Here is a 144,179-nt window from a genome sequence, read left to right on the forward strand (position 1 = left end):
CAAAACATTTCTTTAAATACATACAGCTCAGAAGCATTGATTTTTACATAATGTGAAAAATCGCATCAGTTATGCATTTGTTACAGCAGAGCATGTGTAACAGAATCATCACATATAACGTACGACATAAACACTATTCATCAACTTTATAAACTGTAAAGATTGTCATGAAGCACCATAGTGTCCAGAAACACATAACAGTGTGCTTGTCACTAGTGTTTTGTTAAAGTAGTGCTGCCTCTCATACTGTACATTCTCTGGCTAATTCTCTCCCTGATGCTCTCTCACTCCCTCTCTCTCTCACTCACTTTCTCTCTCTCTCTCTCTCTCTCTCTCACACACACACACACACACACACACACACACACACACACACACACACTGTTATCAGTCCGTGCAGCTGTAGCTGGTGAATTAAGTGTGTGGGTTTGGGCTCGGGCTGGAGGCAATGTAGTCAGCTCCATTAGAACTGGAGCTTCACCAACCACATAGGCACAGAGAGAGAGAGAGAGAGCGAGAGCAAGAGAGAGAGAGAGAGCGAGAGAGAGAGAGAGAGAGAGAGAGAGAGAGAGAGAGAGAGAGAGAGAGAGAGAGAGACTAAAAGCTCTTTGTCCCAGAAAGGAGACCGTGAGATCTCATCAATTTGTTTGAATCCATTTTGGTGCATAGAGAAAGGGAAGGACAAACATTATCCTGTTGCCCATTCAGTTCAATAAGCTACAGAGTGGATGAGACTGTTTGAGAGAGCAGGAAATATGACATGACAGAAAACATGATTTCTGCCATTTAGTGATTATTTTAGATCATCCTTTGTCCAATAGCTCAGTTCAGCAACATATCCACCTCCTCCTGAGTCACTGCTCCTCTTGACAGAGTGTTATTCATGGTCAACCTGTGTCCATCCTGGTCACAGTTCATTAGTGCCCCTAGTTTAAATAGCATTCTCTCCTTAATAGCAAAATCATGCAGGTATGTGTTTTTCTAACAGGTTAATGGTTCTCTGCTATTCACCACTCACCTTCCTTGTGTCACCTTAAGTGCTTCAGCTAATTAAAAGCACACATGGCACTTGAAGCGTTGCTTACTTTGGTAAGAGACTGCATGTGTGTGTGTGTGTGTGTGTGTGTGTGTGTGTGTGTGCGTGTGTGTGTGTGTGTGTGTGTGTGTGTGTGTGTGTGACCACTCCAGTGTGCATGTGTACGTGATTTTCCACTGACAGAGCAAATCATTTATGCTTTGCTACCTCATGCTTCCATCTCCTGGCAACCACCCCCTTTTTCTTCACTCTTGTCCTCTGGCTCTGTAACAGTCACAGTGCTTGGGAGGGCGTGACTCCATAATAATTTTCCACACATCTTACTGCCACCCCACCATCAAAGCGGTCAACTGCTGGCCCCAAAATGGCTGCCTGTCCTTGAGTTTCTGTCCTTCACAAGCTTATCAGTGCTAACCACCCATGAGAGACCTACATGGACAGTGGGTCTGGCTTGTGACTGGGTGCGAGTGGAGAAGGACATGATTGTATTGGATTATTATAACTGAAGGACTGAAGATACCGTCACATTAGTTTACTCAGGGAAAAACATGATAACTAAGAGCATTCTACTCTCAGCTACCAAGAGAAACATACAACTAATTAGATGTTTTGCTTTAGTTCTGTTTTAGTCTAAGGTCTTATCTTGATGATAAACAAACCTTGGAACCTTGATGCAATTCTACATAATCAGCATCTCTCAGGTTATGTTTTGGCACTTGGCCTTCCTTCATGTCATGAAGGGTTTGGGCACACTTAGTTATGTTTTAATGATCAGAAAAACAAGAGATGCATTCTCTAGTATGGCATATTGTCCTTGAAGGCTGTTAGATCCCTGTAGGCTGACATGACAATAGAATATTACAGTCAGATACACAGTGGCCTACTTATGAGGCTGATAAAACCCCCAGCTGACCCTCCTAGTACTGTATCCCAGTTATTGTAGATCAAAGGGCACATACACACACACACACACACACACACACACACGCACACACACATACACACACAGAGACACACACAAAGACACCATTCCACTACTGCTGATAACAGTGAGTATATTTCGTCCTGCAAGCGAAACTATCTACTGTACCTCCAGGGTTCTAAATAGAAATCTCCCGCTATTTGTTAAAACTTTTTCTTAACTCCATTTTTTTATTTTCAAGTTCATGTGTCATTGATTGATATGCAAACTGTAACTGAAGAGTGTGACAATGACAAGAGAAATCATCTGAAGGTAACACTGCTGCTGCTTTAAGACCTCATGCCTTTGTTTTTTGTTTTTTGATCTATTTATCTGCAATAAACGCTTGCATGTTCCTTTGTGTGCTGATTTCACGACTTTACAGCCCAGTGAAGGCCATGTTAAGACAGAGCTGTACTGTAACTCCTAAAAGAACTCACTCCCCTGACAGCAACGTTATGCAATATGAGATGGTATTGTCAATCTAGTGCATCATAGGGAAACAAAATGGAACTGGTCTTCATCCTAAACAAATAGAGCAGCAATGATTTGCGTCCCACTCTCCTGACTGAGCGGGGTAATCGATGAACAGCGGCAAAACGCCCTTTCACTCCATCAGGTTTACGGAGAGGGGGATGTCATGTGACTGGAGCTGACTTTAGAGGGATGAGGCTGCTGATGACTTTAATGAGGCTTGAGATCCAGGGGGATAACTGACACGATGCATCACAGCCACTCAGCAGAGCAGGCTCAGTCTCAGAGGTGAGAAGCAGGAAACGATATCTGTGCCCACAGACTAGAAGTCACTGGAGCAAATTTATCAAGAGAGGATTTCGCTCTGTATGAACATGACCATTAAATCACCGGTAAAGAGAACAGTATTGAGAGTAAAAAGATTTGTGAGAAACCAAATGGTACTTTTGCAAAAGAGCATCACACGATTCACCAGCAAGGCTTGTAGCTTCTTTTCAAGTGAGTCTTTCGAGAAGTCTGTGACTGCTGACATGATGGACACCTGCGCTGTCAGTCGAGAAAGCCTCTGAAACTCTCCCATGGCATTAGTCATTGTCACAGTTACAATGACCTCGACCTCTTCACCTCTCACAAAACATTTCTTCAACCTTTCTCTTCCTTCTCTTTCCCAGCAGTCTCCTAGTTTTCTCTGCTCGCCCTTCCTCACCCACCACCTCTCCTCCTCTTTCTAAGCTGCTGCCCGCTCTCCTCCACTCCCAGCAGCACCCTGAACTGACAGCGGGGCAACAGATCCTGACTCTGACAACTGGGCCTGTCACTTCCAGACTGGGCTTTGTGTCTGAGAGCTGCAGGCTACTGCTGCCCCTACATAGCATCGCACCATCGCTAATCTGCTCTGATGTAGAGACACAGGCTAAGAACTTTTGCTACAGCGCTTCACAGAGAGGAGGGGACCGCATGAATGGATAAAAGAGGGAGAACGGTGGTAATGTGAGAAGGGAGAGGAGAGAGTTGGTAAGACGTGGAGGAGAGGGGACAAAAGGGGAAGCTGCTTTGACAGCCCATGAGTCATTCACACCCTGTTCAGTGCCACAAATTTATTTCTGTCTCTCCATATCTCTTATTTTCTAAGTGCTCTCTGTCTACAAAGACCACTGTGGCCTTGGTTGGGTTTGTGGCTGAAAGACGACTTAACAACATGCAGTATACTGAGCACTGAGGCGGTGCAACATAACATTTCAGCATAAATACGGTCCCACTAAACCCAGTGTCTCTCCTTCACTTTCTTGCAATATATAATACCGAATTAATCCAATGAGATGTTAAAAAATATTCTGAAACCAAAAAGCAAGGACTGAAGGGAGTCAAAACTCAGATCTATAAAATTGCACACACTTATCCTTCAGAGGTTTCTTCAAAAAGTATGGTGTTGCCATTTAAAATACACATGCATTCCCAAGATAGGGGACTATGGGTCCCTCTCTCTCTCTCTCTCTCTCTCTCTCTCTCTCTCTCTCTCTCTCACTCTCTCTCTCTCAACATTTTGTGTCCAAATTGATTAAAATGAATGCTTACTAGGAGGGACACAGGATAGCTGCTGTAAAAATGACTGGAAAACGGAGCTGTGACATGAAGTGAAAGCGAATAGATTGTGTTGAAGGGCCTTACGGGGGCAATCTTATGATGTGGAGTGCTGTGAGTTATGACCTGGCTGGGAATTGAAATCACAGTCTCTCAATCTCAGGTCTGATCCTCTACACATCATTTGACGCTGCCTCCCTCAGCATTTGGTTTGGTTTTCAGACAGTCCATGGACATTAAAGACAGCAGATAGATGCAAAGCATGAGGCAAATCGGAATCCATGCAAGCACAGAATATCTCATACTCATTTCTACCTAAATCAAAACTATATCCTGATATGAATTAATGCCACTTTCATCCAGTATTTCCAAAACTATGGTATGGTGTGAAGTGGTAAGGTATGGTATGGTACAGTACTGTATGGCAGCCTATGGTACAGTGTGGTATGGTTTTGTTTTCTTTGGTTTGCTTTGGTTGGGTCTCTTGGTTTCCAAACCACTCTGTGTTATGCAATCAGCCCATGGTTTGAGCGCCCATCTACTTGTTGAATCACACAGTATGGGGAGAATACAGCATTAGTGGAATAATATGATTTTTGAGGGAGAGATGGCCCAGAGTTGATTACATCAGCAACTAAACAGCCAATTGGACTAAGCAGTCAACAGCAGTACAGATGCTTAACCCACAAACAACATTTATCCTGTTGCTACTCTCTTACAGCACTTAAGTATAACCACAATATTCTACAGGGGCAGGTGGAGGTAAAGTGCTTTTCTCTGGGAAACATCTGCTCTGCTTTGCAAACAACATACACATCAGCAGGCAATAGATGGGGAGAACAGCAAAGATCATGGACCACCTGCTTAGTGGTAACAAGTAAATTGATATGTTGGGGAGAAAAATACTTAGAGGCCTTTTGTAGTTACAGTATCTGCTTTCACTTTTCTTCATGGACAGAACAAAAAGGATACCAGACCATTCCCCCTCCCCCTTAAACCTGTCTGAACACATTAGAGACTTTCCTGGACACTGATGGTCATCTCTGGTCCTGCTCCCTCTGTCTCCCTTCATACGAGATATTAAAATCAATCACAATGATAACATGAAACTATTTGGGTACATTTCAGTCCTTTGAGCTCAGCTACACCTGTGATACTACATTTAATTAGGCTAGACCGTTCAAGCACATTCATACATGCCTGCTAGTATCATTCCTGTTGTTGAATGAACAGTGCTGGTATGCCTTCTCTATACTGAGCCTACTGGTTCCCTGTTTACCTCCCTATGTCTCTCAGCTGACCGAGGCTCTGATAATCGACCATGCATCAGCAGGAAACGATCATGTCATTTTCCCCTTCAAATCTCACTTTACAACGTGCCGTCCTCCCCCTGCTGCTACGATCGGCTGCCGCAAATTTAATGAAGTAGACAAGCCCACTCAAAGCTGTACGGTGCACGGCATAAGGATGGCGTCAAGGTCATTTGAGGGTAATTGAGAAAATAACACGCCGCCTATGCGAGACCCAGCTGAAAACCCACTGACCTCTCCCAGTCTTGTTATTGCCTACACAACTGTGACATTGGGGCGAACAGCTGACATTTTATAGGCACCCAAATGGGATTGATCAGTGTTGCAATGCATCTGTATTTATTTAATGATCGGCTACATAGTCACAGTACTGCATTGACTTTCCACTGTGGATCACATCCATGCGTGCTTGAAAAATCAGCCAATGAACTCTGAAAACATTTCTCTGCGATGATGAGCAGTGCATTGCAATGTGATATGCTGTCCGGGAATTACCGCACGTGTCAGTACTTGAGAATAACAACATCAACAATACCCTCTGCATCAAGCATCACCCTGGTAAGTAACCCGTATGTGTCACACCACCACAAGCTCACCTTTACTAATTCGACATAATCAGAAAGTTTATCTCTATAAAATAGTCGGGAGTAAAAAAGACATTGCATTGATTTTGTAGCAAGCTCATCCTGGCGTGGGCAAAATGCAACACAGTGCCAGAGAAAGCAGGCCTGCCGGGCGTGTTCCTTTATATCAATAAAACAACCACTAACACGAAACAGCACATCATTTGAATAGCAAATTATGACTTTACTTGAGCAGTGGATTTAAAGCTGTAGGCTATAGCCGTTGGACCTTGTGTACAGGCTATAGGCTGTTCCCACCACCCTGAGTACAAACCGGCCAGAGATGCATGAGACATTTAAAGCGCACTGTACCTGGTAGCTCAGTATGCTCTCGGGGTCGTTGACTCCGGTGGGCATGATCCTGGCCTTCTGGTTAACCTGCTCAGTGTTCACGGAGTGTAAAGGTGAGACTTCCAGGGGGCTGCTAGGTGCTCAGCCTCACTACGTTGTCTGAGGACGTTTTGAAGAAGCAGTCACGAGTTGGCAACAGCAGATATTTTCACCTCTACGGTCATGGTGAGAGCAAACATCTCCCTCCAGGTGAGGAAATCAGCGAAAATGACAACCGTCCCCTGTTCTGTTATGATGATTTGACGTCCGCGCTTGCAGCTCCCCTCCCTCCGGTCCTGGCTGGGAGAGCAGGATGCAGAGAGCATCACACCGACTGCAGCCAATCAGGGCGCAGAGAGACACAACAGGCTGCGACGCACTGCTGCTGGCCGACTGACAACAAGATAAAGCCAAGACAATTGTAAGCTTATAGGTCTACTCCACTCTACAGCATCTCCAATTTGGCTGTCACACGTTTCACGTTTAAGCTGCTAAGATGTACCGGGATGCATGTTTCAATTGTTCTTTTTTTTCTTTTTCTTTTTCTTTCTTTTTTTTTGTTGCTCGTAAGCTACAACACACTCCGCATTCCGGTTGTCCAAAGCTTAAGGCTGTAGGAATATTATGCTGACTTTATAATATGTTTACTTTTTTATTTTATTTTGTAAAAGGTGTGTGTGATTGTATGACTTAATATGCAATATGGTCAAGCAAGAAATGCATAGGCTACACAGTGTTCAATAGCAAGACATGAATATGCAGCAGTGTAGGATACTGAACAGGTGAGGTGAGACAACAAAGAGGTAGAAATTATGGATCTGACTAATCCCTTTAATCAATTAAGTATGATCTATCACTATCAATATAACAACAAAGCAAGAGCTGTCAGCTGTCAGAGATTGAGAATGGGTAAAAAATGGGTGTAATTGTTAATAGGCTACTGCTACACAGAATCCAAAATATCAACTCAATACAATGTATTGCAATATCACCTGAAGGCCTATACAATTCATTAAGGTAAGAGCGTCATACCTTAGGTGCATCTTTGGTCGTGTTGCATTTCTTTACGCTTCACCCCTGCATTTCGTGGCTGATAAACAATCACAGCATAGAGGAGGAAGGTCTTGGGGAGGATTTGAATGACGGAGAGAGCGCACATTGGGCTCTGGAAGCCACTTTTGACAGGTATGTGTAAATGTAAGTGTTAATGGAGCTGTCCAGTTTAGAAATGCTTAGTTGTTTATGGTTGATTAGGCTTGCTGTAGGGGAGACCGGGGATGGTTGTAACATGGGGTTAGTTGTAACAGCACCAGTAACACCAATCAGGGATAAACTAGAGTCATATGCTCACTACTGTACACACACTTCCTTCCTGATCTCACATGTGCAGTTTCATGGCTGTGTAAGCAAAGCTGCAGATTTTAAAGCCAAAAAACAGATTTTGAGGTAATAAAGTAATTTTTTGGACCAATCAAAATTTTGATTAGCATTTGATTATTTTGATTATTTGATGGTGTTGAAGTTAAAATGATTGAACTTGTATTGGATTAAACAGCAGTCTTTCAAGCAACGTGATGTGTTCCATCCATGCTACAGATAGAAATGGGGATGGTTGTAACACTTTTGAAAAAACTGTTACTGTGACTCTTTGGAACAGCACATTTCAAGTCAATTAAGTTTTGATTTAAGTTTGACTGAGATTTAAGTTGATTTTGTTCAAAAGACAACCCATACATGTCTGCACAGTTAAGAGAAGTTAAAATGGTTCAGTTCAAAAGGATCAGCATAGTCAAAGACACACACACACACACACACACACACACACTGACACATTGACACATTGACTGTTATTTCATTTCTTTAATAAAGCTGCTGTAATGCAAATTGTATAGTGTGGGCTTAATTTTTGCCGCTTTCCTCTTAATGTTACAATTTACCCCAGCTAGTGTAACAACTTACCCCAGTATTGAGATTGTAATGGAACTCCTTGTATTTGACATCAATTCATGAAGTCTGTAATGTAATAGAGGTTGAAATGACTGCTATTTGTAGTAGACAAATTTTGGTACTTTTGTCAAAATTTTTGTGTCAAAATACACACACACACACACACACACACACACACACTTTTTCTTCCTCAGTTCAACAATCCCTGAAGTTTAGATATCTGCCACAACAGCCACAAGTCACCCATTTTGTGTAAAAAAAAAAAAAAAGTCCTGAATTATGCCTGAAAACTAGGCATATAGCCTGCAATTCACGTCTTTTGAATTTTTTTTTTGCAGTTGGTGTTTTCACTCTACTAAACATTTTATCGTGGTTATAATCATTGCGTGCATATTTTATCAGCATTGGCAGTCAAATTTAAGCTGCCTCATGATCTTTTCTACCTTAAGACGTTCTATGGTCAGAAACACTCTTAATCTGCGTTTTTAAGAGCATCACAGCACAAAAAATGTGAAAGAAAAATAGCCTACTCATGGGAACTTCCAGCTTGATATTGGAGTAGCCAAGAGATAGTATTTCTTTTTTTTTTAACAGACTTTACTGAGAAAGCTTTGGATGCCACCTTGTGGAAAATGTGTCAGCACTGTGCGCCTAGAAACTGAAATTATTTTTCAGAAAGGACTGACATCCTACACCATTGCATTGCAAAGCATAAACTGGTGAAATGAGGTGGTAGGCGGCAAAGTAGGATATCATGCCCATGATAATGCAGTTTCGTGGCCATGGGCTGCAGCACTGATGGACAAGTGCCAAAGAGAAAAACAGTCTCAGCAATTAAATGGATATGCCCTGCATGTCTTACAGTAACTGTAATGCGTTAGAATAGGCCTATGGGAACTGCCTTATTGTTTTTCTGGCACTGCTGATATTAGTTGCCTAAGACAGGTAGAGTTTGTTAGAAATCAATAAAAATGTTTAATGGAACAGCTGATAAATCACACATAGCATACTCTCTCTCATACACGTGCTTCTGCGTGATATCTCTTGGTCAAAAGGAATATGAGACTGTCCACACCCTCCATTGTCAAAGACTGGATTGAATTTAGCTCAGTGGGTTTTCTATCACCAACTAGTTGGACTAGATCCTAGCTCACTGTCTGCTAAGAAGCCATGTCCGCATTCAGTTAAATTTGCATGGAAAATACTGGAGCACTTCTACTAATTGATGGGGGGGAATAACCTCTTGCTAGATATATATCCACACAAATGATGGTTTATGGTCTCCTTTGTTTTAATTTTCAAATGGATTGCATGTTCTTATGCACGCACTCACCATATACTGTAAACTAGACTGCAATTGATAGCATCAGATAAGTGATCCACTTTCCTCCACGCTTGGCTAGAGGTGGTAGATTTTTCATCGGCCTGCGCGGCGTCCTGTGTCTCCTGGGTACGGTTGTTATGGGGACTATAAACAGTCTGCGGGAATATGTCGGGGGCGGGACTGCGCAAGTGGAGAGAGTAGTCGGGTCGGGTCACTGGGAAAGTGAGAAGCAGGCGGCTGGGCGCACTGCTGGGGACCAAGTGAGAATTCATTGTGCGCGCACCTATACACGCATAGACGAGGAAAAATAGGTTTGTATGTTAATTTTCATAGTAAAACCTCACCAGTAATTCTTTGAGATGAATTAGGCTACAATGTGAGTTTCCATGCGTGCCTAACAGGGTTAGAGAGAGGGCAGTTGCTTCATAGAGCCACGGTCATTCGTTGCAAGAAGTATGCAGCCTAGACGTGGCTGTGTTTCTATGGAGAACATGCAGTATGTCGACATTGCATTGACATTTGTCTCCATTGTGATTTTTGTGTTTTGTGTGCATGCACGTGTGTGCGTGCGTGTGTGCGTACTATGTAGGCTATATGTGGGCGCTTGGGTAGGTGTCTGGGTAGCAGGCTCTCTCCAGATTTAGCTGCCTGCTTGACCCAATTTACATCCTTCAGGACAGAGACAAAGTACAGTAGGTGCCACGTGCCATGCTATTTATAGAGTTGGCTTTGTCTGTCTATTCCTTAACTACAGAGTGGGCTATTATGTATTGCATGTTTTAGTCTCTGATGGTTGGCTTCATTTAGGAAGACTAAACATCTAGATTCTTATTAATGTAGATTAATACAGTATCTATCTATCTATCTATCTATCTATCTATCTATCTATCTATCTATCTATCTATCTAATTGAATAACTATGATGATGGTGTGGAAAATAATGATGATAATAATTATCTGCTCCTATGATCAGAGAGCAGAAAACGTCACTTCATCAACTTAGGAGAAGGCAGCATGCAACATATGCCATGTAAGAGTGAATGCACATACACACACACACACACACACACACACACACACACACACACATACACACACACACATACTCTTCTGAGCAATTAGATAAATTTGACTCAGTGTTACACTCCATAGTGGCTCCAATGGAGGGGAGGTTACGTCGCAGTGTGCCCAGCCTGCCAGCGATCAACCCAGACAGACTGAGAACAGCCAAGGCCCTGGTGGAGAAAGCCGTGAAGGTGATCATTACATTACATTACATTACATTACGTCATTTAGCAGACGCTTTTGTCCAAAGCGACTTACAATAAGTGATCACACATACAGACCTTAGAGTTAGATATACTGTACCTCCTCTCGGGCATTCACCCACAATCCTCCTGGGATTGTATCTGTGTGTGTTCCTTCTGACTCTTTTGATCCCTGCTCCCCTGTTTCTCAGTTGCGGAAGGTGTTTTCAGTGCAGGGACCCTATCCTGTGATCCGTGCTGCCTTGTGGGCAAGAGGGTGGGTGGAACGTCGCTCGCCCCTTCCTGTCCAGCGAGTACCTCATTGCCATGGCGATGAGGAAGAGGATGGCGATGATGGTGATGTCAGCGCTGATGTTGCTGGTGAGACAAGTCATCCTATCCTAAATTACTTTGCTATCCCTATATGTGCACAATTGGTGGTAAATATGTTTGTGCATGCTGATGTAGAGCTCTTGGTTCTTCAGCAGGTGCTTGTTGGAGGTTGGATGTTAATGTTGACTCCCAGAATCCTCTTTTCATGTCATAGTTGTGGCACTTAGAATAATACAGTAGGATCTAACTAATCTGAAACAATGCAGAAAGAACATACTGGTTGTACATGCATAATTGAAATACTGAACAAGAATGGGTATGGTATAGTCTGAAACCCTCTACACAGTAGAACTGGCAAGCTGAAAGGCGTCTTATTTTATGCATCAAAAAGACATTTCTACAATTTCACAATTAACAGAAAGTTTTTCCCATTGCTCCATATCTCCATATCTGAACAAGTTACTTAATCCAAAGTAAAAGAATTGGAGGCTAATTCATTGGAATGTGACTCTTTCTAATTAACAACTTTCTCAACTGTGTAGCGGACTATTCTTTTTAGATTTTGTTAGTATATGCTGTATTTTGCATCCTATGCTTTTAATGTAGTCTGTTCTGTTCCTATATTTGTTTTTATTGTAGTCTGTCTGAAACCATTTGTTTTTATCTGTGCTGCTGCCAGTCCTGGCCAGGTTTTCCCTTGAAAAAGAGATTTTTAATCTCAATGGGACTTCTTGGTTAAATAAATTTAAAAAAAATCTGCATATTTTGTTTGTTAGTCCATTCAATGACTTTGGACTTCAGAGTGTTAGTTAGATATCCCTAGACCTATTAGATGATACATTGTATCCAACCAACATATGTCCAAAGATCTCTACCCATTTACACCCACATCTGCACAAGTCCACACACACACACACACACACACACACACACACACACAGCTCTTTACTCATCTCTTTTCAGAGAAAGTGGACGAAGGGGAGAAGGAGGAGAACCTCGATGACATGTATGACTTCATGGTAAGATAACGTTCAAGAGAACAGACCAACTTGACACTGACATCTTACAAGGTCTGGAAGCAAATGAACACGACTCTGCTATTCCCATTATGTTTTTACACGTGTCCTTATTCATAATGCCCTGCATTCTGACTCATTTGGCTCATTGATTTCATTCTAGTCTCGCCTGGTTCGAAATGAAACAACCTATTTTTACTGGACAACACGCCGGGATTCCATAGACTGTCGCTCCTTACGGAAGGACCAAATGACTAATCACTATGCAAACGCTGGCACTTTCACCACCAAGGTCTCATTTCACAACACTTCTTCTTCTTCTTCTAGCAAAAATGCCAGTTGCTCAATTTTTGCCATATGTCCATCAATATTCTCTGTCTCTCCCTATATATTTCTGTTTCTCTCAGGTGGGGCTATGTGTGAACCTGCGGAACCTCCAGTGGTTTGATACAGCAGACCCTGACACCTTCTTCCCAAGATGCTACAGGCTTGGGGCAGAGGATGAGAAGCACGCCTTCATAGGTCTGCTCTATGAGTCGACCTGGCAGCCATTGTCTTTGTTTTATTGGTGATGTGTTATAATTTTAACCACACCTCCTCTCACCTGTGTCCTTGTTGTCTCTTTCTCCTCCTCTCTGTCTAATTGAAGAGGACTTCAGGAGGACAGCATGCACCAGCCTACTACAGTATGTGGTTGAGACAAGTAGACAGAGGAGGGATGGAGGAGAGGAACAAAAAGCTGAGGACAATGTCTGTGTGGAATCTGAAGGTAACACCCGGATCCAAAATAAACAAGAAATGCACATCCAAAAGTGCACATCCAAAAGTCTTTTACCAGGTCAAGGATATGAAGTGCGGGACAATGTGAATGAAACAAATACTACTACTACTATTATTCTGTGCAACATTTCAACTGAATATCACTGTTTTGAAAACACTAACCAATATTGAGACATAGAATACTGGCGTTGAAGACACAGTGGCATACCCTATCAAGCAGAAAAAATAATAATTGACCCTCTTTATAACCAGGTCATTGTAGATCAAAGGGAGCACACACATACACACACACACACACACACACACACACACACACACATACAATCTTGTTTCTCTCTACAGGACAACAGGTAGAGTGGGAACACATGGAACGTCCATTTGTTGGTCCAGGAATGATTGACAGGGCTTTACATGTATGTCAGGAGTTTCTCAACATTCTAGAACACAGTGACATTGATGTCACCGTGGAAACACCCCCCTCCCTGACAGAGCAGCAGTGGGAACAGTTTCTGCAGGACTACTACCTGGTTGTGCAGTAAGTGTGCTTTTTGGGAGTTTCCTGGTTTGCTGGAATGATTTTTCTTGGGTCACACACTATTTGGGTAGTCCAATGCTGATACTCAACTTATCAAGTGACTATAATGTGTCACTAAAAAGTCTACTGAGTTTCAGGTGATTCTTACAATAGTGTGAAACGTAGTCTGTAGATATTCATATTGTCTGGGTTAGAGTTAATGTCAGGGTTGGGATTAGGGTTACAAATGGGGTCAGGGTTAGGGTTGGCGTTATGATTAGGCTAAACTCAGGGTTACATAGCCTGTAGAGTTGCAGCAAATAGGCAAGTGAGTGACTTTGTTGAACATCTACCTTTCTCATCTCACCTGATAGTTGAGTATCGAAATTGTACTGTCCAAATAAAGTGTTACCTTATAGCCTGGACACTTTAAGCTGATGCCAACACAACTGTCTGGAGTAGCTACCCTAAGATTTAATTACATCAAGTTAAGCCTTAATCAACTGGCAATCTAATGAAATGTTTGTCCGTAGTGAAGGTGCATTGATCAAGGGTAGCAGTGCCTTTGTGGAGCGCTGCCAGGAAATGTTAACCAGAGTACAGGAGGTTTGCCCACAGCTGGACACAGATGGACTACATAACATCTGGATCATCAAACCAGGGGCCAAGTCACGAGGAAGGGGTGAGGCTCCCTTTCTCAGTAATAGTTACATAGTATTGTTAGGCTCTGTGTTAAACTTTTACTTCCACCCCATGAAGGCTGCACAATGCTATTTTTTCTTATATTTTTCTACACTTGAAAAATCTCATTTTGGTGGGGAAAATCGGATGCTAATTCTTAGGATTTCCTCAGCTTGAATATAATGAAGGAATTTCTCTGGTACACCACCTTGTTTGTTGGCCTGCAAGTCTGCACAACAGCAGAATACCTTGTTTAGGAGGCCATCTAAAACACCTGTCAATGGATATAATTCAAGACTCATGCAATTTAGAAATTGTTGTAGTCAATAACATAATTTTGATCTGTTTCGATCACTGTTGTTGCCTTCTTTCTCTCCTTTGTTACATTAAGTTTATGACCATCTCCATGCAGGTATAATGTGTATGAATCGTCTGGATGAGATTTTGACACTGGTGAACAGTGATCCAGCCCTGATTAAAGACAGTAAGTGGGTGGTTCAGAAGTACCTGGAACGTCCTCTGCTGGTCCTTGGCACCAAGTTTGACCTCCGTCAGTGGTTCCTTGTCACCGACTGGAACCCTCTGACCATCTGGTTCTACAGAGAGTGCTACCTGCGCTTCTCCACTCAGCCCTACTCAACAAAAACCCTGGACAGGTCAGGCGGGAGGCAGGAGAAAGGGGGTCAGACAAAAGAAAAAAAAAAGATTTCAAGAGTTGTGTATCTCCTTTGTTTGTGGAGCCGGGTTTAGGACAAATAGGACTCAATGTACCGATTTCATAGAAAACTGACACATTTCCTACTCATCCTTTTTCTCAGCTCAGTCCACCTGTGTAACAACTCCATCCAGAAGCACTTCCAGCCGTCCCATGACCGGCATCCAGGGGTGCCGGAGGACAATATGTGGTCTTGCTCTGAATTTCGGGCTTTCCTGCGAGGGCAGGGCCGTGGGGCGGAGTGGGGGGCGGTGGTGGTCCCCGGGATGCAGCAGGCAGTGATCCATGCCCTGCAGACAGCCCAGGACCTGGTAGAGGGCCGTAAGGCTAGCTTTGGGCTCTACGGTGCAGACTTTATGCTGGGCAGAGATCTTAGGCCCTGGCTTCTGGAGATCAATGCCAGCCCCACCATGGCCTGTTCTACAGCTGTAACTGCCCGCCTCTGCCCTGCTGTGCAGCTGGACACACTGAGGGTTGTGCTGGACCGGCGGTCTGACCCTAGTGCTTACACAGGGGGCTTCCAGCTCATCTACAAACAGGTTGGAACATCCCTACATATAATGCATATACACATCAACCTATCCATAGAAGTTCCATAGGACAATAGATGCCATACCAAACCCAGTTTCAATCAGCTGTGTGTGTGTGTTATTTTATCCCTCACCCAGGCTGCAGTTGAAGTGCCTCAGTATGTGGGAGTGAACCTGTTGGTGGAAGGAGCTCTCATAAGGCACTCCAGACCGGCACCTCATAGACACCCTGTCATTCCCGACCCACCTCTCAGCACTCAGCTCCTTTCAGTCCAATCATCTTCAGAGGGAGTTGAAAGGACAGACAAATCATCCAGTCACAAGCCTTATGCAGCCTCAGCTTGTCGCCACTCAGGCAAGGAGAACCAATCTGTTGGAGAGAAAAAGAGGCAGCTGCTATCAGCCTCTCCTAAGAGGGAGCGTGAGGGCAGAAGAACGGGCCAGAAAACGTCCTCTGGTCACAGGTCCTGCCGCAGTTTGGCACCTGAGCAGCCCTTGGTGGTGCACACTGAACCACAGAGGAAAGCCCGGCGTCTGGGTTTGAGTCTTAGTGGCAGCGGGGCTCCTCTGGTCTCCAGAACTCTTTCCTTTTCCCTTAGCCCCCCTTACAGCATGTCAGACTCCAAATCCCAGCCCAACCCAGTCCTCGGGTCACAGAGCTCCAGGCCCTACCTTCCTCGGACAGCTTTTGAACCCCAGCACAGGGCTCTTAACCGGGGCCTTCCTTCACTCCATGGTCCCCTCCCTGCCCTGGAGATCTTTAGTCTGCGCCCAAACATTGTGGCTGGAGCAGTTGCCAGTCGCTGCCCAGCCCTTTCCTCTCATCCCAGCCTCCATAGGCACCAGTTCATTCTCAACTCTCATAGGCAAACCATGGCCAGATATAAAGGTGGTGGCACAGGGGAGCATAAACATTAGTGGTTTTGGATGTTAAGAAGGAAGAGAGGAGGAACCTGCACACCTTGAATACAGGCAAAATATACCAGTAATCGACAAAAAGACAGCGTGGCTGGTAGCAAAAGATGATCTTATTTAATCATATTAAAGATGGACAAAAGCAAAGGTGCTCAAAATGCACCAAGTGAAATCATCATTGCTACCAGCTTCGCCGTGTTTTTGTCCATTATTGGCATTTCTTGCCTGTATTCAAGGTGTGCAGGTTCCTCCTACCTTGCCTGAACTCTACAATTTTTGAGCCAAGGTAATGTTTGGTGCAGTATCAGATCTCTATTTTGTATAAGAAGGAAGAGCAAACAAAATGCATTTGAGCAAGAGTGGAGATGGTGGAGTGGTTTTGTCAGCAACAATTATGTTACAATGTTACTTTTTTATATTTTCGTGTTGGAGGCCTAATGAACAGCATTACCTTCTCATATTAGAAGTAAAATATTAAATTTGAGTAATCTTTTATTTTGGCTCGTGGCTGAGTGATAAGTTGAGTGAGTATTACAGCAACCACCATGGTGTTGATGTTCAGTTATATTCAAATAATTGTCTTTTGTATTACTGGAAGGTTTTATTCATACATTTCTCTAAATGTGGCAAAACATTCCAAGATTGGGCCTAGGGGGAGATTTTCATACAATGAAACAATCACTGGCTCCGTCTTTGGAGGAAAAAAAATACATCTCCTCCAGTGACAAATAATCAGGTTGTAAGTGTTCTACCTCCCCAGCAGGTGGCAATATAAGCCCAGTGATCTAACAGCTCATTTATTCAAAGCCTAGCTGGGACCAAAAAATTGCCAGTCACCAATCACATGCTGGTAAATCTTGGGCTGTAGCTCATGAACTGACCCTACCAGCCTCTTTGACAGGTAACCAGTCATCATTTGGCAAGTTTACTTATGTTCTAAACAATAAAGTAAAAATCTGAAAGTAACTTACTTAGACTTAGTAGACTATTTAGTAGACCTTTCCTGGATGATTTCGATGCCAATAGACATATTAATTGCCACATATTGCATCATATGTTTTTACTTTATTGTTACAACTTTCTTAAGGAACTCAAGTTTGTATTGTTTGTAATGTCTGCCTAAACTACATAGCTAAAAATAATCAACTACTGATAGTATTAATAAACTATTGCAAAATGTTAAACTAGATCAAATAAAAGCTAGGATACGCCCATAAATTAAAAAATCACATCAAATATTCAAATCAAGATAGATTGATGCTAATTGTGTCTCAAGGCACAGCAATAAGACATGCAACACCTACTTAACTTACTTGACATTTAGGGGCAAGGTCATGGCGTTGGTCTTCATACAAGCAACAAACAACAACTGTACAAACAACTGGTCTGGAATGACGCAATGCCCTTAGAATACTGGAACCTGGTAGTGGATCACATACCTTGCCAGGAGGAAGCAAGATGTGCTTAAACAGTTTCTCAAGCAGAGCGAGGACAATGGGTGAACTGGGTCAGTGTAGAAATGAAAACGATAACCTGCTGATATCTTCAGCATCAGAGAAATTTATACTGTATGTGCTACCAAATAGCTGAATAGCCAACTGACGTATGTTGAGCTGCCAAGCTTTGTTCAAACCCACAGAACTATATTTTACAAATTCTAGTCAAGATCCCAAGGTTTCCAAAAATATGTCATACTGAATTACAAGGAAATGTGTATAAAATGATGCACAAGACATCTAGATTTTTTTTAAATGTGATGTTATGATGGAGCCATTAAAAATGGCATCTTGGGTTTGAGTATTTCACTCAATATAAGTATACTACAGCTTCAATGAAGTGTTGAAATGAGCAGATACAGAATACGTATAAGACGTCATACAGTATGGAAAATGTTTTTTCTAACTTTTAAGCTTCTTAGGGGGAATTTAAAAGGAAAATCAGGGTGCAAGGGGTTTATGGGGAAACACATGATGTGCATTTTTAGAAGTATTATTTGTGTTCTATGTGTTGGTAAATATAAGTCTGATTAGTGCCAAGAGTGCGTAGTGTGTAGAGGGAGGGGTGGTTCTGGGACTTTAGCATTTAGTATTGATTCTTGGGAAATGAAACATTTGTGACGGCAAGTGCTTTCCTGGTAACCGCAATAGTACATCTTGAGTTGACCCTTTCCCTAACATCTAGGCAACGTTTTTAAGTATGCACTCAGTCTAGTTTATGAAGTACATAATAAGAGTATGATGTAATCAGCTCTAATATTACAACATCTGTTCAGATATTAAAATTATATGTATCTTCAGATCTAAAACAAATTTCATATCTCTTAACTTTACTTCCTTTTTAAAATTTGAATACAACTGTACTAAACATAAAACTGCTAACCCACACAGCCAGCAAGAAATATGGAAAATGTCTTTTTATCAAGGCTGTTGACAAGATGCAGTTGGATCCTGATTATTGCCTCAGGAGATTAATTGAAACTGTTTGTGTATGCGCATGTGTGTTTACTTGTAGTAGTAGTGGGCACAGACGGTTAACCAGCAGGAGAGGGCCCGGCTGCAGCTCTACCATTACATAACTGTTCCCTCGACATGGATGTTGTGGCACAGTAAAAGAACTTGATCCTGATAGATTACATTTCACTGCTCTCTCTCTCTCTCTCACGCATACACACACATGATCAAACCAGATTTCCACGGGAAAAAATACTTTATTAATACGCTTATATAATGTATATCAACATTTATAGACAAAATATGTACATCAAACATCTTTCTTGTAGGTCCCAAAATATAAAATCTCAAGTACCTCTTTCTATAGAAAACTAGTCTTCTGTTAAAACTTTTACATTCACTTCTCTTCTCTCCACTCCTTTGACTCCAGTATTCATACGAAGTACAGAGAATAAACATCTGAGTTTTATCAGCTTTTCACAAGTAAAAGGCAACAGCAAGAACAAACACCAGGTTTGACTTGAGCAGAAACAGATGTTGAATATGCAGACCAGGTCCAGCACAGTGCTACAGTATGTACACAGTATCTGAGCATACAACAAACATTGTCCACACTCTGCCCTCCTTCTATCCCTCTGGACAGAGTGCTAGAACAGGTATCAAAAATAGAGATGTACAAGAAGTCTATTAACAATAATTACAGAAAATCCATCTCAACTGTTTGTAATTGTCAATGAATGACAGACTTCTCATTCAGTGTGGTCATGTGTCGACCCCTACCTCCATCCATGAATGGGTGTACCCTTGCTCTTGTCTGTACACTCTTGAGGAAACCCTTGTATCTTAGGGTGTCATTATAGGGGCTGGGTCAGAGGGCATTTTCAGTGATGGTAATGGCGACCTAGAGTACATAGGTAGCACACTTTGGGTGAAATCTTACTGCTAACATTTGGTGCGACAATTTCTACGAGTACAAAGACGGTGTGTCTCTATGGCAACAGCTACAACTGAGACACATCGGTGTCATCAGTATGTATACTTCAACAGCAGCATCTAAAACATTTCTTCCTTTACATTCAACCAAGGGTGTGTGTGTGTGTGTGTGTTTGTGTGTGTGTGTGTGTGTGCGTGTGTGTAGGGCAGATCCAGTTGAGTGTGATACATTTGCACTGAGCAATACCATTGAGTATTAAGGGAAGGGCTGAGTTGCTTTGCGTTGCTGTCCTCCTCAGCAGAGTGTGAATGGATGTTGCTTCCCTCCTCCCTCTCTCCTTGATCATCTCTAGATGTCTCTTTTGCGGTTTGACCTCTGGGCTAAAGAACCGGGGAGAGGAATGAGGATGGGTTATGGGACGTCCCGGTCGCGTTCTCCTTTCTACTAATGTCTCTCCTGCTGGGTAGAACAGGGTAATCTTCTACACCTACACATCTCTCAGTCTTTGGTTTCCAGGTTGAGGGGTGGTACCTGCTTTAGTGCCTGTAGGAGGGCAGGGGAGTCCATGGGGGTCTGAGACATAGCAGGGGCCGGGGAGCCGCCCCTGGGAGACAACATGAGCTGGGAAGGAGTCAGTCTTTCACTGGGCATGGCGGACGCGGAGCCTCCCATGCCAGGGTAGAGCATGGGCATGGCCCCTGGGTACCAGCATTTCTCCAGCATCGGCAGGTAGGCCGCAGCAGAAGGTGGGATGAGGTAGAAAGGCATGCAGAGGGGATGCGGAGGAGGTGGCTGGTGGGGGGACACGCTCATGTAGCTACTGTAGCCGCTGGACGAGGACGAGGTAGACGACTCTCCACCCGAGAGCAGCTCATCCTCGGACGACTCCACCCTGGGTCGCTTATGGCGCGGCTCATCGCCCTCCTGCTTGATGCCGGAGCCCTGCCTCTCGCCTAGCGCTCTCTTCAGCTGGCTCTCCTGACCGTAGTAGTCTTGCCGTGCCTGCAGCGCTCTGGACTCGCTCTTCTCGAGTTCTCCTCCGTAGCCGCTGTCTGTATCTGTGTCACTGCCGCTCTGCTCGCTGTTTGGTGGGGGATACGCCCGCTGGATGACAGGCACACAGTTCCTCCCGTAGCCCTCGCTGGGTTTGGGTGGTAAGCTGGTGGGGATCTCCTTGTGAGCCTGGTGCTGGTGGTGGGCAGGGATTTCCTCGGGCTGGGGGCTGAGGGGGGTGCAGGGTCGGAGGGGACTTTGCAGAACCTCTGCAGCCAACTTGTGAAGGTGGTTGATCATGTGGGATGGCGTGAGCTCTCCATCAGCCTCTTGATTGGCTAGGTACTGCAGAATCTCCTTGGCACACATGTGGAAGCCAGAGCGGAACATTTCCTCTGACTTCTCCTGACTGACAGGGGGCTGGTCTGTAACGAGAACACACACACACACACACAGTCAGAAACACTGCAACTCCCATGACCACAAATACTGTGAAAACCTCTATGAAGGTGATATTTGATGTAGATATCATGATGTTGAATCTTCTTAGTGCCATTTCCCCCTCATGTCTTCAACCACAGACCCTTTATTATACTTGATACAATAAAGGGTCCTATTTCCAATACCACTTCAAGACTGTTTGAAAGGCATTTCCCCTCCAACAGCAAAGGGCTATATTTGAAGTCACTGATTTGCATGCAGTTCTGCATAATCCTGTCATTGTGTATTCAGCTCAGTGATTTGCATTCTGTCCAACAGAATCATCCTGTTCAGCGTGTGTGTGTGTGTGTGTGTGTGTATGCGTGCATGTGATCTCCAGCTCACCAATTTGCATGCCATTCTGCAGAGCGAGGATCTTCTGCTGCTGTTGCTCCAGAAGAGAGGTGAGGGCTTTCACATGCTTGAGCGTAAGCTCTAAAACCACAGCCTTCTCCAGATGGCCCAGAGTCTAAAGGAGAGACACTCTGTCAGCACATCCTCATCTCTTATATAACACACAGCAACTAAGCTCTTCTACACATACACGAGGTCACACTTGGCTGTCCAAACATCATCATGATCAACAACACCACAGCAGTAGCAACATCAGCTAAAAACCATCATTAATAAAAGTGTCTAAAATAAGGAATAAGATGTATTTCAGAGATCATATCCACTGTCTTGTGTAGTAATTATATATACAATATTACGGACTTTATTTGCTGACAACACTGAATTTTAGGTTATTTTTATAACCTAAATTTATTTGAAGTATGGGCCTAAGTCATTCATACAGAGCTGCTGACGCATTGAGTGGAGAGGATGTAATACCACTAGATAGCCACTCGATGGTGCATGCCACTAAAGGCGGTGAATGAACTACTGTCGACCACATTATCACTCCCACATATGAACTTACCGTGAGTTTCAGGTGCTCCGGCAATAAATCTTTCAACTGAGCGATGCACTCATTTATCCGGTCACGTCTTTTCTTCTCAATAAGTCTGTGAGGCAGCTTGTAGGTTTCCTGCAAGAATAACACCATTGTTAAGTAAATTCAGCTGGTAGTTCTTTATGATCAGCAGCAGTCACACTGATAGGGAGGACTCCAGGAGTTATGTCATAGCAGAAAATAGGTCATCCACTTATGGGACCATCAGAAAATAGCAGCCTAATTTCCTTGATATTTACACCTTTATTCAACACTCTATAGCTATAACATAACTTGCCAATATTCAGAACATATTAACACAATATCAACGAACCTTGCTTTCCTCGCCTCTCTTCATTCCCCGCCTGGGCTTATAAACATACATCGGGAAATCCATCCTAAAGAAACGTAAAGAAAGCACAACTGTGAGCCATGAGGTAATGGTCGGGGGAAGCCGTGTAAGGTAGGCTAATATTAAAATGAATAACATAAAGAAGTGTAGCCTACTTGAGGCAAAGGCATTTTTCCAAACTTCAACTTACCCTTGCATGTCTGACAGATCAGCCGTCTGGTGTTTGGACAGAGGAGGTGGCTGCGCGCTTGGAATTCGCTCCATTCTCTTTACTCCAGTCAAGCAGTCAAAAGTCGAGGTACTTTTCCAATGCAGTCACTAACAAATATGCATTTATTAGCGCGCGGTTAAAAAAAATAGTTGTAAAGCACTTATCTTTGAAATGCGTTGAAATGTTTCAATCGCAAAAAAAAAATATTCAAAACGGTCAATTTATCATTATTTCACGCCTAGTTGTTTTTCTTTCTATAATGTAAAGGTTAATCGTTTAAGTTAGTCCCAGCCGTAGTCCCGCCGCAGAAGGTAACCCTCTTGGTGGCGCGTTGGGAAAGTGGGGGAGGACAGAGCGACGTGTTAAATAAACCCTCTGACTCTCCGCTCAGCCTGACCTACCTCTGTCACATGAGGCTCACGTGTTAAACGGCGCTGTATCCTCGGCGGAGGGACGGCCCATTTTCTACAGATAAGGCGCCTCAGTGGGCGGACAGCGACGCACGTCAGAGCGGAGGGCGGTTCGTCTCGGATCCCGTGTACCACCATGCTGAAGTGTATGGAAACAAGGCTCCGCGCGCCACGGCGGGGGAACGTGCTGGCAGCAAACCAGTGCCGAGGTGCAACAGGCTTGGTGCATGGGCGGCAGTTGGGTATGGTACGGTATGGTGTAAGTGAGTGCACATGTGTAGTGTTTTTAATAATTATAACATAAAGTAGAGATCAGGGTAGAGAGAAAAAAAAAACACATCAGGGAAGCATCCACCAAGACCAGTGGGTGCGCTTCTTTGCTGCATCAGGGGTAGTAGCCTAATTCGTTTAAATTCAGCATAATCTGACTAGTAGGGCTATAGTAGCTATATTCAACAACATGTCTTATTTCTAAATAAAGCAGCCTAATGGAAACACTGATAATAACACTTATGTTTTGGTACCAAACTGTGCAAACTCGAATTGTTTACCTAACCGTCATCACTCTCCGTGAGTAGGCTACTACACATAGGCCACTACACATAGGCCTACCCCTCCCCAATATTGCCAAACTTTCAGATAGGCAAGAGCGGCACGAGCACGGGCCATGTGCCAGCTTTAAATGGTGTGGAAACCACGCCCACCCGGCACAAAATGGCGCACGGCACAGACTTTTGATAGTTTGGTGACCTACCTCTAATAATTACTATTGACCCAATAATAATGTCTGGCTAGTTATCAGTAGGCTAATTTAGTCTATGTAAGGGGTCCAAGTTTTTTTTCAGAATATACACACTATTTGGGCTATACGTCCCCTTACCAAAAAGAACTACTGTAGTCCCAATAAAAATGTCACAGTAAAACTCCTAACCATATAATGTCCTATAGCAATATTATAGGAATAGGCCTATTATAATATAGTACAGTAGGCTATATAGCCTATTACGGTATTCTATCTCATAAGAGCTAGAAAATACCATCAAGTCACAATAAACTCACTTGAGCACCACAAACACACCAGTCCCTATAGCAACATCATTGAATATTATACAGATCATTAGGTTTAGGGCAGTCGGGGGTTGTGGCATAAAGGGAGGCCTTCTGAAAAAAACTATTGCTTTCTGGTAGCCAAGAACTCAGTGGAGAACATTTTGGAAGAGCTGTTATCCAATATGTCTGTAGTTTTGATTTTATTTTATTCCTCCAAAACAGATTTAAAAAGTAGTCTCTACATAAATTACCATCAAGGACAGGCCTAACAGGTTATCTAAATATTCACATTGGCTATTACACTGATAGGATTGTGTTAAGCCAAATGATATGATAAAGCAAGCAGGCTGTGGACTGTGGCTCCTCTGCAGAATCACTTTTTTTATTCGATTTTTTTTTTTTTGCAATTCACATTTCCAAAAGATATAGCATATCACATATAAAAAAATCTAGGCTCCCATGTCCTGCTCTATTGCAGTATGCAGGTGGGCTCCAGTTACAAGTCTGGTCACGGCGTTATTTACCGCCAGGGAGAACCACGTGCACCTGTGTGTGCAACAGAGTGTGTGTGTGTGTGTGTGTGTGTGTGTGTGTGTGTGTGTGTGTGTGTGTGTGAAGTCCGTGTTTGTTGTCATGAGGCGGCACCGGTTGTCACGTTGATCTCCTCATGGCCCGGGAGCCCGCTGAGCGCTGAGGACTCATCCAGATCCTGCACACGGCTGCTGCACCTGCCCGCCGCAGGCTGCACACACAGTACACCTGTTCTTTTCATGCAGATTTCTTGAATACATTTAATAATAATTTGTTGTCCTAGCCAAATGGAAAGGCTGAGAAAAAAAAAGAAAATATTGACACAGGATAGTATATTCATCCTAATAGTTTCCCTTACGAAAAAGAGCTGTAGTCACCCTATAAAATTTTTAGGATACTATACAGATAACACAGCAAATCTATAAACGGTATAGTAGGCTATTCTATAATGATATTGTAGGAATATTGTAATGATAGTTAAAATAATATAAAGATAGCCTACCTCTAAACTCTCTATTGAGTACCACAGACACACTGTTCCCTACAGGATTATTACAGTGATAACATATGAGATAAAAATGCAATCAGGTAGATAAGGTCTCAATAAACTCATTACACACAGACACTATAAGGTCCTATAAGAATACTATAGGAATATTATATAGATTTTTCATAAGGGTTGATACAGGATATTGTAATACCCTATAATAGGTCTACCTTAATAGTGGATGTCAGACGCTCACAGGAATTAGGGCTGACTGGGTCACAGTCAGCGGCTCACAGACTGTAAATTTCTCATCAGTCCCGTTGACATCCATAAAGTGTCCCTCTGCCAGTTAAACTCAAGAGTATTGCCGGTATTGCCTGGTGAAACTAGAAGCAGTTACTGTATATCCATAATAGTAGGATTTATTATGTGATTGTATGATGGAGTGACTCTGGAGCTGAGTAACCGTTCCCCCTTCCCTCTAGCCATTTTCCACCTGGCCATGTGCCTTTCAAGACCTTCCCTGGAAATCACATGTGAGGAAACAGCAAATATCCAGCTGCTTATTCAACAATAACTTGACCACCAGGAACTCATGCTTAAGGTCTTTTTGGAATGATTTATTAATTTCAAAGATTTTCCTTTTCAAGATATTCACACAAAATCTGCTATGAGCGAGCAATTCCCCTGCATTTTGAAGGTTTTTAGAAAACTAGAGATTAGTGTGATTTTTGACAATTAGTGGCAGATGTAAAGACATTGTTGCCTTCATCCAAGCAGTAGCCTATACAACTTGGCAGAACAACTGTTGTTGGCCTACTTTGACTTCAAGTAGTCTAATGTTGAATTGATTTGATCAGATGTGTAGAGGTAAGAATTCTTCTGTCAGATGTGTCACACAGGTATTCTGAGCATGAAACGGCCCTAAGACACATTCTGGCTGTACTAGGGAACAGCCCCTTTGCAAGGTCCCTTGTTGTAAAGTTGTGTTATATTCCCTTCTCACTAGAAAGAAATATTTAGAAGCTGATTTTATAATTTTCTTCCCATAGCTAGGGAAGCATGAGTTTGGGCTACCCTGGCATTAATCTGTACACTCCCAAATTAAATCCTGCAATGAACCCTTGATATGACCACAGAAACATCCCTGGTCAAATACTGTATAATAATACAAAATGGAAAAAAAAACAAATGTTTGTTTGTTGTCATGGCTGTTCTCATATCGTCAGAGCAGACAGATTCTGAGAAGTTGGCTTTGATGTTACAATATAGCATATCCCTGGTTAAACTTCTGTATAATTGGTTTAAGGAATCTGCAAGAAATCTTGCAGTCTCTTTTCACAATTAGTGAGGTTCTTCTTTCAGGCCTCTTAGACCTACTATTTTTCTCATTCTTACTAAAAGAAAGCTGCAAAAGGCTCACCCGTCGCCTATTACACACATAAATTCATTTAACTAAAGGTCTTCAAGAAAATTCCAAGAATGTAGTGCATTACATAGAAAGGGCTAGGACTCAGTAATTAGAAATTATCATCACACACATCACAGTGATCTAATCTTGATGTAATTAGATAACCACTGGGAATGGAGACGACAACGATGGAAAGCCCCTTGAACATGAATTGGGCAAATGTGATACAATTAAACACTCTTAGTGTTTGATTTAGTTTAGAAAAACTGACTGATAACCTTGTTTCACTTCTTCACTTGTTGGTTTTGTTTTTAGCATAAAGGCAAACACATTTTTAGTTTATTCTTGCTAGACAATAGTTCACATATTCACATAAACCATAGCCATCAATACTGAGTGGATTGAATAATTGTTTCTCAGTTTGACATTATGGTTTAGGTGGGTAAGAGTAAGAGTTATAACACAGTTATAATTTGAACACAAAACACTGAATTGTTAAATAATCACAAAGCCCATTTACAATATGATAATGTTAAGTTTCATTCACAATTACAATGTTTCAAAGACTGCCATGTGAGGTAATGAAATCTTCTTTGTTTGCAAAGTGCATGCCATATACTTCAGGAATATCAGCCCTTAGTAAGAGAACACTCACATGACAGGCAGTGTTGACTTGAGAGATGTCTGAAATAATAACAGGCCAGGCAGCTCGGTTAAACTTCAGAAGAGCACACATATCCCTGTGATCAAATCCAAAATGCAAAACCCAAGTACAAATGTCCCCGAGTGCAAAACTTTATGTTCCCAGCATAACTAGCATATTTCCTCATGAAACATTGTTTTATAATTAGAAAAGAAGTGCACTTCCTCATTTTTAGAGGGCCTACAGATGAGATTTCACAGTTCATCTGGTGGCATTCCCCGAAATCACCTACGTGTGAGCCTCTCCATTCAGCTCCGACTGGAGTGGGCAGCACCAGGGATGAATGGCACCACTCTACTTGTAATTGGATAAGCAGTTAAATGCATCATATGATACACATTGAGGGATCAAATGTAGCTCATATATGTTATTTTTCTGGCAAATGCCGGATTTCCGTCATTTTAGACAAATTGAAATAAAAAATAAAAAAAAGAGACCCACGTGATTCATGCAAATCCGTCATAACCCAATCACATCCCTGATAGCTGCGTGGCAATGACTTGGAGGACTGTCAACGGCTTCAATACCTTTATTCTCACATTTGTTATGGTCTTTGTCTTGACTTCCTTGTTGATGCAGATAGTCTGTAACGCTCACCATTAGATTTCTTACACACTTGTTTATTTAAATAGACTCCAAAGAATGGAATGTACATTTCAGACACAAAACCTCATATTAGTATAAAAGTTCAGTTTGGTCAAGCAGCACTCCAAATGACTTCTATTAGTTCCCTCCATTACATGGACTAAAACCATGTGGTCATTCTCATGGAGATCTTTTACAAAGTGACTACTAGACTAAAGGTAACATTCATTCAGGTGCTACAGAAAATTATAGTATCAGTGCTGAAGGACTAAATAGAATTAAGGGAAGATTAAATAATTCAGTGCAGACATATCAAACAAATGGATACCATACTTTCAAATCAGTTTTAACTTTGCTCCTCAAATCCTTCAAATTCGATTCTGTCCTTCCAATGTGACTCCATACCACTCCCATAAACCAATACATGGAATTCCCAATGACCTCAGAGTGAAGCAATCACACAATTTGCCCCCGCTCGGTTCATAAGTGTCACGGCTCAAAATAACGTGGAGAAAGAGTTTAACAGGTCCATATTATCTTCCTTGATAACGAGCTTCAATACTTTTGCATCTTTCTGTACTCAAATTTACCCTCAAAAGGTCCTCTACCTAAAGTGTCCTGGAATGATTAGAATCATTTGAGAATCTTCATTTGAGAATACAAAGAATTCTGAAAGTAGAATGATGAGCGCATGCCCTCAAGTAGAAATTGTTAAAAAAAAACAAAAAAAAAACAATACCACACTATGTGTTATATAATAGCATTTAGAAATATGGAAAAATATGGTGAACCCTTCAGGATAGTTCAAAGAAATGATTTCTCTCCATCATATTTTAAATATAAGATAATATAATTTCAAATATAAAAGCAAATAACAGATTCCAAATAACAGATTCCAAAAATAAGTCATTCTCTTTCAGACATTGCATATCATGAAGTATTCCTATTGCTGTCAGACAGAAGCAAAACATTAAATAATGTTTTCCCAACAGATTTCAAACAAACCTTCAAACCCAATGTGACCTGAGTTTGCTGGTGCAACAGAGAGGCTTTAAGCCTCAGTACAAGGCCGCTTGAGAGGAATACTCCCTCAGGTACAATGGCTGAACTTTGGCATTAAAGGCATTAATGGTAGCAATGCTTAAGTCAGTGTTTTCATCTCCTAAACCTACAGGACAGGCTTCTCATGTCCTGAGGCACTTGGTGCACACTCCACCCACACAGGCACATCCACACTACAGACCATGAGTAACATACTCAGATACAACAATGTTCACTTCGCACAGACACTCCATCAGAAGCACACAAGCTTCAGAAACACTTTTTGGAGGAGTGCCTAGTGAAGTACACAGTCAGGCATCGACCTAAATACATTTTGGAGACGTACATTCTGTATACACGTGCTTTGGCATTCTCCTGTCTAACGCATGTGGTAGACCGTCAGGAGTGCTCAGGCACTATTGGGTGCTCAGGCACTGTGGGTCCTCAGGCAGGCTGTTGGGGGTTGATGTTCATGTGAGGGGGATGGCCAAGTAGACCGATCCGCTGCTTCTGCTTCCTCTGCTCTGTCATCTGCACAGGGACACAGAACAAACTCAACAGTTCAAAGTGGCACATTGGTAAATCTGTTACACAGACATTGCCATGAGCCATGAATTCTGTAAATTCCACGCTTGTATTGATTCCTTGAACCCCGCCCAGTGTTTTCTCTGTCTCTATCCTGAGTAACACATTGACCAGCTGACTTCTCAAGCTTTACTAAATCCCTTAATATTGAACGATTTGATATCACTTTTGTTTACCTTTTCAAAGGTCAGCTGTCAAGGTGCATTGTGGTGTAGTACGTCTTTAACTTGTGCATGAACAAAGTACCAAAGTAGAGCGGGATGGATATTATTACAGCAAGAAATCTCTTTCTAGTCCCTTGGCAGTGTATAAGTTCTGGTGTTATGCTAATACACAGCAATAATAGAAAATATAGTAATTTATGGGGCAGCACTAGCCTTCAGGCAAGCTTGTTAGAGTCACCAGAAGAAAAATTGGTGACTGGATAGTTGTAGCATTCTCTCCCTGTATGAGGTACTAATGTGTCCTTGGGTAAGGCAACAAACCCCTAAAACTGCTCCAGTGGAACTGCTCATCAAAAATGTGGTGGTTCTGAGTGGCTACTGGTGTGTGTTTGCTCTTTGTCAACAACAAAGACAGCCTATCATGATTAATGAGAGGGAAAAGAAAAGAAAATCGATCAGAGAAATCAGGGAGTGCATGATTTAGTGTTATATACTGTACCTGCTCCTTGAGCTCAGTCAGCTGTCCAGACAGATTGGCCACCAGCCTCATGGCGGACTCCAGCTTCTCCTGTAGGTTCCTGATCTCATTCTGCTCACCCTCTGCGTCACTGCTTACCAGCGACATGGCACGCATCCGCGGAAACCAGTCCAGGTTGTGCTCCTGTGGGCAACCAATCACAGCAAGGGAAAGCTCATCAGCCATTGACTTGTTTTCCAAGTGTTGATATGGATTCACTGGGAGATGAAGGTGGACCTCGATCTGTGCTCAGCGCCATCAGCAAAGACTTGGGTGTGTTGTAACAGAGGGTAAGGTAATGCAAATAAATAGGACAGTGCTACTAAAGTTAGCCAATTGAGTGTGTAGTAGCAACGTGTTTAAATGTAACTGGTCTGCGATGTGAGTTTTGGTGGAACAGACTCACATGGCATTGCTCCTGTAAGAATAACAACGGAGACTGAATGACCTCAGACTGAACACCTCCAGTACTGGAATTCCCAGTCAAATGACCCACATTTCCTTTAGCGCTTATCATGTTTTGATCAGTCTGAGGTTTGGGCAGTGGCTCGTGTGCTGTCTGGTTTCACTGACTTCCTGTTTGCCTGCACCAGTCTATTTGTGTCATCAAGTGTGCATGGATGGCATCTCCGTCAGTTGAGATTAGAGGGGAGGAACAGATGACTGTATCGAGGTGTGTGTGTGTGTGTGTGGCAAGCCAGAGCACGTTCACAAGTCTGAGGTCTCAGTGGCCTAGGCTGTTGAACTCTGACTTTGCTGGATCACAGTTACAAGAAACTGGATCAGAAAGGAAACACCCATCTTGTTGGTCCTTGCTTTAAGACGGGGATACTAGAGCACACTCTCAGCAAGCAGCCAAGGCACACAATACAGCAATTTCACACAATGGCTTTTAGATGCAGAACATATGAAGGATGAAATATGCACTCCGCTATCCAAGGCCATCAAGTAGTCTTTGGTAATAGAGTAGACAAACATGTCTCTTGCCCTATATGTTCCCTACATACCAACCAACCTGTGGCTCAGCTGGCTGCTGTACAGCTACAGTGCACTCTCTGCCCTCCAGCTGCAGCCCAGTGATTTCCTGAAAATGGAGGCCTGCGTGTGGCATGTGGATCACATTACCTCCAAGACAGTGTAGTCTGATACTGAGTCAGTGTAACCCATTTACCTTAAACTCTAAACTATCATCTGAGGTGCCGGATGTATGTTTATGGGTGTGTACGTGCTTTTGGCTCACCTTGATCATCTCAGCCACGTAGCTCTCAGGACCTGTGTATTCGGTGGAGTCCTTCACCTTTACCAGGACAATGAAGAACAGGTAGTGCCACATGTTGTGCTCCTCTTTGATGTGCTCCTCAAATGTCACTGTCTTGTTGTCAAACTTGTCCCGCTCCAGCCCTGTGGTGGGGGAAAAACACACACATTTTGTATGGTACAAAGTTATAGTATGCATATGGCATGGTAAAACAAAGAAAGAAGAAAACCTCACTATGGCTATGGACTTGGGGGGGGGGGGGGGGGGGGGGGCATGGTTGAAAAAGCGTCGCTAAAGTGCCCTCTAGATGATTGAGAAAATGATTGAGTGCCCTCTAGGGTGCCCCTTCATGCAATAAATTATGATGATGTGCCCTCTAGAGCAAGAAAATTCGATAACGTGTCTTAATGAGTGCCCTTCTAGTGGAGAAAACGTGATGCAGTGCCCTATAAGGTGCCCTTACAATGGTCTAAACTTGACGTTCCCTATGGGTGCCCTTCCAATGGAAAAGGGTGCCGTTATGAAGTGCCCTCTATGCCGCCCCTACATGACAGTGTCCCAAAAAGTGCCCCTCCAGTCGATAAAATGTGATGCAGTGCTGTAAAGGGTGTCCCTACATGCGTGAGAATGTGGGGAAGTTTCCTAATGGATGCCCCTCCAGTGGATAAAATGTGATGTGGTGCCATATAGGTGCCCTTACAATGGGATAAACTTGAGGTTCCCTACAGGTGCCTTTCTGATGAAAAACTCATGAAGTGCCCTCTTAGGTGCCCTTCCAAGTGAGAAAACACGATGAAGTGCCCTTGCAATGGAGAGAAAAAAATCCCAGTGAAGAAAATGAGATGCAGTGCCCTGCAGTCTCCCTGACAACGTGCCCTCTCTAGGGCAGGCTTTCCCAAAGTGGGTGTCGTGATGACAGTCTAGGGGTGCCGCCAAATACTTTGATAAGATTTTGAATTTACCTCTCAAACCCTGGTTACATTCAAAACGCATTGTATGGCCGCTAACAAATCTTTTCTGCGTTTTTGCAAGGGGCCGATAAATCAGGCTAATATCTAGCTATCATTTTGATGCAATCTCATCTGCACTGTCCCTGTTTTTTATTTTTCAATGTACCCTTTAGGTTAGGTTAGATTATGTTAGGTTAACTGTATTTGATAGTAAAAGACAAAGTAAATTGTTGCCAGCGGTGACACATTAAAGTTTAAAATACTCATTCCCATTGTTAAAAACTTACATCTATTCCATCCATTTAAGTTTTCAGTTTTAGCCACACTCCCTCTAGAATGTTCAGATGTCAGAGGGGGCTTAATACAGTCTGAGCTGTAACCCTGACATCCTACTACAGTGTGTGAGGTAGGTAATACAGCAGGCTTTCTTTGAAGTTGTAAAGATTGAGTTTTACCAATGATGCATTACTAAATACTAATGTATGTACACTGCAAGTGCTTTTATAGATAGCTGTATCACATTTTTTAGCCTAGACGCCTAAGGAGCTAGCTAACTAAACAGGTTAGCTGCTTAGCTGATTCTATGTTAACCTGTGGACTCAATTTGGAAATCAAGCAGAAGTGTAAAAATCCTTCCCTAACCTGTTACAAACAAAGCAAACAAAGCCCCTAAACTACAGTAGGCCTATAAGTCTAACTGTTTACATTTTGGGATTATGGAGTTGATAGCTTTTTTGTTATTTTGAAGGTGATAATGGTTAGTGGTGATAGACTATAGCCTATGTGAGTGCAATTTTCATATATTCTTTTTATTCACCATTTCATTTTGCATCCCTAACGAAAAATCACTATATTATTTTTGGCACTTACAGTGTGTTTGTGATAGCCTACTCAGCGGTGAGTTTATAGTGACCTTGTGGCATAGCCTATAATCTCTTACAGTGGGCTATTACTTAATGCTTTTCTGTGGCATGATATTTTTTTGCGTGATAATAGACTATATTCAAGTTGTAAAGTAACCTTCTAAGATGTAGTTACTGTGTTTTACTTCGGAGGTGTTTGTGAAATAAACATTTTAAAGGTTTATATGTAGTTCCCTGTGTGTTTTTATCATAGAGGTGTGGTTATACTTTTAATCTGGATCGCCTAATAACATAATGTTAATCTTAATCAAGGATGAAGACTATTTCATCATACATGATACATCATAGCTTTTTGCGCGCTGGTGGGGCCCCATGTCGTGCAGTAAGTGCCCTTTTTATTTTTTCGCCCCTGCCCTTCAAACAGCCAGAGTCCGCCACTGGCTACAGCACAGTTCCCTGTTGGTTCCAAGAAAAACGGAAAGACTTGTTTCCTGAAAACAGACCACCTCATACCATCTGATAAAGTATCAAACATCTGTCAGAGCTGCTATTTTGATCTTCATGACAACAAAGGCCTTTCCTTTTGGTACAGGTGGGCTGACAAATGTACAAAGTTCTATTTCTTTATCTTAATGTAACCTTAATTTAAAATCAAGCAAGTCAATTAAGAACACTAATGTATATATGACATAGAAGACATGGCAACTGGACAATAAAAATGTAAAAAATATAGGCGAACAGATAAGGCAACATCGGCAACAAATAGAGGAAAATGCAAGTGGCAATAAAGGCATAAGCCAGGGCCATACAGAGCAAGAACAAGTATATGCACAATAAGAGGTAAAAGCTGGTTAAAGCTGGGGAACATTAGGCATCATCACCATGACAGGCTGCCAGAGCAGAGCTCAAGCTGGTTTGCAGATGTGTGAAAGTGTGTCTGTGTTGTGTCCTTGAAAGAAACAAATGAAACTGCATAATTTTAGGGGTTTTTTTGCAGTTAATTCCAGTTGCAGGCAGCAATGAAAAGAGGAGTAGACCAGGGAAGTGTTTTCCTTGGGGACCTTTAGGTGGATCTAACAGGTAAAGTGTGTGCTGGAGGTAGACTGTCTGCCAAAGCTCAAAAAACTAAAGTGCGGAGTTTGGTCCCCCTAACAAGTGATCTCATACCAATGCACAGTTCCATAGAGAATGAATTGGAAAAGGATAAAATAATATTACAGAGAATGATTTTCTAAGGATCATAGTAAATTTTCTGCTTCAGAAACATTAGTACGACTATTAAATTTAGTCAATTTGATTCAGACACATTCTGTGAGTCCACAAACTCTGTCAGTCTTCCATTGTCAGTGGAACAGCTCCAGGTTGAACATTGCAGATTTGAGTCTTGGTTCTCTGGTTTCTGGCTTTGAGAACACTCTTGCTCTTGTTTGCAATACAGATTGGACTGGACTGTCTTTGGCCATAAGAATAAATATGCAGATCAAATTTATTAGTCTTCTCTTTTATATAGACAGAAAGCCCATTGGACTTTTATGAAGTTTGCTCAAAACACTTGAGCGGAGTGGGTAGTCGAAAACAAGTCCTCTGACTGTGTATAAATGTTAATGGAGCGTCCAGGTGTAAAACCTGTAAAACAGTGCTACTGATGTAAATGGAGAACAGAGCAGGGCTGAGGATGGAACCTTGGGGAACTCCATTGGTAACAGGCAGGGACTGACTCAATATTCAGAAGTATTCAGACCCGACACAACATGTTCTACTATATCAGTAGTGGGAAAAGTAGGCCAATTAGTGCTTGGGCGCACCAATTCTCAGTAAGCTTTCAGTTACGAAGAAGTGACCAGCAATCCAATCCAACCCATTTCAAACAGTTTTTAGTGTCAAAAGCAGTGGTGGTGTCATTGAGGACCTTTGAAGATGCAATGATACAACAGAACATAAACCCAACAGCGTGCTAGAGAGAACACCAAGCATTCCGAGATGGTCAGTCAGTTTTCTGTTCCATCGTTATAGTTCTATAAGTCTTTGGATATAAAAGATGCACTTTAACATCGAGGTTCAGCCTGATTCCTTGAATAAAAAAAATAGACAATTGTAGCTTTCCAGTGACAAAGAATCAGCAGTATCAAAAGGCTGAAGACAGACAATCGAAGACAGACAATCGCAAGCAAGCCTGTGCTGGCCTTAATCATAAGTTCATGACGTAAATCAACTATTGGCTACAGACATAAAGAAGATCTGAAAGCTCTTAGGAGATTGAGGGATAGATTGATGCGTTATAAAACTGAGCTAGAAGATGGAGAGCCACTTAAGCCTGTGGAGACCTCCTCCTAATCTCCCCATCTCCTCTTTCCTTGTGCTCCTTCTGGAAACCATAGTGACGGCAGCTCCCCCTGTGGCCAGGCCTTATTTAACATGAGTGAGTCAGAGCTGATTGCAGGAGTGGTGACATAATACTGTTCTCATTCCATACGCTGACCACTGCTCCTGACTGCCTGACCTCAAACACGCACACTAAACATATAGCATGTACTCATGCAGCCACACACACATATGGACACACACACAAATGTGGATAAGCACAACACATATTCACACATACAGAAACAGCAACATGCACTTACTTAGGCACTCAGTCACACATACATATATGGAAATGATTTCGAGGGCAAGGTATGGATCTCCAGTAAGGTTGCGTAAAGCAGAAAGTATAAAAAAAAGTGTGTGTGTGTACGTGCCTGAGTGTGTGTGTCTGTGTGTGTGAGACATGAATTATGGAGGCGAGCAGAGCAGTGGCAGGAAGCCTTCATGACTCAGCCTTCTTTGGAACGACAGAGGAAAGAGAAAGGGGGAGGACAAGAAGAGGGGGATTGCGGCAGACTACACCTTTGCAGAAGTTCATCATGTTAAAGTACGTACTCATCCATAAGCCATAAAAAAAAACGACGCTTTTGAACCAAGTCTGGCTGGGTGCCCTGATGGTTAGAGAAATGATCCTGCAAAAATTAGGTGTAGAACCCACACACTATGCTAAACTTTTTGTGCCAAAATCACTTTTATTAATTATATTGGAGACCCGATGAACACCAAAACGTTGGAGCATAGTGTGCGGGTTCTACACTTCATTTTTGCAGAATTCTCTTCAACCCAGCACCTAAGATGTGCATATGACTAAGTGAGTTCTAGAGAAATTATCCTAGAACTGTGTTTAAAACTCCTTAATTAAAGTAGCTGAGCACTCTCACCACAGATGAAGCAAGTGGTCTTCAGGACTTCTTCTTTCTTCTGTTTTTCACTCCTCAGGTCAGCAAAAGTGTCAATGATGACACCAAAGATGAGGTTGAGGACAATGATGATGACCATGAAGAAGAACAGCAAGTCATATATCACTCTGGCTGCAAACAGGGGCTCCTGGAAAAGGAGCAGGCAAAGGGGGTTATATGTACAGTAGGTCATCCTGGAGATGTACCAGGCTAAGTGCAGTAGTGCTATCACTACCTGGTTTAGAGGTAGTGACTAGAAAACTAACATATCAAACTAATTATTAATCTTAATGTGATGATAGAGTGAGGTTAGGAGGAAATCTAAGGAGGGGTTGTATCATAGGGCCTGATTTGAGAAGCTTGGCCTGTTTAAATGCATGACCCAGAGAGCAGGCCTTTACATAAACACTAAATGGGGGTCAATATTATGAGTGTAAAACAAGGTTAACCTAGGCCATCATGGATGTTAATGGAAATACAAGAACACAGGTGCAACCTGCCAGATGCTACAGTAACAGAGACGGCATTACACAAACAGGCAGAAAGCAACCTAACAACCTACAGCAGCGTGTCAGAGTGTCCTAGGTAGGCCACAGTTATTATGGCACTATGCTTTTGCAACTCAGAAAAACAATTACATTTATTTTATATGTAATGCTACCATTGAGTTCAAAGCCTAGTACATGTGACTATTTGGTTGACTTTATTATTTTTATTTTATTTTCGTATATCTAGTAAGCCTATTTAACCTATTTTGTATTGTGTTGTGAATAACTGAAGCAGACACTCACATCCTCTTTTGACATCATTAGTGGTTGAGGCTGAATTCAGTGGAAAGCTATTCTCAGACCTAATTCCCACACAAGGCGGAGGCAGTACAGCTGTAAGGAACCATTGTGAAACCTCCACGCTTTTGAAATAAAAACAAGATCAGAGGATGATGGGCTCATAGCCAGCTCACATGAACCACTGTGCAGCTGGTGGTGCTATACTCTCTCGGCAACCACACACACACACACTGCATGGCCTGATCAGGGTGGGAGCGTTGGATGTACCTCTTTGGAGGGCTTGCGGAGTACATCCCCGACACCCCCTCCACTCCTCAAGCCATGACTCAATACAGTGACAATACACATGAGCAGAGAGTCACACGTCCGCTCCATGTCGCTGTCTTCCTCACTGTCATTTCCAAAGTCTGAGGAAGGAGAAAGGAGAGCTTTAATCAGAGCATCATGAATCTAGCATGAGCAGGCCATGAAGCTATTATATTATGTATATATGTTAAGTGTATTATGACATTTTCTGATGCAGTTCTGCGGTAATTATAATGCGCATATAATGACTTATAATGTGTTACAACAAACAGTTCAAGTACAGTGTTACCTTGTTATTAAATATTTCATTTAATTATTAATGACTATCAGTAATGCTTTTGTATGAGTGCGATTTTACAGCCTTGTAGACATAGCATAAATATAATGTATCATCAGCTATTTGTTTTTTGTCCTTGGCTTGGTAGAAGAAACGTATTCAAAACAGAACATGATATCTGTAGGAAGCTTGTTTAAATGTGTTGGTTCAAATGTTATGGCAGTTAGTCAAAGCGATATAGTTTTGGTTTAGTTGCAGTAAGAAAAAGCGACAACAGCTTTGGTTGAGCTTGTCATGAGCCAGGCAGAAAAATAGCGAATGGTTTATCCAATTCTTGTTGCAAAGTTGTCTAGATAGGCAAATTTAATTTCCCCTGTTTTAAAACAGCCAATGGAATGGAGGATGGACAGGATGGGCCCTGGACCATCATTTTGCTTATTGTTGCCCAGATCATCTGATATCTCTGGGCTGATGGCTGAGGGAATGAAACTGGCCGGTTCTGTTTTTAGCTCCGTGACAGCAGGGGCTCTATGGATCGCATTGTCGGTCGGTCAGTCGCTCTGTTCACCACTTTATGGTCACATGGGTGAAAGTGTGCCGCAGGGAGTCAGATTGCAGACTCTCAATCGAGACCTGAGTTGATTCCCGGCAGGGACCCAAATGTAATGTCACGGGGCTGTTAGACTCTTAGTCTTGTTTCTGAACTGTGGGATTGTCTACGTCCTCCCAATGGGAAATAATGAATATGGATTGTATCAATGGCAATGTTTTGAGTTTACCCGTTGTGCTTACCTTTGAAGATGAGCTCTCTACAGAGTTTGAACTCCACACCATATGTTACTAGAATGATGATACCAGAATGATTTAATTGAGACCTACATAATTTTGGCTTTTCCAATTTTTTTTTATAGAAAACTACTTGGTTAATGCCTTGATATTTAATGCAAGCGGTTACAATTTAATGAACCAGGCCAGATTTTGCCCCTTAAGCAAAACCTGGCTGAAACCCAGTGTTGCAGTGTACCTTCCTGCAGGGCCTCTGTGGAGCAGTTCTCTTCATTCCCTGTCCGACACACTCCTGCAGACAGGAGCTCACTGGCCAGACTGGCTCCATTTTCTACACAGCGACAGGGATAGTTGGCAGGTTAGGGTTAGTAACTGAAGAACCTAATGAAGAACCTACATCCTGTAATCACTCTGACCGCTCTGAAACATGATAAATGAATGTGTTCTGTACTCACTCAGCGTTGTGTTAGGAATGCGGTCCACCTCCAGGATGAAGTCGTCTTTGAAGAAGATGTAGCCAACGATGGAGAACAGGTAGACCAAGATGAGAGCCAGCACAGCAGTCAGCACGATGGAGCGTCCGTTACGCGTCACACTCTTGATCACATTCAGCAAGGTCTCCTCTCTGTATACCAGGTCAAAAAGCTAGAGGAAAAAAACATTATTGAAAGGTGCACAATTAAGTCATAACAATGGATAAATGTGTAGAAATGGACTCATGATGTTGGGAATTATGGCCTCTGAGGAAGCAAGACCAGAAAACAATAAACAAAAGTAGCGCACAAAATGACGTTACATATTGTCACAAAAGTCATAAAACAAAGGGAAAAGTGAAGGCTGATGGCCAGAAACAAAAATGGGTGCACTGGATTTCATTTGCTTGGATGATGTGACTTTTTATAGACTTTTTTTCTTCCTGTGCTGAATTCTCAGTTTTTTTCTGTCTGAGATGAATTACATAATGTTTCAGCATCCTGTTGTTCAAGTAGAAAAACATGGAATTACATTGTGCTGTATCTGCATAGGCACTGCTTAGGGCTGCGTGAATGGAAAACATCTCCAAATACTGGCATATTTAGTCTGACACGTTATAAACCAGACCTGAGGCACCAGCGCACAGCACTTAACACCCCAACAACAACAACAGCAACACCGTTACATCACCAAATAAGGCAATTTCTTGCTTGCTGGTAGGCCCTGTCCTTGAATGCACCATGAAGAAAAGCTTAGGCTATGTTCAGAGGGAGGAAAAAATAGTTCTTACACATGGTTTTCCCAAAAGCATTCTCACTGGCAAGTGAACAGCTGCCTTCATGTTTTTTAATGGTTTCACCTGTCTGTCTGGAACTTACTGAGGAGGTGTGTGTGCTTGTTTGCATGTATGTGTGAATGCATGCTTGTGTGTGCATGTGCATGTGCATGTGCATGTGTATGTGTATGTGTGTCTCCCTCACCAACAGACTGTAGAAAAAGACGTGGACAAAGACCCCCAGGCTGCAGATGATGAGGTAGAGGAGGTGGTAGAGGAACTCAAAGTCCATCACCATGGCTTTGTAGCCCCGCGTGAAGGTCCCTCGGTTCCCCACAAAACTCATCAGGAAGATGATTTTATTACACACCTGGAAGGTAAAGTCATCCCGTCTTTTATAATTACAATGCATTACAATCTCCATCAATCATTTCGGTAAGTATTGAAACGTCCGTTATAGTTGTGAGGAATTATCAACAATGGCTGAGGGCTCTGGGGTACTGAAAATTTTGGCAGCAGTGGGGGGGGCGGGGGGGGGGGGGGGGGGGGGGGGGCGGATTGGGCTGAGGACACATTGAGGATAGGGGTGTGTGTGTGTCTTTATTTGGTTTGTGTGTGTGTGTGTGTGTGTGTGTGTGTGTGTGTGTGTGTAAGAGCACATCTAGAAACTCTCTGGCGGGCACAGGGGAGGTGTCAGTCTCTAGGGTCCAGTGACGCACTTCACACCCCATAACGCAGCCAGGCTTTGGGGCCAGGAGTGACACAACAGGCAGACTGGGCACTGGCCTGCGAAGTGGGCATGGGTGTGAGTGTGAACCGAAAGGGGAATGGGGGTGAGAAGTAGCGTGGTGGAAGTTTCCAAAGAAAATAAATAAAGTATGCAAACGGTAAATTAGAACTGCTGTTCCTTTAGTAGGGAATCTTGGACTTTTACCATTTTAGTGCAGACATATACACGCACACACATACACAAACACAGCCACACACACACACGCACATACACCAGCAAACATGTGTAAGGGAGAAGGACGACTCACGTTGAAGGCACCCAGAAGGAAGAGGGTGGGCTCCAGGCCGACAGAGAAGATGAGACGAAAAATGGTGACAATGACCAGGGCACGGATGCCCAGCGGCTGGGGCATAACGATTACGATGACCAGTGCTGCCAGCACACCCATCCACAGCAATGCAGACAGATGGGGATCCAGCATACCTACAAAAGATAACCGCATATGCACGCACACACACACACACACACACACACACACACGTTGATGCAGCCAGATGTATTCTTGCACACCCAAGCTATAAAGGAAACCTCCTGAAAGTGCTGAATTTTCCAACACTGTTACATAGTGGATTTGCCATAAGAAGAAAATGAAAGCACCATGTTGAGAGGATGACAGTGCAGTTTCCATCTTAAATCAGGCCTTGTCTGGATCAACAGGTTTTTAACAAGCCTCTACCAAGTTCTGCCTAGCAGGCAGGCCTAGGGCCTTCATTAGTGAAACTTTGAACTCAAAGACAGCCAGTTACATAACGCCCAAAAGTATGACATACTTTTTTGTGTGCATGTGTGTGTGTGCTAAGCTTTAGTGAGACCTGATGCTTCCCTTGATCCCAGGGTAAATCCAGGATTAGCATCCTAGTCAGGGGTTTCATGTGGCAAAGTGTCACTCAGGCTAAAACCCTCAACCAGGTTTGACCCGCCTAAAAACAAGGCCACACACAGCCTGCTGCCTCCGTAACCAGCCCCTTTCCTTAAACACGGGGCTATCATGTGTGCTCATACTGTGTGTGTGTGTATGTGTGTGTGTGTGTGTGTGTGTGTGTGTGTGTGTGTGTATGTGTGTGCATGAGCACTGGACACAAAACAACAATGGAGAACAGGAAAAAGGAAAAAAGAAAGGGGAGTATGTTAATGTGAGAGAGGTGGAGCACAACAATAAAAAGAGGTAGATAGAGAAAAAGGATGACAAAAGAGAAAGCATTGGGGAATATGGGGCAGCACTGCAAGGATTAAGACATGGAGAGAGTTGAGATGGATGAGATGGCAGCAGCTACTACTGCAGATGAGGGAGCCCTCCCTTCCTCCCTCCCTCCCTCCTTTCCTCCCTCCCTTCCTCCCACCTTGCCTTTCCCTGCCTCTTTCCCTTCCTCTAGTCCTCCCTCCCTCCCAATCCCTGTGGAGATCACATGACAGGTGCCACTTACATAACAGCCATCTCTAAAAATACCTCAGCTGAAAGATTCATGAGGAATGAGCTGGGGGCAACAGTGCTGCAGCCGACAGAAAAGCGGGGTGATTAAGTGCACCCACAAACTCAGTATGCCCCTAACACTTCATTTGAATGTGCATGCGTGTGAGTGTCTGTGTGCAAACATGAGAGGCGTCTATGAAATCAACATGCTAGAGCAAAAGCTCTTGTGCAGCAGCATACATGTACTAATCTGTGTGTACATGTGTCATGCGTGTGTGGCACTGACCATCAGAAGGCAGTCAGTCATGCATGCAGGCAGAACACACTGACCTAGATCTGCTGCTCTTATAACCCTCATTCCACAGCCCTAAGCAAAGGAGGGAGGAGAGTGGGAGGAGAGGGTGTGTGTGTGTGTGCATGTGTGTATGTGTGTATGTGTGTGTGTGTGTGAGAGAGAGACAAGGCAGGGGCCCAAGGCCATAAAAATGCCTGTTTAAGCAGGCCAAAGGTACATTTGCGTCTCACGTGATCTCGCCTTGCACACAGACCAAGCTCCAGTGCAGATGGGGAAATACGGGTAGCCCTTACTCGTGCTGCACAGCGAGTTTTCACTGAGGAGAGCGTTCACTGCACTGTTTAATACAGCGAGATTAGCCTACTCACAAAGTGCTATGAAATGGCTGAAATTCTCCAGATATTGCTGAATAAACATAATGAAATCTATGGGAAATTAAATTGCTCAGAGTTCTCCTCTGTGGTCTCTATAGTATGCCAAGTATGAGCTCAAGATTAGAGCCCAAGTGTTGAGGCATTTAGTGTGTGTGTGGGTGTGTTTAAAAAAACAGGGACAGAGGGCTCCTCAGGTCTTGTTCCTAATCCTGGTCAGGAGTCAGCAGGTCAGACCATCGTGGGAAAGGAGATCAGCGGGGCAATATAACTCTGATGGCTGGGCAAAGGATTGTGTATCACCTTTTCAGTCTAAGTTATCTTTTTGGGTGTTTGCACCATGCGACTTTCCTTTCTTTTGAGTTCTTTTCACTTACAGTAGAGCACGATGTACATGTCAAAAGAAATAATGGAAAACGTAAAGCCTAAAATGGGTGAGATTGTGTGGCAATGAGGTTCATGGCACTTGGCACTACGACTTCTATATTGCATATATTATATATTATCATTTTAAGAGGTCCCCTGACATCTATGCCATTCATGTCCATGCAGTGTCAGTAAATGTTGTACAATGCAATAGGAGCAGATTGCAGCAGAGAAACATGTGACCCGTCCCCTTGTCCTTCCTGTTTTGCATTGTGCCGCGCTTAACCTTCCTTTGACCCATGTTTCTTAAGGCTCTACAAAGGCCTGAATGCATGCAAGGTACAGTACATATAGAAAGAGAGTGGACCTGCATAAATATACCACATGAAAGAATCAGTAGCAAATTTTGAAGTTGGGAATGCGGTTTGAGGTTTCAGAGTAATGTTAGCAGTCACATGGTTTGAGCAGGGTCAAGGGTCAAAGCTAACGGGGCTGCGGTCACACTCGGGTACCTGCCACGTGACTAACCTCCATGTACCCCCTCCAGGGGGTAGAAGAAGCAGACCAGAAGGTTCATGAGCACAGCCAGGTTGAAGGAAACGTTACTCCATACTGACATGTTTCTGGAGCACCAGTACAACACTGGCTGGGCTGGAGGGGAGAGAGGAGAGAGTCACAGAAAGACAAGTCTTGTCATCACATATTTCCAAAAGTAGACCACATATAGTTTGACTATTCCATACTCAATGTGTGAACAGTAAACAATGTGTATATAGTAGACTATGCAGACAAGCTGTAGGGTTAGTTTGAGGAAAACTGTGTCCCATGTTTTCTGTCACATGATTCAAGAACAGGCAAATGGCCCAATTCTCCTCAATCTCATAAAAACATGACTTTTACATACAACAGTAAGAGGACAGTGTGGCAAAAAATAAGGCAAAACAGCCCAGAGTGTTAATAGCATATATGGTAAAACCTTGACATTGTAAGTAAAGTTTAGATGAACGTCAAGAGCACACAGCAAAAACTGTCCATCTTAACATGTCATTTAGGCTCTTGAAATCTTATTTCTCTTAAAACAAGTGAAAAAATTCTGCCAGTAGGGTGAGATAATTCCACTTGTTTCCAATGCACTTTTACTTGTTTCAGGAATTTTCTAACAAACAAGGCAGGATGAGGAAAATCACTCCACTAGTATCAACATAATGACACTTCCTTAAAATAAGATTATACGCAATAGGGGATTAAATAACTTGGTAAGATGGAGTTTTTGCAGTCCACGACTGTCAGACATGCCAGTTTGACCTTTAATTCACAAGTGACACACAATCTGTCTTGTCACTTTTTATAGACTCTATTCTGGTATCTGGCCTCTTTCAGTTGGCTTTTAGTGGAAAAGGAGAAACAGATGCAGGGACTTTTCTCTGTCTGCCCCCTCTTCTGAACAAGAGACAAAATATGGCTTTGTGTGGGTATGCACTCTTGTATGTGGATTAGAAGTGTGATTGTGTGTGTGTCTGTGTGCTTGAGTATGTGTGTGTGTGTGTGTAAGCAAGTTCTCAGTTGTGATTCATAAGGTTACAGATGTTTCACGGCTCAGATGATGTGGAAAGCCCCTGTCTGCTCTCAGACAGTGGAAACACACATACACACACACACACACACACACACACACACACACACACACACACACACACACACACACACACAAGCACAAGCACAAGCACAGGCACAGGCACACAGGGTGACATTGGCTCTGATAATTCTAGCCCTGCTGTCAAGCTTGGGACAATCATCACATCAATATTTGCAATGTGTAATTGAATAGTACACATACGACATATGCTATCTGTTGACTTTACCTCTGAGTTTCTTCTGCCAGTTCATCTCGTTGAAGAGGTCCTCTGCTCGTAAGAAGAAGTCGTTGATCTTGCTGCCCTGCTCGTCTCTCTCTGTGGTGTAGTAGACTCGCAGCTTGGACTCTGAGGTCAGGAACTCACAGATGTTGGGAACAGGGAACACTATCTCCTCCATGGTGCGGTCCTGACGCACAATCTGAATGGAGAGACATACAGTCAAATACCTTGGCCCCCTCATAGGTCAAAGTCAACGGTCCAGTCATGTGTGTGTATGTGTGTGTGTGTCTGGGTGTGTTTTGGGGCAGGGGTATAACAAAACAAAATTGACATCTTTGCAAATACACAATAAACTGTATTTCTCTTGTGAAATTCTCCTAAAGAAGGGATGTACTGTGGTAATATTTTGTGACAAGACTTGTGTGTTTACAACAAAGCGTTGTGACCTCTATCTGAGCAGTGTGTTTGGCATAGAACTCCAAGGCCTCATCTCCCTCTCCACTGGCCCCTCCTGGCTTTAACATCATCGACAGCTCCTTATTATGCCGCGCCAACTGTATGAGAGACACAGAGCAAAGGAGTAAGTAAGCTCATGGGTGATGTGTGTGCCCCATCCCTTTCCTGTATGAATGAATTAGTGAATTAATGTTTTTTTTTTAATTTTATCATGCTATGCAGGTGGCCCATTCCACAGGAGATTATACAGTACAACACATGTTGTAAACATAAAGATGAATACTACCTGGTGAGCTAAAATGTAGATGTTGTGTCCAACGTTTCTGGGGGAGGCAGCATCATGTTCCTCCTCATCTCCGTTATCCTCCTCCTCCTCTGTATCCTCAAACTCTATCTCTCCCTGCAGATAGGCCTTCTTTATCACCTCCACCTGGACAGACACACACGTACATACAACCTTCAACTCATTCGATGTTGACATGTGGTGTAGGAGACATTAAGTATATGCGATAAGATTACTCAGTGTTACTGTTGAGATACTGAACAATCAAGGCAGCTAGGCAGCTGTTGTATTTGAGATGTACTGAGTTCTGTATACGAAAAGATAAGGAGGAGTTGCAAACATCAGTTCCTCACTAGCTCCTTAGGCCTCATGTTGTACAGGATCCTCTCAGCATTCTCACTGTCGTGACGACTCTCCATGATGGCTAGCAACAGCTTGGATGCGTTGTTCTGAGAGTGAAAGAGAGAGAAAGCAGGCGGGGGATGTAGAAAGAGAATAAGAAGATAGGAACTTAAGCCCTTTCAGTTTCTTCTTCCAAAGAAAACAGATAGAATCCCTGGTGCTCAGGGAAAATGCACTCTGCAGATATTTGTTTTGGCACGCATGCAGAACGGCTAGCTTAGCTGAGATGAATCAATGTCCAGCTCTTACACCAGTAGTCTGTTTGTGATATTCTATCCTGCAGTGAAGGGATACTACTGCGCACTGTTGCAAAGCCACACTGTGGACTCAGACCCAAACCCAAAGCTAGCCTATCAGCCAAGGTTTAGATGTTTCCTCCATTCCACATACCAGCCCAGCCAACTCACCTTGAGCTCTAACACCAGGTCCATCCGCTTTTTCCCAAGTGGGTTGATGTCATTAAGGATCAGGGCGATAATGATATCGATGCCATTGGACTCATGAGTGGCAATGCAATTCTGTAAGGGATAGGGATTGGAATAGGCATGAGGACCAATAGCGCCTTAGTAGTGACATTACTCGTGGCTTCGTCTCTTTAGCGTACCTGGTTCTCATGGCAGGGCCCTTGGCAGTACTCTGTCAGACTCTCCACAGTTTGGTTGATGAGGGCCACATTCTTCTCATTGATGTACAGTCCCAGGAGACCTAGACCTCCTGTGGTGCTGCCACAGATACAGTCTAAGAATTGCAGAGTTTCACACACCAGGTTGTAGTTGTTCTTATTGTTCTGGCAACGTAGGAAGTTCTGAGAAGATACAAACGGTTGGGATAGGTAGGGAGGCAGCAGTGGCAGTAAAAGCCAAAGCCAAAAGCAAAGACACAACATTAAAAGAATAGTTCATCCAAAAATGAAAATTCAGTCATTAACTCACTCCTCTGTCAGTCAAAACTCCACTGAAGTTCGTATGAAAACCAGAGTGAGTGAGCCCCCACAGTTCCATCTCCACCTTCTTCAAAACTATTGAAGTTAACGGAGCCATCAGAAGCCTGAGCTTGCTCCTGTGTTAGCACACACCACCACCAAAACTTCCACTGGCCAGTTGTAAACAGTCTTCCGACTTCTGCCAGAGTGCAGTACGGTCCATGTGCGACCAGGCGCACGACTGTTGGCGCGTTCTATAACAAAGCAATGTCATTGACGAAAATGCAGGAGATAATGAATGGACTTTTGGACCCACAGTGCAACCAAAACACTTCAATAGTATGGGAGAAGGTTAATGGGGGTGAGCAGCTAATGGCTGAATTTTCATTTTGGCATGAACTACTCCTTTAAGAGACAAGACCATATCTGAATGGCAGTCATTAAGAAGAAAAGCCATTTCTACAAAGTAATTATCTTTGCCAAACTACAACAATGATGAATGATTCACATTGATGGATATCACTGAGACTAGCAGCGTCTCGGGCTCGGTCTGACCCACCTGTAGGTCACGGTTATGATTCTCACAGAGTAGCTGGAGGAAGCGGAGGATGGGCTGCATAATGACGATTATGAAACTCATCTCCCCCTCATCCTGGTTCTTGTCCCCAGTGCTGGGCTGGCCGTCGGCTGAGGAGAAGTGGTCCTCGGGGTCTGCTTCACGCCGGTAAGAGTTAAAGGCCTTCTTGGTGGCAGAGGATGCCTCTAGCAGCTGCTCTCTCACATCCTCTGTCATGACCACTGCTGAGTCTCTGGCTATTACAAACACAGGCATAAAAGGAGGACTAAGGATACAGTCAAATCTCAAATAACCATTAAATCAGAAATCCTGTATCTACTCTGTATTTGAAAACTAACATGAAATCTCTAGGTTACAAATGAAAAGCTCGCCAAAGCATCTTTTGGTGTTAACAGCCTGACACACCATGCAGTCGATCACAATGTGAGACCTCTTACCTTTCTTGCGGACGGGCATGTCTTTGTCCTGGGTGTCATCATCTCTCTTCCTGTTGCCCAGGTCGCTGGTATTGACCGTCACTGTAGCTTTGATCTCCAGCTGGGCCAGCTTCATACGGTCATAGAAGACCCGGAAGAACTTCTCCGATTTCTTGTCCTCTGTCAGACGGCAATAGAATGAACGCTGGACGCACAGGACAAGAATAGTGGAAAGAGATCATTGATCTTATTGCAGTGTCATACACTCATTATAAAATGGTAAGCTTTAATGAAAAAGGCAATGTATGTTTGAGAAATATCTGCAGGAAATCATTAATTGAACAAGTTTCACTTGTAATGGTATAAATATGAATGACCAAAGTAACCCATGTATTACATAATCAAGAGTTTTTTTTGCCCTGCAAGTATATATTATTCAAATGATAATCTTTTCAGAGAGCAGTGAAGTGGGGGTAGGAGCAGTACAGGTGATGCTTGAACAGTAACCCTCAAGAATGAACATGGGCATGGCCTAAAATGACCAGCCTTACCATCTGATTTACTAATTCCTCCATTTAAATTTGTAATCTGTGGGAGACTGTGACCTAAGATACTGTAGGTATCATTTAGCACATCAAATTCTACAAAAGTAATTGTCTGCCGCCTGACCTTCATGTTATATCATATGATTATTTAACATCTATTTAACATCTATCTCGGCTAACACTAAAAAGGAATGCATCATTCAATACAAACCAAATGGTCTTGACTGGACACTCAAAAAGCATTACATAACCATAGTGAACAGAGTTTGGATTTACTGTCAAATTAAAAGACGATGAGGAAGACGATTTACGGTGGAGCGAGCGTTTCAGTATGAACACTATATTGCTGCAGAATGGGGTCAAGCAGAATTAGAACACTTCCTAGCCCGCGAGTGCAATGCATACACCATGTCCCAGTAACCCACAGGGCTGTTGTTTTGATTATGTAAGAGCTGTTATCTGCTACAGCCTACAGGGAAAGGCTTCGACCAGCAGAACTAGCCTCACCACACTGCTGAGGTGAAAAACGACACGAGAGGGAGAAGCCTGGCCTACTTACACAGACAGAGAAAGAGAGATGGTGGGGGGGGGGGGGGGGGGCATGCGAGGAAAAAGGCTACAGTAGAAAGACAGTCAGCAAAGCGGGAATTGGGGAGTATGAAGGAGAAGAAAAAAATAGATGATAGAGAGCGGGGAGCAAGTGACAGGGAGGGAGAGAATGTTATCAGACAGTATCTAGGCCGGTTTTGAAAGCTTGTTACATAACCAGCAGTCTTTCCAGGTTAGATGTAAAACTGGACTAGTGGAGGGAACAAATAAGCAATAGTCATGAGGAAAAATGTAAAGCATAATGGACAAAAGAAGCTATGTTCTTTTTCTTCTCTGACGAAATTTTCTGAACGGAGTGTTTTGTACTAAGAGGTTTATATGTATTGGAAGTAAATGTTAAACACACTGCTACACCTTTTCATTCAGGTCACAATTTTAAAGTAATAGCAAACCAACGGGGTAAAACGTTAGCACACGTTAACACACAAACACAGTGTGTATGCAGCTTATTAATGCGACGCAGAGCGCAGCTAACGCAGCGTTGGCCTCGGCAGCTCTCAAAGCCAGTGAAACAATGACATAACTGTGTGCTTGTGCCCCCAAGCAGATTCCAAAGCCCTGTGCCCCACCCCGGCCCTCCACCACTGAGCAGCAGCCCTCCTGCACGTACACACTCTGCCAACAGTCAGGGGCGAGGAGATAGCAGCGAGGGGAGGGAGAGCTACCCGGCGAGGCCATCATGCAATAAATAACATGATGACAGAGTGGATAGTGCAGAGGGGGGATTAGCTGCACCACTGGCAACCCACTCACAGCTCACAACTCGCAGCACGCCGGCGGTGGGGGTGGGCGGGGGGGTTGGTAATGGTCATGCCTGTCTGTCTCTCTCTCTCTGCTCACGTAACACTGTCCTCCATCAGACAGCTACAGCGTGGGTGGGGGGCCAGGGGCTGGCAGGGAGGGGGGGGGTGAGGAGGGGTGAGGAAGACGAGGCGGAGAGGGTGAAGCATGAGGCCCAGGGCCAGGATAACACACACACCGATTAGACTGATCCAAACAGAGACAGCAGCGCTCACCATTAGCCACCCCCACCCCCCAAACTCCCCTCCTCCCGCCCCTGGAGAGCTGAACCTCTTACATAACACACACAGGCACAGACACACACATACTCATACAGTACATGCACACACAAGCTCGGGAGCACATACACTAATACGCCCACTGTCTCTCTCACTCTCACACACACACACGCACACACACGCACACACGCACACACACACACACACACACACACACACTTCACAGTCACAAAACTAGGTCAGCTGTCTCAGGCATAGGCACATGCCCATTTTGAGAGGACACACCCACATATCACACATGCCCTGCAATACAGTATCCTCTCCCAAACTCTGTGACAGCCAACTTTATTCTTCTTATGTAATCACATTCATTTTTCCACTCCCTATCGTTTTATAAATGCTGCAGCTCTCATCCCCAGGATATCCCCTGTTAGAGCTACTGCATTCAATCTTACTGTGTAATGGGGTTTGCAGTGCAGGGCTGGCGGGACTAGCACCATGCTGGCAGAGGTATTTCTTCTTATGGATCAGGGTTCGTTGAGCTATTAGATTTCACTGCGGTAAAGATAAGTCTGTTTCTGGTGCGATTGATTGAGGTTCGAGATTAATGTGTAGGTCTATGAAGTATTTTAACCAACGGGGAAAGTTGTCAGACACCAGCAGCAGACTGAAAGAGTCTTAGTTCTTAAACCCTGTTTCTAAGAACTGAGCTGAGCTTAGTGGAGTGGGTGAGTCATTGAAACAACGACAAAGTCTGAACAAGTACAGTACAATAAGCTTTCGTTTTATGGTTTCTTGAGAGATGTTTGTGAGGTTGCAGCTATATGTGGCTAGATGATCCTGACTAAATGAATCAGAATAGAAAACCTAAACTTTCATATCTAACCACTTTGCATGCCTTCATAGTGTTTCAGTGCTGGCCTTTTCACACTCAAGTGCAAAATCTGTTGCCATATCAAGAAGCCATCTGTGTTTTGATAGCACTTGAAAAGCAAGGACAAGAGTGGCATGATGGAGAGATGACGTTACGGATGAAGTAACACATGGTGGCCAAGTGGAGAATGGAGTGATGGCGACAGAGGAGGATGAAGGAGAAAGAGAAGAGAGGGATGGGCATCTCAGGGGCCCCCTGTAGTGTTGAGTAAACACAGAGCCTGTCTGTATCCATGGAGACAAACCCTGAGTGGAATGAGACTGAGAGGAGTGGGGCGAGGTGGGGGCGGACAGCTCTGAAAAACAAGGTCACAGCGCTTTCCCTTCTCTCCTTCCGTTCCGCCACTTGGCATCAACAAAGGGATGTTATATAACAGCTATTTATACTCGCGCTCCCTTTCCTTCTCTCCCTCCCTCTCCCTCTCACGTCAGGCAGCACCACATGCAAACCAAATGGAACTGCAGTTCTTCTCTCCTCCATGTTCCTTTTCTCTTTTCCTCTGACTCCTTTCCTCCAATCAGCCATTGTGATCTCTTCATTTTTTTTTTTTTTTTTTTACTAAATGAGCGTGTGTCTAGCCCATTCTGTAGTTATACAATACTGTCTGGCACAAATCCACCTGTAAAGCTGCAGCGTTTTCTCTGCGTGCAGTGCATGTGTCCTGGAAGGAAGCAGAACAGCATGACATGAGGTTACATGCCAGATGGCTGACGAGTGAAATGTCACAAGTCGCCATGTCACAACACAATTTACAGCTGTCACAGCTCTCCCATAGCTGTCGCAGAAAAGCAGGAATGTGACAAAAATAAAGCAGACTAGTTAGCAGCCGGCAACTCTAGAGAGCACTAACATGAATTGACTTGAATAATATTAGCCTGAAACACACAGTTCCTCAGACACTCCGTCTTACGGACACTCCGTCTTGTCTTTGCATGACAGCAGAAAGAGTGTGTGTGAGGGAGTGACTGTGCATGCAATCATGAGTTATTCAGTGTGGTTTATTTCTGTGTGCTATGTAGGTCATGAGTAAAAAGTTAACTATGTTACGTGAGATCAAGATATCCAACACTGAACAGGTGCTCAGCTTGACATGTCAATAAAATGAAGACGCAGACAAAAGCCAACTCATATTATCCTTTGTGTGCCTTCTGAAAGAGAGCAGTGATCACAGTCTGTCTTATATCTTTTCTAGGTGGTGAAGGTAGAGAGTGACAGTTACTAAGATGTATCTTATGGCAATGATATAAGAAAATCAATGCAGGACAAGTGCGCTCGTAGGTTTGTGGAAAAAGTATGTTGGACGTTGGGTTTTAGCCTACCTGTAAAGCATCATACCTCGCAGTCTGTATACAAAAATACAGTAAGCAGTTGGAAAGACAGGACTCACTCTCAAATTCTTGACATTTGTTAGGCAATTGTCAAGTATTTCACACAAACTTAATGTTTTGACCATTGCATGCAGAGTACGTTTTCCTGTAAAGAAGCCTCCTTTCAGAACAAACTTAGAGAGCTACGGTGAGAGGAGCTCCAGTTTCTCTTCAATCCCCTCTGTGTTCCCCCGTCCCTCCGCCCTCTCTCCCCACTGCCCCAGTTCCGGGGGCCCAGCATGACCCAGTTTGGGCCAGCAAGAAAACGCAAAGGGAGCGGGAGAGAGGCTGGAATGTTTTGAAGCCTGAGACATTCCTCATTGTTCATTCACACAGGCCTTATGTAACACTGGTCACGTGACGTAGCTCTGCAGCAGCCGTGGGAAGCCAAAGCATTATCTCCGCTACAGCGGCTTCCTCACTCTAATCTGATTATACAAGCCCCCTAGTTACGCAACAACGCACAGACGGACAGACAGATGGATAGATAGAAAGATCAACAGACAGGGCAACAGACAGACAGATATAGAGACAAACAGCTAGAGTCAGAGGGGGTGGAGTAGTGCAGGTTAGAGGAAATAGACAGAGAATAAACGTTCATATACTGTATGTTGCCTGATGCACACAAAATATGATCCAAATTGACTAATTGAAAAATATTTTTTCATATTATAATTGCTCTACAAACTGCTGACATCATGCTAGTTGCCAGAGGCACCATTAGCAGTTAGCCTGGCCTTTGAACTGAATCCATAGTGGTGGATATGAGGGGGAGGGGATCTGCAGTCGTTATGTAATGGTGCAGCTATGGTGGCACATTGACCCACATACTGTACGGCCTCTAGGAGTGAACCCTTCCATCCACGACAAAATGTGTGCTCTATTCACCAATCATGGTGGCAGAGCTTCTATAGCGCTGCGATGTGGGATCAGAATAGAATAGACCTCCTATTGGTCGCAGCATCATGGATGGCAGGTCCACAGACTTTTACAGCCACATTGTAGCAGTTGAGTACATCAACAATGCCATTTTTTGAGTGTCAGCAGACGGCAGACAAAAGATTCATTCAATTTCCAGCATCCATATTAGTATGGTGGACAGTTGGGTTTGACTGACCTGGATGGTGGTGTTTCCGCCCTCCAGCAGTGCAATAGCTAAGAGGATGCTTTCTTGGAAGACTCGGTCGCTGGTAGTGTTCATGATGAGGTCGATGACCAGGTCAGAGGCTCCCTCTTTGTCCAGGTGGCACTGTACCTCTGCCAGGCTCATTTCCCCTCGACTCAGGGCCCCGGGGCCCCCTAGTCCTGCAAGACAGAAACAGAGGGACAGGAGCCAGGGCTAAGGGGTTAAAGGTCTGGATCAGGATCAGGTATGTGGCTCTTGTAGTTCTTGAGGCTAATAGAGATTAAAGACACTTAAAAGATCCCTTCCAGTCATGTCAGATATACAGTAAGTTCAAATACATTTTCAATGGCAACAAACCTTGCATTTACAAGCTAGATGGCACTCAGTAGAGTGCATACCTCCGCTAACACTATGCAATAGTCAAGATGTGCCAGTTCCACATGTCGGATTTTCACCGAAAGTTAATAATTTCTCCCATGCCCCTTTACCTGAAATGGGACATGAGATCTGCCTGTTCAAATTCTAGCCACTTTTAAGCATTTTAGCCAATTATCGCAACACCACATGGCCAATCAGCTCTATATTTGTTCAGTGGCAATTAGGGCTGCCCTTCTACTACTGTACCAAAGTTTATGTCTAAACTGGAAATGAGCTCTCCAGTGCCCCCATGTTGTTTGATTGGGCCAATAATGGAGGGTTTCCCCTTTTTATGTCTGCTGATAGGCTATAAAGTTTGATGGTGTTATATGAATCCGTTTGTACATTATATGCCTTTTTGCGAGAAGCCATGCCCACCACCATGCCCCCTTTTCCCAATTGGTATGACAAGTTAATCAGTTCTTCCTTGCCCCATGACCAATCTTTCCACAAAGTTTTGTGAAAATCCCTTGATAACTTTTTGAGATTTCCTTCTAATAGAAAAACAAACACACGGAATGGGGCAAAAACATAACCCCTGCCCAACTCTGTTGGCAGAGGTAAAAAGCTAAAAAAAAGAATAAATATAATATTGTGTGTATTTTAATACACAGTCTTGTTGAAGTACTGGGTAAGAAGTAAAAGGTAAATTAAGTAATTTGCAGGTATTTAACAGGTAATATGTACCTACTGAGGTGATAGAATACATGGGTGACAGGGTGTTTAAGGAGCTGGTGAAGATACAAAGATTGTAGCAAGCCATGCTTTGTATGTGGAAAAAAATCATATTGGTCTTATTTTAGTAATAGCCCTTTGAATTTCCAATATGCATGTATTTGATATTGTTGGGGGAAAATGACCTCTCATTTTACCTTGTTTTAGCCTTCTTAAACTTCACATACTGTAGATGAAAACAGAGGTGACAGAAGATCATCTCCATTTCCTTGCCTAAAAAAAAAAAAAAGTAAGCCCCCTCTCTGGGCTCACTGTGCTGACGTACCAGGTTTCATTACCATGCACACAAAAAGATTCCAAATATTGGATGCTACCATTTTACAGTTAGAAGGCCATAATTGAATCATGTGGCCACAAGTTTAGGGAAATGTTTCTGAGCCTTGAATTCTTAGAAAACAATTTGAGTCATTTTCGTTTTCTCTTTTGGGAAAATAACTGCAATATCTCTACATGATAGCCTTAGTTTCACAAAGAAGAAAAAGTTAGATCTTGCTATTTAATACACTGAATTATGATGCTTGATGTTGAGATTTGATATAACATTCTACAAAGTGATTTTAAATCAGACAAGAGAAAAATAAAGATAGTCTTTAATATATAGTTCTTTACCTGTTAAAGACCCTATCCCTCACTCATCATGTATGGCAAGACATTCATTCAGTCACTTCAACATACAGCACATATTACCTGGCACATACAAAGTGCTGAACGATTTATTTACCACCTGTAAGTTACATATACTACTACGATGTTAACCTGTTATTAACCCAGTGCTATAGTACATTGGTGCTATTCACTGTACTTGGATTTGCCTGCACATTCCCCCCTAAGGCCCCAACCTCAGGCTACATATGGAATTCTCAGCCTGGCTCTTGTTTCTGCAACAGGTGCAAGGCTGTTTTCACAGGAAGTAGCAGCCTGTCACCTAGCAACAGTGAAAAATGGATCACACAGGGGAGGGTTAAACTTCCTGTGGTCTGGAAGTGTGCCAGCATTTTGGTGCACATGGGAGAGATGGTGAACCAGGAACCAGGGTATTTTTCTATCTGTCTTCCAGAAGAGCTAAAGTACTGCTAACTGTTCAAACAGCATGCTGTCATGAATATCAACACTTGGGCCATTTATCATAATTATGTACATCATAGTGCTGCATTATGGATATATACATGTCACCCACATTTCACACTGCATGTGAAAACACTGCTATCTGTGTGATATAACACAACAGTCCATATGCATTCTGATTACTAGGTCAATATGTTAGCACTGAATTTATACATTTAAACAGGCTCTCAACACATACTGTTCGCACCAATATGTCCTCCAATAGCTATATGCTAATAGAGCGTCGACTCTTATGTTCTAGTTAAGAGCCCAGAACAAATAACTCACATAGAAGGAGAAGCTGTGAGTAGAGATGTGATGCTTCAGTATTTTGACTACAGATAGTAACAGAATGACTGTGTTATCAGGTGGTGATAAGAGTGTTGTGCTTTGTGTGCTCAAAGGGCAGCTCACAGCTCAACCCTGGACCTGATAGCCAGCTCAGGGCCAGACAGATAGAGCTCCATCCTTATATAACATATTGGGAGGACCTTGCTATAGAAGGACTTCCCCTAACCAAAAGGAGCAGTTTTAGCTGGACTTTGCACCTTGGCAGTTGTTGTATTCAACACTGATACCAAAGTCATGCTTCTCTTTGGCAGGTGGCTTCAGTCCCATTTCAACATCAGATCAGCTCAATAAGCGATGTTGTCATCAGCAATAGTGGCTTGATTGGCCTAATGTACGCTTATTAATCCTATTAACAATTCTCTTCTACGCTCAGTGTCAGTATTTACACAGAGATGAGTAAGTCTCTATTTGACGACAGTCATGTCTTCTCACCTGATTGGTTTTTGCTGGGTCCTACTGGACTGAGGGGGCCATTGGTAAATGACGTCAGGCTGTCTCTCCGCCCACCACTCCGATGGAAGTTGCCATAGTAACGGTTCACCAGAATCTGCCTCAGTGCCTCACCCTACAAGGGGGAAGGAAATGCAAGGTCTTAACGATATGATGTCAGAGACAAGGAGAGTTGAGACGGAGTACAACACAGGGACAATGTGCCGCATGTTCCATCAATATGTCCTGCAGTTTACATGTGATAGAGCCACTGGAACACACCTGAACTGAGAAATGACAGCTCACCTACCAGTAGGGCTACTACACACTATAATGCATTGTTTCAGAGCAATGGATCCACCCATTCATATAAACTATTTTACTCACTTTCAAGGATTCATTCAACCCAAATTTCTAAGCAAGCTTGTTATGGTTATCGTCAGCAACAGTGACCCTGTGCAGTGACAACGTAGGGTCCTGGTTTTCACACACACCGACCTGGGACCAACCCTCCCACGTCGCGACTCATCCACTGTCAAGCAGTCAGCAGCACGACTTTGCTGTTGTTATGGCAACCACAGCCAATAGGTACCTGACAGACCTCCCATGGGGAATAGCGAAGCGAAAAGAAAAGGGTTTTGTGTATGTGTGTGTGAATATGTGCAGATCATTGTCAACTGTGGGTGGTCCTTGATAAATGAGAGTGGCATTATATAAATTCTGCTGCCATGGTTATGCTCTGGAGGTCGGGATTGGCTTATCTAGGAGATATGAAATATGCCACTCTCACCTTTCATTGGCAGGAAGTGAATCAATTGTATGCATTGTGTGTAACAAAAAAATCAATATCGCTCAAAATCAATCACGCTAAGAAAATTAAATCCTTGACTTGTTCCACCAATGGTCTCCTTGGAGACCACTGTACTGTGACGAGGTTGTAAGTACTATCAAGTAGTGTTGGTAATGGTAGACAAGTGAATAAAGGATTAAATATTTCTCTTTTTAATCTTTCATGGAGAGTCATGAGTCACATTTTCTCACTATTTTCTCACAGAACATCATCTACACCTATGTTACAACCCTGCGGACTGTAAGCTCACGATACATAGTATCGTGAGCTTGAAACTGGAACTTCTGCCTTCAACTTCTGCCTACTTCTGACCTTGCCAAACAGAACCAGAACCATAGGTGGGAAGGGGACTATGTAGAGGCATTGTAGGCAATACAATGGCATTTTATCAGTGTTTAAAATAATTCAATTTGTTAAACTAATTTGCAAATCCAACAGATTGTTAGTGTTTGGGGGAGAGGGACAAATGGACAAATGGGCTTTCAACAAATAAGGTTTAGAGGTAGAGAATTAACTCAAATTTCAAGATAGATTTACACTTTCAGAGGGCTGTGAATGATAGTTGACATTTAACCACATGCAACAGAAAAACAGCTGTTGAGAATACCTGCTTGTGAAATTATGTCCTTTTCTCGCAGACAATAATTATGTATTGATGAACTCTAACCAGTATGAATATTGTGGAAGATCCATATCGGAGCCATCCTCTATTACTGACATACCCGGGATTCTGTAACGTCACCATATTGCCGTATACAACATTAGAGAAGGGAAATAGAAGGAAATCTATGGCATAAAAGCAATTAAAATGGTCATCCTTTCCCCCCAATTACACAACAATTAGTGTGAAACGCTTTATTGGTTTTGAGAACAAAGCGGTGAGCTGCCTAGGGCTTGTAGTAGTGTTAAAGGGAAGTGATCAGAATACAAAGCAGGAAAAAGGTAACAAAAGAGTAATTTTTCATTAGAAATGAAGACAGCTGTGTGTCTAAAACCTAATCTCACCAAAAATAATCCCTGTAGTGTTGGAGTTTTGGGTTGAGCTGCCATGCGGTCAACTTTAGTACCTACCCTCTTCTGGTCCTCCAGCAGCTTCTCAGGCTGGTTCAGATCCAGCTCCTGGGTGCAGTGGGGTGAGTAAGCACAGCAGTCCAACACACACAAACACAGGGTTAGTATTCATGCAGTAAGGAAAGGCCAATATCAACAATCACAGGGTTAATAACCAGATGATGTATCATTCATTATGCTGTAAGTGGCCATGCAAAGGTCTGCTTTGTGTGAGTTGCCTTGCTTTTGATTCTACGTTAGAGACCAGGATCATATTATGGTTATGGAGGGTTTGGAGAGCTGAGAGGGGAGGTGTGTACAGTGTTGACTATTAAATAAAAACTTAAAGTCGGGGATGAGAAGTGAGAAACACTCACTTTGTCCAAAGAGTTTTGTCAGAAAAAGTTTTCTCAGCAAAGCACAATAGTCACATGTTAGACAAATTAATAAAATACATCTGTTCTGTTGTTTTCCCATGCTTGCTTTCTGATTTCCTTGATGGCTCCAGCAAACAATGCGTATGCAGGTTTTACAGTATTTCTACAAAGCATCAATAGTTAAAATTCACCACCTGTATCTACAGTATGTGTGCACCAAAGGGAAAAGGGCCTAGTGAAAGGCAATGCTTCAAATAAATTGTTACATAAAAAGACACACAAGCAGGGGAGGGCGAGGGGAGGAGAGAGGAGAGGGGTGATGGAGGTTAGGGTTACATAATCATTCTCATAAGGAACCAGGCCACTAAACCAGCGACACAGAGCTGCTTACAGTGCCCATCTGTCACCAGAAACACAGAGAGCGAGAGAGAGAGCGAGAGAGAGAGAGAGAGAGGGATTTTATTTTATTTTATTTGGATCTCTTTTAGCCCATTGGCTAATCTTCCAAGAGTCCACGGAGTCCAGGGAGAGAGAGAGGGAATGACAAACACACAAACAGAGAAAAATTACATGCTACCCCAGCATCAATTAAACTAGCCTCTCTCAACCAAGGCCAGTAGTATAATGCAGGTTATGCAGGCATTGTGTGATCTATGTATCTATGTTCAGAAGGTGTGTTTTAGGAATGGCAGACTATGCGACTTTTGTCATGTAGTGTTGCTGGTTGCTGCTCACCAAATACGCTACCAAGGTTTATCCATCTCTGCAGCAGGTATTTCATAGAGATGCTGGTATGTACTTGTAGTAAGGATGCATAACACATGGAGACACTTGTGCTGTACATATGATGGATCACAAGCCGTGAGGTGGGGGAGCAGAGTTCAGCAGCAGGTCAGAGGCCTCTGGGCTCAGCGCTGCACTCAGGCTTGTGGAGGACGCTGCCTCGATGTCACCACATCAAACCCAGACAACAGGCATTACAAAGGGTGCTGATCAGAGCAGATACGTGCAGCTAATCGCCCCCGGTCTGACCACAGTCACCGCAGAGTAACCCCTCACAGTTGCCACATCCGCCCCGACCACAGTGAGTTCCACCAAGCTGGAATCTCCCCGTGGCAAGCCCCTGATCAGGCTCGCACCTCTCAGTTCAACAATAGAGGAAATACACACACATACACACGCTCACACACAGAGGAAGCATTCTGCCTTTAGGTGTTTTTCGGCATGTGTGCAAATGTACATGTGTTTGTGTTTTTGCAGGCGTCGACTGAGTCATGTTTAAACCAGTGGCGACTGATATGGATACCGGGGTTTACCACTGGACTGCCTGTTGTGTGCAGGCTCCTAAAGCAGTAAAGGAGACCAAATTAAAAGAGTGCGCGCTGTCATTTTCATTGCAGCCGACCTAGTTCTAGCAGACCTGTCAAAGGAATTCCATCTTGACCACAGTGGGTTGAGGACCAGTGTTAGTGTTGGAGAAAACGTGCTGAGTAAATCAAAGAGAGACCCAGATGCTCTCTTGCAATCTAGAAGCTGACAAGAAAAAAATTAAAATTACTTTTTCATTGATGAGACATGACTTCCAACATGGTCAGCTAGGTCTTGCATAACTGCACTGACTAGACTCCACACAGCTGAGGCCAGGTGGAGAGGGGAGGCTAAAAGAGAGTAAAAGCCCAACACTGTGTATAGTGAACTCCTCTGGCACTTACATAACACTGACAGGCAAAGAGCAATGAGATTTGCTCACAAAACACCTCACTGACATTTAGCTATGGGGAATAGCTGTACAGTACGTGACCATGGGTTAAAAAATACATATTTTGCAACCCCTGCATCAAAAAATGACAAGTCAGTACCTGTTGTGCAGAATACTGTAAACATGCTTCATGGTCAAATGTCATGTGAATCAATTTAACCTATATTTCTTGCTAAACAAACTCACATACTCATCCTGTTTCACTTCAATCATTTATACCATGCTATTGCACTTTATTCATAGGGCAATAAAGGAGACACGAGCCAACAAGGCACTGTGTGGGGAGCCTCCATATCGCACCAAACAAACAAACACTCACTGCCAACTTCATTAAGTTTGCACAAAGTGGGTGTGCGCTTGTGTGAGAAAGGGAGTGAGCGGAAGGAGCAGAGGGAAAGAAAAAATAGTTGAGGAATTATGTCAGAATGATTTAACAGGGCCAACAGAAAGAAAGAGGTGACGAGAAAACAGAGATTGGCAGAGTGGGAGAGGAATGGACGAGTGGGCAAGCCTATTTCCTCCCCGCTGCCGCTGTTACATCAGAGTTGGTCTTTATGGGGAGGCGCTCAGAGATACAACACTTAGCAGGTGTGTATAGGGAACCCTCCCATCTCTCTCTCTCTCTCTCTCTCTCTCTCTCGTTTTCTCATGCAAACAGCCCCTATACCCCCCCACAACTTGCCCTTTATACACACGCGTGCACAGACGCACACACTCACACACAAAGGCAGTGTGGGTAAACAGCTCCTCCACACTTTTATTGGCAATTACTGCTGAAGGTCACACATCAGCGGAGGGGCTGAGTTCCAGGAAAAAAAGCCTGGTTCTTATGTAACCTCGGCCCAGAGTTGGCAGGCGCCCAGGAATCGTGCAGCTCGCAGGCAAGGAAAACTAGGACACAGCCTCACTGCCTGCCACAGCCCCTCACAGCCCCACACATTCATTAAAACACACACACACACACACACACACACACACACAGTCACAGTGCCCCCTATTGGCGCTTAAAGGAAATACAGGGGAAACACCCTACAAAGGGCTGAGCATTAGGAACAGAGACAGAGAAACAGAACAAAGAACTTTATGAAAAGAACATGAGAGGGAAGGAACTGATTTGACTGAAATGTGACTGGAGTGTTTAACTGGAATTACTTTTTAAATGTAATTAGTACCAAGGGGCCTTTTAATAGATTTGATGAAGTGGAGAATGTGTTGACAAAAAGTAGGGCACATGACTGTCCAGTGTGGAGACACTGAACACACACACACACACACAAATGCAGCGTTGGCAGCTGGCCCGGGCAGCAAGTGACTCACCTTAGAACTTGGAATAACAGAAAACTGTTGAGCAACACACAGTCGGGTGAGATACAGTACTCACACTTCTCTCTCTCTCTCTCACTCCTTTCGGTTGATCAATTCACCGTTTACGCCAGACAGTGCAACAGGTGTGTAAGAGAGAAACAACCTACTGCTATGTGTTACCAGCTGTGCCTAGAGCCCCAGCTCACCACAACAGCTACAGCTGCTACAGTACAGTTACAGAGCCACTACTAGTGTTACACAGACATAGCAGACAGGAGCTCAGAGGAACAAGGGCATGAATAGAAGAAAAAGAGGGACAACCTTAGGCATATCCATCTCATCATCAAAGGCCCTGAGCTGAAAGAGAACAGAGGGTTGAGGGGTTAGATAACAGCACAGGAAGGAGGAAGCTAGAGCAGAGGTCAACCATACAGTATGACATGTTGGTTATGTGAGTAAGCACTGTAGAAATACTTAGGAACTTCAGCAACTTAGAGGAAATAGTGTTTAGGAATGGGTGTTAGCCAAACAACGAGCAGAGTTAGTGTAGTCCCATACTGCAACTGGAGCTGATGGCATTTCTAAGAAGGCCTGGCAACAGTGAGCAACCCTGCCTTGCTTGACCTCAGAGGTGAATGTAACTAGAATGGTGCCAGTAGGGACAAGCCAAGTCCTTTCGAAACAAGGACACTCCTGGCAGTCAGTCTGTGTGTGTGTGTGTGTGTGTGTGTGTGTATGTGTGAGAAAGAGAGCTGTCTGAGTTTCAAAGGCATACACTTCTAAACTATTATGCTGTAACATCATATACTACTGTACACCTACATGGAAATATGATGAAAAAATACATATATTAAAAATGATCTTAAAAAAAACATATTGCTGCTCCTAACACCAATTTTTGTGTTTTTCGTGTTTTCACCTCAAGTGAGGGATTACGCAGTCCTCTACTGGTTGAGAAAATTCTCCAACCTCATGGGCTTATTACGAAATCCTTTCAAAACTGTTTGGATAATGTCAAAAATGCAATGACATCAAGCTAAACTAGTTCCTGAAAAGGTCTTAGTTCCTGAAAAGTTGATATTCTGACATTCTTTTCATCCGACAGATGTGTGCATCTGTGTTTAAATATGTTCTGAAAATATAATAACGGTCATATAATAATAATATATAAAAAGTTTCAATCTATTTTTCGCCCACATATGCATACATTATGCTGTATAAACAACATACACACTTAGATGTTTATTGCAGTAGAGTATTTCATCCTACTTTGGAAACAGATTGTGTCTGTGCTTGGCAGCTTGTCCTACCTTCTCTCCATAGCCGCGGTCTTTTGTCATCATCTCTCGAAGCGTTTGCAGGACTTTGATGCACAGTCTCTCCTCATTTTCCTCCAGCAGCTGCTTGGTATGTTTGATCAGCCTGCACAAGCACATTTGCTCATAAGTCTCATTTCTAACGACTAGACCCAATCATGTGTCAATCATAAGGGATTAGATGGCATGAGCAGAGTTAGGGTGCGATCACACCTACAGTTTGTTTTCTTTGGTCTGAACCATAGTTGAAAAGTTTACTTTGTGGCATTTTTGTATTTGCTTCGTTTAGGTTCACACTGCCCAATTACAAGCGAACCAGGGCTGTAAACAGAAGTCACATGGACTCACAAGTTGCTTGTTTATTGAACAGAGTTTTGGTAACTTGTCATCCCGCTAGCTTAAAGATTTTGGCAGCCAGGGAGTGGGGGAGTCAAAACAAATCTGAATCCAGTTCCTATAACTTTAACTATGGACTTGCCTGCACTATTTGCCGTAATTTACCATCGCTGGTCTTCATACCAGGTAACAACACATGAAGAAAAAGTTGAATATGAGCATCAGGCAGGCTGCGTTTGCCCTCAGTTCATTCTGTAATGCTAGGCTTTCCAAGCATGAGTAACTGCTGACTATCAGATGTCAACATCCGTCTGTATGGAACAACAGTCGAACAACAAACAATGTACTCATAAAACCATGTGTTTCGGGGTCGTTTCTTGTAGTTCTAGTAGTTCTCACTTCTAATGAACCGTACCACAATCTACTTGGAAGAGGACCGAGACCATCATTTTCAGGCGATCTCAGTGTGCAACGAGTTCGAATGGTATTGTTCTCACCTGCCCAAACGAACTGAATTAATAGAGGAAACGCTCCAGAGTTTGACTGAACTGGTCCAAACACACTTGGTGTGAACGCAGCCTTAGGTATGTGCATGTGCTTACTTGCATATGAAGCCTCCACTCTCACACTTCCGGCGTGAGTCTGTGTTCTCAGGGAAGAGCAGCTCGGGCCGATGCAGCACATCCACCAGGACAGACAGCTCAGCCTGGACCAGCGGACGCAGACGGTCCTCGAGAGCCGACACAATGTCCTACAGCCCAAACACAGGAGCACACTCAATGCTTGCACGAATGAGCACACACGAATGAGCACACACACACACACACACACATACCTGCAGTCTCTCGATGATGTTCCTATAGTCCCGTGACGCGGTCAGCACGGAGTCTCTGCGGGCAGCATTGCGAGCAGACAGTCTCCAGCTCATGGCCGTCTTCTGGACAATGTTGTTGGATTTCACAAAAAGGTTGTTCACCTGGTTGTCCAGGTCCACCGGAATGGCTATCGCTCTGCCTTTGGCTGGCAGGTTCACACACAGAGCCACAAAGGCAGTCTAAGGATGATTCAGCTCCAATAACATTTGCTCATGAATCTCACTTCTAACTGGTAAATGCAATTAGACTCACAAGTCATTACTTAAAACGCTTATGCAAATTGGTAAACCTGCATGATTGTGATTGACTAAGTAATTGATTTAGAGCTTAAAGGCTTGTGAGACAGGACGTTTTAGAGTGTGATGTAAGTGTTAAGGGGGATCGTGATCTTACCAACATCAGAGAGCACCTTGATACAGCTCTCAACTGAGCCCTTCTGGACAGGGACCAACCAGTTACAATGGTAGACCCTGAACACTGCCTGCAACAGCTGCACAAAGACTGGCTGCCTGGTCTGAGAGGAAGATACAGAAAGACATACATTATTATATTGATCTATAGTTGGAAGACATTTTCTGTTCTTTCAGGGAAGAACGATGTCCTTCTTCAACATAATATAGACCGTCACCTACTGTACCCACAAAACTGACTGTATGAAAAACATAGACAAGACATTTGCAACTCAACTCTCCTTGAGAATCTGATGTGGCTTTGCATCGTGTTACCTCTCTCTCTCTCACACACACACGCACACGCACACGCACACGCACACGCACACGCACACGCACACGCACACGCACACACACACGCACACACACACACACACACACACACACACACACACACACACACACACACAGTGCTGCAGCGGAGATGGTGTGATAGCACCTGTAGTAAGACTCAGTGGTTGTTTACTCCTTTCCCAAGAGACCCATCAATACACAAACAGACATTTGCCCAGACCACCGACCTTGCCCAGTGTGAATCAATTCTCTTGTACTTGCATCAGAGAATGCTCATACATACATAAATAATACGTAAAGACTTTTCTCTTATATTCAACAAGAATCTATAACACCCAACTATGTGCTTTCCCAGCTGAAATTAACAAATACCTTCATCATTTTCCCCAATAGAGAGGCCTGCAGCAGAGGACACAAGCAGTAAAGAAATACAATATATGCAACAAAAGTAAATACGTCACCCACATATTTCTAAATACATTTTGGGACAACTGTCATCACTGCAGACGTATGGTTTTCTGTCATACAAACCCTGAATTTGTAAAACAATATATCCCATGTTATCTTGTTTTTGAGAAGTGTGAGAAGGCAGAAGTTAATCAGAAAACACTTCTGTTGTTGGGATTAAATCAGAGAGCTAACCAGAGAGATTATTGGTTTAACAAGTGACAGGTTAGGAAGTGTCAGTCTGACGAGTGTCTCCAGTTTTGTTCATATTTCACAAAATGAGGCATCCGTTTTTGTTGTAGCTTAAATATTTTGTTAAAAATAGATTGTATTCATAGGAATCTAAGGAAAGAACCTTATATGAGAGATGGGTGAAGTATTTGTGTATCAACAAAGGAGATGATCCCACAGCACAACAGGAAACCAATAATCACAATCAGCAGTAATAGGCCTTAACTTTGTAATGTCAAATTAGCTCTAAACGGCTGAGACTAACATACGACTGATGAATAGGAACTGATGGGGGGAGAGGCGGAACATTCCTTCTCCCAAGCTACTCGCAATGATGTTAATCAGAAGATAAATTCTCAGACATTCCATGGAAGCACTTATTTTTAGGAGCACTTAGCATTGCAGTGGATGGTTTGGTTCTAATGTAAAATCCAGGCTGCAAATTAGTAGGTTCTATGTAATGTCACACAATTTGGTGTAAGTTAGATGGGGTATCTACTATATAATCTATCCATACATACATTCATACTGTGGGCCACCTACAGCACGATACATACGATAAGAGGCTAGAGGTTAGAAGTAACATTAGCCGGTATTTAGTTATGTTAGGAGAGAGGAACCCCTGACGCTGAACCATCTACCATCTGCCAGGCCTCATTTATTACCAAAGAGATAACAGCCCGCCCCCGCTCCCCCTCACTCTATCTTAAATTAACTAACAGCGTAATTGTAGTGGCACGGTAAAGTTATATTCTGAGAAAGGTGACCTTTCCTCAAGACGGTACACGTGATATATTAGCTGAGAGTAAGGGGTCATGACGACACAAGGAGAGTGAATAGCAATGGCTTTATATTATGTCTTTTTTTGTCAACACAGGTTGAGGAAAACGGCTCTGCATGTCTGACTGACATCCACAACTACTATAGATCAAGCCTACTTCATCTAAACAATTGTGAATTTATCCTTGTCTGGTTCTTAGCATCAACATGTTTTTATACCTTATGTTTTTATTTCTTTATAAACAATGCACAGTGGTTTGGGCATTCACTCTCAGCATTGCAATGTTAAATGCTTTTAAACTTGAAAGTCTTCAAAAAAAAGTTGCTGCATCTGTACAGAGTACTCTGTTTTGGTGTAGCGGTTTACAGCTGATAAAGTGGTTGCAGTTACGTACCTGCAGGCTGGTGCTCTGGTCGGAGAAGGGCGAGCTGAAGAAGGTGGTGACGATGCTCATGACTGTCTCCGTCACATAACGCTCCAGAATGATGTCTGCATGCTTTCGGTCACTTGTGTTGTTGCACACCTGCAAACAGCAAAAAAATCACAAAATGGCATATAGAATTTTTAACATTATTCTCATTCCCTGAGTGCAGTTATAATTCCCATGGAGTTGTATGGTTGTCCTCACTCTGCAAATGTCCACCAGGAAGTTCTCAAAGAGCTTCCACATGTGATTGGAGGTGTAGATCTCCTTCATCTCCACCTCGGTGTCCACATAGCAGTGGTTCAGGAAGTTGATGTAGGCAATCTTCACCTGGAAGGCAAGGTTAACGTGAAGGTAAAAATTTAGTGAGTCAAGCTGAGTCAAGCTAAGCCGAGTTTGTTGCCAGTCAAATACTGCTTTAAGTGTTTTCACTGGACCACACAGAACCATGAGTTTCAGTCCAACAAATTTATACAGTGATCCTAAGGTACTCTTCTTACATCTTACATCTTGAATTCCTAATTGTATTACTCTGCTACTGTGGGTACAAAATAAAACCTGGGCCTGTATGTATAGTGTGTCATAGCAGCACTGATCTGCAATCAGTTTGCCTCATCACTGCCTTATTGTTTCCTGTGGCTGCCAGATCCTCAGCACTTCTCTATTTGGGCAATTGGAGTTCATCTCACCTCAGGGATGCAGTCCTCATGGGTCACCACCCGTACTATGTCATCCAGTGGCAGCAGGGAGTTACACTTGATCTCTGTGTAGACGTTCTTGCCCTCAGTGCAGACAGCCAAGAGCTCCACCAGGTGAATGTGGTACATCAGAGGACTGTTCTCATCCATGCGATCCCGCTCCGAACGCATCATCTGGACTAGTGTCTGGAAGGAGGCGCGATCATTGTAGAAGACCAAAACATCTTCGCCGGCATTCACTAGCTATAACAGAAACAGATACACACAGTTACAACATGACAAAGGGAGAAACTGTGGCATAGTCCAAACAATAAAAGGTCTTGTTACATTGATGTGCTAGACAACAGGAAATAGTGGGTATGAAAATTGTGGAAAGAGCGAGGAGGTGTGACCTCAGCCATGACGATGTCCTGACACTTCTTGATGAACTTGTTCTCTGCTTTGACTATAGTCTGTAGGAACTTGAGGTATTGGACGTTGCGGCCATGTGTTTCGATGCAGTGGACAAAGTGCTGAACCACACGCTCATTGATCTCACTGCACAGCTGGAAGTTGTTCATGAAGATATGCTGCATGGTGATTGCTTCTAAAATCTGAAGGAGAGCAAGAGGGGTGGGGCACCAGAAGACAATGTTTGTTGTTGATTAAAACCAAAATAAGTGATTTCTTTAAATGATTGGCATGAGGTGGTGAGTGTTCTGGAAAGACTGCTCACCCCTGGGTTGAGGAAAAGGTTGATGTGCTTGTGGAGGAGGGCTTGGTTCTGCTGGTTTCCTGCACAGAAGTTCTGCAGGAACTGATGTGCTAGCTTCATGATGTCCTGCATGCGCACATCTTCCCCCTGGATTGGAAAAATGGCTGAGGTGAAGTTGTGTCCACTTTACAGACCCATGCACACACATACAGTACATCGCTGAACGACATCTCCTAGAGAGACATTGGTACCTTCTCATAGGGGATCTGTAGGAGCTCAAGGACCACAGCATGAGCCCCCATGTTCCTCAGCAGCCTCTGCTGCTGCTTCTTACTCTTCCTGCCTGAAAGACCTTCTTGGACACACAGCCTGCTGAGCCGCAGCAGGATCTGATAGAGGAGAGTGAGAGCAGAGAGAGGAAGAAAATGTGAGGGAGCGGGGTAAGGGAAAAGACGGTCAGTCTCTGCACTATGGGCATACAACAACATTTGAAACAACAGCAGCTAGTAGCTTCTTAACCATTTAGGATGTAAGATAGTTACCTCTTTCACCACTCTGTAGTTGTAACTGCTGGTGCTTTCTGGTTTCTTTGGTTTGTCTGAACCACCTGAGTCACCCTACAGAATATACCAGAATAAACCAGAAACACTGTATTGGTAAACAAGGCCTTACTGTAGAGATACTTAGTGGAGACTGGCTTTCCCGTGGTTATGTATGACTTTTGTGATGCATACTGTACCTTCTTATGCTCTGGCTCAGCAGAGAGCCCCTCTCCTGCGTCAATGCCCTCATCTGGCCCCTGTCTCTTATACACCCAGAGCTCAGACTTCTCCACGATAGAGCGCAGCTGGTCCAGGTCTGACTTTATCTGCTTATAGTTTTCTACATCTTGGCTGGTGACCAGTAGCTGGACCTGGTAACACATAGATGTTCCAACATGAGAGACAGAGACAGAGTACGAGGCAGACAAATAGGAATGGAGGAATGATGCCGACTGTTCATTCCAATGTCATTGTGAATGCATTTGTATGTGTATGCATGTATGTGTCAGAGCTGTGCAGAATACTAGCTAAATATATTTAAATATTTGAATATGTTTCATATATTTGAGAAAAGAGTGCTTATCTGGCAAGTGATGTGTCCACTTTTGAGGATGTTCAAGCACTGGGTAAGTATATAGTACTTCAAATGGTACAATTTTCATTGCTGCAGTTTTGCTCCAGGTCTGGCGTGTGTAGATGTGTATATTCGCTGTGGAGGTACCTGCTTGAAGGCCTGCAGGACCTCCTGCCTTTGGCTGAAGTGCCTAAAGAGCAGGTGGAGGGCTCTGGACACCAGGGGAGGATAGTCATGCATGGTTAAGTGAAGAAGGACCCTCAAGAAGGTACGGCCACCGTGGTCATCCAGGTCCAATGGGGTGTTTTCTTCACTAGACACATACACATACACACAGATCAAGGCACATCCTCTATTTGTGTTGTTTATGACTCTTTCTGCATTGAAACTGTGACTACCTTCCACCAAATATCCCCTCTGCCTGCTCTTCTATGTGCTCGAAATCCAGTGCCCCTGGAATAAAAAAAAAAGATATTTTTAACAGACTTTACCAATAACTGGGTATTCACCAATGCATACTTAGCAATATACCAATACCAATGCAGCCGTAGGTTGATCTGACCTGGCATATTGTTTGGCCCTTCCGATGTTCCAGCTATAGATAAGTCAGTTTGGGAATTACTCTCATCAAATTCCCTCTTAAAGATAGAAAGCAGACATGAGATCCTGTAGTCCAGGCGCACATTCAGGATGAACTGCAGGACAGAACAGAAAAACACAGGACATTGATGATTGTTATGACTGTTACAAGGTGAATATTTGGGAGGCAGCGAAGAGAAGATTAAACAAGAAATTAGGAATATCGTAACAGGCCTGTACCTGGTGGCAGCTACTGTATATGTGTGTACAGTATGCGTATCTATGTGTGTGTGTGTATTCATGTGGATTCTTATGCACACTCGTCACCTGTAGGATTTCAATGATCTTGAGTTTGGTGTCCATGACCAGTATGTCCTGTTTCTCTGGTTCAGTCTGGGTCTTGACAGCCTCTCCATTGGGGGCACTGATGAGTGTGGTGGGAAGAAAGCCCCCTCCTCTCAGGACCACTTGGGTCATGAGCTCCCCTACCCCATGAATAGACCTCATCACGTTACTACCTGGAAACACACACACACACACACACACACACACACACACATACATGTCAACTCCATGTCCATGAAGTGTTTGGTCCTTCCCTGACAACCCAGGGTTCTCCTACCTTTACTCTCATCTCCTTTGTCCAGCTTGTTGAAGGGGAAAATGGTGCTCACATGGACACAGTCTAGAATAGCCAGCAGGATCTTCGTCAGTCTTAGCAGGTCACTGAAGTTGTAGAAGCCAAAATAAATCAGGTTCCTGGCCAGATTCACCACCTGAAGGAGGAAAAAAAGCAGTTTGGACAGGCTTGATGACTCCACCATTATGATGTGACCACTGTGGTGTGAGGATGATTCTAATGTTATATCCACAATGTGTCTGACTGACCTCAAAGGTAAGCTTGTTCTTCTCTCTGTCTGCAAAAGGGAAGCTCTGACACACCACATCTCTCAGGTAGTTCTCCACAAACTCCATGGTCTGAGAGAAACGCTCCTTGATCTCGTCTTTAGACGTCCCATCATTGTCATAGCTACAACGAGACAAAAGATAAGAACATACAACCTGAAAACACTGCAAATACGTACTTTTGAGAGATTTTTGTTTTCCACATAAGAGTCAAAGACACATCAAATATGCTACAATGCTTGATCCATTGAATTTGTCCATTGACTCACTCGTCAATGGCAATCTCTGATGGGATCTCAGACCAGAGTCGTGCGTATTTGACAGGTGTGACCTGTTCCTGCGGGTCGCGATCCACATGCATGTGCAGCATCATGCGGCAGAAGGAGGCTCGCAGGTCGTAGGGCAGGTCTTCGTCTGACATGCAGCGCAAGATCAGGTCCACATCCAGCTGCCCAGAGATCTTGTTGATTGCCAGGTACTGGCGGTCTAAACACATCCTGGCAAACAGGTTCAGCTGGTACCTGTTGTAGTAACACAGAGATACACTCCAGAATCAGATCTACACTTGGAACAGCAAAATGTGACCAAATGCACTTTAAACTTCACAGGAGACCCATTTTGCATGAGAGGTTTGATCAAAATCTTCTTGATTCAGTAATGAATAATTAAAACAAAATGATTAATTGACCTATATTATGTAATATGCCATTTAAATGTAACAAGCAATAATCTATAAAAAATATTATCTCCCAAAATGTGACAATTTTTCGATGTGGAGTCACAAATGCAAAACTGACAGAATAATCAAGTGCACCATGTACTGATTCTAATACAGAGCCACACATTCCTTGGCTGGTTCAGTTCAAAATAAAGTCAGGTCGGGGCAGGTCTTATCCCCTTCATCCCAGCCAGCCACATGAAAAGTGAGGTCCAGTTAGTACCTGTAGTAACTGACCACCTCCTGGTCCTCCTTCTGGCCCTCCTTGGCATCCTGGGCCAGCTCCCGGATGCTTTTACTGCGGATCTCCTTATTGCTGTCCTTCCAGAACAGCCACACCTCTTCTTCATCCTCCTCTGACTCCACAGAGTTCTCCCCAAGCGACGCTCCCTCAATCTCAAATCGGGACAGCACCAGTCTGCACACAGGTAGTTCAAGCTATCAAAATTATGTTCGTTCATTTATAGAAATGAGTATTTGTGCTAACTTTTAAAAAAAAGTTGCACCACTTGTATTATTCATATCAGGCAGCAGCATTGCCTGCCATTGAAATGTGAGAACTGCAATGCAAAGAGAGGTCTCTGGGATCATGTTTGAGTAAATGCAAAACCTTGGCCCATCTTGCCATGAACACTGAAAAATGGCTGGATTCAAAGCAAATCTTAATATTGTTTCAACATATTAGCATATATTATTCAGTGGTCAATGAATGAAATGTATTTTACTTTATGCCCTGTGTGGATATCACATGGTGCTTTTATGGCAGTGGGCATAAAATGACCGGCATACTGAGTGGGAGAAGGGAGTGAGGGGCAGATGGGTGAAATGGAAGGGGGGGGGGGGATATGTGAGGGGAAATGACTCACTTTGTCTCTATGAGGATGTCTCCATTAGTCGGGTCCAGCACTGCATTACAGATGAGCTCCTGTGTCACTGGGATGGACTTATTCATTGACACACACAGGTCCGACAGGTAGTCCAGAAACCTGGAAAGCACACACACACACGCGCAGAAATACAGGCACACATACATCAGTTGCCCCAAAGGCTCCTTATAATAGATAAGAATGTTTATACGTCTGACGTAGGACATGGTACACAAAATTCAATCACTCATGATGCTCTGAAAAAATCCCCCCTAAGATTAACTCAGCCACCAGACTTCAATTATGTGACCCTGCAAAAACATAACATCTTCCCAGAGAGAACAATGTGCGCTTTACATGGTGTGTTTAGTATGTTTAATGACCAAAACATTCCAATCCACATTCATTTAATCACCAGACTTCCATTAAATATACTCTCTATACCAATGTAAAGTAATTGGCAGTAAGGGGACATTTCAGCAGAAGTGACAGAGTTCATTTCAAGTGCCACATGTCCTTACTTGTGGGTTCCTGGCTATGGTTGTTTTTCCCGGTGTGTGAACACTCTGTTTCCATGTTTATATTAAAATGATTCTGTGCATTCATGTATACAGAGATATTTGTGATTGGGATATGAAGATGCATATAAACTGCTTATCTCAAAAAATACTACAGGAATATTGGCTAGTACCCGGAAAACACACACTCACACACACACACACACACACACACACATACACACCTGGGCTCGCGGTTCTTGCGGACCAGGCTTACAAAAGTGTCAATCTCAGCGGCGGTGATATGTTTTTCCAGCAGCTTGCGGTTGTTATGCAGCAGAGCTGTGATGGTGTCCTCAGCCAGGACATCATAGCCAATCTGCTTCTGCATGAAGCGGAACTGTTTGGCTATATACTCCTGCAGGACAGACAGACGGACTGATCATACACAAACATCAGCACAACCTCAACTAAGCACAGCTGCCAGACTCAGACTCATTGTGAAATTAAAATCTCAGTATTCACAACAGGAATAAATCATTCATATTATTTCCACATAGCAGAACAAAATGTTTCTGTTCCTAGTTAGATCACAATCTTTGCCAGAAATTTGGTATACAATGCATAATGCCTTAGCCTATTAACCTCTTTACGGTCTCTTGGAAGGCTATACGGCATAACCTTGTTAAATCTGCATCCATTACTTTATTGGTTAATAGTGGTACATCATAGAAGCCCGAGCTCTCTGGTCTTTCATCTATGACCAGGAAAACAGAGCATGCTAACAAGGACCATAACAACGTAATGAAACGACCACTCTAGCAATTACATTGTAATCTGTCAGAGGGAAATGCATGAGCCTTATAAAAAAGGAATGCTATGTTTTCCTTGTACATGCATCTGTAATAGCATTAGTCTGTGAGCTACTCTAGCTCTGTGTTCATATCAGAGCAGACAATTTGATAAAGGGGGCAGGCGAGTGAGCCTGGTACATTGCACAGGACATTCAATTACAGATCTCAGATTCCAGGCATGATTTTTACATTCTAAGCCATGATAATCACATCAGTTCTGCCACAGAGACTGCAGGTCACTGTGACTTTCTGTAAGTTAGTTAAGGACACAACACTTCAGTAAAGGTCCTGCTGCACAAGAAATGAGGAATATCATAACAGGTCTATACCTGATTTGCTGATTTTTGCCCACTGAGCTACAAGACATGCTAGCCAACTGCTTTGTGTGAAAAGGCTTTGACTGTCCATTTACTGTAGCTGTCCGTTTACTAATCACAGCTAGTGGTCCCTTCAAAAATATGTTTTTTGGAACTGATCAGTTGTTTAATGTGTGTTTGCTTGTCATAGGTGATGACATTTGAAACCTTATAGCCTAACCTAATCTTTTGTGGAACTGGTAAATTGTTTGTTGATAAATTCATTATTTGCTCAAAAACTAAATTTGCCCAATTCAATTCAACATCAGTTTAATGTTTGTTCATTTTAGGATGGTAACAGCCCGATTTAACGGCATAACTCCTTATAACATAATATAATCCATATCATATCATATCATATCATATCATATATATTATATATATAATGACAAACAAACTGACAGACCACATACTTTCCGTCTAATTTCATGGTACATTTTCCTATATTATTGGTAGATTCTTACAGGTTGCATAGGTTTGGTATCCTGAGATTCATCTCTGCTGAATGGCTACCTTGTATGCTTCAGTGTATGACTAAGAAATACCTTATAATTTTCTCAGAAATTCAGGTGAACTGTGATGAAAGTGTTGTGTGTTCCCATGGAATTACCAGGTTCTTATAGCCTTATAATTGGTTATATACTTTTCAATTCAATTAAGGCAAAAATGTACCATGTATGTTCTGCAAAGGTACTAAGTAAAACATTACAGTTTAAGTAAGCTTGTAAGTGCAACAAGTTTCAACATGCAGCAGCATAATGTTGCCACTTTGTATTCTTGCAGTATTTGATTATGCTGCCTTCAGGTGCTGTACCAGAGTTGTTAGGATGGGATGTTCAGCACATTGAATCTGTGGCAACAACCAATGGTAAAAGTGAAGCATTTTATTGTATTGCATGACACCATAGTGGGCATTCCATCTAAATAATTAGTAGGCTTTTATTGTATGTTTCCATTTAACTTAAAGTTGTCATATACAGCAATTTGCTAATAAATTAATTGAAACATCCTCTTGATTCTCTGCAGCACAAAGTGTCTCTATGCCACTTGACTTATAAAACAACAGCCACCAAAAAAAATGTTACAAGGTTTATTGTGTTATAACTTCCAACCAAAAGAAATTAGAGTAGAATCTAGTAGCATCATACAACAGCATTATATCATCCCTGTTTCACTCCAGGCTATTAAGATGATGGGATAGAGAATAATTCATCCAAATATTAAATATTAAATTAAAATCTTCCAGGAAGAGCATCAGTGGGTCACTCTGCATCAAAAGTCCGCCCAGTCCGCCCCTTCCTCCAACCCACACTGTTAAACTGGGAAAGTCCCATGAAGTGCAATCAGTTGCACTTAAAGCATTTGTTACACTTATTGACTGGGCTGGACATGTCAAACCAGCACGACAACATTATGTGAAGGCAATTTAGACGCCTCTCAGGCTGTTAACTTTTTGCACTTCGCCCATCTGTTCAATCCAAATGATTATCCTATCTTACGAAAATAATTATGACACCTACAGCTATTCACCTCTGTGATGGATACCTCTAGCTGTATGGGACCTCTAGTGGCACGCACACCCACGTCTTGCGGGGCCCTGTCTGCTACTCTTAAAGCAGACTTAATCGAGCTTGCAGACCTGACAGACAGTACCTGGTTCTTGCGGTAGTCCTGCTGGGAGTGGCGTAAGACCCGGTAACACAGGCGACAGATGTGTCTGAAGGGGGCGTGGCGCTGGTCAGCCAGCTCCTCCAGTCGCAGCATGGGCCCGTCCCCACTGTCTGTGAAGGGAGCCTGCAGCAGCTTGAAGATCTGGACACAGATGTTGTAACCATATTGAAATAAAAGTCAAAAGAACATGCAGATAAGAGATAACTGAACAGGTCCGACAATAAAATGATGCCATTTTATGTTATGATAAAGATTATAAATGTTGAGGTTAGACGAAATTCGGTCAAGTTCAACAATCATTAACAGAAAACAAATCTATGATAAACTTAATCAAATGATGTGGTTCAAAGTGATGTTACATCTACTAAAGGCAATACCTGCTTGAGGATATTCTGCTCTCTCATGAGTTTCTGTCTCTCCCTGTTAGGTTTGTTGACCATGATCTCTAGAACATCCTGTCCATTGTTGGGAATGTCCACCACAAAAAACACCAGATCCTCCAGTAGTTTGGTAACCGCTCTGGACACATACACACACACACACACACACACCATAATACATGAACATCTTATGTCCTGTGTTAGAAATTCACAATCTTGTCCCACTCTGAACTCCGTACCTCCTCTCATTCTGTGTGATGGTGCCTTTTTCCAGCTTTCCAGCAATAGAGGCCAGCACTTTACTGGCATCATTGGCAAAGTCCAGGTCTCTCACTTCGGCTGGGGAGACGGGCACAATGGCAAAAGCCTCTTTGTCCTCTTTGAGTGTGGAGGTGCCAATCTTGAATTAAGAAATAATAGAAAGATGCGCAATAAATTTACAACTTTGTCATCTATCGGGTATTTTTTGGGTTGACTCCTAAACATAAACACAGGTAGGATTGTATCTCAGCATGCGGTACACAGTCTAGTGTAGAATGAGCTGTCACTCACACGCAGCATGACAGGCTTTTCCTCCTCCTTGTCAATGGGGTGGTTGGTGCTGTGGACCCATGTGTTAGTGCATAGGTGTCTGAGCCGTACATATGAGTTCCTGAAAACAAATACACACACACACACACACACACACACACACACACACACACACACACACAAACACAAAAGCAGGTCATGTCAGAGACGGGGGGGTGGTGGGGGGGGGGGGTCTGGTTCTCACTCTCGTCAGTGTGACTCATCTCATTCTTTCCCTATACAAACATATCATGGTTTTCTCTGATTATTAAGAATGGAAATTTCTGGTTTCTAAATGGTTGGAACATTTCGAAATAACTGCAACAGAAATTGTAATTTTTGTTTGTGGCAAGTGCTTTGTTCAGTGGTGGAAGAAATACACAAATATTAGTAATAGTAAAAATACATTGATGTAACAGTACTCGGGTTCTCTATTCACAGTTATACTTCAATGGAGGTAATAAAGAATTTGCTGTTGTATGTAAGAAACAGTCCACGTGCAATATGACATCCTTGAATTTCAGTGCTAGGGACAGCAGTGTTCCATCTTCAGAGGATAATCTCTTTGGGCCAAGCTAAAGTCACAGGTCCATTCATGCTTGCTCAGATTGCTTTCTCTCTCAGATAGCTGTCTCAGAGAAAAAAATATGCATTATTTTATGATCACGTGTTGCATGCAAAAACTCTTTATTAAAAGGTAACAAGTGTCTGATAACTAGTGAAGTAAAAGCAGGACATTTGCTTAGTTCCGGAAAATTGAAAGACTCAAATGAAGCACAAATATGTTTAATTTCAACTTTGTACTTAGGAAAAGTACTTGAGTAAAAGTACTTAGTTACTGGCTTTGATGGTTATACTGTAAAATTGTTAGGGTTTCAGTGAATTGCAGTCACTATCACGGTTGAAGCTGATTGGTCATCCTGTCCAATCTTTGTAGTAGTCCCGTTGTCCACATGAAAGGATCCTTGCATTTTAACAGTGTATTGGGATACACAGCAGCACAGTGAAGCATAACAGCTTTTACTTCAAGTTGCTGTAAGTCCCACGTGCCCAGGCACACACACACACACACTCATGTGAATTATTAACAGTTTCCTCTTCCTTGAGCTCTTCTAGTGAAATTCTGTAGATACTGTGAGTCAAACACACGCTGTTGTTCTAATGTGTGACAGATGCGAAACTAATCCCCCCGCAACACACACACACACACACACACACACACACACACACGGTTCAGGACCATGATCTGGGTTTGCTGCAATTCATTTTACAGTGTGAATAATTCTTATCTGCTCCTTTACCACCATGAATAAGAACTCTCTACCCTTATAACCAGCATGACACAGTGATCCGCATCAGTGTTCACTGTGAATTACAGTAAGTCACAAACTCTTTTGCATACACAAGTGTACAGGCACACACATGCACACACATGTGCGCGCGCACACACACACACAAACTCTTTCCATGGTTTATTGTTTTGTAACCATAATAAAATGACTTAGATATACAATGGAAGTCCCCTGTTTCAAACATGTCTGTAGTCTCTTTGTCAGTGGAAAGAATGAGAGACCAGGGAATAGACCATGTATTCTACTAGACACAGACGCAATAGCACAGGTCTGATCAGGTTTGAATTCATGCGGATGGGTTTCTCCGTGGAAGAGCAACTTAGATTTAAGATATTTTTGTGTGTATGCACTGTGTTTGTATGCACAGAGTTGCTGGTCTCGGACTTGTTTTCCCTGCAACACCTTCATGTTGTGGCCATCCTACCTGGGCACCAGGGAGTCTCCCCCTCTCAAGGTGGTAGGGTCGAGCTCAAATATGGAGGAGATGTCGTTTCCGTCGGGGACAGAGACGAGGGTGTACATGACCTTATCCTGGGTGTTTCTCAAACGCGCTCGCAAGGCTTCCTGCTCCGAGTCCAGCTGGAGGGGAAGGAGGGCCACACCACAGTTTCATCAGAATTGATCAACATAACAGATATCATCTTAACACCGCACACAGACGCTCACACTCAGTGACTTAGATATCTTACGTATGTGTAAAGAACAACCATCACATTGTGTGAGGTATTCCACAGTGACCCGTGTCTACAGTAAGACACTGCAGGGCCACAGCTCAGTATGGAGTCAAAGTGGCTTAAATAGTTTACTAGTGTGGAAACATTTCTAGACACTGACCTCACATGCTCATGGTATCAGTAAACAGGAACTGACACAAGATAAGAAACGCACAGCTCAAAGAGACCTTTCCACCAGAGAGCACAACTATATGATCTAATTTCTTTTTGTTTAATTGGATTTGTACCAGTATAATGTTACAGTCTTAATTCAATAAACCCATAAAAGCCCAGCAAAGACTTTTGACCGACTTATAGCATCAAATCTTCCTGCTGTAGGGGGCAAACTGGCATTTCACAATAAAAGCTGTGGTATTGAATTAGTATAGTGTGCTAGTTTATGATACAGTCAGAACTTCTGAAAATAGTCGTTACAGTAAATTGGGGGTTATTTTCTTTTGTCTGGGACCTTTGTTATGGTTCTGTTCCCTGGGTTACTATTTTGTAATGGCGGCCCATCCCACTGTAGTAGTGAGCCAGTAAACCCATGCACAGCCATGCTCAGAGCCAGTTCACTTGACTGCCTGGCCAGCAGACGTGAACAACCTTGTGTTGACTGCCACAGCTACTGTGCTGAGCTGGACTGCTGCACAGAACCAAAGAGCCGTGATGGAGAGATGCATTCCCAGTGGAAGGCTACCATCTGCTGGTCACCAACACACAGCATTTCATACCCTCTCACTCTGCAAATACACACACTGCCATCTGCTGCTGGAAATAGGAAATACCACTTCTGAACCAGTGACTAACCTTCCATACAGTCCACTGACACTACAGGGTAATACTTTACAATAACCATCATCAATAAATGAAAAGTGTTCAACTTGAATAATAACATATGCTGGCCAGGATTTATTAACAGGCTTACCTGGCCTATAGAGTAGGGGCCCACACCAACAGGGGGCCTGAAATTATCCTGAACAGGGCATAACAGTGAATATACTTTATATATACAGTATATTTTTTTAAATCACATAATTCCCAGGGGCCCTTTAACTAAATAGAGTTTATACATTTAATCCAATAAGTGATGGATTTCCAGTTTTCTTTAAACATGGAGTGCTTGTATATAAGTCATGTGCCAGTCATAGCCAACTTAATTTATTGGTTGCTGACTGGTTTTCCCTCCGGTCATTCAAGGGGTTTGAAAGGTTACACTGTGTCATACAAATAAGGCAATGGGTAAACAACATTATTAGCATTGCTGTAGCAACTCTGGAACTTGGTTGTCAGTCATCATGGCAGATTTTTTAAAACATGACAGTGGGGCACATAAAATGCAAATAAGAAAAGAACAAAACCATGATTTTCCAAGCCTGTAACTGAAGCAACATAGCTGATCGCTATCCCAGCGGCGATCGAGTGATCCAGGTAGGCCTACCTTATGCTACCTGTGACTAATGCGAGTGAATGAAAGTGCTCTTTCTCTAAGCTGGCAAAAGTGAAAAATAGACTCAGATTCTCAATGACACAGGAAAGGCCGAATCGTCTCACCCTGATGTTCCTTGCTCCTCCTCCTCATAGTTTTCTCTGCGCTGCTTTTTATTGTGTCCATTTGTGCCATGAGTAAATATTGCATAGGATACAAATTTGATGTAGGCTCTTGCTTTATAGCTGTTGAATGGGACCTATTGGCTGGGTGGCAACAAGCCTTGTCCAATGTGTGTGTGTGTGTGTGCGTTGATGTGTGCTCATCCAATTTAATTTTATAATGTATTTGGCATTTAAGTGTTACACACTCTAGACAATTCTCCCTCATGGCTCACTTACTGAGGAGCGTGACTCCAGGCACTCCTCTTCATAGTCTGGATTTACCTGCAATAATACAGAGTGATTCACCGCCTGGATTAAAAAGCTATATTAAAGTCATTCATTGAAAAGTTCACAATGTTTGGTGATTAGTCATGTTATCCATAAGTGAACATGTACTGACCTCAGCAGCCAGGTAGTGTCCAGTGGCCAGGTGTTTGAACCGGAACAGGCTGTTCCAATAGCCTGCCCCGCCTCGACATGGATCATGCTGCACCACCTGACACCAGCAGACAGGACAGAGACTGTATCATACTGACATATATATATATACAATATATTAAACAGGTGATTTGCACTCTTTCACTCAAGAAAGGAGGAGGCTGATTTAAAAATTTGAGTCACGCTTACTTCTTGGACACTGCTATTGCATAAAGTGAACAGCTACACTTTCAACATCATGGATCTTGCAACTAAAAATACTCTTCCTCACCTCGACCTCCCATAGGGCTTTGCTGCTGGTTGCCGAGGTAGCTGACTGCCGTCCAGTGGTGCGAAGGAAGACATATTGTTTTTTTCTGTGGTCGTCGCAGGTGAGGAATTTCTCTTGCTCTGCATGAAATAACCGTACCACGTCACCCTAGGGAAAGAGAGAACATTTGTTACTGTTTGAAAGATAAAACCTGCTTTAATACATCAACTACTCACTGAAGAATCAAAATAAAATATTTGATCTTGTGGGCCGTTTGTGGGCGTTTCAAATTCCACAACATTAAAATAAGAAACATGGCTCATAATAACTGGTAGAATGGAAGCTATTGGCTGGGTGAATTAGGGCAATTAGAATACAAATTGTAAAATTAAGATCTGATTGTCTGGTAGCTGCTGTGAAACAAACCCCTTTAAGGACGATCTCCTGATTGTCGCTCCATTTCATAAACAAGACAATCTTCCAGCTGGTGTTACAGTTGACTGAGTTCACCTGAAACACAAATGATCACAGTTCCATATGACAATCAGTATATTCATACTGCAGATATGATCCTGCTCAATGGGAATATTGCACTAACACACTGCCATGGTTAGCTGTCCCACTGTCACTGTAAGGCACTTTGGATGACATGGTTAAGTTGTTCAGTAGCTCAGACCACTCTAGTACTGTGAAAGAGAAACAGGATAACCTTCCAAGTGCAGTGTTAGCTGTCCCGCTAAACCTAACTGAGACGGATCTGGAGGGCGGTGGAACAATGCTGTAGTGTTTCACATCAGGCAGCTAATAACCAAGCAGGGCACATTAAAAGCTATAAATAGATTCTACACAGCAGACACTCCCAAAGAAACATCTAGGAAGCAAAGATGAGTTGCGGCGGCTCAGCCAAACCTCATTGCATCCTGGATTATCCACTAGCTGGTGTGTGCTGGCATGGAGCGGCTGACCAGCATTCACAGGGTTCAGGACCACTTTGTCCCCAATCACCACCTGCCATCACACACACACACACACACACACACACACACACACAAAAGAAAAGAAGCACATAAAAGTGAAACATGAAAGGAAACTAAATGCTATAGTACAAGTATGAGCATCATTTCACAATATTTTAAGTGCAATCAAGTAAACTCACAGTATGCAAACATGATTCAATTCAAACAAAATCTACAAATCACTAGAATTTGCACATTTTAATTTTATTTTATTGGGTTTCACATATGTATTGATTGATTTAGTTGTATATAGTAATGGGTACTCTATGTGAGCCTATTGCTGTTGTCATGTGAAAACAACTCCAGTCTTGGTTATTTTCATGTTTTAACTTTAACTTCACTTACATGCTCCTCTGTAGGTTGACAACATTCTACAACAGTCTTATGAAACCCTTTGAAAGACCAATGGATAAACTCAAAAAGGCATTGTGGTCAAGCTGAAGACAAGGCTGAATTTATTAGTTCCTGAAATGTTGACATTTTGGAGATACAAGGTTTTAACCAGTGACGATATGTATATGTGTATCTGATGTCCTGTTTTGTGTCTGTCTGAGCACACCACAACAAATTCCTAGCAACCTAGTTGACATGAAATAATCTACTGAATCTTGACTCTCTCACACATAGGCACAGCTCAGAGAGGGTTTTAGCTAGTACCCCTTTGCCTGCAAGTTTCCATTCTCAGAAGACAGAGACTGACTCTTTGACAATTTGTGTATCTCCGAGGCCTGCTGCTTAAGCCTTGTGCCATAGCTCATCCTGCTCTGAGAGGAGCTTAGAGAAGCCCAGTCTCTGCCCTGGGGCACTTTGTCCTTGGGCATCTGCCCATTACTTCCCGCAGCAGAGAAGGAGAGCTGGAGCCAGCAAGAGCTTAATGATCAGGTAAACACCAGTCGGGTGCTGGCCCAGGCCCATCCGGGGATAGGTGTGATCAGATAGGTGCCATATTGAGGCTTAGGATGGTAAAGAAGACCCGAGCCTGCCCTATGGAACTGTCCCAGGAAGCTGCATCCCTTTCTGCAATCCCAACCTACTAATGCTGATCTGCTGAGCTCAAATGAAGAATTTAATTCCAAACTGAGATACTATAGGGGACTATAACTGTGTCTTGCTGAGAGCAGAAGCCCAGTGGATTTTTAATCTGGGCGCTATCTCTCCAGAGGGACTTAATGAGGAAGTAGATTTCTAATGTTTTCTCTTATTTTGCTTCTGATTTTGTTCCCTATGTGTTTATATACAGTATGTAAACATGTTTACTATTTGTATACTGTGGTTATATGTATTTTGGGGCTGTCTCAGGTGATATCCCTTTTCTTTTCATTGCATGTACATAATCCTTTTTTGTGTTCGTCCCTTGCTCACTGCGTTTTTGTTCATTTGTGTGCTTATGGAGCTTATGTTTTGCATTCAAGGTACTTCCTATCGGTTTATTATTTTATAAGATACCACCATAAAAAGGAACATCTGCTACTGTATTACAAACTTATTGCTTGTATGAAATGAAAACTATTTTTGAAAAACGAAGGAAATTCTTGGCAATTTTAAGGCCGTTGCCTTAAAATTAACCCTAACAAATTCTAATATTTAGCATTAATCTAGATTCTGATTAATTTCAACAAACATATTTTTGTGTTGTATGTAGATGTATCTCAAGCTATCCATAAGATACATTTGTGATGTCTGAAGTATTACACAGTCCAGATTTGTGATGTGGGGGAATGGGGAGGAGACCAACAAGATGGAGCAGAACAGGCTTCATCCCAGGCACGTTTAAAACCTTTGCTTTGCCTGTCTGATTGACATACATTATGGTGTTATCACAATGCACCATGCCCACAGACTTGTAAACAGGATGACTCACACTGTCTCCAATGGAGCGCAGCTTGTAGAAGGGCTGGATGTAGAACCAGGAGCCCTCGTTTCCAGCAGTGTCCAACATCACCCTCATGGCATTCTTCTCCAGCAGCGCGGGCAGACGCTTGTTCACCGTCAGGTATTTGTTGCTCTTCAGGTGGAGGAGCTAAGTGGCAATAATATACAAAGTAAAACATGACAGTACAGGTAATCTCATGGATTAGACATGATGAGATGTGAGGTGAGGAAGAAGTGCTTCTAATGACGTCCTTAGGTGTGAGAATAAGAGTGGCAAGAGTGGTTTATCAGCAGTATGTTGTCTACAAGGAGAAAGCAGTTTTGCCTTCTATTTACCTATAAGGCACTTCTATAGAAATTATGTCATCACTTGTTATCCCTCTTACAGTACAGATCACAAACCACAGTAGTCGATAACCAGGATTTTAATGGTTTTAGAGTGGTGTTAGAAATGAATACAAGAATTGAGCAGTCTACTTTGAGAATGCAACAAATCTGTCAGTTACTCTCACTCATTTCCCTCTAACAACTGACAATGATTGTTTGTATGACTACTCTGGAAATTATCTTCTTATTATGTCTTTGCTTATGGATTGTGTAGTGTTTCATGGTTTGGTTTGATTTGTAATTTTCATGAATTTTATATTTTATTATGTCACTATGTATTCTGGCTGTTTTCACACTACACAAAGGACTATGCCAAAAAGTGAGAGTCTGCTTCCAGCATTCCCTATTCAAATAGGTTATCTGTGTGAGAGATCTATCAGGCTTTACAGGATGTATGCATTACATTAAGTTGTGGTTTCACTGGCTGCAGGGAGTTTCAGAGAGAATAGGAACTATGCCAAAATTTACAACTCTCTAACACCGGATCATAGAATTTATGGTCGTTAGTTTCTGTCTTTTCATTAGTTTTGGGGAATACGCTTCATTGCCTGGCAATGTGTACTGTACATGTATCATCCAAATCAAGGCACTCAGGAGTTGTGCTCTTGTCCAGTGTGGACAACAGTCCAAATTTAGGCAACAGTCCAAATAACTTGCACAGAGACACCCTGAAAGCAGGTGGAGCATCAGACTGGATGCATATTTTAAGTTTAACATATGAAGCGTGAGACAATGTGTCAGACTGGATCAACTGATGGAAAATCAGAATATTTCAGGTTTAACCAAGAGTGCATTCATACTTATATAATAGAATAATCTAAAAAAAAAAAAAAAAACCTAACCCTAAAAGATGATGAATATTTAAAATGTGAAATGAAACTGCTTACACAAAGACAAACAAACCTGAATGACATTCCCATACTGAATTATTGTTCCAAGCAGCTTTTTGTTTTCAGAGTCATTTTGCTTCTTCTCCAAGTCAGCTGCATGCTAGAGAGAGAAGAGGGGAGTGATCGAAAATTACGACAGTTAATGGCACAACTACTAATTACATCATTATTCATTAATAACTGTTACACACAGTAATGTGGAAGAACTAGGCTAATCCGTCTGATGGCAATTGTGCCGATTAGACAAGGCATAGCAGTAGTGACAAAGTTGTTATCCAGACATTCACACTTCAATAGAGGGCCTTTAACCTAAAACTCTGGCTCACATCTCCATGGAAATGCAGGAGAGATTTCAATCTTCCATTTTATGACTGTGCGGTCAGATAGCAGATTGCTTTAAAAGGTATTGTAGTGCAACAGAAAGAGAGAAAGGAGAGAGTGGAGAGGGCAGAAAGGTAGGACAGTAGGAGTGAAATGCTTCAGAAATGTCTATAAAAGGACTTCAAAATTCTACCTCAGCAAATATATAATCCCTTTGAGAACTGCTCTCAAACTGTGGTTCAGTAGAAGAAAACGACACGCTGGACAGCAGTGTCCAGCGCATATACATTTACAGCTTGGCTTGGCTTCAGCTTCATCCAAATCTACCACCCAAATTTAGAAATATTAATCAAGGCCTCTAACAGTTTGTCTAAGGCAGCTCTTTTTGTTTCCCTGAGCCGTGAGGACAGGTCTGTGTGAACTGTACTGGTGTGTGGTGTCTGCCGAGACGTGAGCTTGTTGTCACTTCACTCACATGGAGCTTGTTGAGCAGCACCGTGTCCGTGTTCCCTCCAGGCTTCGCTGCCTTCCAGAACTGCTTCTGGGCCGAGTAGCGGTTCATAGGACACAGTCTGAACAGACAGTCTGGAGAGAGAGACAGACAGATAAATAGATACAGAGAGAGGGAGAGTGACAGGGACAGAGAGAGATAGAGAGAAAGAGAAAGGAAGAGATGGAGCCAGCCAGACAGGCAGAGAAATAGATTGGTACAGAGACAGATAGATATAGATATAGAAATAGAGGGGCAGCCAGAGAGAGAGAGAGAGAGAGAGAGAGAGAGAGAGAGATTTCAAAATAATTAGAAAGTGACTTAGGCTAAACAAAGTATGTAGCTTAAATTGTACAGGGGTAAAAGTTAAAAGAAGAGAAAAAAAAGAGAAAATGTATGAATGCACTCTGGATTAAGCCTGGAAAGGTCGGGGTTGAGCTGCAGGAGACAGGGCATGGCCTTGGCTTAGGATAAACCAACAGATAAACACTAAAAGTCTGGGTTGCTTAAAGTAGATGATACAAGATGCTCAGTAAACACACAACCTACAACTACAGTATAAAAAAAATTGCAGATAGGCGTAACTTAATAAACAAGACTATAGACAGGAGCTTTGACACGCCAAGTGATACACTCAAAGAATCGATGACGCAAAACGTATACACAGTTGTTTCACTCCCTTTACTCAGTGAACACACAGAGAACACACACACACATGCATGCATGCCCGTGCACATGCACACACTTCACAGTTCAGTTCACGCATATTCACAAAGATGGTTCACATAATTCTCTTGAGTGGAGATCAAAGGGCTTTGCCTGGTCGAGGGAGCAGGGATGATGAATAAGAAACAGCAGGTGTGTGTGTGTGTGTGTGTGTGTGGGTGTGTGTGTGTATGCCCATAATATGCAAGTGTGATGATGTGTGGTTACATCCTGTGGTAAGTCACAGCGCACAATAAGGTCTACAGTATGTGTGTATTACAGTGTGACGTGATACAGCTATGTCAGATAGTGGCCAGTCAGTGTGCATAATGGCAGCAACAGCGAGGTGATGCTGTCCTGACCGGACTCTGATTGTGCTACTCATTTCCATAGATACAATAGAAACCAGCCACACAGAGAACGCTCCTCTGATTTGCATGTAGACCCAGTTCAGCATAACAAGCAGAGTTCCTCTTCTCTTCAACGCCACAAGCTCTTCACACGTACTACAGCTGTGGCCGGCAGTGCAATGACTGCAACTGAAACACACAGAGAGTTTTACACTGCTTGAAAGTTTAAGACATGACAACTTGGAGTGATACAAAGTCCTCCATGAGTCCTTTCTGTTTTTGTTTTGTTTTTCACATTCTTGCAGTTAGCCAGTAGAGGAGAAATAATGTTCGAATCTTCATTGCTCAGCTGCACTTCTGCCCACCAGCAGCTCCTCCCTCTGAGTCCTGGCTTTCCTCTGACTTAACCTCTCATCAGACCAGAGCTCTCTATCCTGAAAAGAGGAGAAAAAAGAACAATCTGTCCATCCTCCCCCAGCCTCTCTCCTCCTGCTATAGCCGCAGTAACATGACCAAATAAGGCCAGCCAAGAGAAGGGGAGTGGGATGACAGAGGGAGAGAAGAGGGTGGGGACTCCCTATCTTCCCCCTCTATATTCTATCATCCCTCCTTCTCCTTTCTGCCTTCCCCCGCCCGTTTTAGACATCCTTCTCTCCCTCCAAGTTAACAGTTTCTATCCCCCAAATCTTCCCCCTTATCCCCTCCACCCTAGATATGGTTTACATGACTCTGGCCCAAAACAGGGTTAGAACAACAAATAAAGGGAAGTGAAAGAGAAATTAGAAAAAGAGGAAGAGAGAGAGAGAGTGAGAGAGAACAGAGAGGAAAAAGTGGAAGAGAAGACAAGAAAGAGGAGAGCTGGAGCTACTCAATGGTTGTAGATGAAGTAAATGTGTGCTTGTGTGTGTCCAGTATAATTCGTCTCAGTAGATGGGACTGTTGATACAATGCCTGCATGAACTGGATCAGACTAGCTGGAGTCACAGAGGAGGCAATAAGAAAAAGAGCACACACACACACACACACACACACACACACACACACAATAGATGCTCCTGTGTGAGCAACAGGTCTTAGTCTCACAAATGAGCAGACCTATAATTAGGCTCAGCCATTTCATCATATTCTACAGACACAACTACAGTTCCCACAGCGCAGTAAACAGTCTTGCAGTGTGGGTGGTGTGTGTGACAGGTAAACAGCCTGTACTGAAGGCCTGCCTTTTTTTTTTGTTATAAGTCAGCTGTGAGAGACAACACTTAGTTCAGTAATAGTGAAGACTGGGGCATGAATTCCTACCGGGGTCACTGGGGAAGAGAAGTGGTGGGACTGGTCTAGCATGGTAGATTGGACAAGTCAATGATTTATTAGCATTCCTGTGGCTTAAAGCAATGTTTCACTACAGAAAGAAAGAAACCCAAAACCATTTATATTATTTTGCACTTACTTGTACACCTATTTGAGTTCATGAACAATCACTCTTTGATATTGGCTGTCCTGTGTGCCCTTACTAGTAGTCACTATCATTTGCTTTCATTCTGAAAGTCTGATTTAAAATTCATGCCTCTAGCACAAATACAGACAGTCATGTGTGCCAACTACAACATAGCCCTAAGGTATGCGTGCTTAAAAAGTGAAAAGAATACTAAAGTGAAGCATTACTTTATCTAGGACCTTGTTCTAGGTTCATACATGAGGGGAATGATGTAGCCTACGCATGACCAGGCAGGACTTTGACCCATTAATGGTCAGCATATGTCAGAAAACAGCAACCCCACAAAATACTCCAGTACATTTAATGCATGAATACAGTGTTAAGTCTAAAGAGAGCCGTCACCATTACATGTTAAAAGGTATTGTGTCTACACAATACTGACCCCTCCTCACCGCCTCATGAAGCTCTCAACAGGTTTTTTCTCAAAGTCACACAGACAGAGTTGCGTGTAGAATGGCTGACTCAGAGCTGTGGAAGATGGTATTAGATGCTGCCATTGCCTAAATGTACAGAAAACAAGTGAAAACTAGATACACGCTTGCCGGCTGTGAGCATCTTAACAAGTAATGCGAAGTGTTGTTTTTCTTTGACTGTCAAGGTTACAGACTCTCTAATCTTTTAGCAACACCGGCTATTGAAATGACAAAGGATTTGGCGTAGAAAGCGATGAGGTAGAGAACAAGAAAACATTTGATAATATAATTTATTATATTGCATTTGAAATGTAATGATTATTGTAAATAAGTTAAAAAAAAAGTGTGTGGATGTGTGATAAAATGTGCTGGACTAGTTGCGTGTGCCAATCGTCATTATAAAGTATTTCAATAACTGATGCATATGAGTTCATCAAACAAGTTTGATCAGTTTTAGGATTGTTTTGAACAGCATGGCCCTGCAATTCGTGTTTTTCAGAATTCAGACATTCAGAACAGATGTAATGTATTATTTTGATGTATTAAACATTTTAGGAATTATTTATTGCATGCATTGATTATAATTGAGGTTATAATCCAAAAAGCTTTTGTTGGATGGTAGCCAGCTTATTTCATGATGTTGTGCTTGATGAGGCCTACAGTACATTTTGTACAGGGTGCAAAATTATGGAGACTGGTTATTTTATTTTTGTTACTTAGGCATACTGAGGCTGAGGCATATTTTGTTGACCACTCAATGTACAATATGCAGATGTCCATCAAATCAAATAGTTATATTGGAGTCAACTCGTTTAATTATTGTTGGTTTGAGTTGCTATGTTAAAGTTAACCAATATACAAGATTAGTGCAGGGTAGCAGTTTATAATGTAGTTGTGTTACTGAAGTTTAGGCATGGCAAATTAAATTAGCTAAGAAGTTTAAGTCATTTTTAATAAAGCTGGTTAGTTTTTATGTGTTGATTGATAGTTTTGAATGATCATTAGGGATCATTCATGATCATTCAAAACATTGAATCATAAGGGTTTTGGTTTGTTATATCTTTTTACAATGGTGCTTGTCACGCAATGCTGTGTCTTCATCTTACACCATCAGATGACCTAGAAAGGTTACTACCACCGGCTTTTCAGACACAGTTCAACACGGACCTAATAAAAATCCTACAGTCACTTAGAGACTTCGGCAGATCTACAGGGATCTAGATGTAGACTTTTGCACTGCTGGCAAGCATAAAAACCGCAGAGGAACTGTAAAACTAACAGAGACAATTTGCCTCTTGGGCATTTTTTTCAGAGAGCAGAACCAAGTCACCATACTACATACTACTACAAGCAACAGCCATAACAGAATTGAATTAGATCTAAGACAACACACTGCTGCACAATTCACATTGCTACGATGGTTTATGGTCCGTTTGTGGAGTATTGAACAAGTAAAAACACTGATATTCAAATTTGGACTTCAACTCCTCTTAATGCCTGTCTGCTACCTTGTCATAAAAGCAGTCAAAGTGAATCATGACTGACAAAGATCCTCAGATGTCCAAATCACAAAAGCACTCATCAATGAACATGAGCTAAACACAGGCAGCCTGGCCCCTCCTCTCTGAGAGGTCTGAGCTGGTCTACACTACAGTAATTACAAAACATATGAGACACACTGCGACAGACTGAGTTCTTCCATTCTGTCTTAAATCAACAACACCTTAAGAGCCTTCAGGGTTCTTATCCTGTTAGAGATATTATAGAGGAAGCAACTAATCAGCTCTATTGCATCTAAGACAATGAATGGGTCTACCAACAACAGCTTCCGTTGCCTGTTTCCTGCAAGACCTCTCCCCTCTGAATGGACAGGAAAGCAATATGTGTGGTTATTAGGAGAGGAAGGGCCCACCGACAGAACAATTTCTGGTGTTTATCCCAGTTGAACCACCCATCTAGCCTATGCAGTATCTCTGACAGAAAAAGGAGTTTCGGCTGCCAACCTTATGAGATATTTTATCACATCAGACAGGCGGTGGCCTGGAGTGTTATGCTCCAAATGCCACTCTGGAGTTTGTGAGCTTTATTACTGCTAAATGATCCATCGCACATGTAAATAATGTCTGAAGAAACTAAGATGTGAAAGGATGAGAAAAAAAGAAAAACGAACAAACCGAAAGTTGCAGACATATGAGGCCGGGACAAAGAGACAACGCAACACTATTCACTATAATGGTTTTCACATGCTACTGGTTTAGCAATGAAAATGTCAGGCCACTGACAAACAAGCAGTAGAAAAATCAGATGTTGTTGCTTTGACATCTTTCTGTACAAGCTGCTTTGATGGGGATTTTTTATGTTTCAGTAAAAAGTACAGTTCAGTCACACGTTCCAAAAACATTCAAACAAACAGAGATAGACTATGAGACAATCACATGAATCGAGGCATATATTAGGGATTAAAGTTTTAAAATCACACTATATTGAAACAATTACAGGAATCAAAGATGATGTCCGAAATTAATGCTTAAAACACCCAGGGGAACAACAGTCTAATTTCAAAGCCCTTTGCAAATCATTTCTTTTATAACCCTGTGGATTTCCTATGCATTTCTTTTATAACCTTATAATTTATAACCCTATGGAATCGCCTCCCCCTATGTGTTAGACTGGCAGATTCAGTTTCCCATTTTAAATCACTTGTTAAAACCGGAAACGCTTTATTTTACAGGCCGCTAATTATGGGGTAACTAGTTTGTAATTTTGGGGTACTAATAAAATAACAATGCTGTAGTTACAGGGTAACAAAACAAGAAGTCCGGGAATTAAGTGGTAACAATTTTGTAATTATGAGAGCTATATAAGGTAGTTATGGCGTAACTGTTTTCGTAATTACTGCATACTTAAAAAATAATTACAGGGTACAATAACGTAATTAGGGGGGACAAAACAAATGTTATTGGTGCTTAAAGGTTCATGCACTGGAAAAAGGCCATTGTAAAGTGCTACGCATGTTTCTATTAACTACATGGGTTGATGCACAGGTTGTTCTGGAAAAATAAATTCTACACCTGAAAAGCTGAATTGAAGATGAATAACTTTTCATTTTATTTTCCTAATGTATCCCCTCAGATATGACAGGTAGTAGTAACAGGTAATAGTAATATATAGTAGTAATATTAGTAGGTAGTAGTAAGATTAGAGTGAGCTGACTCAGTGAAACAGTGAAAGTGCAATAGCAATTAGCAATTAAATAGATGTTTTCCACATAAAAAATACAGTATCTTAATATAAATTCCAAATATTCAGTCATGTGTTTTTTAATGTGTAGTTTATAAACCATATACAAAGCGAGACATCTCTGTCATCAAAGTTTACTGGTGTCTGAGGTTCATCTGATGAATCATAATGCAGCTGCACAGAATGCAGCAGAGTTGATAGAATTTAGAATGTCAGTGTCATAAAGGAGCGATTGACCTGAACACAAACACAGACTCACAGTTTCATCTCTGATCGCTGTTCACCTGCACATTGAGACAGAAAACTCACGTTGCATTCATTTGGAGAAACATCAACAATATCTACCTTTTAGAAAGGAAAACATGGAGAGTGATTTCCATCTTGGTAAGCCACATGTATTTATAATTTTATTATTTAACAGAAAAAGATTAGTACAGAGGATTTTGCTGAACAGACAAACAAGAGACAGACAGTCAGGATAGACTAGTTGTTTGTGTTGAAGCATTTACATTTGTGTCTAGTACTTTCTTAGTTTGTTTTACATTGTAAATTCACAGTTAGAAACTATGATGAAAGGCATAAGATGAAGGTTCGCAAGCGAACCTGAGGAAGCAAAATGCATTGTTCGCTCCTTAAGCCTATTTTTGCAAATGTTATAAGAAAAATAAAGATGTGAGTAAATTGGCAACAAAGTCTAACAGTGTGCGGTTGGACAATTCCTTTATATGAACTATGATGAAGCATGCTGACCTTGAGTGAAGCTGTATCAGGTGGCCTTATGGTTATTTGATTATTAAGATGTTGCCATTGCATTTCTTTCAGCATCAATGCAAATGGTCGCTCAACTCAATGCCCTTAATGACGATCGCCATGAAAACATCAACTGCATGTTTGCGAAAGTCCTGAATAAGGAGCAATACCTTTATGCTGAAGCCTCTAGTTTCTCTGGAGTGCCTGCTGAGCTCGATTGTGACCTTTCACCTCAGTCTGCTGTTGGTCTCGGCTCCAAACCTGCTTGTGGATTTGAGAGCCTCAATATATGGGAACCAATAGCCAGCACAGCTTCATCAGCATACAAACTTCTCTTGGATATGGACAAAGGAGACTTTCCTTCCACAGAGAAAGAGTCTCCTCTCATGACCGAAGACACAGTGTTAGGTAATGCTGGAGCATCCATCCACCCAGCTCAGCATGTTGAGGCTCAGTCCAACCTGCTCCGCCTTGTTGAGGCTCCATCCCATGAGGCTCAAAAGACTGATGACTTCAAAATCATTGAGAGATTGAGGCTGCTTCAGCACTCCTCCTTTGGTTTTGACGATGACTGCCACCTGGAGGCAGTTGGAAAGAGATACCTCTATGCTCCCCCAGGTGACACATCTGGATTTGTGTCTGACTGCTGCTCACCCTGTGGATCCACTCTGGGCTGCGTGGATGAGTGGGAGCCACTGGTCAAATCCCACTTTGACTTGGAGAAGGAGAGATTTGGTGAGGAGCTCCTCTACGCTTCATCACATCTCTCTAGATTTGTAGTTGACTGCTCCCCACAATGTGGGCCGACTCTGGACCATCTTGACAAATGGGAACCAGTTGTCAGCAGCACTGATTCTCACCTGATGCAATTCCTCTCAGTCCTCCTGGAGGAGGAGGAACTTGGTGAAAAGCACATGAATGCTTCCTCAACAGTGAGTTCTACATTTATGGCTGCCTGCGCTGCACACCATGGCCCTACTCAAGATCATCTTGATGAATGGGAGCCAATCGTCAAAGCTGATTCTAAACTGATGCTGTTCCTCCAGGACTTGGAGGAGGAGGACGAACAATGTCCTTTTATCATCAAGAGGGAAACGGTCAACTCTTGTGTACAGATTGAATCTGCTGCTGAAAGCTCTGTCACCGTCCTGCATCAACCTGAATGTTGTGAGGGAACAAAAGTCACTGTCCTCTCTGCTGGACCTGACAATAACTCCACCAGAGAGGACAGTGACAATAACTCCACCTCCTCTGAGGTGGAGTTATTGTCACTGTCCTCTCTGCTGGACCTGACAATAACTCCACCTCAGAGGAGGTTCTCCCCGTCTCTCTTGCTGAATACTCCCTGATTCACCTGCTGAAGGAAGGATCAGCCAACCTGCTTCAGGAGTCCCAGGCTCCAGCCATCCAGGTTGAGACTGTAAAGGACACAAATGATCTGTCCGGTCTGACCCTGGAAAATACACTTCCACCCGTCCAACTGGTCGAACCTACAGGACCTCAGAGTTCCAGTGCCAAAGACAACCTGTCGACAAAACCAAATAAGAAGAAGCGTGGCTTCTTTTCTTGGCTATCCCGCATATTCCGGGGGAAGAACAAGAAATCTACTGACAACATGGCTGCAACAGCAGAGACACCGCTCCAGCAGACCTGCCAGACAGAAGCAGATAAGCCAAAGCCCTGCTTGACTGCCCTCTCACCTGCAGTCCACTTCTGAACTCCTGTCATCTTCATATCCACTTTACACATTTAACAACTGAATCATTTTTATTTGAATACATTTATTTGCACACTACTGTTATAGTGTCTTTGCACATTTCTTCAAAACACACCTTTATTCCTGCAGTTATGGGTAACCTGCAGCCTAAAGCAGTGAAAGTGTAATGGAATTAGTCAATATATGTTGGCCATTATTATTATTAACAATATAATCAATATTTTTCTAAATGTGGCTGTTTTTTCACTGAGAGTCTTTTCATATAGCACTTGTTTTCTGTAAAAAAAAAACCATAAAACATCAAATTATTATTATAAGTAAGTACAAGGTGTGCAGGCTGTAAAATAAAGCAGTACTTGTTCCCCTCTTGTTCACTGTAATTCTAGAGTAAGTACAAGGTTGCTCCACATACAGTTTAACAGAAAGTCACATACGTCCATCTGGTAATCGATGTTAGGAGAGGAGACCCTAGACCAGCTGTTTGGTGACATTTCTGTAACAATATACCATACACAAAAAATATGGAACTTCAACACACAGTAACAGACTTAATTGAACATACAAGAGCTTTGTTGAATGTAATATACAGTATGTTGAGATGAAATATCAAATATGTCAATTTTATAATATAAAATGTAAAATAAAAACCTTCACAATCCTTTTATAAAACAATTTAGGGTCTAAATAAATCCTTACTCCATAACTACAGGGAACAAGCACCAATAACATTTGTTTTGCCCCCCCTAATTATGTTATTGTACCCTGTAATTATTTTTGAAGTATGCAGTAATTACAAAAATAGTTACACCATAACTACCTTATATAAACCTCTCATAATTACAAAATTGTTACCCCTTAATTCCCGGACTTCTTGTTTTGTTACCCTGTAACTACAGTATTGTTATTTTATTAGTACCCCATAACTACAAACTAGTTACACCTTAAGTAGCGGGCTGTAAAATAAAGCTTTACCTTAAAACCCATTTAGGGAGACATTTTATTAAATTTACAGTGTTTTATTATTTTATATTCATGTTCCAATGGACTGTTGCCCTACTGTGCCTGGGTCTTGTGCTCTTTTGCCCTCTTTCTTTTATCCGTTTTAATTTTCTGTTTGTTTTTAACTTGCCTTTTGTTTTATTTCCTTTTGTGAAGCACTTTGTAACTCTTGTTTTGAATAGTGCTATATAAATAAAGTGTTACTTACTTTCTTATAAGGTTCATAGTAATGGAAGCCAGCCATGCCAAGTTCCGTATTTGTGCATAAAGTATCTAAAAGGAACCAGTCCTGTGATCTGGTGCTGTAGTTACTGGATTTAAAAGCAAGCAGAGAGGAAAGATACTGCAGGATCTTTGAAAGCAGAGCTTTATAGATAAATGTAATGCAATGCAAATCCCTTCTTGTTCTTAAAGAAAACCAAAAATTTTTTCATATAAATCACAATGGTGAGTATGACATTTATCTCCTGGCTGTGATAAATTGCAAGGCACTATGATAAAGCGCATCCGCCGGCTTTAGAGGGGAAGAGATACAGAGTATCTCCATAATCAAATACTGATATGATGGTGGATTGCACAATGGATTTCATATTGTTGAAAGAGAAACATGATTTGTTTCTGTACAAGAATCTAATCTTAATTGTAAGTGTCTGAGTAAGGTGTTCCACATGGGTCTTGAAGGACAATCTACTGTCTAGCCAAATACACAGGTATTTGTAGGATTGTACAAGTTCAATTTGGGAACATTTTAGTGTATGGATACCAAGATTGTCAGTATTAGGAAGTGAAGATCTTGAGAAACACATGTATTTTGTTTTGTTAGAGTCTGAGGCAAGTCTGAGCTTAATGAGAGATATATGTAGAGCATCAAAGACGGACTGTAATCTAGTAAGAGCCTGGTTTGGAGTAGAGCAGGTGGCATATAAGATTATATCATCAGCGCAAAAATGGACATTACAATGTTGTGATGGAAAAACAATGTTATTTAACATGATTAACAGCAGTTCAAGTAGAGAAATGATTTAAGGTTGACCTGATTCAATGAAACATCTGTGATGGGTTATTGTGCACTTGACCACCCCAATAACCGCTCTCACAAGCCAGGTTTCTACACAGGCACTCACCCTGGTAAACAGTGTCACATAAAGTGCATAGATAGAGTGCTTGGTGATAAACAGCTGACAGCTGATTGCCTGCTTCACAAAATTGGGCAACCACCAATATCCCATTTACTACAAATATCTGTCAATACTAGTCAATCGCATGAAAAACACAGTCAGTTTTCGGCTTTTAGAAGAAAAAAAAAAATACCTGACTGTTACGAAGATTTTGCAAGACTAAACCACTGAGACAAAGGCATTACGTAAGTATGTGAACAACCCACAGACAACAAACAGCAAGACATGACTGACTGATTATTCAACAGGGGGAAATGGAATAAGAAGATGACATTCTAAACAATGTGGAATTCAGTTTACACTCCAACTTGAGGGCACCACAAAAAGAGCTGTCAACACAGCAACTTCAGATTAGACATGTCTATTGGCCGAACATCCAAACAAGTCAGAAGTATAGATCAGAGTGACTGAGATGAGTGACACGGTGTAGGATGCACAGAGGATTATTATTCACAACAACAAACCGGTGTTTCATGTGGTGGTGTCTCTGCCTCAGAAGCAGAGACTGCGTTTGCTGAACTGCTGAACTCTGCAGTCAGCGTGTGTGTGTGTGTGTGTGTGTGTGTGTGTGCGTGTGTGTGTTGGAGGGGGGTGGGGGTGTTTGGACATTGTGAGCTTGAAGCATAAAGCAAGACTTCTAATGTCTCAGTGTATGCTACATGAGTGAGAGTGTGACTGTGTGAAGGGCGCTTGTGCTTACATTATGAGGAAATGGTAAGCATACCTCAGCAGTGACAGTGTGAGGCCTGGTGGACATGGCTAGTCTGGCACTGCGCCCATAGCATCCACTAAGGAGGATTATCTCTGCAGAACTGTCTCCCATCCTGGCAGCGAAGAACTGAGGAGCCTCCCAAATGAGGGACAGAAGGGGATCCGCCGGAGGACACCCAGACGGCTCGCACAGCAGCTTCCCATGGCAGTTTGGAGAGAAAATAGATATGGAGGCACACTAAGCCTGGCTGTGTTTTTGGATGTTTAGTAAAAACAGGGAAAATCCTGTGTCTTGTTTGGTTTAATAATGTTTATAGTGTATCTATGGCAAGTCCAAGTCTATGAGGCAAATACAGGAACTTCCTCAGTTAGAGGAGTGACTCTCAAAAGTAATGCATTAGGACCTTGAATTGACATGAATGAAGTTCTGACTCAGTGCTTTATATTATATGCAATGAAGTTGTTGTTATCAATGACACCTACCTAAAAAACATGTAAGCCAAGGTTGAATCATTTTGAATCTATTGATATAGGATTTGTTTCACTTGCATCGTGAAAAAATGAGAAAATAACAACAGGCACAATAATATAAATAAACGTTAAGTGCACCCCACAATAAACATCTGTAAACATCTGGAAAATGCCATGTTCATCCTTCAAGTTAGCAAGTTAAAGACAGAAGCCCAAATCGATTAATCATTTAGTCTATAAAATGTCAAAAATAATGATAAATGCCCAAGTTACCAGAGCCCAAAGTGATGTCTTAAAATTGCTTACTTAGACCAGCAGACAAAAAAAAAAATCATTTTATAATGATATGAAATGGAGAAAAGCAAGCAAATCTAACCATTTGTGAAGCTATAACCAGCAAATGTTTGGTATTTCTACTTTTTATGATGATTGATCAATCAACTAATTGCTTACTAACAGCAGCACTAGAAAGCACTGCACTGCTCACGCTAAAATGAGGTGGTCACAGCAGGGCCTTTGTGCTGATAATGGCTTAGGCAAGAAATGGAGAAAATAGCTGAGTGAATGGGGACATTTCCGGAATACGTGTCCTCTTTGTTCATCTGACTAAAATATAAACAGACTCAAATCAAATAACCCTTTTATCTTTCCAACAATATTAAGTGCATGCATATTGGCAGGTTATAAAGGTCACAAATTTCTGTAAACTCAGTTTAGCTGCTTGCACCTATAACTAATTTAAATGTTAAGAGGGATTTATTGACACACGTCCAGAAAGGTTCTGCAACAAACTTTTGGGTCATGACCTGCGTTTTGATTAACACTGGCCTATAGGATGCCTGAATAATTTATTAATTTATCTCACAGCAGAAGAGCACTAAGAAGAATTTTACAATCTCTCACTCTCTCAGTCAATCTCAGTATCATTAAACAAAACTAGAGGAGAGTGTTGCTAAATGTATGATTGGGAGGTTCTCTGTGGTAACGGGATTTTCACTTGACTCAAAAAAACAAGAGAACCAAGTCACTTGTCAATTAAAAATACCCTTACAAAGGTGTGCAGACTGAAAAATATTAGTTTATGTTCATTTTAAATGTCAAAAAGAGCAATGTCAGATTATTAAAAGCATCTTTATTTCAATGTAAAGACTAACTTGGCCCTTTTGCTTTGTAAATACTGTCTTTATCTGGCACCTTGCTCTCTAAATATTTGCTCTAAAATACTTTCTCTCTTATGCATTATGGCTTTACTTTCACCTCTCCTGTCATCCATTTGTCTTTTTCCATATGTTCCTACAGTACCTGCCTCCTCCTCTTGTTGCCTGCTGGTAGATGTCCCGCCGGTCCTCTCACAGTGACATGAGAGCCCCTTCTGGTCAAGACCAGCTGACATGGTGGAGGACTTGCCAAAACCACTTGGCCACTTACTAGGAGCACACATTTGTGCATGTGTGTAATAGAGACATTCTCCCTGTTATGTAATGACACAAAATCTCTTGAACCTGTAATCTCACCCATAATTGAACCCCTCCCTCTCCTGGCACCCCCTGTGTATTCCCACCTTCCTACTAATGCAAAACCAGGAGATACTGCAAAGATATTGAAAAATGCTACCTCATGTTTTAAAAAGTCAAAAGTCAGTCAAACATTTTACCGCAAATATTGTATCTATCCTGAATTAGTGAATATAGAAAATAAATGTCTGGCCATGACTTGTTTGACGGAATGGATGGAAATGTTGTATAATTGTATACTTACTGAAATGGGTCAGATTTAGAACGGGATTTTTACCTTGAGTACAGTATCTTGTGATGGGTGTTAAATGTGATTAGGAGTGTGGGAGGATGAGAGATTAAATGAGGGGAAGTGATTAGTAAAAGCTTTCCAATAAGTGAGGCAACAGGCAGCTCCTTCGCTGTAATCAGGTGATTGGTGCCAAGAATAGTCATACTAATAATTACAATTAAATCAACTAAATGGCTTTGATCCTGCATGACTCAAACTCCATGACTCCATGACATCTGCATTGTCTCCGTCTGGTCCCATAGATACAAACATGCTGTCCAGGTACAGCTAAAGCGCTAGGGATACTACTGTGCCAGTCAATCTTTATGCCTTAAAAGTTATTGCATCTTTCAAGTTTACAGTCTGTTGACAGCAGAGACTGACATATGTAAAAGTTAATGGGGCCAAAATCATTAGATGCCAACAAAAATGCAAAATAGATGTTTAAGTTTGTTTGGTTGAGCAACAATCATGGTTGGGATGGTAACGTTGCATATTTTCCACCTCTCTATGTAGGTCTATGGGATATACTTCACAAGACAGTTGTGGAAAGACACACAGCAACAGAGAGAGAGAGAGAGAGAGAGAGAGAGAGAGAGAGAGAGAGAGAGAGAGAGACTCATCTTTCATGTTTCTCCAGGCTTAGAGTTATCAGTCTGCAGTCTGGGTTTGTCGTGGTGACAGTGATAGTCTCTAGGGGGAGATCACCTGTCCCGGGACACCAGAGAAAAACTCATCTGTGTTTGTACTGCTCAGATCAAAGCTTTCTTGTCTAAATACAGCACAATCTTTATTTAGTCTCGGGACAGTAGATAATGGCCCAAACGCACAGTATAAGTGCGTGCATGTGGAATGCTTGTTATCCGACACGCTTCAAAGCTAAACTGGAACGACCCCCTAAAGTCAAGTTGGTTAACATAAGAAAGGCCGATGGATTTTTTTTTTTTTTTTTTTGGGGGGGGGGGGGGGGGGGGGGGGGGTCTAAAGAGAACGGCATCAATCTGGTATTTGATAGCAAGCCATTCCCATAAAAGAACTGTTGCAAAGCCAACAGCTTAAAACTCAATTTTTTTGTAATTATGCGAGTTAAACAAGACATACTGACCCTGTATGTCTAAAGCAGTAAGGCTTTTACCATCTGAGTGTTCTTCATTGCAATTTTGGTCAGAATATCTTCAATTAAATCCATCTACCCTGATTTACCCATCGAGGGAAAAATGATCAAAACATTGCAATGTCAATGAAATGAAGAAACGAAGAAAAAGTGCTGTATTTTTTCCTGTGTGATGGACATGTACATACACACAGCCTTAAGCACATTCATACTCCCTCTGTACAATCTCTGGCTGCTAGTCCTCTCTCCAGAGACTTAAACCTCTGGCCTGAGAACTGAGGGTCATGAGTTGTACTTCCTGCGTAGGAGCTAATAATAGTAGGTGCACCCAGAGAGGCATCTCAAGGCTTTTGGTTAGAAAGCATTCTTTTCAAGCGCCCTCCAGCCAAATGTGTTGGTCTCCAACAAATCAACATCCGCGCTGATTCTCTCCATCTGTTTCTACCTCCACAGACACATGTACGAGCAAGCACACTGGGATGTGCACACGTTCGACAACACACAGCGGTGTAAACACGTGCACGGACACACAAGCATGCGCACACACACACACACACACACAACCGCTATTATCATTATCAAAGGCAGCCCTGTTTGAAGTCCAGTGGGCAGGGATATTGTGGTTGTCACCAAAGAAACACAGCATAACACATTGAGCAGCGTCTCTCACAGAGCCCGCAGTATAAACAGAGAGCAGTTAGCCTGGTGACGTCAGGCCTCAGGAGCACGAGGGGAGGCGACTCCCCGATGTGTGCCTCTTACCTCTGAACTTCTTAGGAGGGTTGTTGAGGTCCCCCGTGTCAGGCTGGACGACGCAGCGGTCATCCACCAAGCTGTGGATGAGGACACACAATAACATGGTTAATCACATGCAGATACACACACGGAGTCAGGTTTTAATAATAAAGCATTGCATAGAAACACTGATGGAGATGAGCTGTTGTAGTTATTTCACTGTGGCATTTGAAGCTATAGCATCTTTATAAGCGTTGTGTGCTGTAGGTGTTCTGGTCTGTGCGTGTGTTAAACATGGTAGGGGGCTGAGATGATCAATATGAAAGATGATTTTCCACCAAATATAGTCACAATAAAGCACTGCTGCACATACAAAAATCCACTGGGGTTTCCTAACACTGAAAATCGCAGCACACTCTGCCAGCCTATTCTGATTCTATCTTTGTGCTATCGCATAGTTTCAGTGTGTTCGCTCTCTGGCTCCACACAATAATGAAATAATTCAGGATTAGATGACCTGTGGGTAGGCTAGAATTCCTGGTGACAAATTTAGCTTTTACTGGCTTAGAATAACACTTGTCTGGACACAGGCCAAGTCCCACATCCATTTCAGGCCTTTTCCCGGGGAATGTCTACAGTTGTCCAAACAGATCTGTTCACTCCTCCAGTCTGTACAGCGATATACCTCCATGAACAAGACTACAGACTTGGATATACAGTGTGACAACAGCTGGGAATGTTGGGGTATAATGAGAATATATGTATGTGTATGTGTGTGTGTGTGTGTGTTGCTGATCCCTCTCAGAGTGGTCGTTGATTAACACGAGTTTAATAGTTACACCTTTGGGACAAATAAACAGGATAGGTCCTGCTGAAAGCTCACTGCACTTAGCAGCATTTTTCACATTTTTAACCTTTCATTTGCTCACAGACCCCTCTCTCCAGTTACCAAACAAGAGCTGGGAATGCTGCTCAGCTGGAGGTTAGGAGGGCTGGATAGGCAAGCAGCTGAGAAATTATGATGTTAGAATTGTTTTCTCACTTGTCAGTTTTCTTTTTTTTCCCCACTCAAGCCAGCTTCTCTCATGAAGCTGCGATCTGGAGAATGCTGCTGAGTTGGTGGTTAACCGTGGAGATGGCTCCGGGCCAAGACTTTCATGACGGTTTTGTATACGTGTATAAATATGTGCGTTTCTTTTTGTGTGTGTGTGTGTGTGTGTGGGAAGCTCTGGAACTCGAGAAAGGCCACGATGTCTCTGCTGTGACTCAGTCTTTGCTGTAGGTCATTCCATTTTTCATGAGCAGGGGTGGGGGTCCTGGACACTGAGCAGATAGCCCTGCTAGCATTACCACTGCTGGTCACCATATGCAGTACCTGCCTATAAATCTCTTCTTGTGGTGTCTACCAGCAAAACATTGCCTTGCAAGCTCTCTCTCATTGGATCACTCACTCTGTTTGAATCCAGCATGGGAGAGAATGGTTTAAATGCAACAAGTGCAGCTTATCATTGAAGGAATTAAATCTTCCACTGCACATGAAGATGAATCCATGCTCGGCTGCTAAATTGACATGATAGGAGGAGGAGGGCAGATATAATGTGATATTTTATCACACTGTATCACCTCCTTTCCCCCCCTCCAAGGAGGTCAGAGGTCAGGCTCAGCTGCAGAGCAGCACACCTGGAGCTGCTGAGGATTCAATATCTTCCTCTCTGACACGTCAGCGGGCAGATGCTTGCTGACATGGGGCTTGAACCCTGGTTCTCTGCTTAAAGGGCAATCTGTTTAACCACTAGGCCACCATGCCACCCCCACAGTAAATGATAGGAGAAGCACGTGATCAGTATACATCTTACATCCAGAAAATCAACATCGGTTCTATTGTGTTTCAAATATGAGATGGAATTGATAGAGGAACAACAATGTATCTTATTGCCAAGTAGGGGCTCAGTGTTTCTTCTTCTGTGTGCATGCATGCATGCATGCGCGCAGACACACACACACACACTTTATCTTTTTGTGTGCAGTTGCTGCCCCATACTTCCTATTCTCCCAGCACTATCAGTGGTGGAGCCAGTCATGGCCAAAGTGCCACTTCAAAGGCCTCCCACCGTATTCCCAGCTTTGTTCTTTGGGATAAGATGGGAAAATGCATCCATTAATCTCTCCTTAACTACTAAATGCCATTCTATCACTGATGGTGGGAACTGATGACCATCACACAGGCACACACATCGGGCACACACAAACAGAGCGAAAAGGCAGAGCCTTTTGTGGCTGTGACAGCACTGCCAAAATCTTGTCTCGCTAAATCAAACTTTCTCAATAGGTTAACAGTCGCCAATATGACTGTGATTTATCTCCACAGCCTTCCTTCCTTCCAAATACAAACAACTGCTCAGCTTGCAGTGGAACAGGAAGAGTGCAAAGTGGGCCCACACACTTACACACACACACTTACACACACTCTCACACACGGCAAGTGAGATGGACATACCCCAGGGTGCTGATGAAACCATTGGTGGACCCCTCTGCATACAGGGAGCAGATGTCCCCAATGTGAAGGAAGCTGGACATCTTATCCGACATGTCTGTCACATACGAGGGAACGCCTAAGGCAGAGGAAAGGAGACAATCAACAGTCTATAAAATGCAGTCAAAATGAAACATTTGGGCAGCATCTTACATTGTGTTCTGAGTATTAGTCATGTTATCATTACTACACTCTACAAAGTAGCACAAATATCTTTATTTTCAGTTTCTCTAATGATCATATTTGTAATGATGTCACCATGTTTGTAAGGATGATCTGCAATGATCATATTTGTTCAGTTATAACTGAGTAACACTGTTATTTGTTTTGCAATTTACTAAACATTCATCTGTCAATTTCAGTTTGGATTTGCAGATATGATTATGGTAAAACACTACAGGCCTCACAATCAGCTGATCAATGAATCCTCCTCACAGGAACTTGACCCTCATGTACAGAGTGGTGGCAGTGAAGTGGAAAGGTGGGTTCCCCAAGAGGTCGCTACACTACTACCGCTACACTGGCCGGATTTGCATAGGAGCTGCAGGAAAATTCTCTATTTGATGTTACTGTAGCTTGCGGGCTGTGTAGGTGGCTGAGGGCTGGACAGTTAATGATTAGGAGTGGGAGCTAGGCAAAGAGAAACAGGAGGGTTATGCACCTGCAATAGGTCATCGCAGCTGAGGCTGAGTATGTGGGCGCTGCAGGTCCACTTCACTCACTTTGTGTCCTGACAATTTGCCTGTTGAAACGCCTCTTGGTGGGTCGATATATAATGAAGGCGTTGCTTATGTAGTGGTGCTGAAACAGTCTAATACGGTGTCATTATCTTGACTGCTGACGGTAGTAGGCCTATATTAGTTAAATTAATTATACAAAAGTTTAACATACACTGCAAAAGCGCGCATCTTCCTACAGGCATACTTATCTTTCCACTGTAGCCCAACAGGAACTTGAAAACATGCGCCTAATGGCAATGCTTTAGTGGGCTATAATTGTATTCGGCATCCGCAATCACACAGTCTCACAGTAGTCCGAAATGATCGCAGCCAGACTATTTGTTTTTCGTCAGCAGTGTTAACGGGCAAAGACCGGTCATGAGCTCTGAGCAATTTGTTGCGTTTACCATTTAAGGAGGCCTAACTAAATCTTTGCCTACGCGACAAAAAGATGAGCTGAAGAGAAGAGGATAGTAAACTGCACAAGTTGTGCGCTCAACTTTACCTTGGCTGTGGTAAACGCTCGGACGCTCTGCTCACACTGGATCAGCTAAGAGGACATGACTGCGGCTCTGCTTTTCACCGGGCGACGGTGGGACACAGCCGTCAACGACTGCAGTCCAGTTTTTTGACAGCTCCCTCACCTTTCCGCGGCTGGACGCTGCTCCTGGTCTGTGTTCACTGAGGCGGCACTGGCTGCGCTGCCTGGCTCGCTGCCACTTCTGCTCAAGCGACCGTACCAGCGTTGATATCTGGGAAATGATGTTCTTGTCAAGGTCCCATCCTACCACCAAGGAAATCGAAAGTGCATTTTATGACTACAAATCCCACTGCGGTGCGATGATTTTTTGCACGGTTGAGAAACAGGCAAATGAAATAAAATGACAAATAACAACTATATGTATCAGACAGCCTATCTTTTGGTTAAACAATTAGGCTATCGGTGGAGCATTTTCACATAAGACTGCGTTTTTTCACATTAACTGGCGGTATAGGCTAATGTAGGCTATTACTTAATATATTATGTCTTCGAAACAGTAATCTTCAACTTCATAACTGACAAAATCGCAGCTTTTACAAACATGCAACAGAAACAAATTCCCACCGGTGCGGACAGTAAAGGGTTACATTGTAGCCAGCTGACTGACCACGTGACTATTGCGGAAGCACGGAACTATCAACAACATGAGCAGAAGTTGACTCGTCTCTTGCAACGATGGTGCGTTGTTTTGCACTGTTTGTTATCTTGATCTGTCAGTGCGCTGTGTTATGTCTTCAGAGCTCAGGTGGGGCTGAGTCGGACAGCGCCGTGCCGTCGGAGGCAGCGGGCTGCGGCTGTCAGAACCTGAAGAGACCCGCCGCTGTGGACACCGAGGAGGGCGGCGGGACCGCATCCGTCAACCCAGCTGAGAAATACTCCAGAAGCTCGAATGAGAGCCCGACTGAAGTCCAGGGAGATGAGAGGGAATCAAAGAGTCAGGTAACCTATCGCTGCTGCCGTGTGAAAACCTCGGAAATCCAATTCTGGGGGATTTTTACATTTTAACTTAATTAGCCTATGGTGCTGTTCTACAACCCCTGGGCTTATGACACCGTTTGCCCGTTAGATAAGCTCAGCTAAAAACCCATGGTCGTCAAGCCAAACACAAGGCTTAGTTCCTGAAAAATTGACATTCAGATCAGAGGTTCTCAGCCGACTGCTCCCTCGCATTGTACTTGAATCCAGTCGGACAGCAGGCTGGTGAAAACTGCCCTTCAGCAAGCCTGCTGCCCTGCTGAAGTGTCCTTGAGCAAGACACCGAAACCCTACCACAGGGGTTCAACCATGTGCCATGGAGGGCCGAGTGTATGCAGGTTTTCCAACCAAAGACTACAGCAGCTGATTTCACTGATTAGTTCCTCCTCTGTGAGTGAAGGTGTGTTAATCAGTGAAAGTCAGCTGGTGTAGTGTTTGGTTGGAATGAAAGCCTGCAGACTCTTGGCCCTCCATGGCACATGATTGAGAAGCTCTGCTGTAGATGACACTCTGCGCTCTGACCTACCTGGAAGTGGGAAATTAAAAAGAATTCCCTTATGGGGAAGTGTTACTTCATGAGGGTTTCCCAAAATTACAATCTTCTGGCTAGTTAGTCTCTAATGGTTGCCTGTTTCAGAGAAATAGCTAAAGACTTTTATTTGTACGTTGCTGTTTTTTTTTAAAGTAAATAGATGTGTTAAATTGATGCTGGCATTGTCAGCTGGCGTTTCAAAATCATTGGATTACCTCAAAGGTGTCCTGAGAAAGGCCCAGGCAATATTAATGGCACATACTAAGTGCCACATACTACACAATTAATTCAACCTCCTCCCATCAGTTGGGCGCTTTCTGGTTCTCCAATGTAAGACAAATGAAAAAAAACCTTTGTACCAGAAATAATAATGTTTTAAATAAGATTATGAAGTTTCTGACACCCGCACTGTGCACTTTAATAGCACAAATATGTCTCTTTTGTTATGTGCTACATTTATTCTGTGTTGTTTATATGTTTGTTTGTACCTTTTTAATTGCGTCCTTTAAATTGCCCCATGTGGTTTAAATTGAATTGATGTCCCTTTCTGCAGCACGATTGCATATGCAGTAATGTGTGTGTTTGGTTGACTGTATTGCTGGAGAAGGTGTTGTGCAGTCCAGTGGTCAACTTGCTCTCGAACCTATCTTTGCACTCAGATGTGATTACGTTTCCAGCCGCAGAGCTTTTTATAGGCCCGTAATTATTCTAATTCTGTAACCTTCTACTCTGGACTTAATGAATTAATAGAACAGAATGCCCGCTTTCAAAAAATATAAAAAAGTGAATAAAGTTTATTTCCTATGCAGATGGTGCTGATTTCTGGAGGAGAGTTCCTGATGGGAACAGACAACCCAGGCATCCCTCCAGATGGTGAGGGACCTCAGAGGCCGGTGCACCTGGACTCCTTCTACATGGACATCCAGGAAGTCAGCAACCGGCAGTTCCACAGCTTCATCAATGCCACAGGCTATATTACTGAGGTATGATAATTATGTTCAAGTGTAAGCCAGACACTGTATTGTTAGCACTGGAAATTGTCTTCAAAACAGATTACAGATTGCAAATGGAGACTTGGACTCAAAATGAAAACAAAACTTTTTTGTTGTTTTGATAATTCTGATGTTCTGAGGTGATGATTAATTACCATCATCTTTGCTCATAACGTCTTTCTACCTTGTGCTTTTAGGCCGAGAGATTTGGAGACTCATTTGTATTTGAGGGAGTTTTGAGCGAGACAGTCAAAAGCCAAATCTCCCAAGCGGTAAGTATTGATTTTTTTGGGGGGGTGGTTGACCTATTGACCTATATACACCTGACTTTCTCTTATGCTGCATCAGTATGAATTGGTTTGCAATGAAAGTGATCACTATAATGATCACAATGATTCAGCCATAGGGAGGTCTATTGAAAAATTATCACAAGGCTTCTGATAAGAGTTTTCCTTTGTTTCAATCTGCACTTCTCAGGGGAGACAGGGATATTTCTTTACACACACACACACACACACACACAAGCATACACAACCATGTAATCACTCACAGATGGACATCCACTCTTGGTGGTTGCCATGGAAACTTGGAGCGCTCGGGGCCAGGGGGAGAAGTTCACACGCTTTGTTTTTCAAGTTGGACAGAGTTTCTGCTTCCTGCTCTGAGCGTGATTCCTGCACCATTTCAGCAGACCCCAATAATGTCGACCTCAGCATTACAATTCAAAGCTGTACTTAATGTGTCTTGTTTTTTATCAGGCCTTTTGATATGAGAACACTCACGTACACTATAGAGATATAGTGCGTGTAAAGTTTTTTGGAAGAATGACAGTTTTGCCTTTGTATAAATAAGCAAAACAAACACCTACATATGGTGGAAGGTAGTAAAGCTGCACAGGAGCAGCTGGCTTACCTAACAGTTTTCTCTCCACCTACCTGTTTAAATTCCCTTTCTGCAAACTTTGTCTATGCCTGCACAGGTGTAGGTGTTATAACATAAGAGATGAATTGTTACAAACTGAGAACAGTCCTTGAAGAAATGTATTAATATAAATTACAAATCCTGGAGGAAAGAAATATATTGAACAAAGAAGCATGTTTGGTGTTTTGAAAATACAGTTTGCATAAATTTTTGAAAAAATTAGATTTGATCGTTCACAAACAAACCCCGACCCATTGATAGGAAGGCTGATAGTCTTTCAACATTTGTAAATGGTACTATTAAAATTACTATTAAGTTGTGTTCTCTCTTTTTAGAAAATTACCTTACATTTTCATTGCCACATAATAATTAGAAAATGTACAACAGTAATTATAGGCCTACACATATCTCAAATACATGAAGTGCAAATATTTTCTATCTAAGCAACGTTGCCTCTGACAGGTTTTTCTTTTGCACATAGCTAGACTTTGCCCACAGCTACATTGCTTAGTTTGAAAATAAATATTTAAAAGTTTACGATGCTATCAACTGTGAAATGTGGATGACATCTGGTTTTCGGTGAGGATGATATGACCCTGATATGACAACATTGCCCAAAAGCCACCTAAGGCAGTGTTTTTGTAGAGCAAGAACAAAGAGAATGTATGTGTGTTAGATGAGAGTATAAAGTGTAGGTGTGTGTGGTCTTTATCTTGAATGTGTGTGCGAGTGTCATTTTGTTCATATTAGAAGTTCTCAGTGTTCCTAGGGCCCCGGTGTTCTATCTGTAAATCCTTTGACTTATGGAGTCAGCCTTTTTCTGTTAAAGCACCACACATATTTCTCTGCTCTGGATAGACATGAAGACTCATGGTACTGATATTTGACAGTCTTGAGGATGTTCATAAATTGTTTGTGAGCAGCCTGAGTACTGCACGCCTGCCCAAGACAAAAGCCAGACAGAAGGCAAGATGCTGCTTCATCTCAGCTGTCATTGGTAGCCTGGTTGTGTGGCAGAGATGGTGCCATGTACCCAGAAGTATACCAGTCTAATTAGCAGATTCAGATAAACCATTTAAAGTGTGTGTGAATGAGAGAGAGAGAGAGAGAGGGAGAGGGAGAGAGAGAGAAGCCAAATGTCATTCAGTTTTGTGATTTTCTTTTTTTTTTTTGGTTATCAGGTGGCTGCTGCCCCCTGGTGGCTGCCGGTCAAAGGGGCAAACTGGAGGCACCCCGAGGGTCCAGACTCCAACATCACAGACAGGTAGAAGGAAGTTATATATACTAGAAGCCCCATAATGGTAAACCAGAATACCCATAGTCACTCTTCAGTACCAAGGCCCTCACAGGGAATGAGTTTGTTGAAACTCGTAACTTGAGTTAAATGTTGATCCCAAAGCGTGTTTGGTAGTTGTATGTTTGGGCAAAAGCACTTCCTGGTTAGCCTGATAGGATCTCAATTTCTAACCCTAAACCTGTTTTTGTGCTCTAGGCTGGACCATCCTGTTCTACACGTGTCCTGGGCGGATGCTGTTGCCTACTGCTCCTGGGCCCAGAAGAGACTTCCCACAGAGGCAGAGTGGGAGTTTGCCTGCAGGGGCGGCCTGAAAGACAGGTGGGGCATCTACTCAGTGTGTGAAGAGAAAACTTGCCTTTCTTCACGTCTCCTTCTTGTCGTGGTTGTACTGAAGTCGTCTTCTTCTTAATCTACTGCTCCTGTGTGCAGACTGTTTCCCTGGGGAAACAAGCTGAATCCAAAGGAACAGCACTATGCCAACCTCTGGCAGGGAGACTTCCCCACACACAATTCTGCAGAGGATGGATACACCAAAACCTCACCGGTAAGAGAGAAAGAGATGGAGAGATGACAGAGTTTGGGTGTTTTAAAGACACCTCATACTGCAGGTTAGGGAGGGGTTCCTTTACCCATAGTCCATTGTTGTGAAACAGGAAGCTGATTTACAATTCAGCTCCTGCCTATAGAACCAACAGGAAATTAATGGTGCTGGAGATAAGAGCTCGTTTCAAAAGTTGATAATGTCACGCCAGCAACTCACAGCTTCCGGAGATCAGATGAATAACATTTAGATAATATTAATCAAGTCAAATTCTCTACAGGGGGAAATGCGAGCTTTAAAGCCCTAATTTTGCAAGTATCAATCATGAGTGTATACACACAGACTCTTTAAGGGTGTGTCCTGCTGATGGAAAATACTCTCTGCATGCTTCTCATCCCGCTGTAACTGAAAATACAGATCCATTTGTGCTTCACTGTTTACAAGCAATACAAATTTATATTTATATCTCAGTCAGAGAGTGAAAATGTCTTCAATCCAAAGGCAATATTAAAGCAATTTTGGCAGATGGGGCTGTACTTTGAATCCAGATTGCACCTTTAATGATCTGTATTTGTGAGTCATTCTTGCAAAAGTCCTTCAGAGTCACATGTTTCTTTCTGGCGTCGATACAAACGTACACATAGTATCTATAATTATAGGACTTTCCAAAACAAAGTTACATTTCCTATGCATTCAACAGAAATAAGAGTTATCTGTGCTATGCTGCCCTAATAAAATGTCTCATTTGGATCCTGCATTGCTCCAACCTGGTGCTACTCTGCATATACCTGCAGGTGATGTCCTTTCCTGCCAATGGCTTTGGCCTGTATGACATGGTGGGGAACGCATGGGAATGGACCTCGGACTGGTGGACTGTGCATCACCCCACAGACCGGCAACACAACCCAGTAATACCCCATTACCTCTTAGCTTCTGTGTCTGAGTGCCAGTAGCCAAAGCAATGGCATTTACCAGCTCATGTCTTTGCTCTGATTTGCTCTCTCTTCATCCCTCTCTGTTTTAGAAGGGTCCTCCTTCAGGCACTGACAGGGTGAAGAAGGGAGGGTCTTACATGTGTCACAAGGTAAGGAAGAAAACCACTTTTATAAAGCTAGGTCTCCTCTACAGATTTAATCAAAGAATCAAGTGCTGAAGTATTCCCACCAGGCTGACTGCTTGCTGATATCCTTAGAACTGTTGAGTTAGCAGTTAGCAGTCTCATTTGGATTTGGATTTAGTGGCCAGAGAGGCTTTTTAAGATGTCAGTTGATCAGTGAAAATAAAATGCTAGCAGTGCTGACCTGGTGTATAGCAGGGGTGTTGAATGTAGACAATAACAACTCTGACATCAGCATTTCCTCCTCCTTTTATTTTTTTGCCGTGCTGCAAGTTGCAAGTAGGGGAGCTCTCTATTACTGTCCACCTGCTAGATTACAAAGGGAAAATGCATTCTTTACTATTCTCTCTTTTTGTTGTAGTATTGTCACTTAGTGAGGAATTGCTCCAGCGCATGAGAAACAGCTTGGCCACACTTTCAGTGAATCTGCTTCTTCTGAATGCTTATTTCTTCTTTTATCATGACGTTTAGAAGTGAGTGAAATTCTGTTCATGGGAAATACGAAGGGACACATATATCGGCTCATACAGTACATTTACTGTATGTACTACACACTTTGAACTATCTGCTGGCGACCAGTCCAGTCTGCTTGCCACCGGCACTGGTTGCTATGGGAATGTGATTGATTGCATGCAAAATAAGTCCGAAGCACAGAGGTCTGTTTGTTTCATGTGAATGAACCATCTGAGGGAGGAGAGGACTTCAATCAGACATGCTTTGTGAATGTGAACAAACTGGCTCAGTGCAAGACGTACGAGAAAGTAACCTCTTTCTGTAAGGCAACTTCCCTCAAACGAGAAATAAAGTGCTGGCTAAATTGACTGGATATCTCTGTGCTTGTCTCCACTGTGTTGCCTCTGATGGGATCATGTTATACGTAGCCTGTGTTTTGTTTTTCAAATAGAACAAACCAGAGATGATGAAGTTATTGACAGTAAAACTCTTTCTCCCTCCCTCCTCCAGTCTTACTGTTACAGATACAGATGTGCGGCGCGAAGCCAGAACACTCCTGACAGCTCGGCCTCAAACCTCGGGTTTCGCTGTGTCTCTCAGGAGCAGCGGTGACGACTTTAACACGGGGTCCTGTAGTCAAAGGCAGTGCTCCCTAACCCCAGGCACAGTGCTGTTGTAGAATAAACTCATGAAGGGAGCGTTTGAAATTAACATCAATCAACAGCCATTTTAACTGCCAGTATTACAGTGTATCTGAGGTGGATAAAACACCTAAATGGGCCTTGGCTTGCCATGGAGTATGTTCTACATTCCTGCAGATCTTTTCAGAGTTCTAACATTTTATAAAGTTAAAATTGTCTTCACACATTTTTTCTAAGGAAATGAATAGAAAAGACTGTTCTTATACTTCTAAGCATCCAGCTCTTTACATCATTGAACACAGGTGGAGAGAGCAGTGAATATTAAACTCAAGTTATTATACTTTTCTATTTAGGTAAAAGAACTTGGTTAATTCACTGGCAAAGATCACTGAGGTTTTGTAAATGTCAAAAGGTAATTGCCCAGAAATGATTGATTCTGCTTTCACACCATCTGCGAAAATAATTTAATTGGTCATTATCATTGTCAGCAATGGGTTGAATGAGATAAAGATCCAATCCATTAATCGACAGAGCTTCAAAATCAAGGGATAATGATATGCGACTAGTCATTACTGAACATGAATTTTGAATGAAGGTACGCTGTATTGGGAATGTGTTTAAAAATGTTTAAACGTGTGTGTGTGTGTGTGTGTGTGTGTGTGTGTGTGTGTGTGTGTGTGTGTGTGTGTGTGTGTGTGTGTGTGTGTGTGTGTGTGTGTGTGTGTGTGTGTGTGTTTCAAGGAGTTGCTGCTTTCCCAGATTTTTTCAGTTTTTTTTGTTTCACAGACAACTGATCATTTTTATTGGGAGGTTGCTGTTTTATGTGTGCCTGATTTGTTTTGTGTTGTCCTCTTTAAAAGTTTTCCCTGTTTGTAAAGGAAAAAAACAATTTCTTAATTGATCTTAATAAAAAAAATAGCTAAATACAGCACCTATTTGTGTCTTGACGTGGCTGGAGTTAATTCAGAATATAATATTAAGTGACCATAAGTTTCTCAATTGAGGAATTGTTGATCTCCTTAGTTTTGGTTAAATGATGCTAACAACAAAACAGTCTCTCAGTGCTACTTAATTTGCTATCACTCTGCTCTGTATTATTGTCCTCCATGATGATCATATTAAACTTAGATTTAATAATTCAGAATGAATCCATCCAAATCCCACTGACATATAGGCTGTATCTTTTATCATCCATACTTTGAGTAGACAGAATATCAGAGATCTCTCTGTATCCTGCAGCGTCATTGATTATGATCTGTTCACGAAGGGTAAGGTGGACAGAATAAATCATATTGAATATTTAGGCAACTGGACAGAGGCTACTACCACACTGGACCCAGACATAGTGCTGTCATTTGTGTCTATATTTATTCGGGTACATCCCAAACTCTCAGACAGATTCAAAAATAAACAATAGTGCCCTCGGCTCCCTTTTTGTGGGCACAACATCCTGCAGCCTCTCCTGTAGTAAAAACAAACTGAATCATTCATGGCCCAGGTGACAGAACAAGCCCGAAACGACACGAGACATAAATACAGTCCCTCCAAGGGCAAGGTGTTTCCAATCCAGCACATCAGATAGCATCAATTTTTGTGTGTGTTGAATATTGACATCTCAGTTTAGGTTATCAGTGTGCAAATAGAACGTTTTTTTTAATACCTTGACGTATGGAATATATTAGTTGTTTATTTTTTCTTCATCAGACACTTGTCTCATTTTTGGAAAAAAGTACAACATTTGTCCTTCAGTTTCCCAAAAATAAGTGACACACTGAAATTCCTAATATCTTGGTGATTGTCAAATGAAGCATAAACATATAGTTTATAAATCAATGCATGAGTAAAAAATTCAAGCCATCTTTTTTTACTGTGATTATTGTGGCTAGGCATTTAGGTTTCGACATTTACTATTTGTACGTTGTGTACCAAGTAAGAGTTGTGCTGTAGTGGCAGTGTAGCTCCCTCCAGAGGGCAGCACAGACTCAAATATCCAACCATTCCTGCCGCAGACGTTGTTTACCAATGTCAGAGTTTCTACAACAGGACAATAGTTCTCTTTTTTTCCAACTGCATGATCTTCCCAGGCTGACTTTGAATTGCTGCATACGTGTTTAAAACTGCTCATTTGATATGAGATTGAGGTTCTACAATAGATGATGAGGCTACATACAGCTGGTCATATTCTATCTATCTATCTATCTATCTATCTATATCTATCTATCTATCTATCCATCCATCCATCCTGACCCCCTCTCTCTCTGTCATGGAGTACACACACACACACACACACACACACACATACTGTACACACACAAGAGGTTAAGCTGGCAGGATGTAAGCTCCCTCTGTGAGGCTGATTAGATTCAGCGCAGTGAGCACTGTGACAGTGTGAATCGGATCCAGTTTTCGGCTGAGATGGGCTTGAAGCCTTCCAAGACATGAGAAACCACACTGGGAAACCACATGAAACCTATGTACCACCAAGAAGTGAGATGTCAAAGTGAAAGGTCATTGAGTACCTATCTAAATCTAAGGGGTAAAATATAACAATGCTAGGACTTGAACAGTAATAAATAGAAAGACCAAATGAATGCAAAAGAACAAAAAATTATTTATTTTGACTTCTTCAGTATACATTTTGCATGGGAGAATCATAAACTAGGCAATAAGCAAAAATGTCTAGCAAATTAAGTGAGAGTAAATGGGGAGAATCAAAAAGTTTCTAGTGTACCTTAGTAAAAACCCAGAATGTTTTAATAAACATTTGTGTTTCTAGCATTTAACAGCACATTTATTAATAAACTAAAATCCTATTTTCTTGCAATTGAAATCGAAACAGTTCAAAAGTATAGTTGATACAACATTACTGCACAATCGCTAACATTCAGTAGACAGTATAACAAGTCTAAATCCCTCCGTCAGCTTTTAATTGAAGTTCGTACAAACTCCATTATCTATCAGTGCACAACAGATTACCTGTTTTACAAAACAGAGAAATAAACATTGATCTCTACTAATACTGCAAGAAGACCATCGGTCCCTGCTGCTGCATTATTAACCCGAAAGAAAGTGAGTCAAAAATGCACCACAGAAATAGAGCATAGCAACTAAGACAACCTGGAGGCTAAATACAGCTGCCATCTTGGAGAGTCCAAAACAATCAAGAGAGATAGATAGATAAAAAGAATCAAACAAGGGCGATACGCTATACTAATAAAAATCCTGTCCTTGATCACTCTGCCTCTTATTAGCAAAGCTGAGAATACAAAAAACATTTGCAACTTTATCCGACTTTTGCACCAAAATGGCAAAAGTGTGTCTGTTTGTGCTGCGGGAGAGGCAGCTAGGCCTCCTCACTAAATCCTCACCACATGTAGTAGCTACGTGTGGTGTCAACAGGAGAGGGCTTTCCCTCTGTGCTGCCATCTTTGTCCTTCTCACCGTCGGCCTCCCACAGGTTGATGAGCGGAGGGTAAAGCTCGTTCAGGGGGATGGAGGAGGTCTTCTGCATATACTTCTTCAGGGAGTGGTGATAGTTCTTTCTCTTCCATCTGCGGGCCATATAGACCCCGACTGTGGCCAGGCTGAGGAAGGCCAGCATGGTAGCCATGACAGCCAGCACAGCAGCACTGGGGTGCTGGTCTGACACATCCAAGGCAAAGGTAGCACTACGCGTTGTTACATTAACACAGGACTTGTGTGTCTGCAGGTGGATGTTAGAGACAGTGAGGCATACCTCATACTCAGTGGCAGGTTGAAGGTGTGTGAGGTTGTACTCGTGAACATCTACAGGGACACGTGCTGTATAGGTGATGTGGGGGTTGTCTATCTTCATGGTGGCTGAGGCCCACTTCAGATTTGAGGTCATGACGTTGGAATTGACCTTCCAGGAGACCAGGATAGAGTGGGACTCGGTCTGCTTGACATAGATTTTCATCACCTGGGCGCTGTCGAGCAGGGTCCCGTTCACACGGATGGTGGTGACCCGTGTGTCAGCCCCCTCTGTGTTCTGGGCCACGCAGGTGTAACGACCAGAATCTTCCACCTGTACATGGGACAGCCGCAGGGTCCCCTCACTGCTCAGGTGGTAACGCTCTGACACAGTGTCTAAAGTGATTTTGGTTCCAAGAGGAGACACCCAGTAGATCTCAGGCTCGGGCTCAGCCATAGCCCGGCAGTCCAGACTGACGCTCATGCCCAGCTCCAGGCTCAAGTGGCTGGGGAAGGTGTCGTGGGATATGAGGGGGAGGCACTGCTCTGGGGACTCCAGCAGCCTTAGCTCTCTGACACGCTGGCCTCTGAGTTCTGGTGGGGAGGCACACAGCATGGCCAGGGGCTCCATAAAGCGTACTGTGGTCCTGTTGGAACTCATCCACTGAATGACACAGTCACAGCGCAGTGGGTTGCTGTGCAGACTGATCTCCCGCAGGTTAGGCAACACCTCCACAGTGCGCTGGTAGAGGGCATTGAGTGCGTTGTTGTTGAGCATCAGGCTCTCCAGGGAGGGCATGTCCCTAAAGGCCAGCCTATGGACATAGGACAGCTTAGGGTTGTTGGTGGCCTCCAGCTTTGTGAGTTCTGGTAGGTTGTCCAGGGCATAGCGGTCAATAGACACTAACTCCATCATATTGTTGATGCCCAGCTCCTTCAGACGCAACATGTTCCTGAAGTCTCCTTCCTGGATTTTGTGAACAGGATTTTTGTTCAAATCCAGAAATTTCAGATTGGGAACTTTCTGCAGGGCCAGCTGGGGGATTCTGACCAGTTTGTTGTCATAGAAAGAAATGCTTTCCAGGCTATCCAAGCCTACCAGTGCATTCCCTGGAACATCAGTGAGGTCCATGCCAGCCAGAACCAGACTCCTCAGACTCCCTAGAGGCTTAAAGTTCATGTCTAGGAGGCCAATGACTGGGTTCTCCCCGATCATGAGGATCTCAAGGTTAGGTGTTGCTTCAAACCAGCGACTGTCTATGACACGGAGCCTGTTTGAGTTGAGATGGAGGCGCAGCAAGCTGTGCAGGCCTGCAAATGCCCCAGGAGAGATGGAACTAATCTGGTTGTGGTTGATGTAGAGCTCCTGGAGGTTGGAGAGGTCCCGCAGGCAGTGGTCTGGCAGCTGGCTGATCTGGTTCTCCTCTAGGTGCAGGGTGGTCAGCTGGTTCATGTTGGTGAGGCCCACGGCTTCCACACTGCTGAAGTTGTTCTGGGACAGGTCCAGCTCTGTCAGGTTGAACAGGGCCTCTAGCTCTCCACTGGTGTGAGAGATGGTGTTACTTTGCAGCAGCAACACCTGGGTATCTATGGACAAGTTGGTAGGGATGTGCGTGAGCCTCAAGTCATTACAGTCCACGGTAGAGGCCTCCCTGTAGGTGGACTGGGGGGTGAACCAAGGGCGGACCTCGCATACACACAACCGAGGACATTCTTTGCCATGTACCGGGGACAGAAGGGGCAGCAGCAACCCTGCACACAACCAGGTTAGTGGAGGCCAAGGGAGGGAGCTGAGTGCCATGTTGTCTGCTCTCTCTGCTCACACTAAGCTTAGATGAGAGGCAGTGTTCTGGAGAAGGGCCTGGAGGGAAGGTGAATCACTGTTCATGAGCATCAGCCTCCTCTGCTGCTAGCTAGCTGCTTTAGGTCAATTTCTGAGCTGTAATTTCCAATCCAGGGGAAAGTCTGTATTTGTAGAAAGGAGGTCAGAGGATCGTCTGGTCCAAACTCCACCTCAACCGATGGGCTTTTCTGTCCTCACTTGTCAATATTTAGCAGAATTAACCTGAAAGACACAGAAACCAGAATAGATGTTAACGCCTGTAAATGTAATAATCAGTTTGCAAACAGGTAGAGGTTTAGAAAATAATTCAGAAAGGAAGTGAAACAGAAAGGGAAATATAGCTGAATAGAGAGAGAGAGAGAGCAATATTCTTGGTTTCCTTGCAGAGGGTCACAAACAAGGCAAGAAGCAGAACAGTGCCACCCCATAGACATTTAGGGGACTAATTTGACATGCCTAACAGGGCAGAATAAATCTGTCAAATTCTTCTTGTTGCCTTGCTATTGTGTAGACATGAATTCCTCCCTTTTAATGAGCTCTTACACAGCCAGACACAATTTCAAAACAGACAAAAAGCTTCTTCTGAATGTTGAAGTTAAATAGAATCAGATCACTCTGTAAGTACAACAAAAACTATTTAACCACCATCCTACCAGTCTGACCATGCTCTTAATTAAACAGTGAAAACTAAAGGCACTGTTGCCCAGTGTGCAAAGAACGCCTTGTTGTGGTGGTTAAGAGGTGTGAGTTGATTCAAAAACAAAGCTATCCTTCTGCTTCACAGAAAACACAGAATATAAATTGTCATGTGGAATCTCAATCCATTATAGAATACAGATTAATTATAGACTTCATAATAAATAGGATATAATGTAGCTGTTCCATTACCCAAAATAGTATGTTTATCTTAGCATATGCATTAGCTAGCAGATAAGAGTGATGCAGAATTTTGGTACAGTATGCATTTGTCAGTATTTGAGATTTTGAGGCTGATATTAGATCTGCTTCACTGATGTATTGCGTATCTGTCTCCTCAGAGATTACCAACGTGTTTTTTCTCTTTGGGCTGGGTAGATTATCTGCATACCAGCTCGGTGTCAGTGATCCTCTTGGAGGGAGGGTGGGGGGGGGGGGTACAGCCTCCAGCTCTGGCTGTGAGCCCATTACACAACAGGCTTAATCTACTGGGACGCTGAGTGAGAGTACGTGCTCTTCTTTGTTAACAATCACTCACTGTTTGTGATACAGGGTCTGTGGGACACAGCCATACACACGTGAAGGGAAATGAGCATTGCCATGATGCTGAGGTAATCTTTGAGACTTCTTGAGCTGCTGGCCGTGCTATGTGCGCACCGCTTCTGGTCCAGGTCGGGTCGAACCCAGGCAGGTGGTGAGAGACAGCGGGCTGACAGGCTGAGCCCCCCAAGGGAAAGTAATGTTCAACGCTTTTGCTTTCCTCATATCGATTTCAAATGAGCCTTCCGCTCTGCCACATCACCCTGTTTAACATGTTTATGAGACCCAATTATCAAAATCAAGCACACTCCATTATTCCTTCTCTCTGTTTCAAAAACAAAACAATAACTGATCCATAGTTCCTCTCAAAAGGGATATTTGATTTTCCTCTGAAAATATCTCCACTGTAAGCTTGTATAAAGTGTGCCTAGACAATTCTCTGAGGAGTTGACAGACTTGCACTTGGTGATGATATCTGAGCACAGCCTATGACTACACCTACTCCTGGAGATATTTGTAAGAATGGCAGGTACAGCACTCAATTTACACAAACAGATATGACAGTGATGAGCAATGAGGATGAGGAATCAGTCATCAATTTGTTTAAACAAATCAAAAATTGGATCCCTGTATATTGAATTCTTGTCCATTCATGTCCATTTGGTTTTGATACTGAACAAAATAATTACTTCATATTCTCCTTTTAGCTAAGCTGTGTGTGTTCAGGCAAGATTTCAGTTGGGTGTGTGTGTGGCAAATGGCAATTTATCTCCACAACCTGGAGGAATAATCAGCGTTCTACAACTCTCCCAGTGAGTGTGTGAGAGGGAGAAAGAGAGACATTCCTGGTTCCCTTGCTCTCACTAAGAGTAAATGCCACTGTGTCTCAGCCTCCAGTCTGACTCACACTCATAAAAATGCACATTTATCCTCATAAACAGACTGAGATTGAGCATCCAGTCAGTGTGTGTATGTGTGTATGTGTGCTTAAGGCAGAGAAATGGTTTGGGTGGGGGTAGGGGAGTTGTGTTTTGTTTCACATCAAAACTGACAAGTTCCTCTGAAATTCTACAATATTAACATAAAACAGATTCAGTTTGATTTCCCTCTCCTTTCATGTGCTTTCTGTTAATGTGAATTCAGCAGGAACTTGGCAGAGACGAGGAGCCCTGAGATGTGTGACACTACCTCACAGCTTTTATTGCACATTTGCATGCACAATATTTATAGCAGCTCCACAAATACTAGATGAAACACCTTGTTATGTGGAAAAATTATGTATGGAGTACCATAAAATATAACAGATATCTCACCATACCAGAACAATGGCCCTGTATGCCTGTAAGAGCATTTGCCAGAGTGAAGGAATTAAAGTACAGCAGGTTAAGGTAAGAGTACAGTATGCTGCACAAAGTATGTATAACCATATCACAGCACATCAATGTTTATCTCCTCTTGAGTGAAAATGCATATGGTGCCTGGTGTCTGGTGGCCCGTCTCTGTAATGGCCCGGTCACACTCAGACCAATCTAACTGATTCCCGCACTGTGACTGATGTGTGCCAGCCTGGCCCTGCACCTTCTCTTGTCCCTGTTCTGCGTACAGGGCCTGACTGGGAATACCGAGTGGAAATGAGTGGCACCTCCTTCTGCCTTCAATCATCTATCCAGCAGTCTCTCATATAATCCATTCATATATCTTTCAATTAATCTAGTCTGTGCCCTGGTATTCAGAGATCTACCAGGTAATATATTTGTCTGTCCTCTCTGTTACTCCATGTGTTGCGCCGCTCTGGTCTTAAATTGGAGGAGACAGGCAAAGTAATCGCTGCTTTCACGCTGAGGCTATAAAACTCAGACACCTGGCACCAGGTTTCTGGCAGCCTGGCAGCACTATGGGGGGCTGCATCCGTTCCCACCCATCTCTCACTGTGTGTGTGTGTGTGTGTGTGTGTGTTAACCTTATTGACCCAAGGGAGCTTTGCTGAGCACATATGCTCTTTTTCAGTGACGGCCTGCTTCACACTCACTGAGTTCACAAATTCATGCTTAGGAGTTGCCCAGTATAACCACAGTCTCCTATTGTTGGCCACAGACCAGCTCCACTGAAGTGGTTGGAGTTAAGCTCCTTGCTCAAGGGTACTTGGTTGTTTTACTGCCCAGATTTCACCTGCTAGCCCGGGGATTCAAACTGGCATCAAGCCTGCTTCTGTAACCTCTAGGCCACTGCCACTCTGCCACTGTGTGCGTTACCTTCATTTGCTGCACCAAAGTATTCAACACAAACAACCGTGAGATGCTCTGGCATCAGCTCTCAAGACTCGGTGTGTCACTGACATTATAATACATCTTACAGCATTTTCTACACTCCAGAAATGTGGTTGGAGGACTCTCAGTATAGAGGTTGAGGTCATGCAGGATATGATTCCTGATCCTAGTCATTTTCAACAGCCCCTTCAACAACTTCAGCAGACATGTCACTTGGATGGCATTCTCTTTGGCATACAACATCTCCATGTGTGCACAAAAACTCAGACCCAGTAGCCCTTTAAATTCATTATCCTGAGGACTGCTGGCCACACTCCAGAAACAATGCAGCACATTCTCAACACAATATCCATCATACATCTGCATCAACACGCAAATAAAATAAATCTCCCAACTCATCTACTATTCCCCTTCACTTTCCACCTTCTACATCAATGGTGTCTCCCTCAAAGTGGTACAGCGCTGCACCTCTCCATGGTGATACAATTGCCAGAACATTGCGTTCCCCTTTATAATCAACTGTGTACTGCCGCTCGTATTGTCAGATGAAGACATTGAATACCTATATGATCACTGCATGGTCCTGATATAAAACTGTAGCATTAACCCTCCTCATCTGGAATCCCAGGCTCTCAGTTGTGCCACTGGGGTCCAGCAGAAAGTATCACACACAGGACACGGGAGACCAATGTGCTGCTGGACCAACACCTCAAAACTTTCAACACATGTCCCGGGCTGGTGTTTATCTATGTTAACATTAATTATTTATGTGTGAGTGTGTATGCGTGCATGCATAGATGCTTTTGTGTGCGTGTGTGTGTGTGTGTGTGTGTGTGTGTGTGCGTGCGTGCGTGCATGAGTGTGCATATGTGTGTGTTTGAGGCAAGATATTATTTTAGTTAAAGGATGTAGAGATCTTCATGGAGGCTGTATATAATAAGCCCAGAGATCAACAATGGCTAACAAACCCTAAAGCCCTTTGAGGCATGCTTGTGATCAAGGGCTATATAAATAAATAGACTTGACTTGACTTGACTTGACAAACAGTGGTAAGTCAGTGGTAAGTATCATGGAAGTAATAAGGGGAAACAGGGGAAAACATATTATTTTATACTTTGACTTAATAGCACCGATCCAATAGTGTCAGATGACATAAATGTGTATTGTAAATTGTAAATACAATCTGAAAAGGCCTGTTTGATTTGGTAAAGCTGCTCTACAAACAACAACATCCTGGTTACTACAATACAAATCCTGTTATTTCCTTTATCTGCATTAGTTTACAGAATGGAAATGGCTGTGAATTATGAGCAGAAATAGCACACATTGTTTTAACATCCTGCTCTGGCTAAGATATTTGTCTCAAAAGCAGGGATTTAACTAGCAAAGGGAGAACCAAATCTCACAAGGACAGTAGAGAGAGAGCAAATGATGCAGATATCCCACTATTTACCTGCCATCATAATGTTTGTCAGTGGGAGTGCGCTTTTTTATAGCACAACACTATCAGAATCCTTTTGGTGAGACAACACCTTTGTGAACTGGTGTTCTCTGGGACCTGACAGGCAGAAATTAGGTCTGAGATGAATGCCCTCCCTGCCAAAGCAGCTCCTGTATCATGAAGATCTTCTGCTAATCTCTTGACTGGAGCAGCAGGGAAAAACAACATTGTACATATTATGAACACATACATAATCAAAGATGCATGCAGACATACTGTACATATACAACTCCGCACACTGCCATCCCCAGTCCCTCACAATGGACATTTTCAGTTTGTCATTATTGTTTTTGACTCACACACCTACATCTTCACACACGTATCTACTTACCTTGCACACGCACACCCCACTGGGAGGAAGGGAGTAAAAATCCCTCATCAGCTTGACTTTATCCAGCTGATTCAGTCTGAATTGAAGCAGAGCCAGCCTCCAGCAGGAGGGATTTACTCTCTTTGCTCACCCAATGCTTATGTGGTTTTAATCTAAGTACACATAACATATAAACAAACACACACATATATACACAATGGTTGATATCTCTACTTGGTGTCCGTAAACCTCCAGAGAACCTATAGCCGTGCGTTTCAAAGGATACTAGACTGGAATAGGGCAAGACGTAATTGTGAGACATAATTAGCTTTGTCTGTTTCATGCCAAGGCCCCACAAATGCATTTATGCGACAGCATTTCTAGACAACACAGGGACTAATGAAGCTAATCTGAGCCACTAAAGGAACACAGAGCCGCAGTCAGATAGTAGTGCTAGTGCGAGTCTCTCTGTACCCAGGCAGCAGTCTCTGTTCTGACTGGAGGAAGCTAGAAAGACTCCTTGTTTTGTGGACTTACACTCACATCAAGGAGGGCTCGTCTACATTCTGTTCCAAAAGAAGTTATTTTTTATTTTAGGCTTTTGTTGATGATTTCGGTTAACTTGATTTTCCTGTGCTCTATTTTAGCCGCCTTCTGAGGCTCAGAATTGAGGTGCTACGCTACTTTCTGTGATTTTTTATCTGCTTTGTTTTTCACCCACTGACTTAACCCTCACCTTTCAGACAGTTCACCATGTGCCACTGGTGCAGCCAAGAGGAACCTCATTTGATAGCACATGATAACACTTTTCATAGGAGGAGAAATGCTTTTCTCCTCCATTTGTCAGCCCTTTTTCCCTGGGTGCAAAATGTAAGCCGTGTTTCCGAATCAGCAGCCGCACAACAGGCTCACATTCATGCCATCACCATAGCAACGGCTATGCCACCGGCATGTCTGTTTCATAACCAAATGAGAAGACATGAGAAGACAGCTATGCGTGCCATCAGGCAGCTAAAGAAATATGCCAGTGAGAATTGCCACTATCACAAGAATATGACTGCAAACATACCATGCTCTTCCACTAGCAACATGAAATCATATGACAAGAAAACACAGCATATGTGCATAATATAGCTGTCGTTATACCATGACCAGTATATCCATCTAATTTATACGACAAACAGTATAAAAATCTGACTCTTTTCACACATAAATAGTAAACCACATTCCAATAATATATTTCCAGATCACTAGACTAAAGCTACCAATATTCCAAGACAGCCAGCTTCAATCCTCCATTTCCAGCAGCCGTCATGTGGTGCTGGCAAGGCAGGGCAGAGTAGTGCTGCCTGATGGTCTCTCCATGTCCTCACTGCGTTGGCCTGCCTGAGAGACACCCTGTTCCTGCTCCATTAGTATGCAAGCGTCTCGCTTCACATCACACAGGGCTTTGGTGCAGCTGCTGAAGGCAGACGTGTAGAGCCGAGGAGGAGAAGGATACATGTCCACTCAGTCAGAGAGAAGAGAGAAAGTAAAGAGGGAGACGATGGAGAGCTTTGCTTCTGGTGGAGGGCCACAGGAAGAAACTGCTGAACTCAAATACCACAGGGCGGAAGAAACTATGAGAAGATACTAGGCAAGGAACTGAGGAATAATATGCAGCATAGTGCAAGGATGTTTCTTCACAGTCCATTAAAGTTTAAAAGTCATAGCCTATCAAAATGGTCTCTGTAGAGCTATTTACTGCACATCCATATACGGGCACTTCATTGTAACGGCAGCACGTGTCTAATTCCCTGTGGAACTGAGATGGATGCTGACACAATTTTTTCCTCTCTCTTTCATGTTACACTCCCCTTTTTGCCCTCATTCTCCCCCTCCGATTCTTCCTCATTCCAATTACAGTGGCAGAGAAAAGCCAATATGTTGTCATTGGAGCATGGATCAATCATGCTGACTTTGCCAAAGTCCTCTTTACACTGCTGCAATACAGATACAACTGAGATATCTCAGGGGATGCCCCATTTCAAACAATGCATATAAAATTGTCAAGGAAGATTAAATTGCACAATACAAATGGACCCCTAGACCAAAGAGATCAATACCACAAAAACAGGCTTTCATAAACTTGCTTCCACATAACATTTTAATTACTAACATTAAAAACATGAATTACATTCTCATTATTCATTACATTTTAGTCACTTTTGATGTTTTTCCAATGTTTTCCACCTTTAATGCACATTTACTTTGATATTGACCTGTTTTGTTTTGTTTTGTTTTATTTTTTGGTCCGTATTCTTTTTATCTAAAGCACTTTAGGTGTTTGTTTGAAAAAAAAAAATGTTTTGTTTGAAAAATGCTATACAAATAAAGTTTATGATCCTAGTCAACAGCAATATAAAAAGCCTCTCTAAGTCTCTCTTACATCCTATCTAACTAAAATCAAAGTATGCATAACAATAGTACAAATTCATTTTCAGTTTATCGATGTTAAAGATAGAACTAGACAAGCAGCTGACTCAGTCAGAACGTCTTTACAAAACCTTTCAATGGCCTGACGTGTTTCCCTGCTCCCTCAGATCAGGTTCACAATGGGAGAAGGTCAGGCTGGTGCACCCTTGTCTCCCCTCCACTGCTCTGGGAACCCCAGCACTACAGCACATGCTGCAGAGCCGGTCCCTCGCCCCCACAATGGCTCTTGCTCAAACACACAGACGCACCAAGACACGTCTTTGTTTTGGCTGGTTCTCACACTCCTGATGACTAGCTGAGGAGATACATCACTGTGCATTGTGAAGGTGTTTTTCAGGGAAGGTGTTTTGACTATGCCACGGCCTCCTAAACCAGCTCTCATATCACTGGCTCAGAGGCTCGATCTATATCAATTGTCTCTATTTATTCCCAAGTCAAAGTAAACTGCACAAAGTTGTGTGAGTGAGGCTGCAAAGAGTAGCAGACATGTCGAGACTGCAAATCAAGCAAATTACAAAATTAGACTAACACTGAACGATGCATAATGTCTCTCTCCTTTCAACAGAATTAAAGTCATGCCTTTACTTTAGCATAGTGTGTTGATGGAATAAGTCTCAAAGCTTTGTGATGGTGGTGAACTCAGTAACAGGTGCCGCCGTAATGCAGCAGCTGAAACAACAGAGCCCACTTGACAAAGGTGACCCTAACAATGCAGAGTCACCACCCTTTCTTAGCCAACTAAGTAGGAACAGTGGATTGTCTGTCTTTTCCCCCTATGGGCTCAGTTCAGACATCTGCCAATTTCCTGGCCCTTTACGCATGCAAATGGGTCTGAAGGAACACATGAGCCTAGCTGCTACTCAGCTGTTTCAACTGCACTCTGCACTGGTGTGTGACGCTGCAGTTTGTGTGAATGTTACACTACATTGTTAACACCGGTATCACTGTGCTGTGCAGTGAAATGTCAAGTCTCCTGCAGAGACTTCAACTTTAATTGCAGGTGATCACAAGCCCTTCAGGCAGACTTGAGAATTCACATGTCCTTTAATTTCTGGTAAGGATAAGGAAAAGTAGTATAATCAAATCTATTCAGAACATAATATGTCACAACATACTGACAGTGGTTTGTAATGTACAGATTTGAATGTTTTTCTTTGTTTTCGTCCCTTGTATAACTCTGATCAATCCATATTTACTGATAGTCTAGACATGAGATGGCTTCATAACAACCATATGAGGATTGACTGCAGAGCACAATGTCCTTGCAAATCCAACAGAGTGCAATGATGCATTCTATTGATGAGATTGATCCAACAGACACATTGCAGATAAATACGGAGTAGACCTTGATAAAGAGGGACACGGTTTATGTGTTCTTTTCTAATGTCAAGATTATTATTTTTTTTAATTGTTTGTTGAAGGCAAAACAGCTTTCCTCTTTGCGCTAGTAACACGCACCGCGTGCGGATTCACAGCACGGAGAAAGAACGCTTTGTTGTTTCATTGCATCTTTGTTGATCTGTGCATTTCTTAAAACAAGAAAAATGATTTAATCTATCCGAGTTTATCACTCTGGACCGGATTGAAACATTTTCATTTTCAAACTGAGCAATACATTCAAGAAGATCATTTGAGACATTCAGTTGATAGGCTACATGCATCAAAAATTCACAACAAGCATAAAATACACTGCTCTCACCTATGAAGCGTGGTATCTTCCATACACAAGACTGCAGGCTACTGTATCTGACCCATGCACAATCCGCAGCTCCAGGATAAATACGCGAGGGGTGGAGATAAGATTTTAGAATAAAAAATCTCATTAACGCAAATAAAATGAATCTATGAGATAACAGCGCTTCTTAGTTGTAATATCTGCTCTGATCTCCACTGTTCGTGCCCGGCTGATTGGAGCAGTGATACTTAAAAAGCCAGTGGTAACGCTGCAGCGCACAGCTTCCAGTGACGAGCAGCTGCCGGGTGCAGGTCAGCTGGACTGAAACGCGTCTGTCACTGACGGTGGTGCCCAAACAGGCAACCTCACCATCTGCTCGGTCTCCAGCACGATGGGAACCCAAGTCCCACCCTACCGCTGAAGAGCCGTGAAAGTGTGAAGTCCGAGTTATGTGGAAGAAGTGATGGAGCTACACAGGAGCCAATGGCATCCGACTGCACTGATGAGATCTCTGTTTGAACGTTGCCGTGATTTCGTGATGATTTGTTTGAATCATCACTCCTCAAATCATCATTACGACATCATTTATCACCAGTTAGGCAAGGCTTTCGGTTGAAGGTATCAAAGGAGTCTTCCCTTGGACCCAGAGTTGATATAAATTTGATGAGCTGCTATTCATCATTAACATTTCATTTGTGAAAATGGAGATGTGAGATGGACTTTTAAGTGGGTATTAACACGCACACAGTCTCTCTCTCTCTCTTTCTCTTTCTCTCTCTCTCTCTCTCTCTCACACACACACACACACACACACACACACACTTGCACATACATATATTGTCATGTTGAAAGAGAGAGAAGACTTTCTCTTTAGACCTGTCACTTGTTTTCATTCTTCTTCCTCCTCCTCCTCCTCCTCCTCCTCCCTCTCCAAGGACAGCACTGAAGTGACAGTGCTTCATCACTTGCTGTTTGAGCTGCTGCTTTGGGAGCTGCCCGGCTGGTCCATCATCCATACTGTAGCTGCAGAGATGTGATCAATGTGATCATCTCTGTGTTGAGACAAAAAAAAGTGTGCTGGGCAGATGTCTGTGCATTAGCTCCTAAACTCTCATGTGCATTAGTGGACACGTTTTTCACAGGGGAGCTGATTTTGTTTCATAATGGAAACAACCAGGGATTTGCGTAAAGTCAGAAATACATATGTGTTTGATCTCCTGGGGATCATTCAGTCATTTGAGTGTTGTGAGTAATCTCTTTCCCTTATATGTTTTGCAGGGGTTGGGGTTAGAGAGACCTTCCTATATCCAGTAGGTTCAGGCTTGACCCCTGCAGCAGCCACTGTCTCCACCTCTGTGGAAACATCCTTGTGCAAGATCACTGAAGCCGTAACTGCTGGTGCCGCTCCTAGCTGCTCCATCCATGGGCTGCCCCCACACTGTGAGCCCTCAAATATCTCCTTTACCTGTATACTTTATGAGACACACATGGATCCAGAAAAGACATGCTGGAGCTTTTACACATCTACATTTTGCTGTCACCTTATCACTGGTGAAATGCATAAATCTCCATTAATAATGTAAAAAAAAAAAGTAAATATAATCTCATGTATTTAGCCTAAACCTTCCTTCTGAGTCCAAATAACCAAACTTTACAGTAACCGGTCCAGCATAAGTGACACTATTTTGGGTTGGCTAATATAAAATGAATGAAGGGCATATTGATTGACATTTAACCTAATCCAGTTTTGCACTTGAGCGATGGATGATTGATTAAATGACTTTATTTGATGATTTAAAGGAAAGCTATCTGTGCACTATGCTCTTCTCTGAGGCCACATGACAGGTATTATTCTTTAAAAAGTATCAAGCGTAACATAATAAAGCTAACAAGCTTATTTGCATATGCAGCATCACACTCATCTCACATGGATCAATTGTACATGAAACAAAGCTTGTCAGTTTTGAGTCTAGAAGATGACGGTATTTATTGCATTGTCTTCTTATTCCACCCCCTCAATGTAATGTCTATGGGGATCTGTGCTACCATGACTCATGCTATATACTAGAAGTGTCTAAGGAGTTAGCCTTCTGCTATCCCCCCTACTGTGGTCTGTAACTGTTTCTTACATAACTGAGTACAAAGACTTTCTAAAACCTTTATTCTAAGAACCACCAAAAAGAAATCTGTCAGGGGAATCCCTGTTTGAGATGATTTTGGCCCTGCGACACTAATCCGAAAAATGTTTTTGTTTTTAGATGTTTTGTTTAAGATTTAGGATTTAATAAAAGTCATAAAAGTCTACAGAGCTAGTACGATGGTTAATCATATAACAGTTCTAGAGAGTGAAAATATGCTCAAAATAACAATAGTTGTACATTCTCTCATTATTATAGTATCTAATATGCTAATTGAAATAAAAATGAATCAGTGATTGTTCTTTATTTTGCTGGGGGCCAACTGGAGCCTCTTCAAGAGCCTTGGAGATCCAAGAGCCGCACTTTGGGAACCGTTTGTGTTGTGCTGCAAACAGAAAAAAGCTGAAAGTTGATTCAGCGGTCACTCTGTGTGTTAGTTGACCTCTGCAACCAGCAAATCATAATTTCCCACCATTAACCTGCAGTGCTTGTGGTGCGGTTGCCATGGCAACAGCTCCCTCCCAGGAAAGGCGTTGCAGCATATCCACCGGTTTATTAGATCTCTGATCACAGAGCTCCCTCCACATGGCCATCTGGGAAAACCAGTCACACAGAAACGTATAACCCCCATTTTACCTTTTGCAAGTCTCCCCATCGTTTTGCCGCAGTTCACTCTGTTGAAGAGACGGCAAGGTGTCATTTTTCTTGTCAATAGCACCTGTTTTCAGTCGTGGATGGGAAGAATATTAAATGAGGGGGAGAGAGAGTGGTGAGATGTCTGTTGGAAGAAAATAACGCGGGTGCTGAGAAGTAGACAGAGACACACACACACACACACACACACACACACACACACACACACACACACAGGAATGAGTATACACACAAACAACATAAGGAAAAGGGTTCAGTGTTCATGGTGGTATCAATTTAATAGTATGCCTTAATCTATACCAAAACCCTTTCTCATAGCTCAAACCCAGTTTATTTGAAATCTGTTATATAATGTCAATTAGCACACAGGAGGATAGTGACTTTTGACAAGATAGATGTAACCATTTTTAACATATCTGATCTAAATAGCTACTAATGTGAAACAGCTTGATGGTGTCTTCAGCTGTAACTGGAGCAGATGCCTCCTCCTACATATTTAGCACATTCGCTACCTTGTTGTGACATAATGTCACTATCACACCCTCACTGGTGCCACTGCCACCTTCCCCCAGGTTAGAGCAAGCGCAGCTGACGAATTGCAGATGTTCTTCCACATCGCACACACATTCACACACATGCACGCACACACATGCGCACACACACACACACACACACACACACACACACATGCTCTTGAGAAAAAAGTGGCAACTTGTCCAATTTTATCCTTTTCCCCAACCTAATATTGAGCAGCACTCGCTTTTTGCACAGTCCATCTCTCAATTGTGTAAAGGTTTGAAAATCCCTCTTCAATCTGTCTCTTCTCCTTCATCTACATCTTTGTATGCCTGGAGTGGATTTAATAGATGAAACAAGTAAAGGATCATACTTTTCACCTGGGTTTACCTGGTAACTCTATATCATAGAAAATGCATGTGATCCTAATATTTTGTATACTCAGTGTACAGATATTTGCTTATGTGTCTCGTCAAAGATCCTGAATCTTCAACTCTCTCCCAGTAAAAGGCCATAGGATGTACTGGGGATTTGTCATAGACATATTCATATCATTTAATCGCAGAATAGGTTGACAGTCACAGGTTAGGTCAGGCAGGGGCACACTAAATCAAATTTATCCGACGGGCAGGGACAGTCCTGGCGGTGGGCCAGGTCTAGAGGGGATTTGAGCGTATACAATATGTGTGAATTCACATTTAACATGGCACACTGTTCTGAAACACTGTGCTTGGTTGTCTCCATGCTCTGTGTAAAATGTCTCCATGTAACACCCATTCTGTATAAAAATGTAGAGCATGGCTGTTCCGGTGGTGTTGACATTGACTGGGATGTGTACATCCGGTAGTGTTGCTGAGGCTTAAGGTGAGTATAAGTATGAAATGTCAGATCAGAATTGGTCTTAATAGCCACAGAGGTGATGAGGTTCTGACTCCTGTTACACATGTCACTTTGCATTAGGCTCCACATTAGAGCGTGCCACTCCACAACCAATCAAAGCCACTTAACACCAAAATCAACAGATCCCTTTATAATTGCTCCTGAGCAAAGCAATTTAGCAGAGGCTCTTGGGGATTGACTTTCATTTGGGTTTGTCAAACACGCGCCTTGCTTGATTTGTTTTGGCCCAAAAGAAAATTGAAATAGTTTCTGAAGCATACATGTGAGTATATGACTGTGAAGTAGCTGTTTGTACTTGTTTGCTCTATGCAAAAATAAATGAATAGAATTAAATTATGCTTGGATGTGATTAGGGCGTGGTGTATTGTTATTGAATAGAACATTAGAATATCCTTACATTAATCAATTTTATTTATCCATCCTTCATATATTCCTCTCTCCTCTCCTTTTTTTTTCTTCTTCTCAGTTCATCCTCAAAAACCAGACCATTAATATTTAATTGACATGTGGCATCAGCAGCTTTTATAGCACTGATGTTTTGCAAAGGAGGGGAAGAAAATTGCTAATAGACTAATGGAATTTACTTTCTGAAACATTACATTTTAGATACAGCTGGGGACACATTATAGAGAATTTCCAATTTCAGTCAGCTATCACCAGTAAATCATAGTTAAAATCATTTTTAAAATAATTCAATCTTATCCATGCAATCCATTCCAGAATGAGACTACACAGAGTTGAAGATGTCTTTACCATCTGTGTCTCATCATTAAATAATTATCTACAGTATGTTGAGATCATGGAAGCATGTAAGTTGTGCTGCATCTCCAGAGAATGAAGCAGAGCAAGAAGGAAAGGGTCTGAGTTAATAATGAAATGACTTTGCTTTACTTTTTTACTTTTTTACATTTTTACGTTTTTTGTTAGTCACAACTACAACAGAGCATCTCTTTATAGTTCACCCTTGGATATACTGTACAGTATATGCTGTACATTCAGTATGCCACTGTAGTAACCCCTAATTGTTTCAATCATTGGTTGACTGTTATCTCATCTATCTCATATCTTATGTGATGTTGATGTTTTTTTTAAATCAACTTGGCAGCATTGCCTTCAGCTAAACAGAACCTTTCAGAACCATGAAATATGCTTAAAAGGAACCATATGGTATTGTACAATAAAATATATACTTTACTGTAGGTATGCTAATATATTCGGTAGGTATCCTAATATATTCAATAGGCATTAGACCTAGCTACGTAAGCAAGGGCACAGAAGTGTTGACAGAGATGCAGCTCAGGACTCTGGACCCTAACAGGTACAATTGCATGGTGTGATTGGTGGAGGAAATTACTCTCCTCAGCTCTCTTTGTGCTCGTATTGAGTAGAGAGAAGTCGTTGTCTCTCCCCATCCTCCATCCTTATCCTTCCCTGTTCACCCCTCCCTCTCCTGCACCAACTGAACAAAGACAACTGCTCTTTGTTGGCTGCAGGCTCCGTCTGAGAGTTGGAGTGAGAATGTGTCTTTTCACTGATGCTGGTGGCGAGGTGATGGTGCTGCTGATGCGTGTGTGTGTGTGTGTGTGTGTGTGTATGTGTATGTGTGTGTGTGAGAGAGAAAATAATCTTGAAGATAATGTTAGGCCGTGTGCCCACTAGGCTTCTGTTTAGAGCATCAGCGCCTTTTTCAGCCATTTTCAATAGAGACAGAGTGCATGCAGCTGAAGCAGCTGCCTCTAGAAAAGCGCTTTACCCAGCACCTTTTTTTTCAGAATGCTCCACCTTTTTTGTTCTGCTGCTCTGGGCGCTTCAAGTTGAAAATATCTCAGATTTTCAGAAAAGCACTGCACTTTTCCCATCAGAAGGATGAGATGTTGTCAAAGATACAATACTCACACACAGCGCTTTTCTCCTCACCACACCAAAGCACTTCATCCCAGCGCCCTGCCAGTGCTTTTCTGCTAAAAAAAAAAAAAAAAGAAGCCTAGTGGACATAAAGCCTTGGGTTAGATGGCAGCCTGGGTTGCCCCACTTGGGGAGAAGCAAGGTGAATAAAAACGCATTGGGGAGACTAGGACTAGGGGGAGAGAGGATTTGCGTTAGGAGGAGAAGAGGAGGTGAAGAGAGTGGTAGAATTTATCCTATCCCTCCCGCCCCATCCTCTCTTTTTCCATATATGGCAGGACTGATATGCTGGGGGTTGATGAAGTGGTTTACTTAGTCTGTTCTCTGAGGGTATTATTTGGTTGAGGGGGGAGAAGGGGGATGGGTGGCCTCCTTTACTAGTCTGCTTTCCTATGAAAAACTTCTCTTCTTTGTCTGTCTTTGCTCTGTCTATTCCTTACCTTATCTTGAGAGTGCTGCTTAGTAGTCTTTTTGTGTTGGTATCAGAGGTGGTAGAAGTACACAAATTCCCTACTCAAGTAAAAGTGCAAATACTCATTTAAAAATATACTCTGGTAGAAGTCGAAGTACCATTTCAAATCCTTTACTCAAGTCAAAGTACAAAAGTACGTGGACTTAAATATACTTAAAGTATAAAAGTAAAAGTCGTTCTCTAAAAAAGTGATTTCTAATTTCTAGTTCTAAACTGGTTTTCTGTTGAGCATTCCTCTGAATCCCAGATGAGAAAGAGTCTGCAGCTCAAATCACTAACCCTAACCCTATAGCAGCTGAATTCACTAACGTTAACTCTTTCTCTTGTTGCTTCTCTCTTCTTCGTGTTGCTTCTCTCTCTGTCCCTTTCCCTAATTTTTGGTGTCGCTTTGCTAAACAAGCAGCCAATCACATTTGGCTCTTGATCAGCTGCTTTTGGGATGGAAGCCGTCTGATGCTGAAAATGATTTTTTTTTAGAAAATCAGTTGATGATTTCCCAAGAGTAATGAGACTGTTTTGAAAATGTAGTGAGTAGAAAATACAGATTTTTCTTTTGAAATGTAGTGAGTAAAAGTAAAAAGTCTTCAGTAAAAGAAAAACTTGAGTAAAGTACAGATACTTGAAAATCTTACTTAAGTATAAGTATACTTAAGTATTTTTACTTTGTTACATCCCACCTCTGGTTGATATATTGCTGATTAGTCATACTGTGTCATTGTCTTCTGTATGAATAGAAAAGTAATATCAAAATGAATATTTGATTACTGATTTCTGACATGATGATAATGTATGTGTGATTAAATTGCCATGTGCATATACGATTGGCAGTGGGTGGAAGTCTGTGTGTGTGTGTGTGCACTGCATGTATATTTAAAACAGTCTCCCTCAGAGGGTAAATCCTATGGACTCTTAAAGTCACCCGGTGAATGGGATAATTTAGCTCCATTTCCTGGCAGGCTAATATCAATAGAGCGTGATGGAGAGTTAAAGAGCGTGAAGAGAGTGGGCGGCTATTAGCCATTATAAATCACACTGATTCCAGAGAGAGAGCGAGCTAGAGATAGAGAGAGGGTGGTAGTGGGGGGGTGTCAAGGACGGGAAAGCTCCTGAGAATTTACCTGAAAGAGTCTTTTAACTTCGACTGAATGACCCACCTACTCGCGGTCAAAACTGTCTAATGTAGAAACACCAACTGAGACTCAATCAAGACTAGCAATAAATCATTAGATCAACTGTAAGGCTGCTCTCAGATATCCTCGTTGTACATGATACAAGCAAATGTGCCTTGTCACTATTTATGGATTTCCATTTTAGTAAGATAGACACGCTCTGTATTTGAAAAGTCAAAGATACAATGTCTTGTACACCTATGTGAAGGTCAGTGTTGTTATGATAATTCATCTGTCTCATCCCTCTCTACAGGTAGCCTAATCCTTGTTCATCCCCACAGCAGTCCTACGGCTTTGGGACTAATTGCAGCTGCAGGATTCAGTGCAGTAATTGGAATGCATTTGGGATTTTTAAAAAGAGCTTCATTAGGTTAAATCAATAAGAACTGCTCTTCAAAGGGACACTTCACTGAAGCCAGTGTAGCAACTCCACTGAGCCTGATTACATTTGCATAATTATTAAATATCATTTTCAGTAAACAAACAACATGTGGTCCTGCTGCTCCAACCACGAAACCCACACATCTAATGCATTCTGGTGTCCTTTGAAGCACTCACTAGAACAGAGTGTTCCCACAGTGAGTGCCTCTACAGCAAAGGTTGCCTCGTATTTATTATTTTGACCAAACCCTGTTCAGGATCACTACATGTGCTACTGTATATAGTCCCAAGGTGTGCACTGGCATAATGTCTCCAGCAGTGTTGTGGCGTGTGATGCTGAGTCTGCTGGGGCTATGGATACTGCGGGCTACATCATTACATGTTATGGGATCATAAAACATTGGCAACTGCCCTCTAACAGTTACTAAAAACACAGTTATGGGATTACTTTTTATGGATTACCTTTGAGAAAATTGGATATTATTTATTGGATTAACATGATTATAGGTAATGGAAATAAACACCTTTTTACTCATATTCAAATAAAGGTTGTTGATGGTGATGATAACACCATTCAAATTCTATAGTTATAGTATTTATATAAATCATAATATATTGTAAGTTTAATTTTGTGTCCCATGGATCTTGAAGGGGAAGAAACCCCAAAGTAACTGGAAGTATTCAATACAAATACAAATACAACACATATTAGGCACACTGTACTTAACCAGGGGTAAATCCAACAGTCAATACAAATAAATAGCTTTTGCAGGCGTGCCGTTGTCATGGCAGCTTGATGCACTCAGTCCACTGGTTCCCCCTCCAGATCGAAGGAACCACAAATAGACACAGACAGAAAGGGAGAGGTTAATTAGTTGCAGGTGCACCTTGTTGACCGGCCGGACCGCTCCTGGTTCTCTCTGCCTCCTGACTATAGCGCTCAATCCCCACCCTGCGTGCCACAGCCCTGCCATCTCCCTTCCTCCCAGTGCAGTAGTTCTTGTCACTCATCACATCTAGAGAAACATGAAATTTAAATATTAAACAGCTCCTCCAACCAGAAATGACATACACTCTGGGACAATGGAACAGAGCGTGGCAGTGGCAGGTGGCAGGTGGCAGCCAGCTCAGTGACACTACATCTATTACACCTTATACCACGGTCAAACCACAGCCGTCTCACTGGAGATTTAGACTGTGGCCTGATTACAGTCACATATGCTTGTCGTGAGCAAGTTCACCATGGCCAAAGGTTAGTCATATCAAGGGGACAAAGATGATCCTCAACCTCCAGAAATCTTACCGTCTCTCCATTCTACAAAGAGTGGAGAATAAATATGAATTTCTATTTTGACTTGCCATATTGTGTAGGCAAATGGTAAATGTAGAGATATACTGTAATGGAAAAATACAGCAGAAGCATCTGATCCGGAGAAACATGGTAGAAAACCTTGTCCTTTTAGGGACTTTAAGACCAGCGGTCACCATCACTTCAAGGGACTCATTTTTATTTATGTAACCCTATCTCAGTATTGGCCGGCCCTAGTAAGTTTATCAGGAGGGACGCCCCCCTTTCTGACTGAAGGGACTCGAACCCCTCAAAATTCAGGCTACTCTTTTACCAGCGTTCAACTCAAGTCTCTGCTTGAGGAATCGGCCCTGGTGTCCCGTCGGAACTTTTAGCGAGTGCCCTACCATCCCGGTCCAATTATCAGAATAAATGCAACAATAACTTGATCATTCGAATAAAGCTCCTTTGAGTTGACATCTGGGCATTGGAACGAAGTCAGGAAAGGGACAGGACGTTGAGATGGTGTCAGGAAAAGGATATGGTTTTCTACCATATTTCTCCAGATCAGATGCTTCTGCTGTATTTTTCCCATCTTATTTTTGTGAGCATAGAATGCTCAAAGGGGGGAATTGTAATGGAAAAATACAGCAGAAGCATCTGATCCGGAGAAATATGGGAAAACCTTATCCTTTTCCTGACCCCGTCTCAACGTCCTGTCCCTTTCCTGACTTTGTTCCAATGCCCAGATGTCAACTCAAAGGAGCTTTATTCGAATCAATGAGGCTTTATTGATATGACACTATTGATGGACAGTTGATATATAGTAATTGCCAAAATGCCCTCTATGTGACAAGTAAAACTTTGTTTCAGTCCTGATCGGATGTTCCTACATATGATGTGTGACAAAGGCTTGATTAACACTTATTGGATTTTATTACTTGTTTGGCCATACTTTGAACTCACCATATGAATAGAGTTGTTCTGTGATATGAGTAGGGTTGTTTTGTACTCCTGAAGATGTAATAGGCAGAGAATGATGTCAGTGTGATGTATATAAAGGAACTGAGAATAGAGGAAGTTGCTCACTCTGAAACTCTGTTGAAGGTTGTTTGTGCCCACCTGCAGGTGTATCGTACGAATAAACCCAGAAAGAACTCTCTCTTGTTTCTCAAGTCTCTTTTATTACAGAACTTCCACCACATATACTGTACATGTACAGTATGCATGCTCTGTCATCCTCAAATTCAAAGTGCTCCCAAATTGGCTTGGATGGATTCCAGTACATTGTGGGAATTGTTTGGGCGCTGTGGTGTCAGTGAATGGAGGTTGCCATTAGCCAGCTAGTCAGCCTGTGACGGCTGCGCTGCTGAGCAACTCCAAGGCCATTTAAAGACGGAGGCCTGAGGGTGATGCTGTGGGACAGAGAAAGGCAGAGAGAAAAAGAAAGGCATGATTGAGAGTTTTCCTCTAGCCACTGCAGCTGAGGAATGTTGAGTTCACATTAAGGTTAAAATATCGCTGGATTACTGTGCGATCACCCACCTCAGGCTACAGTCGGGGATGCATCTCTGTTCATTTGGCTTAGTGCCAAAGGCAATGCAGTCACGCCAGAAGCACTGTAAAGACTGCTACATTATACTGTATCTCCCACAGTGCCACTGTCTACTAGTGGCATCCTGCCTCCACAATGGAAATGAGGCAGTGTGTTCAGCAAGCCCGTGGTTCCCCAATGGAGAGTGTGGTTCCATTTGGTATTTAAATGGGTCAAACTGTGGTGATTTATTCATGCTCTGGGTCTTTAGAGCCACTCAGCCTGACAGGCTTGCTCCAGGCTCACCCCTCCCAACATAAACTCTCCCTCCCTCCCTTCAGCTCACCCTCTCATACACCTCTACACCAACATCGCAGTCCTGCAGGCTTGTTTTAAGATTTGCTTATTTTTCTGTGTGTGTGTGTGTGTGTGTGTGTGTGTGTGTGTGTGTGTGTGTGTGTGTAAACTCATAACTATACAAGATTCCAAAGTGTTGTTACAGAATTTCAGCAACATTTCAGTAAGACAGATACAGCAGAAACTTGTGCTCTACTGTATCTTATTCCATTATTGACTCTTATTATTTTCACTTTCTCCTTCCCCTACAGACCCCTTTTCTAATGGTTTGTGTTTTTAGGATTGTCTTCAAAACATTGAAACAAGCAATATGAAATCAACATTGGACTTATAGCCTCCTATGTTTTTGTTCGTTGATGTTGCTCTCTTTTAATGTCACGTTTTGTCACTTTATTCTTCTAGTCAACTGTCATAATGTGTTAAGGTTTGTTATTGTCCAAAATTCTAGAATGTTACATACCTATTACCGTCAGTCAGACATATTCAAAGCTCCTCCAAAAGTAATATAATAATTATTCTGTGCATACATGACAAATAGATACTCAAATCAGTAAACTCATATACAGCGTAACACATCTATTTCTTGTCTCTTGGTCCAGGAAAGAGAGGGGAAAGGTGCTACCCTGACAAATAAACCCATATTGATAGAAGCTGTGATGTTGAGAGGCATTCCTGTCCACATCCTTCCCCTCTGTCTCACTCCATTCATTCACTGGTCAGTAAAAAAGTTACCATCACACACTCTAACACAAGATCTTATCCCGGTTGAGTTTGATCATGTAGGCTAGCTGACTTGATTCTTACCAAGCCCTTGGGAGGCTTGAGTCAGAACAAAGAGATGAGACAGAAAGTAGATAATTACCCTCCTCTGCTGCCACACTGGTTCTAGTGGGCCTATGTTTTTATTCCTCACATCAACAAGCTCTCAGACAGTGCTGTCAGATGAGACACTTATTGGGATCCAAAGTGTCTCCATCTCCCTTTGAAATACGTCACCTTTAGTGCTGCTGCTTACAGTGACTCCAGGTCACCTGCATGAACAATAGTAAAGAATAGGGGCTTTGTTCACTGCACTCAAACACAATAAAACACTCTTGAGACGCACACACACACACACACACACACACACACACGCTGAAACAAAGAGTTGCAGTGTGTTTACTCTCTCCTGGGAGGTGCAAATGATGGAAAGAGAGGGAGAAAGGAGAGCTGAATGACAGCAAGGATTCACAGAGGTTAACCCATGCTTCGCCTCCGGTGAAAGTCTACACAAAGACCCACCCGCAGTGTGACAAACAGCATGAGATTCTTATCAAGGTCACCAGACAGCTAGGCTGATTGCATTACTTACACATTCATAGCCTATGGAAAGGTTATTGCTCTTTATATAAAATTGTGTCTAACACTGGCGTCTCCCGCAAACACTATATCAGATTGCCAAGTTGAAGATAGAATCTCGCTGTATAAACACCATTATACTCTTATCATTCCTTATCATATTCAGTATCTACTGTAATATGCCAAGTCTTGTTTGAAAGTATTTGCCTCCCAAATTTAAATATGTCCCTGTCCTGTAATTTGTCTTACCAATTTGTAATTCTTCACCACATTCCATTTTTTAAATGCCCACTGAAAAGAAACATTTATCACAGTAAGACCCTCCCCCAACCCCATAACCACCATTAACAACAACAACAAATACTTACAACAACCCTCTTTTTTTTCCTCAAAACCCACTATTTAAGAATATGAATAAACAAACAAGAAGATAGCATGAGATGTTTTTAAGTTGACAGTGACAGGGGTGAGTCACAGTCTGAGTGCAATATCAACACAGCAGAGGCCTAGACATCAGTGCCAAATCTAAAGGTTGTATTTAAAATGTATTTCATGGAATACCAAGCATGGGGGAGACTCACTGAATGGTTGATGATTTTGAATTCTTACACCTTCAGATTTAAAAAAAAAAAAAATTCAGTTTCATCTAGGCCACTTGCAGATGTCTCCAAGCCTGGTGCACAGAGAGACTGGGCAACCAAGGCCTGGGAAATCCTCAGTAATCACACTAATACAGCACCCTCTCAGCAGGCTCATTTGTTTAGTTTGTGACACAGCAGACCAGATGGTCCCCTGAGCCCGGCTGTCCTCCATATTCATGAGATAGGTTTGACCCCACCACCTCTGAAGGGCTGACCTCTACCCCGGACTCTTTAGGGCATCAATAGGATATGGAACAGAGCAAAGGGAGAAGCATCACACTAACTACACCAACCCCCCACCCACAGTCCCACGGCTGAGTGCCTGACCCCTCAAGACTGAAGGCATTGGAATGGCTGTGTGAACACCAGAGCGAGCCCAAACTTGGCAAGCCTTCACTGGAGTTCCCAGGCTCCGATGGGGCCTCTCTGGAAGTGAACATCTGTCCCGACCACAGAGGGGACACAGAGTATTATACACTGACGGGTGGATAGGGTTTGGAGTGCAAAGACAAAGCCAAGGAAACAGACTAATGATGTCAGACCATGTCAACAGTTGTTCAGAGCGTGGCAGGATATTTGGGCGAGCACACCCAGCTCCTGGGAATGTTCACTCAGATTATCAGGCAAACAAAGTACACAGCAACTGTCAATCAATGGTTCGCACAGTTGATGAATGTGGTTACTGTAATAATACATTTCATCGACTTGATGCAGTAAGACCAACTGCCTCACAGCCTGATGCTACCCTCAGTTTTGGTTGTTCTCTGCCTCCGTTGCTATTTTGAAAGAGACACCCGTACACAAGTGGGTGGGGAGCTTGTTAGCGAAGAATATAGAGCAAGAGTGATGATTCCCACTTCCATTTCATCATCCTGTACAGAAAGTACATCACAATCCCGTTGGGACATCTGAACCACCAGAACGAGTAACATGCACGCTGCGCTTTGTTATGAAAGTACAAAATTAGTCATGTATGCAAAGTAAATCAGGATTTTAAACAGGATTGATTTCTTTGGCTATGGCATGTCCAAGCACATTAGCTGTTGTGTATAGTCACTCTTAAAATTTGCAATCCATAATTAATTTTTAAATAAAAGTGTAACCCCTACACCACATATTTTTGTTCTCAAATTGATAGAGCCCTCAATGCAATAAACATACTTACAATGGTTTTTTTCTTTTTCTTTTTCTTCTGTCCTCTCTGCTGTTGAATGGGCCTGTTTTGAGTTACAATGATATATAAAATTATTGCCCAAATTAAGTTATTGGAAATACAAAAGTCAAACGGTTCAAAAATCAATGTGAATTTAACAAAACTTGTTTGAGCAAAATTGAGATAGGGACTAAAAAATAAACAAACAAGGATAAGCAAGTTCCAATAATCCCTAAATAGCATACAGAAAAAACATCAATTTACTTCCACCATAAACGTGTGCGTGTGTGTGTGTGTGTGTGTGTGTGTGTGTGTGTGTGTGTGTGTGTGTGTGTGTGGTGATACGAGGTGATGCACCTGCTGTGGAGGCAGTGAACTGTTGACATACATACATAACAAATAGATGCAGCTTCTGTTGTTCATTCCTAAAGCGTAGCCTGAAGCCAGTTTTAATTACCAATTCTGTTTTCTCGCAGCCATTCTGCTGTAGCTTGTTCCTACGACATCATTGGCATTTTGGGTATGAGTCCCGGAGCCTGTAGTCACCTCTGCCAGTCAGAAGTAATGTAACATTAAAGTGAAATTTATATTAGTGTAATTTATTAACACAACAGTAAATCCCAGCCCAGCTGGCTTGGCGATAACTAATGAATTATGGTCCACTACCCGATTTTGAACATTAGATTAAAAACCCAAATATGGTCAAATCTATATATTATGGCCAGTTTAAAAAAACAAAAGAGGCAACTGACTCACTAATTTGACATTTGCCTTAGTGTGGGTTCTAGCCACTTCATGCAACAGTTACCCGCTCCATCAAGACTTCAAAAACACACACCCCTCATGGTCCATGGTCATGGCCAATGTGGTGATGTGTACAACAATACTGTATTACAAGTCAAATAAACTTTCTAGTCAGAGAAGCAAGCAACATAATGTCATTTATTGGCCAAGAGAATGTAGAGGTTACAAAATAGTTTAGTTCCAGTATTTAATCGTGCTAAATTATATGATTATATGAGAGTGTATGGCACCACACTGCAGTAACCTCTGCTTCTTCTTCTTCAGCTGCTGTGGTGGCAGAAATATCAGCACGGTGGGTTCTTTATTACTGATCTTATCTGGGCCTATTCGACCACAGTCGTTTACAGGGGCTGTGTGCCTGTGTAGCGGAGATGAGCCAGAGTGAAGATAACGCCGCACATTCATCTGACTAATTGGCTTTACAGTGCAGCCAGAGAAAAAACAGTGATTTATAGGGCTTGTGAATGCAGTTTCTCGCTTTAAAAAGCTCTATCCTTCTCTTTCAGCTCACGCTCAAGTCTGAATGTAGAGCCCATTTACCAATTAAAGAATTCGGTCCATAATCGCATTTAGGAAACAGAATTTTGTCTGT

General features: G+C 42.6%; 5 protein-coding genes across 5 annotated transcripts; 2 read left to right on the plus strand and 3 right to left on the minus strand.

Annotated features, from left to right (window-relative positions):
• The first annotated feature begins 9,859 nt into the window (after positions 1-9,859).
• ttll3 (tubulin tyrosine ligase-like family, member 3) lies at positions 9,860-16,320 on the plus strand. The gene is made up of 13 exons (XM_071919467.2): positions 9,860-9,897; positions 10,560-10,616; positions 10,739-10,842; positions 11,046-11,214; positions 12,130-12,185; positions 12,346-12,474; positions 12,590-12,704; positions 12,832-12,938; positions 13,313-13,497; positions 14,010-14,158; positions 14,570-14,813; positions 14,976-15,411; positions 15,541-16,320. Exons 2-13 carry the CDS (start codon positions 10,601-10,603, stop codon positions 16,318-16,320), a joined length of 2,490 nt encoding a protein of 829 aa, XP_071775568.2. The 5' UTR covers positions 9,860-9,897; positions 10,560-10,600.
• A 2,684-nt stretch (positions 16,321-19,004) lies between these two features.
• On the minus strand, positions 19,005-23,042 carry LOC139927336 (class E basic helix-loop-helix protein 40-like). Its single transcript, XM_071919439.2, has 5 exons — positions 22,648-23,042; positions 22,440-22,503; positions 22,094-22,201; positions 21,520-21,643; positions 19,005-21,119 (listed from the first exon to the last, which is right to left on the minus strand). Exons 1-5 carry the CDS (start codon positions 22,719-22,721, stop codon positions 20,200-20,202), a joined length of 1,290 nt encoding a protein of 429 aa, XP_071775540.2. The 5' UTR covers positions 22,722-23,042; the 3' UTR covers positions 19,005-20,199.
• A 4,089-nt stretch (positions 23,043-27,131) lies between these two features.
• On the minus strand, positions 27,132-105,826 carry LOC139927333 (inositol 1,4,5-trisphosphate-gated calcium channel ITPR1-like). The gene is made up of 60 exons (XM_071919433.2): positions 105,815-105,826; positions 104,555-104,669; positions 102,085-102,155; positions 86,380-86,489; positions 85,597-85,683; positions 84,296-84,454; positions 82,328-82,426; positions 81,845-81,928; positions 81,440-81,586; positions 81,131-81,226; positions 80,968-81,012; positions 78,849-79,003; positions 77,055-77,154; positions 76,742-76,902; positions 76,500-76,641; positions 76,105-76,263; positions 73,487-73,659; positions 72,745-72,864; positions 72,102-72,296; positions 71,430-71,681; positions 71,143-71,284; positions 70,877-71,030; positions 70,582-70,772; positions 70,238-70,370; positions 70,074-70,128; positions 69,823-69,988; positions 69,299-69,472; positions 69,102-69,176; positions 68,811-68,948; positions 68,581-68,706; positions 68,258-68,458; positions 67,857-68,108; positions 67,372-67,497; positions 67,138-67,266; positions 64,935-65,055; positions 64,502-64,686; positions 64,269-64,417; positions 63,325-63,436; positions 62,336-62,371; positions 58,595-58,642; positions 56,677-56,809; positions 53,629-53,816; positions 48,059-48,242; positions 47,604-47,857; positions 46,727-46,927; positions 46,530-46,640; positions 46,074-46,169; positions 45,724-45,867; positions 45,428-45,535; positions 44,988-45,180; positions 43,654-43,776; positions 40,930-41,105; positions 40,098-40,262; positions 39,099-39,288; positions 38,882-38,974; positions 37,542-37,681; positions 36,469-36,634; positions 31,393-31,553; positions 30,135-30,296; positions 27,132-29,417 (listed from the first exon to the last, which is right to left on the minus strand). Exons 2-60 carry the CDS (start codon positions 104,644-104,646, stop codon positions 29,331-29,333), a joined length of 8,235 nt encoding a protein of 2,744 aa, XP_071775534.1. The 5' UTR covers positions 104,647-104,669; positions 105,815-105,826; the 3' UTR covers positions 27,132-29,330.
• Positions 105,827-106,241: 415 nt separating this feature from the next.
• sumf1 (sulfatase modifying factor 1) lies at positions 106,242-114,230 on the plus strand. Its single transcript, XM_071919455.2, has 9 exons — positions 106,242-106,789; positions 108,167-108,340; positions 108,547-108,621; positions 110,452-110,534; positions 110,763-110,885; positions 110,997-111,111; positions 111,903-112,016; positions 112,133-112,192; positions 113,189-114,230. Exons 1-9 carry the CDS (start codon positions 106,526-106,528, stop codon positions 113,288-113,290), a joined length of 1,110 nt encoding a protein of 369 aa, XP_071775556.1. The 5' UTR covers positions 106,242-106,525; the 3' UTR covers positions 113,291-114,230.
• Positions 114,231-116,683: 2,453 nt separating this feature from the next.
• On the minus strand, positions 116,684-118,831 carry LOC139927349 (leucine-rich repeat neuronal protein 1-like). The gene has a single exon (XM_071919460.2). The coding sequence runs from the start codon at positions 118,829-118,831 to the stop codon at positions 116,684-116,686; it is 2,148 nt and encodes a 715-aa protein (XP_071775561.1).
• Positions 118,832-144,179: the final 25,348 nt, after the last annotated feature.

This window comes from Centroberyx gerrardi, chromosome 5, assembly GCF_048128805.1.
Source record: "Centroberyx gerrardi isolate f3 chromosome 5, fCenGer3.hap1.cur.20231027, whole genome shotgun sequence".
Classification (NCBI taxonomy): domain Eukaryota; kingdom Metazoa; phylum Chordata; class Actinopteri; order Beryciformes; family Berycidae; genus Centroberyx; species Centroberyx gerrardi.

Coding starts and splice junctions, on each gene's coding strand:
- ttll3 (XM_071919467.2), top strand. Junction 12,939..13,312: donor AAGCTGAGGACAATGTCTGT/GTGGAATCTGAA, acceptor ACAGGACAACAG/GTAGAGTGGGAACACATGGA. Junction 13,498..14,009: donor GACTACTACCTGGTTGTGCA/GTAAGTGTGCTT, acceptor GTTTGTCCGTAG/TGAAGGTGCATTGATCAAGG.
- LOC139927349 (XM_071919460.2), bottom strand. CDS start 118,831: ATGGCACTCAGCTCCCTCCCTTGGCCTCCACTAACCTGGTTGTGTGCA.
- LOC139927333 (XM_071919433.2), bottom strand. CDS start 104,646: ATGTCGGATAAGATGTCCAGCTTCCTTCACATTGGGGACATCTGCTCC. Junction 46,170..46,529: donor ACCTGGTGTTAGAGCTCAAG/GTGAGTTGGCTG, acceptor TTTCACTCTCAG/AACAACGCATCCAAGCTGTT. Junction 36,635..37,541: donor TCCGCAAGCCCTCCAAAGAG/GTACATCCAACG, acceptor CTCCTTTTCCAG/GAGCCCCTGTTTGCAGCCAG.
- sumf1 (XM_071919455.2), top strand. CDS start 106,526: ATGGTGCGTTGTTTTGCACTGTTTGTTATCTTGATCTGTCAGTGCGCT. Junction 108,341..108,546: donor CCACAGGCTATATTACTGAG/GTATGATAATTA, acceptor TTGTGCTTTTAG/GCCGAGAGATTTGGAGACTC. Junction 111,112..111,902: donor GATACACCAAAACCTCACCG/GTAAGAGAGAAA, acceptor ATATACCTGCAG/GTGATGTCCTTTCCTGCCAA.
- LOC139927336 (XM_071919439.2), bottom strand. CDS start 22,721: ATGGAGCGAATTCCAAGCGCGCAGCCACCTCCTCTGTCCAAACACCAG. Junction 22,202..22,439: donor AGAGAGGCGAGGAAAGCAAG/GTTCGTTGATAT, acceptor TTATTCTTGCAG/GAAACCTACAAGCTGCCTCA. Junction 21,120..21,519: donor GCAGAATGGCATGCAAATTG/GTGAGCTGGAGA, acceptor TTCTCGTTACAG/ACCAGCCCCCTGTCAGTCAG.